Source organism: Rhinolophus sinicus, chromosome 1, assembly GCF_057876585.1.
Source record: "Rhinolophus sinicus isolate RSI-liver-muscle chromosome 1, RSI-T2T, whole genome shotgun sequence".
NCBI lineage: Eukaryota > Metazoa > Chordata > Mammalia > Chiroptera > Rhinolophidae > Rhinolophus > Rhinolophus sinicus.
The window spans coordinates 134,333,147-134,477,325 of record NC_142501.1 but is presented as its reverse complement, the minus strand read 5'-3'; the positions used below and the strand labels follow the sequence as shown (position 1 = coordinate 134,477,325).

At 35.8% G+C, this 144,179-nt stretch overlaps 1 pseudogene; it reads left to right on the top strand.

The window, feature by feature from the left end:
* The first annotated feature begins 55,387 nt into the window (after positions 1-55,387).
* Positions 55,388-138,105, top strand: LOC109452626 (elongation factor 1-alpha 1 pseudogene; annotated as a pseudogene).
* The last annotated feature ends 6,074 nt before the right edge of the window (positions 138,106-144,179 follow it).

Below are 144,179 nucleotides of genomic sequence, written 5' to 3'. Positions count from 1 at the left end.
CATGCATATAAAAGTAAGCCATAAAGAAAAAGAAAAAGTAGAGAGATTGAGAGAAAGAGACAGAGACAAGGCAACATTGTTTTAGATCCTGAATTTCACTGTCATGAAGATTCTCTGCTCTGAATTTGGTAAACCAGTGAATTCTCAAGCTATTTTGAGTTGACTTTCTGATACTTGCATGTAGGATTTTTTAATATGATCATGCAAATCAAATCAGACAGAGATAACAAACACTGGAAAATACAATATAGTCCTACAGAAAATGTAGGAATTTAAAACTCAATATCAGGAAATATTTGGTAAATTATATCTACCCTAATACATGAGCAAACACCTGCCATGATGCCCCAGGCTGTTTGCTACGTGTAATGGAAGAAAATATACATTAATTTGTAATTAATGATTTACATTTCAAGCAGTTAAATAGTGGAACCATTTGCTGTTAGTTGGGCCAGGTGTTATTCTTTGTGATACTCAAGTGTTATAAAGACATAACATAAAATGACAAAATTCACTTCTTCAAACAAAGATTAAACTGTAAACATATATGTGCCCATGAACCGTATACACATATACAACAAACACAGGAAAACAGGAAAAAGCCACACACAATTTAGAAATTAATCTTTTTGTACTTGTCAGAAGACATTAATCCAAAATTAAATGTGACCATTATAAATCTACATTAAAACATCTTAGAGCTCTCTGAGCCATGACCCAGATGAAGGATCAGTACTTTCTTCAGTGACACCATGAAGCAGGGGAGGCATGAGGTACTTCTTCATGCCTTGAAAGACTATAAGGACATCATTAAAATGGCGGCCTGAGGTGAGCCTCTGTAAAGCTCCCCTGGAATTTACAACTAATTGAACAACAATAACTACACAAAGCATTCACTGCACAGCATCAGGCAAGACGAAGAGGCCCACTACTAAATTCACCTAAAGGTGGGCAAATCGCACGAGCAGAGGAGGAGCGAAGGGAGAAGTGCTGTGACAGAGCCACATGGGCACAGGAGGCAGAACTAGCTCAATGATGCGAGCTCGCTGCTTCCTGGAACTACAGCAGCTGCAGGAGAGGGAAGAACTTGGACTGCTAGGGCTCCACTTATGGCCCACAGGGCTGAGGGGGCAGCACATAACACGGCTGAACCCAATGCTCATGGCAGAGACCTCAGAGAAAAGACTGAGGGAAGATGGCTGAAAATGGTGGTTTAAGCCCATACTGCCAAGCAGAGAACGGAAGCCTTAGGCATTGAGACTAGCCGTCCCCTCCCTACCCTCCCAGAGCTCACCCCGCCCCTACCTGCCCAATGCTAGAAGTGGAACAGTAGCAGTGTCAGATCAAAAGAACAGAATATTTGCTGTTCTGAGAACTGTGGACCGCAGACACAAATTCGCAGCCCAACTAGTTCCGGCAAAGGGGAGGGAGCTGTGGAAGCAGGACCAGCTGTGGTGGTGGTTGCTGCCATTGCTCTGGGCCACCTCTCACAACTCACCCACCCCTGGTCCCACATATCTGGGCGGATCCCTGCAGGAGTAAACAGAACTGCTGAAACATATGGGCTATGAATCTGGTGCAGGAAGAGCTCTGGAACTTCAAAAGCTCTCCACATACCCACAGGGACACTGTGCCCTATGACCCAGGTGAATTATTAACAGAGGAGAAGCCCATCTCCCAGGGAATCCCCCCCATTGTGTGAGAAGCTGGAATAGTGCAGAGAAAACAGCACTACCGTGTGAGAAAGAAAAAAAAAGGCTACAGTTGGAGAGAAAATAAAACATTCTACCAACAAGTACTGGAAAACAAAAGAAAGACCACTTCCTATCAACCTGTTGCAGAAGCCACTCCTGTAGATGTATAGGAAGAGAAATAATAAATCAGTAATTGCCATGAATAACCAAGGCAACAAGATAGCTCAGAAAGAAAGTGAAAAGTCTCCAGAAGGAACTTAAAGACATGGAAATATGTGACTTAAATGAGAGAGAATTCAAGATTGCATTTCTGAAAAACTCAACGAGATGCAAGAAAACACAGAAAGGCAGTTTAATGAACTCAGAAACACAATCAAAGAAAAACATGAACATTTTACCAAAGAGACTGAAATTTTATAAAAGAACAAAACAGAATTTCTGGAGATTAAGAACTCAATAGAAGAAATGAAGAATGAAATAACCAGCTTAGGTAGTAGAGTTGATCAGATGGAGGAAAGAATCAGTGACATAGAAGATAGAAACCTGGAAATTACACAGATGGATGAAGAAAGAGACTTGAGACATAAAAGAAATGAAAGAACTCTACAAGAACTTTCTGACTGTATCAGAAAGAGCAATATAAGAATAATGGGCATGCCAGAAGGAGAAGAAAGAGAGAAGGGAACAGAGAATATATTCAAACAAATTGTTGATGAGAACTTCCCAAACTTGTGGTCAGAACTGGATCCTCGAATCCAAGATGCAAATAGAACACCTAATTACCTCAATCCCAGCAGGCCTTCTCCAAGGCACATTGTATTGAAGCTGTCTAAAATCAACGATAAAGAAAGAATCCTCAAGGCAGCCAGGGAAAAGAAGTCGGTAACCTACAAAGGAAAGGCCATTAGATTATCATCAGATTTTTCAGCAGAAACTCTACAAGCCAGGAGGGAATGGAATCAAATATTGAAACTATTGAAAGAGAGAAATTATGAGCCAAGAATAGTATATCCAGCAAAGATATCCTTTAGATATGAAGGAGGAATAAAGACCTTTCCAGACATACAGAAGCTGAGGGAATTTTCTAATACACGACCTGCACTACAAGAAATACTAAGGGAGGCTATTCGACCACCATCAACGGGGACAATTTGTGGCAACCAAAACATAAAAAGGGGGAGATTAAACGCCTGAACTGGAATATGGGGATGGAGAAAGTAAGCGCGCTGAAGAAAATGGAATACTTTAAATATCAAACTTTCTTTTACATAAACTTAAGGGTAACCACTCAAAACAAATCCAGAACTGAAATATATACTATAATAAAAGAAGAAACAGAGGGAAACATCATAAAATACCACCACACAGAAATAATAGACAAAAACAAAAAGGCAAAGAAACAATGGAGACACAGCCTTACCAGAAAACTAAAGATAGAATGACAGGAAATCCTCACATATCAATAACCACCTTAAATATAAATGGCCTGAACTCACCAATAAAAAGTCACAGAGTAGCAGATTGGTTAAAAAAACAAAACCCAACCATATGCTGTCTCCAAGAGACACATCTCAGCTACAAGGACAAGCATAGATTCAAAGTGAAAGGGTGGACATTGACACTCCAAGCAAATGGTACCCAGAGAAAATCAGGTGTAGCCATAATGATATCAGATGAAACAGACTTCAGGGTGAAAAAGATAACAAGAGACAAAGATGGACATGTCATAATGGTAAAGGGGACTATACAACAAGAAGACATAACAGTCATCAATATTTATGCCCCCAATCAGGGAGCACCAAAATATACCAAGCAACTACTAACAGAACTAAAGGGAGAAATTGACCAAAACACAATTATACTAAGGGACTTAAATACATCATTGACAGCTATGGATATATCATCCAAACAGAAAATAAATAAAGAAATAGCAGCCCTAAATGACACATTAGATAAAATGGACATAATTGACATATATAGAGCACTTCATCCTAAAACATCAGACTATACATTCTTTTCTAGTGTACATGGAACATTCTCAAGGATAGACCATATATTGGGACATAAAATCAGTCTCAACAAATTTAAGAAGATTGAAATCATACCAAGCATATTCTCTGATCACAAGGCTTTGAAATTGGATATCAACTGCAAAAAGAAAGCAGGAAAAAAACAGAAATACATGGAGATTAAACAACATACTTTTAAAGAACGACCGGGTCAAAGAAGAAATGAGAGGAGAGATCAAAAGATACGTAGAAACAAATGACAACGAAAATACATCTTACCAAAAATTTTGGGATGCAGCGAAAGCAATTTTAAGAGGGAAATTTATATCATTACAGGCCTATGTCAAGAAACAAGAAAAATCCCAAATAAATAACCTCATGTTACACCTTAAAGAACTAGAAAAAGAAGAACAAGTGAAACCCAAGGTCAGCAGAAGAAAGGAAATAACAAAAATCAGAGCAGAACTAAATGAAATAGAGAACGAAAAGACAGAGAAAAAATTAATGTGACAATGAGCTGGTTCTTGGAAAAGATTAACAAAATTGACAATCTCTTGGCTAGACTCACTAAGATAAAGAGAGAGAGAAGACACTAACAAAACCAGAAATGAAAAAGGAGAAGGTATCACGGACACCACAGAAATACAAAGGATCATCCAAGAATACTATGAAGGACTATATGTCGCCAAATTCAATAGCCTAGAAGAAATGGACAAGTTCTTAGAAACATATAGCCTTCCAAGGCTGAACCATGAAGAACTGGAAAATCTAAACAGACCAATCACCAGTAATGAAATTGAATCAGTCATCCAAAACCTTCCCCAAAGCAAAGGTCCGGGACCAGATGGCTTCACTAGTGAATTCTACCAAACCTTCTAAGAGGATCTAATGCCAATTCTGCTCAAACTCTTCCAAAAAACTGAAGAAGAGACAGTATTTCCTAACTCATTTTATGAGGCCAACATTACCCTGATACCAAAACCTGGTAAGGACAACACAAAAAAGAAAACTACAGACCAATAACTCTGATGAATACAGATGCAAAAATCCTAAACAAAATTCTAGCAAATCAAATGCAACAATGCATTAAAAAGATTATTCATCACGACCAAGTGGGGTTAATCCCCGGGGCACAAGGATGGTTCAACATCCGCAAATCCATCAATGAGATACATCACATAAACAAAATAAAGGACAAAAATCATGATTATATCAATTGACGCAGAAAAAGCATTTGGCAAGATACAACATCCATTTATGATTAAAACACTTAATAAAACAGGTATAGAAGGAAAATACCTTAACATAATAAAGGTCACATATGACAAGCCCTCAGCTGATCTCATAATTAATGGTGAAAAACTGAAGCCCTTTGCTCTATGTTCAGGAACACGACAGGGCTGTCCCCTACAACCTCTGCTTTTCAACATAGTGTTGGAAGTCCTTGCTAGAGCAATCAGGCAAGAGAAAGAAATAAAAGGCATCCAAATCGGGAATGAAGAAGTTAAATTATCACTCTTTGCAGATGACATGATGCTATATATAGAAAACCCTAAAGACTCCACCAAAAAGGTATTAGAACACAATCAACGAATACAGTAAAGTTGCCGGCTACAATATCAACGTACAAAAGTCCACTGCATTCCTATATACTAACAATGAAATCTCAGAAAAAGAAATACAAAAAACAATTCCTTTTGCAATTGCAGCAAAAGAATAAAATACCTAGGAATAAACTTAACCAAGGATGTGATGGACCTGTATGCTGAAAACTATAAGACATTTTTGAAAGAAATTGAAGAAGACACAAAGAAATGGAAAGACATTCCATGCTCATGGATTGGAAGAATCAACATAGTTAAAATGCCCATATTACCCAAAGCAATATACAGATTTAATGCAATCTCCATCAAAATCCCAATGGCATTTTTTAAAGAAATAGAACAAAAAATCATCAGATTTGTTTGGAACCACAAAAGACCCCGAATAGCCAAAGCAATCTTAAGAAAAAAGAACAATACTGGAGGCATCACACTTCCTGACTTTAGCTTGTACTACAGGGCTACAATAATCAAAACAGCATGGTACTGGCAGAAAAACAGATACATAGACCAATGGAATAGAATTGAGAACCCAGAAATAAAAACACATAAATATGGACAGATAATTTTTGACAAAGAAGCTAAAAACATACAATGGAGGAAAGACAGCCTCTTCAATAAATGGTGCTGGGAGAATTGGATAGCCACATGCAAAAGAATGAAACTGGACTGCTATCTGTCACCATGTACCAAAATTAATTCAAAACGGATCAAAGACTTAAGCATAAGACCTGACACAATAAACTGCATAGAAGAAAACATAGGTACTAAACTGATGGACCTTGGGTTCAAAGAGCAGTTTATGAATTTGACTCCAAAGGCAATGGAAGTAAAAGCTAAAATAAAGGAATGGGACTATATGAAACTTAAAACCTTCTGCACAGCAAAAGAAACCATCGACAAAATAAAGAGGAAACCAACTGAATGGGAGAAGATTTTTGCAAACCGTGCCTCCGATAAGGGGCTAATATCACAAATATACAAGGAACTTGTGAAACTCAACAACAAAAAAACAAACAATCCAATTGAAAAATGGGCAGAGGACCTGAAGAGAGATTTCTCCAAAGAGGACATACAAATGGCAAACAGACATATGAAAAAATGCCCAACATCACTAACCATCAGAGAAATGCAAATAAAAACCACAATGAGATATCACCTCACCCCAGTCAGAATGGCTATCATCAACAAGACAAATAGTAACAAGTGTTGGGGAGGCTGTGGAGAAAAAGGAACCCTCATCCACTGTTGGTGGGAATGCAGACTGGTGCAGCCGTTATGGCAAGTAGTGTGGAGGTTCCTCAAAAAATTATGAATAGAATTACCATATGACCCACCAATCCCTCTCCTGGGTATCTACCCAAAAAATCTGAAAACATTTATCCATAAAGACCATGTGCTCCAATGTTCATTGCAGCTTTGCTTACAGTGGCCAAGACATGGAAACAACCAAAATGTCCTTCGATAGATGAATGGATAAAGAATTTGTGGTATATGTACACAATGGAATACTATTCGGCGGTAAGAAAAGATGATATAGGAACATTTGTGACAACATGGATGGATCTTGAGAGTATAATGCTAAGTGAAATAAGTCAGACAGAAAAAGCAGAGGACCTTATGATTTCACTGATATGTATAAACCCAAAACAACAAAAGAACAAGACAAACAAATGAGAAACACAAACTCATAGACACAGACAATAGTTTAGTGGTTACCAGAGAGTAAGGGGATTGGGGGGTGGGAGATGAGGGTAAGGGGGATCAACTATATGGTGATGGAAGGAGAACTGACTCTGGGTGGTGAACACACAATGGGATTTATAGATGATGTAATGCAGAATTGTTCACCTGAAAGCTATGTAATTTTACTAACAATTGTCACCCCAATAAATTAAAAAAAAAAAATACTAAGAAGAAAAACTATAAAGTTAAGGAAAGCCCTGCAGGCAGAATGGACTTTATATAAGGGAGAAATTTTTCGTATATTTTCACCATCTGCCCGTAGAAACACACATACCTACAGAATCAGACACACACACACACACACACACACACACACACACACACACACTTTGTTCTATTGTCTCCCGCAGGATGTCTAGAAAAGACCATGGAGTAAGTCTGCTTCCACAAACTAAATAAAAATGGTTTTGCTCCCTGGCTCCTTTTACCCCAAATCTCAATTCTTGTACCCCCAATCAAGACTGTCATTCAGAGGTCTAGAACACTAGAGAATCTAAGTTATTCTATCTCCTAGAATATAACTCTGACTCTTAGGTTAGTGTGTAATGTAGTCAATGAACACAAAGTATTACTGGTTCATGGGGGGTGGTGGTGCGGTAAATACTACATATTAGGCAACTTTAGCAAAGGCAATTACTATGTCTGTCTTTATTTTAATGTAATACTCTGTGAAGAAAAATATTTATTGGTCCTCTGTCATTAGAAGAGGTATCCTTTTATTTAACAAATATGTTATATCTATCTGTGAGTACTTAAAATTTCTTCTTACTAATCAAATTCTTATTGTGCTTGAACCACCTATAAGTTGACAGCCAGATTTATAGCACCTCCCTATACAGCTCTGCTTACCTTTCTGTACACTAAATATTATGGGTTGAATTGTATCCACCCAAAATTCGTATGTTGAAATCCTGAACCCCAGTACCTCAGAATACAACTGTATTTGGAGATAAGGAATTTAAAGAGGTAATTGAGGTAAATGAGGTCATGAGGGTGGGCCCTGATCCAATAAAATTGGTATCCTTATCAGAAGAGGAGATTAGGACATAGACATACACAGAGGGAAGACCATGTGAAGACACAGGATGAAGACAGCCATCTACAAACCAAGGAGAGAGGCCTCAGAAGAAATCAATTCTGGTGACACCTTGATCTTGGACTTTTAACCTCCAGAACTGTGAGAAAATACATTTCTGTTGTTGAAGCCATCCAGTCTGTGGGACTTTGTTATGGAAGCCTTTGGAAAACTAAAAAAAAAAGAAAAAAAGCTAACCTTTCACCACAACCTTATAATTTTCCTACTACATTTTCTGTTTCCAGAACTGTTTATTTTAGTCTTTATTACTGTAGTAACTTCATAATGCAGTTTATCTACTTCATAATGTGACTGAATTTTTAAAATATTGATGATGGTGTTCCCTCAAATTCAATGTCTTGATATTTGAAATAGTTTGCCAGCAGCCTCAAGTTCTTCAGTCATCTTACACTACACTTTTAGTATTTGTATTACATGTGTGTTTGGCTAACTTGTTCTCTGGCACTCGGAGGTACCAAACACCACCTCACACTGGTTTCTGTTGAAGTGAAAACAAATGTTAGTGCTTTGTTTGCTCACCTTACAACAGAGGCCAGGCTTGCATGGTTATGAAACAAAGAAGTGAGTTGTGGGCATTGCTATGGAATGTGAGTCCTACAAAGTATTTGGGGAGAAAGTTTTAAAATAAATAAGTAAATAATCAATCATCAAGGATAACCTTGAAAACATTTAACCAAAATAGCTTTTACATTACTACTGGGAAATCTAAATCACTTGTGGAGATTAATTCTGCTCTTTACTTCAAGGTAATTATTCACATTCCAAGTCACCAAATTACTTACTTTTGGTGTTTTATCTGAGGAAGTTGTACAGAGGTCAGGATGAAAACCAGAGAAACCGTGCTTTTCTGTTTAATTTTTCACCTCAAATTTCTGATTCATATATCCCTCAGAATACCTACATATAATTGTATATGTATATGTATATATGTATTGCATATATACACATATATATGCACACAAATATTTCTTTTATATCTTTCTAATATATTGAAATGAAGAGTTAGAATGTGTGAGAAGGTGAGAAGGAAGGAAGGAAAAATGGAAGGAAAGAGGGAAGAAAGAAAGAATTAAGAAAACATGATTTAAAACACAAATGCCATTAGGCCTTCAATATAGTAGAATACCTTCAACAAGTCAACTTTAATCAGTGTGTTCCACCCCCCCTCCAACTATGATTAATACATTCACCATTAATTATTCTGGATAGGTTTGTAATATGAAATCTTCAACAAGTATTTTCAATAACCAATTTCTGTTTGGTGATACTAAGTCCATTCTTCTCTGAAATGCAACATCTGGCAATACCTCATGACTCTGGAAGATGCAGCTGTGACGACTCCAGTGACAAGGAACATCTTCCTGTCCATGTGGGTTGGGAAAATATTTTAATATATGTTTTTAATAGGTAAAATAATTAACCCCCAAAGCCATTAACTTGACATCTACCAGAAAAAGAAATGAAGTGATATGACATAAATCAGTGCACAGCAGTTTGAGTTGGATAACGCTTTCCACCATCATGCCTCTCTGCATAGATAAAATACTGTGTAAGATACTGGTTTGACACAGACATCATCCCACTCTCATCCTGTTCTGATAACAGACCCAAGATGTTTGTGCATATTGGTCTATCCTCTAAGGATGGGAAAAGTTATTTATGGATATTTATTTTTTTAAAACAAAAAACCACCAACATTCTTATGTTTCTTATATGTGTAAATCTTTGAAAGAGTATTAGGGACAAGGAAATGAATAGTAAGTCCTGCCCTTGCCTTTAGGATCTCAACCCTGTAGAGTAATGAGATGGGAAAGAGACTAAGATCTAATTAGTGTTTACTATAAATCAAACACTAGGCTTAGTGTTAGGGTCAGATATAATTCCTGAGTTCACAGAGACTGAATCCTATAAAGAAAATCATCAATTAAACTTGCATATGAGTGTGACAAATGTTTGAGCGAAAGGTACACAGTCCAGGGACCAAATCCAGCCAACTGCCTATTTTTGTACATACAGCCCACAAGCTGAAAATGGATTTAAAATTTTTAAATGGTTGCATTTTAAATGGTTATATAGATAACTACATAATATGCTTGACTTTGCCTATTGACTCAGAAAACCTAAACTATTTTTTATTTGGTCCTTTACAGGAAAAATTTGTAGACTCTTGTATCATAGAGATTTGGCCTAGTTGGGGTGGTAAATATAGACCAACTGAAAATTACAAAATGTCTATGAATTAAAGCAATTAATATATTTTGTTTCAATTATTTTATAGAAAAACAAACAATCTGAAAATAGATTACAAAAGGTTACACTGCATATGCAACTGAGTCGAGATCATATAGCATATTGGTTGTTGCTTCAGGTGACATGGGGTTTGAGGTATTAGGTTTTTCTTATGTTTATATTGCAGAGACAATTTCTATGGCAAATGAGTTTTCTATAGTTAGAATGTGTCTCTGGGGCAGATACCTACCCTACCCTAACCTTACCCTACCCTCAAGGGTAGGTGAGAGGGTAGGGTTAGAAAGTGAACTGGGACAAAGTTCAAATTGAAAAAAGGATTGAAATAAAAATAAATACATAATTTATTTACTTTCTTGTTAGAGAATAAAAAAAAAAATCACAATATATTTGAAGGTTGGAATGGGACATGAGAAGAATTTTGTATAGTTTCCCCCAAATATCCCATATGTGATGACAGCAAGAGTGGTTGAGTGCAAGAACAGAGGATCCTAGGTTGACGAAGAGCATGGTTTTCTGTTTTCTATATATTTCTTCTGATTTAAAATTATAAAATTATAATATTTCTCTGACTCAAACATGCAATTTTCTCAGTGTGAGTGGAATCAGATAATCAGGACTCTAAATCACTAAAATAAGGAAAAACAAAAAGAACTACGGTAATACCATTGAAGACTTTCGGAGCAAGCCTAAGCTTTCCAAGCCAGCTCTGAACAATTATGAACTCTTATCTTTGAAACCGAGGCCTCAACACTGATATCAACTTCAGTTTCTTGAATCACTATGTTTAAGGAGATCCTTCTAATGTTTTCATGACTCCAAAGATAAAATCTGACACTACCTGCATCAGTAGGAAATGACTTTTGAGTGTACATCACTTACTCAGGTCCGTGAGAGAGCTGATTGCTGGAGGCATCACTATAAATACGTAATACGAGGTCTGACAATTGAGTTCACAAACTTGCCATTGTGCGATTACATTGGCAGCACTGTACGAACAGCTTGGTAAGGTTTCATAACCTTGGTATATCAGTGTCTCACAGATGTGTTCATGTAGATATATGGCGGTGTTTTGCTGATTGGCGTTCATTATTGTTGTGTGTTTTTGTGTGCTGTCATGAGAATGTCTGAGCTTGAATTAGAGCAATGAACAAACATTAAATTTCTTGTTAAAGTTGACAAGAGGGGAAGTGAAATCAGGGACATGTTAATCCAAACTTATGGGGATAATGACATTAAGAAAACGGCAGTGTACAAATGGATTGAACTTTTTTCTAAGGGAAGAGAACGTGTCACTGGTGAAGAGAGGTCAGGGTGGCCAGTAACGAGCAGAATTGACAAAGACATTGCAAAAATTCATCAAATTGTACATCTAAATCATCAGCTGACTGTGAGAAGCATAGTATACCAAGTAAACATCGATAGAGAAACAGTTAGGAAAATCTTAAATGAATATCTTGGCATGAGAAAGGTGTGTGCGAAATTGGTCTGAAAGGAGCTCACTGATGAACAAAAGCAAAGGAGAGTCGAAGTTTGCCAAGACCGTTTGGAGAGGCAAGATGATGTTTTGGGCTGTGTTATCACTGGTGATGACACCTGGGTGTACCAATACGACCCGGAAACAAAGCGTCAAAGTGCACAATGGAAGCCAGCCAATTCTTCACGACCGAAAAAATCCCGTCAGTCCAAATCAAGAGTCAAAAGTTTAGCAAAAAGTTGCTAAACTTTTTTTGATATCAGAGGGATTATTCATTATGAATTTGAACCAACTGGGCAGACAGTTAACCAAGTTTATTATTTGAAAGTGCTGAAAAGGCTATATGAAAAAATTAGATGACCTGAACTTTTTGCCAACAATTCATGGCTTTTGCATCACAACAATGCACCAGCTCACACGGCACTGTCTGTGAGGGAGTTTTTAGCCAGTAAATAAATAATTGTATTGGAACATCCTCCCTACTCACCTGATCTGGCCCCCAATGACTTCTTTCTTTACCCAAAGATAAAGCAAACATTGAAAGGAAGACAGTTTGATGACATTCAGGACATCAAGGGTAATACGATGACAGCTCTGACGGCCCTTCCAGAAAAAGAGTTCCAAAACTGCTTTGAGGGGTGGACTAGGTGCTGGCGTTGGTGCATAGCTTCCCAAGGAGGGTATTTCGAAGGTGACAATGGTGATATTCAGCAATGAGGTATGTAGACAGCACTTTTTCTAGGATGAGTTCTTGAACCTAGTTGTCAGAACTCATATATAATTTATCTATATCTATTTTTGTTTCTCTGGAGTATGCTGAATAATGCAGCAAGATCTTCTGGTATTTCCAGTGGGGTTTTTTGGTGGGTTGGAAAGTTGGAATACTAGAGGGTATTTTATTTTTTGTTTTTGAGAGTCTGGACAGAAGTTCTTTAAATAGGGAATATAGGTCACTCTCTGATAGAAATGGAAGTGTTGAATCCTGGGTAGCTATTTTCCTATTACTTGAAAAAGAAAGACTATTTCTTATCATACAGGGATGATATTGATGAATTTTTTTTGTAGTTTTTTTCCCTGAGTTCTAGTTTATATTATTATTTTTAAAAATGTTAATGAGGGGCCAAGTTGGAACACCCCAAGGCAGGAAAATTCCTTGGTTACATTTTTCAAATTCTATAGAAATATTAATCCACCATTGTTTTCTGTTTTGTCCTCAGTTTTATAGGATAATTTAACATTTTTAATATGGTTCATTCAGAAGTTAGTAAGTGACAAAGAGTGCTTCAGTATTTAGACAATAGCATTTATACTCGTAGATAGAATTTTTTTCTCTCTTTTCATTAATACTGGATTACAGAATTGCCACACACTAAAATTTTAAACTTTAAACAAATGGCCAAAAATACATAGATCACTAACTCAAGGGGGTGTTATGCAAAAGAAAATGTGGCAGAAGTGGAGATAGGCTAGCAACACAGTGACTTGAAAAGGTCAGATTTTCTTACAAACTCTAATTATACATCCAGACTTTCAATTCTTCTAAAATGCTGGTTTTTCCTCGACTGATGACCATTTAATAACATCACACAGATAAAATAACACTTCTCCCTTTCCAGGCAAAATTAAATGCAACAAAAACAATATTCAAAACAGAAGATTAATACACAACAGATAAGTATATGCACTGAGTTGTTTCCCAGAATAGAGACCCTATAGACTCTAATCCTAATTAGTACATCTTTGCTAATCATATGGGCCAGTCACAGTCCAGGTACACTGATAAACTTTTAGCACTATGTAGGTTGCTGACTATTATTTAGCTGTTTATTTCCCCATCCTTAACTTTCTGTTTTAAATATTTTCCCATGTTAATGAGATAGTAGCAGCATTAAATTATTTTGTTAAATGGAAATGGTTTTAATTATTCTTATAGAATAACATACACACATGCAGAGAGACCTCAATGAAATTTTAAATTTGAATTGTTTATTATTATAATAAAATTAAAAGTTGTTTCAATATGATCTAGCATATTGAATTTTATAATAAAATTAAAAATTGTTTCAATATGATCTAGCAGTGGAATTTATTAGTTCATTATGAACATAAACTCAGTTTACTGGAGGTTTCTTACATTTTGTTCAAATTAAAGGATTTATTTCGCCCAAAGCTCAAGAGTCATTGGTTCTATTTTTTTTCTTTTTTTTTTAAAGATTTTATTGGGGAAGGGTACAGGACTTTACTGGGGAACAGTGTGTACTTCCAGGCCTTTTTTCAATCTTAGTTGTGGAGGGTGCTCTTCAGCTTCAAGTTGTTGTCCTTTCAGTCTTAGTTGTGGAGGGCGCAGCTCAGCTCCAGGTCCAGTTGCCGTTTCTAGTTGCAGGGGGCACAGCCCACCATCCCTTGCGGGAGTCGAAGAGTTGAACCGGAAACCTTGTGGTTGAGAGCCCACTGGCCCATGTGGGAATCGAGCCGGCAGCCTTCGCAGTTAGGAGCAGGGAGCTCTAACCACCTGAGCCACTGGGCCGGCCCATTGGTCCTATTTTTTGATCACTTTAATTAATAATAATAAAAAATGCTTGACAATGCCAAACCACAAGTATTACTTCTGAATTTGAAATGAGCCCTGCTTCATGCATAACTTCCTTTTTTCACCCTGTATTCATTACAAATTGTAAAATGCAGTGGGCTTTAACTTTTAAATATCATTTTAAGGTAGTTTTCTTGGTTTGAGGGGATTTAAACGAGTCCCCAAAACTAGATTAATAAAATAAAATATATTTAAACAAAAACTCCATTATGAAGACTCAGAAGAGATTGGTATAGAACAAAAAATTAAAAGAATTCATCAACAGAATAAAAACTACTGTCTATACAGAGGGATGGAACGTGGGAGGTAGAAAATTGCACACACTTATTGATTACACTAATATGAGTGTGTACCTGAAACTAATTAATATTGTGTGTTACCTATATTTTGATAAAAGTCTTAAAAAAATAAATGAAACTAATTAAATTTTAAAGAAACAATTCCAGAAACCTCAGAAAATTCATCTTTAAGCTTCTGCTCCTCTAGAAGCACTCTTGGCATCAAAATCTGTGTTAGGCTTCTTCAGAGAAACAGAATACAGAATATAGATATAGATGATAAAGATCTAGATATGTAGATAGAGATTTTAAGGAATTAAATTGACTTATGCAATTGTGGAGGCTAGAAATTCTGAAGTCTGCAATGTAGGTTGATGGAACAAGTTCCCAAGGAAGAGTTAATACTGCAGTTTAGAGTCTGAAGGCAGTTTGGAGATGATGTTTTCTTCCTCAAGGGTCCTCAGTCCTTTCTCTTAAGGTCTTCAGCTGATTGGAAGAGGTTACCCATATTATGGAGAGTAATCTGCTTTATGCAGTTTATGGATGTGAATGCTGATGACATGTAAAAAACAAAACAAAAACAAAATCCTTCACAGCTATATCTATACTGGTGTTTGACCAACACCTGAGTTACATGCTGTAGCCAACTTGACATATAAAATTAACCATCACAAACATTAATGGCATGATCTATAAAAGAAAAATAATTAATACATTTGACTTCACTAAAACTTCTGTTCCATGAAAAGCCCTGTCCAGAGAATGAGAAGAGAAGCCACAGACTGGGAGAAGATTTTTGTAAAACACATATCTAATAAAGAAAATGTATACAAAACATACAAAGGATTCTTAAAATGCAAAAATAAGAAAAAAATACCACAATTTTAAAATGGGCAGAATATCTGAGCTGATACCTCACTAAGGAAACTATAGATAACAAATAATCAAACGGAAAGATGCTCAATCTCATATACTTCTAGGGAATTACAAATTAAAACAACACTAAGATACCACTACATACATATTAGAATGGTTAAAATCCAAATCACTCACACCACCAAATTCTGTACGAACAATAATAACCTTATTCATTGCTGGTGGGAATGCAAAATGGTACAGCCATATTGGAAGACACTTTGGCCATTTCTTATAAAAGTAAACATATTCTCACCATATGATTCAGCAATTGTACTCCTTGATATTTACCTAAATGAGTCGAAAACTTATGTCCACATATAATCCTGCACAGCTTTATTCAAAATTGCCAAAACTTGAAAGCATCAAACATGCCCTTCAATAGGTGAATGGATAAATAAACTGTGGTACATCCATACAATCAAATATTAGATATTGCTAAAACGAATGCTCTATCAAGCCACAAAAAGCCACAAAAAGCCACATTTAAGGAGAAACCTTAAATGTATGTAGTTAACTGAGAAAAAGCTAACCTAAGAAAGTTATGTTGAGGAAGGAATGTCCCTCCTTTTTTACCCATCTTGAACTCTTGTGACTTGATTAATAATACAATTGACATAAAAGTTTATCAGGAGAAAAACTGAATTAATATGTTGCACAGAGGATCATAAAATGATGCTCAGAGAGTGCCCAAAAGCAGGCAGCTTCTATCTTTTACACAAACAAATGACACATTTGTGAAAAATTGACAGGACAGAAAAACTTAGTTTTGGGTGAGAAATCTAAGCAAAGTTTGGGCTTGGGTAGTAAATTAGAAAAAATAACAAGGTTTATTTATATGTATATACTTCTCAGCTGTGAATTCCCTAACTGTGGTGATAAGATGTCTCTGTTAGCCAACATATACAGGGAGGGAAGCTTTCACATGGGCCATTTATCTCCTGCTTTCAGGACACACAGAAAGAGAGAGAGAGAGAGAGAGAGAGAGAGAGAGAGAGAGAGAGAGAGAGAGAGAGAGAGAGAGAGAGAGAGAGAGAGATCACAGTGTTCTTTTTGGATTGGCAGTCTCTTAAGTAACTTTAATTTAAAGTAATCAATATGGCATAGTGGGACACATTGGGACGGCCTGCCCTGGGCTCCAACAATAACATCCTGTATAATTCCAACAACTATGTAACATTCTGGGAAAAACAAAACAGTAGAGGCAGTTAAAAGATCTGTGGTTGCCAAGGGTTTGGGGGTAGGGAGGAATGAATTGATGGAGCACAGGGGATTTTTCAGGCAGTGAAACTATTGTGTATGAAAATATAATGGTCAATACATGTCATTGTACATTTGTCAAAACCCATAAGAATGTACAATCAAGTGTGAAACCCTATTGGAAACTATGGACTCTGGCTAATAATGATGGATCAATATTTGTTCAACATTTATAACAAATGTACCACACTGCTAAAGGATGTTGATAGTGGAAGAAGCTGTGTATAACTGTGTTGAGTCCTTTGAACATGGGATACAGATTCAGAAGATCTGAAGGTCTAGTATTATTTCAGGAATGTTTCATAGCATTGGAAAAATCTCCAAACATGTATTCCTTAAATGTGAAAACATGGTTACATCCTCCTATATCTATTGCAAAGAAAAATAATTATAAAACAGAACTTGGCTTTAGTCCTTGCTTTGCCACTCTGATTAGATGATGAAAGTCAATTCCCTCTCCATTAGTTTCATATTGGAATAATAGGAAAATAATGTCTCCCCTCTTTTCTTCACTGGGGTTTTTTTGGAGACCGCAAAATTATATGGTAAATGGGAATGCCATGTATAGAGCATTCTTTTTATATTCCATGACAATGTTTGTTACACCTTTCACCAAGCATCTCTGACTCCACAAACTCATACTCATTCTCTCTCTCTCAGACACACACACACACACACACACACACACACACACACACACACACACTAAAAACTGCTTTCAGTGTTAAAATCTATTGAAAGAATAGAAGTTGAGACTACAAATATACTCTAAAATGTGCCACTGATCCTTCATTGTTTACGATAACACCTACCAGTCATTTCATGGCATGCTTCAACAAAGTAAACAAACTAGTGCTGACGTGATGCTCTCTGCAACTGCAACTTCACCTTTCTGGTTTGAATGTATATTGAAAATAGGTAATAGGCTTCCCACACAGATATTATTGAGCTACAGTAGGAAATGAAATGGAATAGTAGGAGGGCATCCCGACACACAGTTTTATGTGATACACTTTGTTTTGATAAAAAACTGCACAAAAATTATTTCTAATTACCAATTCACAAGGAAAATTAATCAGGATGTCTTCTTTCTCAGTAATAATCCTAGGTACTTTTTTTTTCATTTTCCTGCATGTATCACATATGATTATTCCATTTACGTTAATAGCATAGAGTATTTGAGAATTCTCAGATCTCAAAGGCTAAGTGATCTCAATTTTAACTCAATGTTTCATCTTCTTTTTACTAAAAGAATAATAAAAGAAAGTGATAAAAAGAATGAGAGACAATTCAGTTATAACTTGGGGCTTAGATTCTATCAACCTATGAGGTAGGAAAATACTTGCAATATTTACTAAACTCAAAGAGAGTTCAGTAAGCAGTTGATTAATTAAAAATCAATAGTGTCAAACAACCAAGGGTACTCTACCCAGCAAGGCTATCATTTAAAATTGCAGGACAGATAAAGAACTTCTCAGACAGGAAAATGCTAAAGGAGTTGATCACCACCAAACCAGTATTGCAAGGAGTCTTAGAGGGACTTAAGATGGAGAAAAAAAAAGATCAAAATTATGAATAATAAAATGGCAATAGCTACATATCTATCAACAATGACTTTCAATGTAAATGGATTAAATGCTCCAATCAAAATATAGGGTGACTGAATAGATAAGAAAAGAAAACCCTTATATACACTGCCTACAAGAGACTCACTTCAGTTGGAAACACACACACAGACTGAAAGTAAAGGGATGGAAAAAGTTATTTCATGAAAATGAAAATGAAAATTAAAAACTGGGGTAACAGTACTTACACCAGACAAAATAGGCTTTAAAACAAAGTCTCTTACAAGAGACAATGAAGGACCAAGTAATCTCACTTCTAGGTATTTATTTGAAGAAATCCAAAATGCTACTTCAAGAGGATGTGTGCATGCAACATGTTCATTGTAGCATTATTTACAGTGGCCAAGATGAGGCGGCAGCCTGGGTATCTGTCAATGGAAGAATGAATAAAGAGGAGGTGGTTCATATATACAATGTAATAATATTGCTCGACCATGGAAAGGAATGGGTTCTTGCCATCTGTGGCAGCATGGATGGACCTGGAGGGTATTGTGCTGAGTGGAGTGTGAGACAGAAAGACAGATACAATGTGATGTTGCTTATATATGGAATCTAAAAAGCAAAATAGTCAAACAAAACACAAACAAAAAAACAGAAACAAATAAAACAAAGACCATTTTGATGGTTGCCAGATGGGAAGGGGTTTGGGGGTGTGCGTGAAAAAGGGGGAAGGGATTAAGATGTATAGATTGGTTGTTAAAGGGTACTTATGAGTATGTAAGGTATAGTATAAGGAATATAGCCAATAATATTGTAATAACTATGTATGGTTTCAGAAGGGTACTAGATTTATTTGTATGATCAATGGGAGGAGTGGGATGAAAAAGGTGAAGGCATTAAGAAGTACAAATTAGAAGTGACAAAATAGTCATGGGGATGTAAAATAAGGCATAGGGAATATAGTCAATGACATGGTAATAACTATGTATAGTGCCAGGTGGGTACTAGACTAGTCAGGGGATCACTTCTTAAATTATATAAATGTCTAACCACTATGCTCTACACCTGAAATTAATATAAAATAATATTGAGTGTCAAAAAAAATCAATAATGTCAAGAAACTTTATGGCTCTGTAAGTAGTGAGTATGAATTCAATCTCTTATCAGAAAGAGCTTTGGATCATAGATCTGTTTTCTTTTGCATTAGTCATCTGTGTGCATGGACAGTGTCACTGTGTGAGAAAGAGATGGAATTGATATTTTTGTTTTGAATGGAAATTTTGAAGAGTATGTTTTTAGGTAAATTTTTCTATATTATTTGGTAAAGTTGGTAAACTACTTGGGAAGCTCTCATAGTAAAAACAGATTAACATTTGTTAAAATGTTAATATGAGCATTTAGTAACCAGTACTATCTCTATTGAGCCCAGAAAAATAAAGAAGCATAGACGTCAATCAATGCCTCCGTAAGCAATAATTGATAATGGCAGTATAAATATTATATTTTTTATCCTTTTTTATTTTTGGAGGATTATTATAAATGAATGTAAGAATTTGATAATACACTGTCTACCTATTTTAAAAATCTGCACAACAGGATATCTTCTATGCCCCCTTTTTAATATTGACTTGGACAGCACCTTTGACTTATATATTAAAAGAAAATGAAAAATAAAAAGTATCCAAGTGAGGTGAAAATGAGTTCAGGAAATGAATGTTACATAACAAGTACCCTATTGTTATCAGGTTAAGAAGTTCTCAAATTCCAGCCAAAATATGACAACAGTCAAAATTGGACTCTGCTTAGTCAAAGGTAACCAAATAAAAAATTTTCTGAGGCAAGGAATCTTTCAAGAGAAAGACCATAGTTTTAAATGATCACCAGAGGACATAAAACACTTTGGAATAACTGTTACAAAATATTTTAAATGTGTTCAGAACAGATAGCAAATATCCATAACACGACAGGGTGGGCAGGAGGTTTCAAACCAAATATATCACCAGCCTCCTCTGTTACCACATGACATACATAGTTTGATGTCCTATTTATGAGTATAAACAATCACCTCTTCACCCAGATTCACCCTCCTAAAAGGAAATTGTATTCACTTTTGAGGGCAGAGTAAACCAAACTTAATCAATAGATAATGGCTAAATGATTACTTGAATTGAGTTTAGAGTCATGGATGATATTTCCAAGCTGCATCTAAGGTGGCTATATAGAATTCTCATTAAATAACAGTAAAATATAACTACATTATCAAGATATAAGAATATATTGATAATGGATATTTTTTAGACCCATGAAACTTAAAATTGTCTTACTTCTACTGAACTACACAGCAAAATAGCACTGTTATAATTATAAAATCACACGCTTTAACATTTTAATGGTTTACCTACAGCAATGTTTCTCAAACTTTTTGGTCTTGGGAAACTTTTGTATTCTTATGAATTATTGAGGAACTCAAGGAAGTTTGGCTTATGTGGGTTATGTGTGTCTATCTCCATTTATTATTAATATTAGATATAAAAACTTAAGCTGTTTTTCAAGACAAGAATATATAAATACTGCATTTCCCATCAAAATAATATCATTGCATATCAGGTAGACTCTGGAAAACTCCATTTTATACTCATGAACAAATGAGAAAGAATATATAATGTCTTAGTACTACTATTAAAAAAAAAAAAAAGTTTGACCTCATGAATGTCCTGAGAAAGTCTCGAGGAGACCAGAGGACCACAAACAACATTTTGAGAAACACTGGCTTACAAGACACGAATTCTTGCTATAACGTACTTCACAACCTGTTCAGTCCTTCATATTCAGACCTCCTTGTATCCTCATGTATCTCCTTTCATATGTTGTATTCCTTACCAATATCCATTTATTCATCCTTTAACGCAAATGCTTACTGCATGCTTATATGCCTGGCATTGGTCTAGGCAAACAGTGAAGGTATAATCCTTGCCTTCAGGATCTGAGCATATATTGAGCAAAACAGAGATGTAATTCAATAATTACGTATATTTCATAGGTTTTATAATAGACATGGGTACACCGTGCTGCAGGAGCACAGAAGGAAGTCTTGCCAGACTACTAGCCAAACATGATTGACTCATGCTATTTCCTCAAATTGGCTTGTTCTTCCTACTTACCCAAATTGAAAAATCTACTTATCTATCAAGTTCAAGGTCAAGCATTTCTTTCCATATGAGTTTTATCTTGATGCTGTAATCAACTTAGTTCTATGTTTTTTTTCTGTATAACACTTTACAAAGATGTTCCATTACATTTTTTTCTATATAAAGAAAATCACTGCATAATCCACAAGAAAATAAAATATCCTTAAGGCACTGAAGACAGTGTACTGTTTAAAACTGAGACAGATCATGCTATTTATGTTGTTTAGATTGGGGCCTCCTAGGGCCAACCAGGATATTGACATTAAGAGATATGGGTGCGTAATCTATTTTCTAAAGTCTCTTCTGTTTAAAGAGTTGGGAAGGGAAAGGTTATCTGGATCATATGGGAGGAGATGAGCAACAAGGAATAGATGCCCAAACCATTCTGGACCGAATGGCGTTGGTGGGCTGGTGCCATGAGCAGAAGTACTTAGCTACACAACACCAGATATCTGCTTGCTCTTGGCTTCCACTGGCCTTTAGGAAAGAGGTTTGTTTCCCCTCGAAGATCCAGGATGGCAGACTATTCTCCCTTTATAGTTGGCCTGAACGGAAAACTTTGAACCGAACCAATATTAGCAGCAAAACAAAATAATATATTGGTTATAATCATTGACTCTAGAACTAGACTGTGTAAGTTTCAAATCAACCCCTTACTAACTATGGCAAGTTGGGCCAATTATTTAATCTATTTGTGTTTTACTTTGCTCATTCGTGACATTTGAATAATGCTTTCTTCACTGGAAAGAGTAATATGTATAATGTCTGACCCTCAATAAACATTAAATAATTGTTATTGTCACTAAAATGTAAGATTTATGAAAATAAACACCTATGTTTTTATAGCTTTTGTATTTCTGGAATCTAGAACAGTGCTTGGAATGTAATACCAACCAATGATATTTGTTAAATGAATGAATGGAAGAATTGACAATCAAAATGGGCATGACACATTGTCAATAGAAAAATCATTTTACTGAAAAATAAATTGCAGTTGCCAGTCCATTGATCTGTGTCTCTCTCTGTGGCTGTGAAGTGGAGCTGAATTCCCATATTTGGACTGTGCAAATCTCTTTGGCCTTTGATGCAGCTAGGAGACGGAGGAATTCTGTATAAAGATAATGGGTTTGCAGCGGTTTTGAGATGTGGGCTCAAACCAGTATTAATTTAATTAGGATAAAGTATAAGATGACTATACTTTATCTGTTTTGTGATGTAGTTTTTATGGTTGTATCTCTATCACAATACTTATCACATTGTATTATTCTTACTATGTTTATACCACACACTAGCCAAAAAAAAAAAAAAAAATGTCTGACAGGTTTAGATAAATCAAGCCAAGTTTTAAGAATGAGATTTTACAAGGGTTGTACTATTAGGTAGTGGGATGAATTGCTGAGGACATGGGAGGGGGTCTTCTTTTATATGTCTTCTAAAATAAGATAAGGTTTAACTTGAATATTAAAAACTGATGTAGACTTTTAAAACATTCCCTTTTGCCTTTATCCTCTGCTTTCCCACATTATTGCAGAAACATAGGTCATATTAAATGGGAAAAAGAGAGAGGTTTTCAATCCCTCCCTCACAGTGCTGTAATTCATAAACATCTTCCTTGTAAAGTATAGTGGTCCTTTTTTTTTTTTCATAGAAAAACACTGAAAGATAAACAAGAACAAAATCCATACTAGATTTGGAAAAAGAAAGTGTGGGTAGGAAAAAGTTTCTAAAACCATTGTCTGCAATTTGCTGTCAATATTTCAACCAAAAGGAAACTCAGTCTTTTATAAACACTGGAATGGTCTTGAAAACCTTCCTATGTAAACAAATGAAATGTCAGCCTTTTAGGAAGAAGAGTCACAGTGTTGCTTACTCAGGAGAAAAATAATGATTTAAAAGTGGAACTGATTAAAAAAAAAAAAAAAGGTGGGGGGTGGATAGAGTAAGGATAGAGTAAATTAACTTGAATTATTTGATATGTGGATAGATAAAGCATTGATTTAGAATGATGGAATTGTGCGTCATTTGTCCTTTCTTTAATTCACTTTATTCTTTTTAAATATGTAATTTCTCTTAGTTATAGCACAGTTTTAGTAAATTAGGAATTTCTATGTATTTACTATGTATGTGCAGTTGTTTCTGGGTCCATTATCTCATTGAGCCCTCACTACAGCTCCGTGAAGTACCACCATTATTCCCAGCGTGCATCAGACAGATGAGGTTACAGAGGTTAAGTGCCTTACCAAGGTAATATGAGTTTAATTGAAAGAGGTAAAAGTTGAGATCATGTCTCATAACCTGATTTTAATATCAATTGAAGGTTAGATCTAGACCATATATTTCAAAAGCCTTGTGATTTTATTTCATTGCTTTTATAATTACATAATATAATAATAATTTGATAAATGTGCTTAGAAAGTTTATATTATTTATCTTGTAGATATATTATAGCATCATATATTGAAACTCCATTTAGATATGTGGATTATATGTTCTACAAATAAAGAAATGAATTTTGTTTTATTTGAAAACTACAGAAGTCATAAAAATACAAGATACTAATTACTATCATTACTATTTTCAGAGAAAACAAGTGCTACAGAGAAAACTACCGTGAGAAAAGTTAATAGAATCCTAACATTCTGTAAATTGACATTAATACCCTGAAGCAAAAGTAACATAGCCTTAGAAAAGCAAAGCAGAATGGGAGGGAAGTTTATCTAAACACTAGTCCAGTAGCTGTCATATTTTTAGACAATTAGGTCTGAATTATATTCCTTGCCCACCTACATTTACGATTCTCCAAGCAAAAGCTGGGAATTTGCTCATGCTTACTTTCTATCAGGGACTTTAATTCCCATATTGTTGGATATTTCTAAGCCTACTAGTGCAAGGCTCTACTTTATGGCTCTCTAAAGTTTAAAGGTATTGTATTCCTTTGCTCCCAATGTGGAATGTATGCTGCACTGGTAACAACTTAGAAAAATATACCAGAGAGCAAAGATGATTTAAGAAGATTTCCCCTGGACTTTGTTCAGAGCCTGATTCTATTCATTGTGTTTGTACCATGAGATGAAGACGGGCAGAAGCCTCGGGGATAACACTGTTTTGATAAACATTTTACTCCTTCATACTCTGATGAGTCTTCTGGTGGTCTATATCTTTTCCCTGGTTATTGTCAAAAAACATCTGTGAATGTGGGATTCAGTACATTTCATATCAGTACCACACATTAATTTTCAAGAAAAGTGCTGTGTCTTTTTTTGAGAAATAGAATCCGATATGCTCTTTTAAATAACACATAATTTATAAAGTAGCTCATGTCTTAGACAGTTGTTAGATCAAGGTTGATTTGTTTCTCTTCAAAAAGTTACAGATATATACATATTAAACAGACATCTAAGTTTTCAGAGGCTAATAAAACACAGATGCTTTTTTCTGCTTTCTAGGCACATACTACAGGAAATTTTTACATACCGTCAAATCAATTTGTTTCTTAAGAGCAAAAGGGAAAATCAGAAAGCACTGATACAATTCAGGACTAGAATATGTTGTTTTATTTTTATGTTAAAGATTACATTGACAAGATGTGTTCTTAGAGGAAATAGGAGGTAAGTATGCTTCAAGGTTTGAACATCTGGTTTCTGTTTCTGTCATTTTTATTTTTCTCTGAGTTATTTTTCTTCAGTTTATTGGGCCTGAGAACAAATTATCTAACTGTGTTAGTTAATGAATCACCATGTGAAAACCGAGGTACCTTGAAACCTCCATGGCATTCAGCATCACCGCAGAGCTCCAGCTACACCACCTGCTCAGTTAGAGCTGGTCTGTTTCCCAAGCTAGGAATTGGGTAGACAGAGGAAGATGGTGACAGCAGGTGAAGTGATTCTCTATCGTGAGAGGATATGGAAGATAAGTGACAAACAATCATCTTCGATTAATGAGAATGCTCAGATTTTCATTTTACAGTCTGCATTATAATTTGGGACACAGAGGACAAAAACACATGGCAGTTTCTGATAAAAGCACACTGTTTTGCCTGCTGTGAACTGGAGCAGTAAAAACAAATGCCTATGGTGGAAGAGGGTGGAAGGAACATGCTGAACTATATCTGGGAACATAGGAATTGAATATTGTTTTTGGCCTCTTTTAAACTTTCATGAATACAGTGAGATATAGATGTATAATACCATAATATGCGGTTCATATGAAGCCAAATTCCATATTGAAAATGTGGGTTTGTCCTCCTTAAAGGTGTTATGTTTCTAGATTTGATTTCTTTCTACAACCACAAAAATGAAGTGTCTCCCTACTGTGAGGACATTTACTGTAATGGTAGGAGAGAAGTGATAACACTCAGTGAAAAGTTAAATGATCAAGTAGTTTTCTGCTGTGATTGCTTCTATCAGATCCCAACACCTCAAGAGCAACAGCTCACTTTCCTTTGTGTAAGAAACAGGCACTAACAACTGCAGCAAAAAATATGTAGTGTTTAGAATATGTAAGTAGGTGAGCAGGCTTTTGTTGTGTATTGCTCTCTGTTGTTTTCTGTAGTCTAATATACTGCATAATTTCTGACTTACTGCATGACTAAGATCACTTCTTTTCATTAAGGGAATAGCCAAATCAGTATTCATTCCATGGTTCCCATGACAGAAAATAAAAAAGATAAAAGAATGTGTGAATTAGTTGGAAAAAATAATTTTCCCACTTAAAAATGTTTACATCAGTCACACAATTAGAAATAAAAATTAGAATTAGACCCTATCTTGAAGAGGAGTACATAATATAGACGGCAATATAAATCATGGAATGGGTTATACTCAATTTCAAATAGTCCATTTTAAATAATTGACAGAATGACATTCAAGGATTGTATCAAAATTAAGAGTGATGTGTAGAAAAATTTTAAATGTGTATGATAGACTGATAATTTAAATGAGTGTACTATGAATGAAATGAGTGTACTATGACATGCACAGATAACAATGGTGGAATTGGGTGGCATTTATATTATACTTTCTTTAATTAACATTAAAATCTTGCTAATATATTTTTATTTTTTAATCAAGTCAATAATAAATGTTCATAGGATGTTAATACAAATCATTTATAAATTTTTATCTTATGATATTTCAGGATGCCCTGAACACACAAAATTAGATGAACTCAAACATATTCATACCCAGAGACATTATAATTAAATTGCCAAAGTCACAAAGAAAGAATTTGGAATGCAGCAAAAGTAAAGAAACTTTGTAAGTAAAGCAACTTGTCACATACAAGGGAATTCCCATGAGACACTTAGTGGATTTTTCAGCAGAAACCTTTCAAGACAGAAGGGAGTAAGATGATATATACAAAGTTCAGAAAGAAAGGATTTACCAACCAACGTACAATATCCAGCAATACTGTTTTTTTTTTTGTTTGTTTGTTTTTTGTTTTTTTTTTTAGAAATGAAGGAGAGATATTAAGACTGAGACAAACAAAAGCTAAGCGTGCAATGCCACCAGACTGTCTTACAAGAAAGGCTAAAAACACACCAAAGAACAAACAAACAAAAAACCCAACATAATAGCACAAGAAAGTATGACACTTGATAAAGATGATATATAGACAATTACAAAATACTGTAATACTGTAAAATGGTGATTAAATCACTTAATTTTAATATGAAAGTTAAAAAACAAAGGTATTAAAATAACTATAACTAAAATAGGTCAATATGTACACAATATAAATAAATGTAAATTGTAACAACAATAACATAAAATGTGGAAGGGGGAAGTAATAGTGTTGAGTTTTTGTATGGAATTGAACTTAAATTGTTAGCAGCTTAACATAGACTATTATGGCTATAAAATATGTGTAAGCCAAGGTAACCACAAAGAAAATACCTATACAATTTACAAAAGAAAAAGAGAAAGGATTAAAAATATATTAATACAAAAATTCAACAAAACGCAAAGGAAGACAGCAAGAAAAGATGGACCAAAGAACTATAAAACTCAATAGTTTTTTGGTCCATCTTTCCTTTTCTTGCTGTCTTCCTTTGCGTTTTGTTGAATTTTTGTATTAATATATTTTGAATCCTTTTTCTTTTGAGTAACTTGTATAGGTATTTTCTTTGTGGTTACCTTGGCTTACACATATTTTATAACCATAGGTTAAGGGGATGGGGGGTGGTAGATGAGGGTAAACAGGGTCAAATTTATGGAGATGGAAGGAGAACTGACTCTGGATGGTGAACACACAATGTGATATATAGATGATGTATTACAGCATTGTACACTTGAAACCTATGTAACTTTACTAACCACTGTCACCCCAATAAACTCTAATTAAAACACACACACACACACACACACACACACACACTATAAAACTAACAGAAAACAATGAACAAATGGCAATGGTAAATCCATCCTTATCAATAATTACTTTAAATATAAATTTTAAAAAACTCCCCAATCAAAAGACATATGATTTCAATTATATATGGAGTCTAAAAGTGTCAAATACATAGAGGCAGAGAGTAGAACGTGATTACCAGGTGTGGGATGTGAAAGAAATGAGAGGATGTTGGTCAAAGGGTACAAAGTTGTAGTTATGTAGGATTATAAGCCTAGAGATCTAATATACAACAAAATGATTAGAGTTAATAATACTGTATTGAATTCTGGAAATTAGCTGAGACAAGGTTTTAGATGCTCTTACCACATACACATACACACACAATGATAACTATGAGAGATGATATCTTAATTAGCTTGAGTGTAGTAATCATTTCACTATGTATGTGTATATCAAATCATTGTTTTGTATACCTTAAATATATACAATTTACATTAAACATAATAAATAAAGAAAAAGCAATTCTAAAATTCATATGAAGCCACTAAAAAGAACCTGAATAGCCAAAACAATTTTGAGCAACAATAAAGCTGGAGGTACTTCTGATTTCTAAATATATTACAAAGCTACATTAATTGAAACAGTGTGGTGCTGGCAAAAACAGACATGGAGACCCATGAAGCAGAGTGGAAACCTTGAAAATAAATTCATTATAAAAACAGTCATCTGATCATTGACAAAAGTGCCATGAATGCCCAGTGTGGAAAGGACTGTCTTTTTAGCAAGTGGTACTGGGAAAACTGGATATCCACATGCAGAAGAGTGAAATTGGACCCTTGTCTTTAACCATATAAAGAAATCAATTCAGAATGCATTAGAGACTTAAACATAGGACCTATAATTGTAGAACTCATAGAAGGAAATATGGGGAAGGTCCTTCAATATTCTAGTCTTAACAATGAGATCATGGATATGACAATGAAAACATGGGCAACACGGGCAAAGATAGACAAGTGGGACTACATCAAACTAAAAAATTGCACAGCAATCAGCAGAGTGAGGGGAAACTTACAGAATGGGAGAAAATATAAGCCATGTATCTGATAAAGGGTTAATTTCCAAAATATATGAGGAAATTAAAAATTATGAAAAAATTAAAAATAAAACTACCATATGTTCCAGCAATCTCACTACTGGGTATTTAGCTATAAGAACTAAAATCAGGCTCTTGAAGAGATATCAGTACCTCCAAGTTCATTATAGCACTATTCACAACAGTCAAGCTGTTGCAACAACCTAAATATCCAATGATGGATGAATGCATAAAATCAATATGGTACACATATACAATAGACTGTTAGTCAACATTTAAAAAGAAAACTCCTGCAATAAATGAAAACATGGATGATCCTTGAGGACATTAAGCTAAATAAAATAAGCCAGTCAGAGAGGACAAACACTGATTCCCTAATATGAAGTATCTAAAATAGTCAAAAGCATAGATTCAGAGTGCTGAAAAGGCTGTGTGAAAAAGTTAGGTGAAAATGACCTGAACTTTCTGCCAATTCATGGCTCTTGCATCACAACAATGCACCAGCTCACATGGCATTGTCTGTGAAATAGATTTAGGCAGTAAACAAGTAACTGTATTGTAACACCCTCCCTACTCACCTTATCTGGTCCCCAGTAACTTCTTTCTTTACTCAAAGATAAAGGAAATATTGAAAGAAAGACATTTTGATGATATTCAGAACATCGAGGGTGATACGACAGCTCTGATGGCCATTCCAGAAAAAGAGTTCCAAAATTGCTGTGAAGGGTGGACTAGTTAATGGCATCGGTGCATAGCTTCCCAAGGGGAGTACTTGGAAGGTGACCGTAGTGATATTCAGCAATGAGGTATATAGCACTTTTTCCAGGATGAGTTTGTGAACTTAATTGTCCAAACTCATAGATTAGTTACTTAGATAAGACAAGAAACAGGATTAATAAATTTGATTACATAGTAATTAGGCAATTCTTTTCATCAATAGATACCACAAAGAACATCGTGATTTAAATAAGAAAAACACAAATAAATTAATACAAAATATGACTAAAACATGAACAGTCATTTTCCAGGAAGAAATCATGAATTCCATAACCATATATGAATATGTTCAATCTTAACAGAAATCAGGAACATATTGCAACACTCAGTAATTCTACTCTTTGTTATAAAATATAGAATAATTGTAACCAGTAGAGAAAAAGATTGGGAAAAACTCAAATGCACATTGACAGAAAAATGAATAAGGAGAGATTGTATTATATTTATAAAATGAAATATTCTGCAGCAGTACAAACAATTTACAGTCGGAAAGGCTTTTATAAACATTATTTTGAAAAGACACATTCACATTACACAAAAAGGTGTAATTATATCCATTTAAAATTTTAAAACATGCAAAGCTACACATTTTGTTTTGATATGCATACATCATTATAAATAAAAAGAGAAGCAAGAGAACCACAAAATGTAATTGAGGACACCATTTCCTCTAAATTAGAAGGAATATAATGCACTTCAAAGATATCGGTAATATTCTATTTCTTATGTCGCATGGTAAGTATTTATCATCATTCTTATCCCTTGTTTATTTTTACATTTGTAAACTATTTAATAATAAATTCTTTGAAATAAAAAATAAGAATGTAATTGATATCTGCAGCTGCTTTCCAATGGCTAGAACTTAGTCATATGTTCATATCTACCCACAAGAGAGACTTCAAATATAGTATCGTTTTGCGCCGAAGAATAGGAAATGGGTTTGCAGTTCAACTGTTAGTCTTTCCAAAAGCCTGTTCCTTTTATAGAATATCAACGTAACCATTTTCCACACATAGAACACTTTCATTCCTTCCCTAAATATGACAACACAAAGCCTCTTCCTATCACTGCTTCCAGTTCAAAACCAGGCTCTTCAGATGATGTACAATTCTTCCCATCAGGAAGAGAGGTTGAGTAGCAATCAAAATAGACAGGAATGTATCTGAAGGAAATGAAATCCTGCCTACATCTTCTATACCTTCTGAAAGGTAGCCACAGAATGATTCTTGTAGTTTAGGAGCCCACTTCACATCTAAGTTTCAAATGCTAATGGTAGAGTTTGTGAAAGCAGATATTTTTTGATCTTAGGATTTAATTTTTGAATTGAATTTGCTTCTTAAAGAACAGCTAGGTAATCTACTTTTTAAAAATAAGTTAGGTAATGAAAGTAGCTAATCTTTAAAATAGAGAGAAGTTCATGAATTTGCAAAAGTGCATATTGGGTTCTGCTGAAAACAGCAAAATATGTTGAGACATAATGGAAGTAAAATCTCATTTATGCTTCTCAGCCATACTATGTAGAAAGAGGGAAAAATCTCCGCAGTGCAGCATCTGAGTGCTAAGAGAAGTGCCCCACTTTTCTCCATGAAAGTTCTGTGAGACACACTAGAATAAGCATCTGGGCCTATTTCCTCTGAAATTTGGGAATTTGTCAAGTGTAAAGATCGAACAAGTCCATTTCATCTTTTTTTCCCTAGACAAGTATGTATGTATTTTTTTCCTGGTTTCACAAGTTCTCAGGAATTTTCAAAACCTGAATTTCAGAAATATAAAACCTATGTAGAAGAAAGTAAAGGAGGTCAAATATATGGTAATGGACGGAGAATTGACTTTGGGTGGTGAACCCACAATGTGATATATAGATGATATATTACAGAATTGTACACTTGAAGCCTATATAATTTTACTAACCAATGCCACCCCAATAAATTTAATAAAAATTAAAAAAATCTAAAACAGATCGTAATTTTTATCATTTATATGCTGATCCATTTAGGAGTCATTCACTTCCTTTAGCCTGAGTTCATTTTTGAAGAACTTTGTCTCTATTGTGCCTCAAAAGTATACCTTCATTTTGAATTTCTAGACATTCCAATATTCTAATTTTCTAGTAATGGTCTAGAATATTTTTACAAAAGTCTTGGTATTCTGCTTTTTTATTAGATTTATTCTGTTATTTGTAGACATCACATAGAATCCTTTATTTTTAAATAATTTTTTATATTTTAATTACAGTTGACATACAATATTATATTAGTTTCAGGTGTACAACGCAGTGATCAGACATTTATATAACTTACACAGTGATCATCTCAATAAATCTAGTACCCATCTGACACCATACAGTTATTACAATATTATTGACTATATTCCCCATGCTATACTTTATATTCCTATGATGATTTTGTAACTACAAATTTGTACTTCTTAATCCCTTCTCCTTTTTCAGCCATCCCCCCAACCCCTCTTTCATCTGGTAACCATCAAAATGTTTTCTGTATCCAGGAGTTTGTTTCTGTTTTGTTTGTTCTTTATTTTGTTTATTATGTTTTTTTTAGATTACACATAAGTGAAATCGTATGTATTTGTCTTTTTCTGTCTGACTGATTTCACTTAGCCTAAAACCTTCAAAATCCATCCATCTTATTGCAAATGGCAATATTTCATTCTTTCTTATGGCTAAGTAATATTCCATTGTATATATGTACTACTTATTGTTTATCCAGTCATCTATTCATGGGCACTTAGGTTGTTTCTATATCTTCGCTGTTGTAAATGCGGCAATGAACATAGAGATGCATATGTCTTTTTGAAGTAGCATTTTGGCTTTCCCAGAATAAACACCCAGAAGTGGATTTACTGGGTCCTTCTTTGTCTCTTGTATACCCTTGTTTTAAAGTCTTTTTTTTTTTCTGATATAAGTATTGCTACCCCAGCTTTTTTTTCATTTCCATTTTCATGAAATATCTTTTCCATCCCTTTACTTTCAGTTGATCTGAAGTGAGTCTCTTGTAGGCAGCATATGTAAAGTTTTGTTTTTTTATGCATTCAGCCAGTCTTTGATTTAATCCATTTACATTTAAAGTAATTGTTAGTAGATATGTAGTTATTGCCATTTTATTATTTATATTTTTGATTTTTTTTCCCCATTCTTCTTGTTAAACAATTCCTTTAACATTTCTTGTAATACTAGTTTGGTGGTCATTAACTCCTTTAGCTTTTTCTTGTCTTGGAACACATAATATTCTTTAATCAAATTATTTAATGCTGCTTGGATTTTTGATACAGAAATTTCCTAATCCTGTTTAGTTATGTGATATATGTATTTTTATTATAATAATAATGGTGCTGAGAAACTCTGTTAAAAATAGGTTCAACACATAAAAATAAGTTGTGTTCATTTTAAAACACAATATAATTTATTGACTTGCAGGAAGTTTAAGATAGAAGTCTGTGATCTCCGTTCTCATCTGCCCTTCACTGAACCCCATTCCTAACGCCTAGCTTTTCACAGGCTAGGATTCAGTACTATTGACAGATTTAAATTTCTACTTTAAGGCCATTTTTTGACACTGTTCTATGCAAAACAGATGCATACACTAGATATTCTCCTATAACTTGACTCATTCATTTTAATATTTATAAAGATAACTTGTTCTAGCTTTTACAAAACTTGTACCATGAATTCTCAGTGGATTAGCTCATGTTTCTTAATTATGTCACAGTTTGATGTGGGTTAGCTGGGGTTTTCTGTACTTTACTTAGGTCATCTGGAACACATAGCCTCAAAGTCCACTGCACTAGGACATAAAAGACATCTAAGAAGCATACCTGCTCTTACCTATCTCTGCTCAGAGGTAACACAGGTCACTTTCACTTGTGGTCCATTGGTCCAAAATAGTCTTATCACTGGAAACTTCCTATAAAGGGGGCTGAAACATGGGATCAATCAGCTGGATATTTGGGGAGAACTTAATATTGTCTTTCACATTCACTTAACATATTCAAGGTATTTCCCCATGTTAGTATACATGAATATACCAATAAAGATTTTTAATTAAACAAAACTTTTGTAATATAGACAGCATTCAAGCATCATGTTTTTTGCCCATAAGACCATACAACTTAAATCATTAGAGTCTATCTTTACTGATATAAAATGAAATAAGTAAACAATTGTCCAGATTTCAGATCTCTAAACATTATAATAAGAGAAGATAATAGGCATTCAGGACAAAAAATATCTAAACTAGGTAATATGTTCTAAACGGAGCATTACCATTCTCATCACTATACCTGAGGAAATTAGTAATCCTGAAGCAAGGGCTTCCATAGTACTGTGGGTTTAGAAAAATAAGCTAAACAGTGGCTGACTGAATACATATAGATTTGAAAGGACCTCACTGTGCTCTGCATTATTTGTGGCCAATAATTGGAGCACTATAAGGACAAAGGGGTTATGTACACCTCCAATCTCATAAAAGCTGTTTCATCTACACCCACACAATTCACAGCGACTTCATTGACTGTTTCACCAGTCCCCTCCTTAAATAATGATTATGGGGAGAGAGCCAGGAGTGCAGTTTCCAGGTTCTCGCCCTCACGTGGAAAGGTGCTGGCTCAGGTAGTACATGGCCATCAACTGTGATTGGATGGTCATCAGCTGTGGCTAGTTGGCCATCAGCTGTAACCAGTGAGCCATTGGCCACTAATACAACTGCCGTGGGTATGCTAGCAAAAAAATGGGGGCTAGCAAGAAGATGGTGGCTGAGCTAGCAAGAGCGGATTGCAGTTAGCAAGTGGGGTTGGTTGGTTGGCAGAGAAGTGGACGGCGGGTTGTGGATCATGTGGTTCCTGCTTCCTGTGTCTCCAACTCAGTCGCCAGCAAGAATATAGTGACTCCCGTATCTATGGCTCCGTGGGTGTTTCTTTTTGGTCTCACCATACCCTGTGTTCTTATGTGGGGAGCAGGAGCTGAGACACCACATGCCATCCTACATGACACATGGCACAGCGAGCAGGGTACAGTGCAGGCCAAAGCTCTCCAAAGGAAGGTGGAGCAGTTTGTGTGTATGACCACTCAGTCTCAGGAAGACCAGGAGGAGCAGCTGCCAGAGAGCTGGACCCCTGTGGAGGGGTGGGAAGACGTGGATGGTTCCCCAACCAGCATAGGCTGGAGAAAGCGAAGGTCGTTGTAGCCCTGTGGGCTGGGGAGCGCTTGCTGAGGCCCTCACCCCCAGGTTGGGGAGGATTTGGAGCCCTTGCTCTGCGGAGAGGGCACACACACATTGTGAGGCTAGTGCACAGCCCTGGTTAATGACTGGGCTCCATCCCTAATTTAATGGACTGCTTGACTGTTTGCTTGGGAGTGTACCACCATGTAGTGGAACTGGTGGATGTTTGCTTTTGTGTCTCAACCTGCCGCCATCGAGAATATGTAAGCACCTTGGCTGTGAACCACTATTGTTCCAGCACGGTACCCTGAGAGGCCCAGAGAGAGTGGCAGTGCTCTGAGAGCCCTGGCTGTGCCCAGGAAGTTGGACTGTGCCCAGAGAGAGTGGCAGTGCCCTGAGAGCCCTGGCTGTGCCCAGGGAGACTGGTGGTACCCTAAGAAGCCCAGGAAGTCTGGCTGTGCCCAGAAGGACTGGTGGTGCCCTGAGACACCCTGGCTGTGCTCAGAGAGCCTGGCTGTGTCCAGGATATTGCATTCACCTCCAGGCTGCTCGCACAGGGCCCCTTGCGGAAGATGCTTGTCGTGTAGATTGTGAAGTGAGACTCTGTAGGGGTGGAGTGTGGGGACAGAGCCAGGAATGCAGTTTCCAGGCTCTCTCCCTCATGTGGAAAGGTGCTCACTCGGGTAGTAAATGGCCATCAACTGTGATTTGATGGCCATCAGCTGTGGCTATAGTTGGCCATCAGTTGAACCAGTGAGCCATTGGCCACTAATATAACTGCCATGGGTACGCTAGCAGAAAATGGGGGGTTAACAAGAAGATGGTGGCTGAGATAGCAAGAGTGGATTGCAGTTAGCACGGCGGATCGCAGCCAGCGAGGTTTGTTGGCAGAAAGAAGTGGACAGCAGTTTGTGGATAGTGTAGCTCCTGCTTCCTATGTCTCAAACCCAGCCACCAGCAATAACATAATGACTCCCCTATCTATGGCTTTGTTGGTGTTCCTTTTTGGTCTCACCATATCCTGCGTTCTTATGTGGGGAGCAGGAGCTGAGACCCCGCATGCCACCCTGCATGACAACGATTTATTGAAATTTTATGTCTACATTTAAATTTTGACTGTGAATTTGTTATTTTCCTCTGATATGCTCCTGTGACAATATTATTGACTAAAGCATCTTGTCTCTCAATATTGCCGAAAAAAAATTACAAACTGCCATTGTAATTAATATTCAGTCAATATTATTTGAGATAGAAAAACCACAAACTCTGAACTGTCTCTATTGCAAATTATGACAGTATTACTCTTTGAAATTTTCTTATTATCTGTTGGTTTATCTCGGATATTTTTGATAATTACCAGAAAAATCCTATCATCAAATTTACACAATTATTTTCAAATTTATCAGAAGTGATTAATGCTAGCTCTTTATTTTTTTTTAAATGTCAACAAAGGACATAGGATTTAAGCCCTTCCGACTTTTATCCATTTGTTAATTAATTTCTGCACATTTGCTGAAAAATGTGCTTTTGCTGGGATTAACATTATTTCATAGAAACTGAGGTCAGCATTCACTGTGAATCACATTTGAGGTAGTGTTTTCATCAGGGACACCATAATACATGTGAGCCAAGTCTCAAAGAATGTGCAGGTAAGGTAACCACAAGCTATCATTTGATGGTGTCTTGAGGATTGGATGACTTAGGGAATTGTTTTTCTATTCCCTTCTAAAGGCTTTTTTTTTTTTAAGATTTATTGGGGAATATTGGAGAACAGTGTGTTTCTCCAGGGTTCATCAGCTCTAAGTCATTATCCTTCAATCTAGTTGTGGACTGTGCAGCTCAGCACCAAGTTCAGTTGCCATTTTCAATCTTTAGTTCCAGCCCACCATCCCATGCAGGAATTGAACCGGCAACCTTGTTGTTGAGAGCTCACGCTTTAACTGGCTGAGCCATCCGGTAGCCCCTCTGGAAGTTCAGCAGCAGCTTGTTGTCTTCAGTCTAGTTGTGGAGGGCGCAGCTCAGCACCAAATCCAGTTGCCGTTTTCAATCTTTAGTTTCAGGGGGTGCAGCCCACCAACCCATGTGGGAATTGAACCAGCATCCCTGTTGTTCAGAGCTCGCGTTCTAACCAACTGAGCCATCTGGCTGCCCTAAAGGCTCTTTTTAAAGTTAGTGGATTCTACTTAGTGGCTAGCATAGATTTTCACATATACTGAAATGTATTATTTTGGCTTTACAAACATATCTGTGGGGGCAGAGCCCCAGAAAGTAGTTTCCAGGCTCTCGGCCTCACGTGGAGGAGTGCTGGCTCGGGTAGTAGATGGCCGTCAGCTGTAGCCAGTTAGCCAATTAGCCGCCAATATAACTGCTGCGGCTACGGAGGAGAGGAGAGGAGAGAGAAGAATGGGGGCTAGCAAGAAGATGGCGGCTGGGCTGGCAAGCGTGGATGGCGGTTTGTGGACAGTGTGGATCCAGCCTCCAGTGAGAGTATAGTGCCGCCAGAAAGAATATAGTGGTATGACTCCCCTACCTATGGCTCCGTGGGTGTTCCTTTTTGGCCTCACCATATCCTGCATTATGTGGGGAGTGGGACCGGAGGCTCCGCAGGCTTCCCCGCACGACAAATGGCGCAGCGAGCAGGGTCTCCCGCATGACAATATCCAATACCACCGTTGTTTGATCATAAGGAGAGTGCCATTTTCTTTCCTATATGACTACCAAATTCTTTGGGCCAGAGAATCTTTAAATTCTAAAGACTAGGATAATACCCGGAATATATGTGTGGGGACAGAGCCAGGAATGCAGTTTCCAGGCTCTCGCCCTCACGGGGAAAGGTGCTCACTCGGGTAGTAAATGGCCATCAGCTGTGGCTAGTTGGCCATCAGCTGTAACCAGTTAGCCATTGGCCACTAATATAACTGCTGTGGCTACGCTAGCAACAAATGGGGGGCTAGCAAGAAAATGGTGGGTGAGCCAGCAAGTGCGGATTGCAGAGAGGTGGGTGCCGCCAGTGAGAATATAGTTGTATGACTCCCCTACCTATGGCTCCGTGGGTGTTCCTTTTTGGCCTCACCATGTCCTGTGTTCTTATGTGGGGAGCGGGACCAGAGATCCCGCATGACAATATGTTTATTGAATGAATAAAAACAGATTAAAATCACTTATGTATTATGATGTGCATGTTAATAGCCTAGCCTATCTCATTCAAAGATCTTCACAATACTTGTGATTCTCATAACTGTACTGATTTGAGGTAATGGCAAATGCCAAATTATAGATGCTATTGCTTGGAATAATGCATTGAAACTTATCTGCTATTAACATATTAGTTTGAATTAGCTGATCTCTTTTTAGGATGCAGAGGGACTATTATTACTTAAAACCAGTTTGAGTTAGTGGAAAGAAAGGGCTCCAAGACATATATGGTAAAGAAAGAAATAAAGCTTAACAGAATCTCATAATTGGGGAGCCTGGAAAATTAGCAACTTATATGGAATGAGTAAAGAAAATACAGATGGGAGCTGGAGATACACTGAAGAAAAATATCCTACTATATAATTTCAGTATTCTCACCATGTCATGCAGGGTCTCTGCTCCTGCTCCCCACACAAGAACGCAGGATATGGTGAGGCCAAAAAGGAGCACCCACGGAGCCCTGGATGGGGGGTTCATACCACTATGGTCTCGCTGGTGGTTGGGTTGGAGATACAGGAAGAAGGCTCCACTTCCTTCAATCCGCTGTCCGCGCTTACTAACTCCACTTGCTAGCCACAATCTGTGCTTGGTAACAACACTCTGCAGTCCGCTTCTCTGCCAACCCACCAACCAACCAACTTGCTAGCTGCAATCCACTGTCCATGTCTCTGCCAACCAACACACAACCTAGCATAGCCACGGCAGTTATATCAGTGACTAATGGCTAACTGGTTATAGGTGATGGCCAGTTAGTCACAGCTGATGGCCATCTACTACCCGAGCCAGCACCTTTCCACATGAGGTCAAGAGCCTAGAAACTGCTCTCTGGGACTCTGTCCTCATACACAGTGTTGTTTCCACTGGAGGTCTAAACGTAGGAAACTAACAAACTTTATGTATCCAGGTAGAATTAGACAGAATTATATTATATAATCATTGTAGGATAAGGGAGGTGAATTGAAGCTAAAGATCGAATTTGTTTGTGGGGGGAAAACGCTATAGAAGATTTTCTTTCTTAGTTTAAATACATTGATTGATGCATTTATGTGATTGGCTTCTGAAGATTGGCAACAAAATTATTGTAGAATACTGTGGGGACAGAGTCCCAGAAAGTAGTTTCCAGGCTCTCGGCCTCACGTGGAGGAGTGCTGGCTCGGGTAGTAGATGGCCGTCAGCTGTGGCTGATTGGCCGTCAGCTGTAGCCAGTTAGACAATTAGCCACTAATATAACTGCTGCGGCTACGAAGGAGAGCCGAGGAGAGTGGAGGAGAGTGAAAGAGAGTCGTTGGTGGGTTGCAGACAAAACGGACAGCAGGTCGCACGTCCAGTGAACCCAGCCTCCAGTGAGACCGTAGTGGTATGACTCCCCTACCTATGGCTCCGTGGGTGTTCATTTTTGGCCTCACCATATCCTGCGTTATGTGGGGAGCGGGACCAAAGACCCTGCAGGCCTCCCCACACGACAAATACTTCCAACCATATCTTTCTACTAAAGATAAAACTATTTTAGCAGAGACTGCTGGACTATACCCATCTCAAGTTGAACTCCATGTGAAAGGAGTGAGTGTTCAGCAGATCCACCTGGATGCCTTGTTAAAACATATGATGTGTCCCACAGTCACATTTCTGATATAGTGAGTTTTAGGATGGGACCCAGGAATTTGAACTTTAACAAGTTTCTAGATTCTGCTGCTGCTCTTCTGGTGAACCACTGATGTAAATTTTCCACACTAGGCAAAATTTATTAGTATGACAACTAGTGTAAGATCATGTTATATTTGATAACATAAATTGAGAAACACTGGTTCCTTTTTTTGCTGTTGATCTTTTAACCTTGAGAATTGAGTTTCCAAATTAAGTATTTGTTTGTTATATAACAGTTATTCTCTATGTAATTTTGTTATGCGTGTTTAAGGAAAAGCTGAATAATATGAGTTTTAAACAGAGCTGCTTTGAATGCATATCTATGATGGGTTATGACATTCTAAAGGGATGAGTTGACTTTTAGAAGTTTCTGATGATCACAGTGGAATAAAAAAATCAGAATCAGTCCATGGTTCTCTATTGTTCTTTGAGACATATTCTGACTCAGTGACCACATAGAGAGCATTACTTTTAAAATGAGAAAGCTGCCATCGACAAGATGGATCATAATAGCTCCACAGGAGGTAGTACCACCAGCCATGTCAATGATCCATACAATAAAATTCTGTGCCTTTTGTGTCAGTGACTGTATTATTCATATAGCGAAAGCTTTTAAAATCATATATTTTTTTTACTTTTAAATCTAGGAGAAAGAGAAATTAATTACCAAAATAACACTTTCAAATCATAAATGCTGCTCTAGAAATCAGTCGTCATTTAAATTACTAATGTTTTTGAAGCAGTTGAATATGGCCTGCTTTATTTATCTGAGAGATGATAGGTGTGAGCAAAGTATGGTATGAACATTCCTACGCTTATGAGTTTAATGTCCTGGAGAGAAACTACAGCATATTCTTATCTAACATCCCCGGGGGCCATTGTCAAACATACAGACACTGGGTTAGCTGGGCCAGCGGTCTGATCCTTCTGATATTCTACAGTTATTCAGGAGAATGTTTTATAAGCTGTATAGATATTGAAGCTAAACTTTATTTATAAGTATATGGCTTGAAATAATTTAAAAAAAATATATTCATAAACATGATCCCTGGTAACAATCTTGTGAGGTAGGCAGAGCAATCCCATGACTAAAGCAAATAATACTTCCTAAAATAGTGAAAGTTGCTAATTTAATTGCCATAAAACTGATCACTACTACCCAATGCAAAAGTAAAGTATTATGAGCAGTTGTAGTACTTTATCTGTTCCATCCAACACTAGAAATTTGGCATTATCATGGCAATGAAGGACCATTCAGAGCAGCCTCAGACCTTCCTCCTCCATGTTACAGGCCATTCCTGAATCACCTCGTGTTCCCCTGATTGTTCTTTCCAGAATGGCCAATGTTGCACCTAAAGCAAGTCAAGGCTGTAAACCACAAAACCTAGCACCTTGTTCTGGCCCTGGGGCTTGGTGCCTCTTGGTTGTTCATTTGAACACACATTTTCTCATCAATAACAAGGTTGGTAATACCCATAATACACAATATAGTTATTACCAATAATTCACATCTACAATGGGTTAATGGAAAATGTTAATAAACTCAGTCTAGCACTGCCAGCTATCATGAAAATTGCGAAGGATAAAAGAATGAAAAAATGTGGTACACGGCTTCAAGGACCATGTTGTCTAACTTAGAAACAGGCATAAAAAGCAAATATTACATATGAGATTATAACTACAAAGAAAAAATATAGTAAGGACAATAGAAGCGTGTAAGGATGAGCATATGTATTTGGTTTGCTTGGTCCAGGGTAAGGGTGGGAATTCAGAGAAAATGAAAGTGCAAAACTTTCAATACAGAAGTAAGGCATTTCATAATTGTCCTCTGGTGTGATTATTTCATTATACCCATGATATAAACAGCTTTATCAGTGTTTTACATTTATAACATATCCCTTATATTGATTTCTCAAATGTATTTAAAATCTTCTCAGAATCCAGAGTATCATTCATGAAATTGCTCTAAATATCTAAAGAGAAACAAACACTGACTCCATGTAGCTTATACCGAAGGAAGTTTCTTAACAGAAGAATAAAGATAACAAAGAAGTAAAATATATATCATTTACATCGTAATAATTGCGATAGTTACATAAATAGCAAGAAAGGGAATAGGGAGCAAGTTCAAATAGGGTAGTTTGGGCATGAAATATTTACATCATTACCTAAAGAAAATGAAATGAGCCATAAGAGTGTCAGATGGAAAAGGGTTTCAGGCAAAGAGAATAACAAGGGTAAAGGCTAGGAGGCAGAAGCCTGCCTTGTATATTAAAGAGTAGAAAGGCCAGTGTAGCTGGAGAAAATGATAGGAATGAGCATATTAAGAGATACCATCAGAAAGTTACCTGTGTGTGTGTGTAGTGTTGGAGGTCATGTAGAGACATCTTTTCAGTCTGGGTAAAAGGGGAGCCAATGAAGTGTTTTGAACAAAGGAGTCTCATCTCTGTTCTAAGTTGATTTTACTGCCAACTATATTGAAAGCATACTACGGAGAGTGAAGCAAATTGTGGGGGGAATCACAATAAGGAATTTGAGAAAGCTATTACAATAATTCAAGTAAAAGTGATGGTGGCTTGGACGAGAGTAGTAATAGTAATAGAGATGGTGAGAATTGAGCAATTTCCATACGGCACAGCTCTGGCTCCAAGCAAAGTATACTCTGGCTGGTCCCAGAACAGAGCACAGTTTTCCTATATCCTGGCCAGTGGCCTGTATCTTCTATGTCTATCTCGTAAAATATATCAAGAAGCCACCAAGTTATTAAGTACAGTAAGCCTATTAACCAAAATCAATCATAAGTATACTACAGAACTAAAAACATCAGACTCTTTGACTCCATTTAATTAGCATTTGTCCCATTGTGTTGTGTCTTGGAAAGATCAAACAAATTACCTGTGGTTATAAAAACATACACAAAAATAAATAAAATATGTAATGAATCTCCATGTACTTATCGCACAGCTTCAACATATATCACTTTATGATTATTCTGCTTTATTTATCTGCTTCATTCCACCCTCACTCACTCCCTAAAACACTGCCTCTGCAGAACACAGATGGGATTATTTTTTCAATATTTTCAAATAATTCAAATTTATGGAAAAGCTGCAATAATAGTTTAAATAACTTTTTTTCTTGAATCATCCAAGATCAGGTTGCAGACAGGATGTTGCCCTGTGTTCAATTTCCACAAATAATAATTTCTTACCTAGCCACAACATAGCCATCAAAATCAGGACGTAAACATGAATCCTTCAGTAACCTCCAAGCTAAACCTTTTCCAAATTTCATCTAATTTCCCAACCCCATCCTTAATTGCAAAGGATTCCCACTCAGAATTCTTTATTATATGTACCTACAGGTCATGTCTTCCCCATCTTTCTATGTGGAACAGTTTCTCAATTTTTTCTTGATTTTCATATTCATAACACTTGGAGATTACAGACCATATACCTTACAGAATGTCCCCCAAAATCGATGTCTCAGGTTTTCTCATGAGTAGATTCAGGCTATGCACTTTGGCAGAAATATTACAGAAGTGATGTTGTCTTTTCATTATATGCAGGTAATGAACAAGTTAGCTTTGTCCCATTACAAGTGTTAACTTCAATTCCTTGATGAAATGTTGCCTCTCTGATGTCCTCACTACCCTTTCCCTTCTCATTCAGTAAGCATTTCGTGGACGCATACTTTAAGACCACATGTATATCTTACTAGAATCAATTACTACTCTTATGGTTGCCAAATTATGATCTTTCAATTTCACTATTCATTTTATGTTTATTAGTTGGCATTATACTCTAAGGAAAAGCTTTCTGTTTTCCCTGCTTATTTTATCATTTATAGGCATAACAGGTTTTCTTGTGCCTTGCTTTATTATGCTTCACAGATGTTGTGTTTTTAACAAATTGAAGGCAAGACCCTCCATAAGCAAAAGGATTACAACTCCCTTTATTGAGATACTTGCTTAATTGTGCTGGTCAGGAACCAAAGCCACAATATGGCTGAGGTATAACTGTATTTCATATTAGTATGAATTTATGGATTACTATTTTATTTACCAGGTTGTAATCTGTTGCTGTTATTATTTATCTTGATACTCAATCATTCCAGATTTGTCTAATAAGAGCCTCATCAAGTTGGCTTGTGTATTCTTTAGACATATCCCCAGCATTCTTGGAGCACGTCTTCATTTTCAGGCAGAAGAAGATATTACAGACTCATCTTGTACATCCCTCGGATCATCCATTTCTCTGAGGAACTCTGGTTCTTTTTAATAAAGAATGATATTCAGAAAGCAAAATCAAGAGTTGGAAATGTATACATTCATGTATCACCTGACAGTAGGGATACCTCTGTTCACTGCATTTCACACAAGAAAGAGAAATTCTCTGGGAATCACTCCAGTTAATAATGTATTTAGCCACAATCTGGCAGAGATCCAGGTCATTCGTAAACGTGTTTCTGTGGCACACACTGCAATCCCACAGATGTCTATTTAAACTAAAAATATAAGAATATCCTAATGTCTTGATGCTTATTCCATGAGACCTTAAATAGCCATGATACTATTTAATTAGCTTTTATTGGTTAAATGAGAGTATTTATCACACTAAAAAAAGACTATTAGGCTGTGCAAAGTAACTGTGGTTTAAAAGGTTAAAAATAATTGCAAAAAACCGCAATTACTTTTGCACCAACCTAATATATAGTAATATAAATGGACTCATCATTATATAATTAAGAATCAGAGAACTTGTCCATAATAGTGCTCTGTATTTATACTGGGCCTAAATTTGTTTTTAAAAATGCACCTTTTTGTGACTTATGGTATTCTATTTATCATGTTCATCTCTTCATCCAAGAAATGTTTTAAAAATAGTTTTATAATAAAATAACTACAGGACTAGGCCACACGATATTGGCAAAATTATTTTTTGTTTCCAGATATTAGTCTCAAAGCTTATTTAGGTCACATATTTGTGTGAAGGTTTTTGTTTGTTTGTATGTTTGTTTCCCCAGTAGAAATAAAGTGACTGCATCCCTTCCAGAATATTCCATGTAAAGTACCATGAGAGTCAGAGAGTTCAACTCAATAGTCTATACTCATGAGCTGCACTTTCTAGTCTCTCATGCATTCTGTATACTATAACCTCACTCCACACATTCCCTGAGGCTGCTCTCACTAAAGTTATAGACTAACATCCTCAATGCATACCCACTGGACTCATCTTGTTTTAGTTTTCTAGAATACTCTTAGGTGTAGGAGACTGCTCACCTGAACCTTCTTCTTGTGTTGCTCCTGACTGCACTCTCCTGTGGTTGCTGATCTCTGACTCTCCTCCTATGTTTTCCTGTGTGGTCACTGAATGTTATAGTTTCACAGGCTTCTTTACTTGTTCCTGTCCTCTTCCCAGTCTCCAGGTTTCCTATGAGTGACTTTATCTAACTCATACGGACTCTGATATCACAAATATGCTGAACTCACTGCTCCAAGACCTACACAAATATATCCAAAGTGTTACTGGGCATATTTAATATGAGTCTCTTGAGGACCAGAACCTTCTTTAATTTATCTTTGTATCTTTAGCAGAAATCAGAGTGCACACGTTGTAAACGTTTATTAACATCTTACATGAATGCTCAGCCTTCTTTTCCCCAAGAACCTAGTCTTCTTCCACTATTCCTTATCTTACTAAGTCAGAAAGAAAAGGTACAAAAGCATACTAGTTATTATAACATAATGATTGACTTCTCTCACTCCATTACTGTACACATTCAGTTTGTGAACCGATTCCCTCAAGGCCTGTCTTGCTGTCCTCGTTGCTGCAGTCTTGCAGCTCCTCAATTTGACTTCTCTAATCATTGCAATAATCTGTTATCTGTTTCTCCCGGTCCTAACTCCAAAAAAATCTCGGAAACTGCTGCCACTGTTTGTGTTCTAAAAAGAAAATCTGATCATTTAATTGCCTTAAACGATTTCAATGATTTTTCTTTGCCAAAACATACAATGGAGAAAAGAGTCTCTTCAATCAGTGGTGCTGGGAACAAGTTTAATCTTCTTATCCATATAAAATCAAGACCATTTGTAATTTAACATCTCTGTCTTTTCTCTGTGCAATTTTTCCCTTTTTATCCAACCCCACCAAGCCAGGAATTATGCTACCCAGTCCCATACCTTTGCTCATGATGTTTCCTCTGCTGAGAATGCTCTCTTTCTCTTTCCTATAGAGGAATAGTTCTCCTTTCAAGCATTATCTGGAATGTTTCTTCGTGATGAATGCTTTCCTGGCCTTGGTCTCTGCTCCCTCAGTAGAATTGAGGGAATGCCTCCTTTTTGGCGCCTCCTACAGTAGTCTGTCATAGCACCTAAATTATTTTTCTTTTGTTTTTCATAGTTCTGTAGCCCAATAACAGGTGATAACAGATAGTGTCTCCCTTGACATTAAATATAATCTCTTTTTGAATTTGTTTTTCATATCAATTTTAAAAAAATATAAAACTACCTTTATTTAAACAGTTGATTGCTAAGCAGTATAAAATATGAGAATTTGCTATATGTATTCAGCAACATAAAAATATAAATCACCCATGTCCTTTCCACTCGTTAAAAGATATTGTGGCTTAAGAATGTGAAAAAAATGTACACTGAAAACTATAAGACATTATTAAAAGAAATTGAAGAAGACTCAAAGAAATGGAAAGATATTCCGTGTTCATGGATATTCTGTTATTGGATTAATCAACATAGTTAAAATGGCCATATTACCCAAAGCAATATACAGATTTAAGGCAATCCAAGTCAAAATCCCACTGACATTATTTCAAGAAATAGAACATAGAATTAACATATTTGTATGGAATAACAAAAGACCATTAATAGCCAAAGTAATCCTAAGAAAAAAGAACAATGCTGGAGGTACACACTCCGGACTTCAATTTGTACTACAAAGTGACAATAATCAAAATAGCATGGTATTGGCAGAAAAACAGACATATGGACATATAGACCAATGGAACAGAATTGAGAACCCAAAACAAACCCACATATATATGGGCAGAAAAATTTTGACAAAGGAGCCAAAACATACAATGGAGAAAAGAGTCTCTTCAATCAATGGTGCTGGGAAAATTGGAAAGCCCATGCAAAAGAATGAAACTAGACTGCTATCTGTCACCATATACCAAAATTAACTCAAAATGTATCAAAGGCCTAAATAAGACCTGAAACAATTAATTGCATAAAAGAAAGCATAGGTACTAAACTTATGGACCTTAGGTTCAGAGAGGATTTTATGAATTTGACCTCATAAACAGGGGGAGTATAAAGTAAAATAAATAAGTGGAACTATATCAAACTAAAAAGCTTCTGCAGAGCAAAAGAAATCATCAACAAGACAAAGAAGCAAACAATTGAATAGAAGATGTTTGCAAACAATACCTCTGATAAGAGGCTAATATCCAAAGTATATAAACAACTCATACAACTCAACAACAAAAAAAGAAACAATCAAATTAAAAAATGGGCAGAGGACCTGAACAAATACTTCTCCCAAGAAGACATGCATATGGCCAACAGATATATGAAAAAATGCTCAACTTCACTAGTTATTAGGGAAATGCAAACCAAAACCACAATGAGATATCACCTCACACCTATTAGAATGGCTATCATCAACAAGACAAATAATAACAAGTGTTGGAGAGGCTACAGAGAAAAAGAAACCGACATACACTGCTGGTGGGAATGTAAACTGGTACAGTCACTATAAAAAACAGTATGGAGATTCCTGAAAAAATTAAAAATAGAATTACCATATGACCCAGAAGTCCTCCTCCTGGGTATCTATCCAAAAAAACTAAAAACATTTATCCATAAAGATATGTGTGCTCCAATGTTCATTGCAGCTTTATTTACGAGGGCCAAGACGTGGAAACAACCAAAGTGTTCTTTGATAGATGATTGGATAAAGAAGATATGGTACATACAAGTGTACACAATGGAATATTACTCAGCCATAAGAAAAGATGAAATACTGCCATTTGTGGCAACATGAATGGATCTTGAGATTATCATGCTAAGTGAAATAACTCAGACAGAAAAAAATCAAGAACCATATGAATTCACTCATATGTGGGATATAAAACTGAAAGCAACAAAGAAACAAGACAAACAAACAAAGAAGCAAAAACTCATAGACACAGACAACATTTTAGTGGTTGTAGCAGAAGAGGGAAAAAGGGGTGAAATACATTGTGATGGAAGGAGAACTGATTCTGGGTGATGAACACACAATGCAATATGTAGGTGACATATTATAGAAATGTACACAAACCTATATAATTTTACTAACCAATGTTGCCTCAATAAACTTAATTTAAAAAAGATATTGTAGCTTATGTTTTATTATTTAACTTTGATTCCAAGATACCAAGTTAAAATATATTGTTAAGAACAAATATTTTAATAAAATAATTTTATCAAATTCCTTTATGAGGAAACATTCCACAAACTTGTCAATAAAATTAAGCTTTGAAATTGGTAATAATTCCTGTCTTTAGTAGAAGAGAAAGTTGTTACCTGTGATTTGAACTTCAGGAGATTAGTAATGAAATTGGTTTATTTTTAGTAAAAATTCCAGGATCCAGAATTTCTACCTAATGATTTATTGTCTGATCTCTAATTACACTTTAGGAAAAGTTTTAAAAGTAATGGCATGCTGAGAGATAAATTCATGTATGCCTGGAAATATTTTTCTTTTTTTTAAATTAAAGTTTATTGGGGTAAAAATTGTTAGTAAAGTTACATAGGTTTCAGGTGTACAATTCTGTAATACATCATCTATATATCACATTGTGTGCTCACCACCCAGAGTCAGTTCTCCTTCCATCACCATATATTTGATCCCTTTACCGTCTTCTACCACCCCTCCTCCGGTCCCTCTGGCAACCACTAAACTATTGTCTGTGTCTATGAGTTTTTGTTTCTTCATTTGTTTGTCTTATTCTTTTGTTGTTTCAGTTCTTTATATCACATATCAGTTGTGGTCACACAGCAGCCTGGCCGTTTGTCCCCTCCAATCTTTCCTTAGGGAAAGAAGACTCTGCGGGACTGTCCCTCTTTGGGGTTGAGTTCATTTATCCTAAGTCTCCCTATTTGGTCCTTGTAAGCTAGGTCTGCAGTCAAAGACGAGTAATGATTCCTGATGGGAGGAACGACTTAAGCCAGACGGGACCCCATTGGGACCCCCATGAGTTAACATAATAAAAGTCAGGAGGTAGCCATACCCCTCCTCCTCACCATTATGGGAAGCTGCTAATGCATGCCCAATTGTCCTGCACTCTGCTATGCAAAGGACTTCTTAGAGTGATAAGATATCACTCTTCCTGCTTAGCTCATGGGATGGTTTTACCTTGTGAGACTTGCTCCCCCAGGGGATTGTACACACCCGCCTTAGTCGCCTGGGGACAATGAGCATCGGTTGCTTTGGGACAGATATCTGGGGATTGGAGGAATTTTTATGGTGTGTGAGAATTTCGTGGACCCTGCCTTTAATCTTGTGATGCTTATTGTAAGAAATCAATAAATACCCACGATGACCTGATTCGGGGCTCCAGTAGTCTCTTGAGGCTGTGAGTCCCTCGGTCCTCTGTGCTTTAACTGTATTTGAGTCTCTGTCTCCTTATGATAGTTTAACCCTCGCCGCCTCTGTCGCCTTCCCACGGCTTGTGTTGTGCAGGTCGCAACAATCAGTGAAATCATATGGTTCTCTGCTTTTTCTGTCTGACTTATTTTGTTAGCATAATAATCTCAAGATCCATCAATATTGTTGCAAATGGCACTATTTCATCTTTTCTTATGGCAGAATAGTATTCCATTGTGTATGTATATAACATCTTCTTTATCTAATTATCTATCGAAGGACACTTTGGTTGTTTCCATATCTTGGCCACCGTAAACAAAGCTGCAATGAACATTGGAGCACATATATCTTTATGGATAAAAATGTTCAGATTTTTTGGGTAGAAACCAAGGAGAGGGTTTTCCTGGGTCATATTGTAATTTTATTCTTACTTTTTTGAGGAACCTCCCCATTGCCTTCCATAGCAGTTGCACCAATCTGCATTCCCACCAACAGTGAATGAGGGTTACTTTTTCTCCACAGGCTGTTATTATTTGGAGAAAAGACAGCCTCTTCAATAAATATTGCTGGCAGAATTGGAAAGCCATTTGCAAAAGAATGAAACTAGATTGCTCAATCTGTCACCATGTACCAAAAGTAACTAAAAATGGATCAGAGACCAAGACATAAGACTTGAAACAATAAACTTCATAGAAGAAAACATAGGTACTAAATTTATGGACCTTTGGTTCAAAGAGGATTTCATGAATTTGACTCCAAAGGCAAGGGAAATAAAAGCTAAAATAAATGAATGGGACTATATCAAACTAAAAAGCTTGTACACAGCAAAAGAAACCATCAACAAAATAAAGAGGCAACTAACCAAACGGGGGACGATTTTTGCAAACCACCCCTCTGATAAGGGGCTAATATGCAAAATATATAAGGAACTCATACAACTCAACAATAAAAAAGCAAACAATCCAATTAAAAAATGGTCAGAGGACCTGAATAGACATTTCTCCAAAGAGGACACACAAATGGCCAATAGACATATGAAAAAATGTTCAACATCACTAATCATCAGAGAATTGCAAATATAAACCACAATGAGATATCACCTCACATCGGTTAGAATGGCTATCAATCATCAACAAGACACATACCTGGAAATCTTGATTCCTGTTGATTACATTGCTATGCAATAAATGTGATGTGATATTAACCATAGTCTGTTTTCTCTTTTAATATATGGCTAAAGAATTGCAGATGAATACTAAACCTGACAACCACAGGGTAGACCAGCATGGCAGGCCCTACAAACTCAGAGATTGAAATTAACCACATAGGATGGTCTGAACATAAAAATTCCTAATTAAAATGAGTCATGGTGGGGAGTCACATCCTAGGCCTGTAGTTTCCTTGACATAGGTCAATCATTACTCGCTTGGGAGTTGCAACCTCTGCTCCTGCCTCTAACAAACTATCTTCCTTTACAACTTTTTGCCTCTCCCTGGTCCGTGTGTCCATTCTTTGGCTTCATAAGACACGGTTCCAGCCCAAACCCATAAACTGCCGGCAGATCCAACATCATCTACATCATTTGGGGACTCACAGGAAAATAGCCCTACTTCACTTTGATTCTAATGTATAAAATAAGCGCAAAACTGCCCTTCTCAATCCATTGAGATTTTACTTTGTGGAAATCATCATCAGTTTAGCTCAAATAAACTCATTAAAATTCTCTACAGGTTTGGAAGTTTCTTACATCAACAGCATGAAATTCTTTACCAATAGCAACCCTCAATTTTACTGACCACTAATGTGCTTGTATTCTGATTTGCACTATAAAACATTATACGACTGCCAGAAAAGTTGGGTTTCTTTTCCTGAAGTATACAAATTTAAATGATCAATACCTTCCCTACCATATTGTTCAGTTGATGATGCTTCCTTTGGCTGCTTTCTTTGTATAATGCAGTTTGTCAAACCATGTTTTCTGTCATTCAGGCTTCCAGAAGCATGTCTTTACTACTAATGGACCTCTTATCCTGAAATTGCTGAATAGCTGCTTGGCCAAAAGGGGAAAACCCAAACCCCGCCCCTTAGGCTCACTCTGGTCTCTCCCTTTCCTCCCTGGGTCATCCAGCTACTGCCTGAGCTTCCTGAGGTTTTGCAAATTGTCCCGTTTTGTCCTTGAAGGGCTCTTATTTTGTAAAACATTTCCCAATTTAGCTTAGGCAGAACTGTAGGCGAGATATTTGCATTATATGAATGAATTGTGGATAAGGATGTATGGTGAGAACTGTCTCAAATTACTTCTTACCTGACGCAGACTTGAACGTTTACATGTGCGTTGTTGAAAATTTCCATGCGCATTACAGATTCTGAGAAGCTCTGCACTAAAGAAACAGGTTTAACTTGGCAAAATTTCCTAGTTTATTCATGACTAATTTTTGTACATATGTTAGTATATATACACTTTGAGAAACAGTGGCTCCAGAACACCTAGAAGGCCTGAACTTTTATTTTAACTCAATCAGGTAATCTGGGAAACCCCTGGCTGAAGAGAAGTTATGATGTAAATGCAGAAGTGTCTCTATCCCAGAGCAACAATTCAAAAAGGAAACCACTGGGCCATCTCCCTGAGACATGGGCACTTTGAAAGTAAAACATCTCCTTCTTAGAGTTGATTTGTCTGCTTATATTAATCATTTTGAATGAATTGAAGATAGCACAGAAAGTGTAGTGATGTGTTAAAAAAATATTTCCATAACTCTAAGACATTGTCACAGATACAAGTTCTGATAATTAAGTTCTTGATCTCATCCTAGAAAAAGTGCTACATACTTCGTTGCTGAATATCACTACAGTCACCTTTGAAGTACACCCCTTGGGAAGCTATTCACTGATGCAAGCACCTAGTCCACCCTTCAAAGCAATTTTGGAACTCTTTCTGGAATGGCCATCAGAGCTGTCGTTATATTATCCTTGATTGTCCTGAATGTCATCAAAATGTCTTCCTTTCAATATTTCCTTTATCTTCAGGTAAAGAAAGAAGTCACTGGGGGCCAGATAAGGTGAGTAGGGAGGGTGTTCCAATACAGTTATTTGCTCACTGGCTAAAAACTCCCTCATAGACAGTGCTATGAGGGCTGGTGCATTGTCGTGATGCAAGAGCCATGAATTGTTGGTGAAAAGTTCAGGTCGTCTAACTCTTTTACGCAGCCTTTTCAGCACTTCCAAATAGTAAACTTGGTTAACTGTTTGTCCAGTTGGTACAAATTCGTAATGAATAATCCCTCTGATATCAAAAAAGGTTAACAACATCGTTGCAACAAGTTTGCAAATGTAATTGTCTGACCTCGTGTTTTATCAATTAATTCAAGAAAAGGAAGGGAAATAAAGGCTTCTATTGAATAAATGGATAAAGATGTGAACATGTGTACACATGCAAACAAGGAACAACAATTAGATAAACACAAGTGCCCTTAACTGCAAAGACCAAAGGAAAAAATTGTTAGTTAAATATTTCGGTGAACTTATTTTGAAAACACATTTGATTTCAATTCTCCATTTCAGAGGACTTATCATAAACCAACGGTGAAAGGGAAGTATTGTCTTTTTAATTTTAATTCCATTTTTAAATGAGAACTGTAATGCAGGGTCTCTGGTCCCGCTCCCCGCACCAGAACGCAGGATATGGTGAGACCAAAAAGGAACACCCACAGAGCCATGGATGGGGGGTTCATACCACTATATTCTCACTGGCGGCTGGACTGGAGACGCGGAAACAGGTTCCATAGGATGCACAATCTGCCATCTGCTTCTCTGCCAAACAACCAGTAACCCCCGCCCCCCAGTGTAGCCGTGGTAGTTATATTAGTGGCTAATGGCTAACCAGCTATAGTGGATGCCAACTAATCACAGCTGATGGCCATCTACTACCCCAGCCAGCACCTTTCCACGTGAAACTGGAAGATGCTCTCTGGGATTCTGTCCCCACACTCCACCCCTAAAAGGGTCTCGCCTCACAGTCTACGCAACAAGCAGCTTCCATGAGAGGCCCTGTGCAGTATTAGCCTACAGGCACGTATGGGTGGAAATAGTAGGCCTGGGTACCTTTCCCAGTTTGTGGTACCAGACCTTTATGTCAGTGCTTGGTGTTCCCTACGGAGTTTAGCAGAACAGGGGACCCTATAATAGGCCATAGCGAGAGCACATAGGTTCCCCTCAAAATCATCCCAGCTTTGGGATCTCCGTACACCATAGTCACTTGTGGTGGCCACTTGGCCACCACCCCTGGTGTCACTTGCAAATCATGGGACAGACCAGCCCCCCGTGGGGTTGTCAAGTCCAACCACTGACAGGGGGCTTTTGACCCACCAGGGCCAGGTCCATTGCTGCCATTCCCCTGCTTTCAAGCATGTGGATGCTGGCAGCAAAATGTTTCCATTTCTGCCATAGCCTGGCTTTAACAGAGTCTCACTTGTGGTAACCTGTAACTGAATGGGAGCGGCCGTTGGATGTAGCAGAGCTTCTACTGGTGCAGGCCCACCCTTCCGTTGTCTCTCATTCAGGATTCTCAAGATGTCCCATAGATGCAAGGCCCAGTCGCACATCATGGGAGGGTGTTTTGACACCCAGAGGCCTTGCTTCAAAAGGCCGTTGTAGCGTTCAATCATGGCAGCTGCTTGTGGATTGTACAGGGTATGAAACAACCATGGTATATCCATCCTGGCAGCCCAGCACTGCACTTTTGCCCTGTAAAATGGGTACCCCTGTCACTTTCAATGACTTAGGGGCACCCATAGAGGGCGCACAGTCGTGTAAGAGCAACCACTGTATGCTGCTGATCCGCAGCCGGACAAGGCCAAGCAAACATTAACCCCGTAGCAGTGTCCACTGCTGTGAACGCATACATCGCATTGCAGACCTTAGGTAGGGGTCTAATGTAATCTACTGGCCAGCATGTGAGGGCCACCCTCCCTGGCATAATCTGCTGTTGGTTGGCAGAGAAGCGATTGGCGATTGCGCATCATATAGAGCCTGCTTCCTGTATCTCCAACCCAGCTGCCAGTGAGAATATAATGGTATGAACCCCCATCCGTGACTCCGTTGTTGTTCCTTTTTGGCCTCACCATATCCTGTGTTCTGGTGCAGAGAGCGGGAACTGAGTCCCTGCATTACAACAACTAAAGAATTGACAACAATTGGTATAAATCTTTTTCCATCAAGTGTTTCCATTGGCCATTTATAAGGGCAACACATATAGAAATAGGCCTGAGGAAGCAGATATCAGATAAATACAGGAAGTAATTAATCATCAGGAAAGGATGGAGGAAATGGATTGTTTTTGTTTTGTTTCTTCTGTCTTCCATAGTGTTCCTCAAGGTTTGAGGCATTAGCAGTAATGAAGGAAACAGATTTTTATAATTGCAGGACAACTATTGTTTACATAACGTTGGCACTGAATGTTGCTCACAACATACTTACTTTTAAAAACAGAGATAAACATTATCCTAAATTGAATACAGTTCACAGAACACATGTCTTTCAAAATCTAGAGTCTACTGTTTTTTGGAAATTAACATAAGGAAGAAAACTCTATCTGAAAGGAAGATAAGAATATCAATCCCTGGGTTGTATAGCCTGGGTTTTAATAAGAGTCACACAAAAACTGGAAAGGTACTTAACAATGGTGATATTTTTAATACATTAATAAAATCTGTTATCTGCGTATGATAAACTCAACTGGTTAAATAGTTAAAATTACCGTGCTAAGGGCCAGCTGTCTGCCACTTGAGAAAGTGAAAAATTGAGAGACAAGTTTGGTGGAAAGAAAAGCAGGTTTATTCAGAATGCCGGCATTCCGGGAGGATGGCGGATTCCGGTCCAAAACCATCTCCCGACTCCTAGAAGGCAGAGGTTTTATAGGTACACAAGAAGAACAAAGGAAAGGGGGAGTTGGTCAGGCAGGTCCGAGGGCTGACATCGCTTCCTGGGGTCTGGTCCGTTTTAAGGTAATATCATCTCCGGACTCCTCCTTGGCTTTGGCCACTGGGCTCTGGGACTTACAAATTGGATTCTGGTGTCAAGGCGCCTGAGGATTAAGAAATTGCCCTTTCCAGGTTAAGATTCTGTTGATTAAATGGATTAACGAGGCATGGGTCGCCTTGAGAAAGGGAACAAAACAGAGTTCTTAAGTTAATCAGTGAGGGGAAAAACAAAGAGAAAAGAGCTGAATATCAGGGTGGATCAAACTGACGAGTGGCCAGAGAGCGAGACGAGCTAAAGCTCATTATGTTATTGATTTACTGAATTTCACCCTTACGAAACGAATCTTATTCCTTAGGGAAGCAGTTTTGAGATTAAAAGAGAACTGAATTTGTTATGCTATTTAAAATGATCTAATCTTTTACTTTTTTCTTTCAATATTTGTATATTGAAGATATTTGGAGATATGATCACTATCTCCAAATAAGCCTTGATGCTTGTTTATATAAGCATCAGGACCCTGTGTGATCCATGCTTACTCACGGTCAGGCTGCAATTAGGATTTTAGAACACAGGGTGCCCGCCCCCCTCCCCTGCCAGAATATCATTTTATGTGAGGAATTGACTATATTCTAACATACCTACTCTGGTGCTCAGTGACAATAAGACACAAATGGCCTCATTAACGGGAGGTCGGATGGGAATGTTACCGGTCCAAAGTCTGTGTGCCTGATGCTTCAGAAGGCCAAAATCAAAATGTCAGAGTTTGGAGGAAGGAAAAGTTTATTGATCTAGAAGTCACCAACCGAGAAGAAGCCAGACCTCGTGGTTCTTCAAATCTATCTTAAAAAAGTACAAAGTTCAGGCTTCTTTTATATCAAGAGAAGGGGAAATGAGAGGGGCAAGAAGCGACTGACCACTGCACCGCCACAGACATCCGGGGGCCAGCAGGGGAATGAGGAAGATTGTGCTTAGTTGCTGTGAGTCTGGTCATGAGGTTCCTGCAAAGTTTTGATGAACAATACATACTTCCCTTATCTCCTCCCAAGAGGCACCTGCAGGTAAGGGGCTGTTTTTTTTAAAACTCATGCCACAAGCAGAATTCCTCTAACGATGAGCATGTCTGTATGCAAGACTAAGCAGGCGTTATTAGCCTGAAGGCCATGGGAATGAAGCAGGCTTGAATTGTTGTAGAATTTTTCTAGCTTGCACCTTGAGAGTGACATGGTGAAATACTTATGTTGTCACTGGATTTGATTATTAAGATGTTTTTTGCTCTTCCTGCAGGCAGGTTGTTTGTGAATAATTCTGTGTAAGTGGCAGACCTGTGGCTGGTTTCTATCAAGGTCGGAGTTGCAGACTGCAGCAACATGGTGTTGATTCTATTTTCTGGGTTGTGCTTTGAATAGATTTTGTTCTTGGAGTATTTATTAGGCAGAGAAGTGTTTTGGGTATCTGCTCCCACTGCTGAAACTCTTGCCTCTAGCTATGTTTTAAAAATTCTACAAATCTGTTGCCTGTGGGTTCTTTATGACATGATTGTTTGTGACTTTCAGAATGTTTTCCTACAGATAATGTGTTTTCTCTGAAAATCAATAATAGTAGGTTATTATATAATGGAACAAACTGAAAAAAAGCCTTTTTAAAGGTTAAAACATCAAATAAGCAACAGGAAGCTAATTGCTTGTATCTTTAAAAATAGCGTTTCTCTTACACATTACCACTCATGGCTTATCTACCTTTGTATTTCAGCTGGTCTTTTGAATCAAAATTAAACTTCTTCTTCATACTTAAAAGTAATTAAAAAGCAGCAGCTTTATTTTAAGGATTCATGAAAATTATCTTTCCCATTTGTCTCTCTGATTATATGTTTGAGGAACCTCAGCAGTAGTTTTTGTTTGTTTCTCTGACTTCTTTTTTATTGCTTTGTGTCACCGCCATCTTTCTCCTGCCCTTTGCTTTGTAGATTAATTTTAGCTCCCTTTGGTATTTATAGCCTCTCTATTGGCTTTGTTTCTTACCTTCTTTTCTACCTTCAGAATTTTTAAAAATATCACTTATAACATGTGTTAACTTATGTCTTTAACAAAACTTCTAACTATAAAAGTTAATCCCTAGTTTATCATTTTTTTTAACTTGCCTATCTTATATATTTACAACGCATTTTGCATGTATTTGTATGGGGATTTTATACTAAAATTGCAATTACCTGAAAATTTTCGATATGATTTGGATAACTAAAGACATACAGTTTTATTACCCTGAATAGTACTGATAACACAAACAATTTTATAAGGAAGTTATCAGGAAAGTGGTATTATTTCCCACTAGAAGTCCCTATGGGTATTAATGAAACAATAAGGTCATGTGCAGTGTACCTTTATATGCACAATAGAAAATTATATGTAACCACATATCTGTGTTTTAATTTACTTTTTTGTAAATAGTCATTTACTGCTAAATGTCCTTTTAAACTTTTAGATGTTAACTTTTGGGTGTTACTTTTTCATTGTTAGAATTCACAGTAATGTAGTTTTTCTTGTCTTGTATGTCTGTAAGCTGTGTAAAGCACTTCCACTGATACAGTTCTCATATTTCAGCATCTGTAGCAGACACTGCCAGTTAATAACTCAATCTGCTTCTTTTTTTCCTCGGCCATACATTAGACTACAGTTCCTAGGTAAGTGAAGTCATGCATCTGAGTTCCAGCCAATGAAATATGAGCAGGAAGGATGTAAGTCATGTCCAAGTCTGTCCCTGTTACCCAAGACTGAGGCACCCCTTTATGTATATGGAATGGAGACAAGCCATGATTTGAAAATAGAGATACAATGTAGAAGAGGTTTTTGTTCCTTTTGCTGTGTGGAGAGCTGCCCACAGGGCAATGTTTATATCAGACCAGTGAGAAATAAAGTTTTAGTGTATTAGGCTACTGAGATTTGAGGGTTTATCTATAGCAGCTAGAATTACTTTAAACAAAACACCAGGCACTAAATAAGATTGTTAGAATAAAATGCAGAATGTATTGTTAAATGTGAATTTCAGATAAGCAATTAGTAAATTTTTCAGAGTGTAAATATGTACTATGTACCATACAATATTTGGAACATAGTTACACTAATAGTTTTAGCTGATCTAAAACACAAATTATACTGAGTTTTTGCATTTTTATTTGCTAAATCTGACTACTCTACTCTATAAGATACCATACAATAAGAGTATCAGAATTTAGAGAGGAAGGATTATGTTTTTCTTCTTTTGCCCTGCTTGATTTTCTAATTTGGGGCACTTAGAAAATATCCAACATATTCTTCTATTTCAATGCAGTAGTTTAGTATAAGAGAAAAATACCACTATGGTGATAATTTCATAAATATTGTTTTCTATAACTCATGCAGTATCAACATGCTTCTGATATTTATTTTTAAAATGAGTCTCTAAAGTAAGTGTTTAAAAGTTTGGCTAATATTAAAAATATAATAATTCCATTTTCCATTTTCTCATTCTTAGCTGCTAAAAATATTTTGGTGATTTCTTTCTTCTCAAGTATTTATCATGTTGCATTTTATGCAAACTTATTTGAATATAGAGTTGCATCTCTCACTTTCCTGTTAATTTTCCAATACCCTGTTTTACTTTTGGTAATAGCATCCTATGGGTAAGCCCAGAGTCAAACTCTGCTTGTCTTCTAGGACAGCTGAGAATACTACTGATCCTTCATAGCAGTAAGTGTTTATTCTATCAGGCAAACTCTCAAAGTCCTGTGAGTGGCTCACCTTACTGTTTATGCCAGGTGAAAAGTCTAACAATCTTAGCTAACTTGAATCTCAGACACTCACAAGGCAAATTATTGCCACAAAACTCAATACTATTTAATAACAATAGATGGTGTTTATTTCATCTTTACCATGGGTCTGTCTGTAGTAAGTACATTACTTACATCATTATATATTATATATATAATTTACATTTATATATTTATAAGTAATTATATATTTCATACGTATATTTATCATTACATGCTATATATAAGTATGTGTGTGTATATATAATAAATGATTCCCCCAGGCACAGAAGACATACCATTATTACCACCAGGTTAGAGATGAAAAACTGAGGCTTACAGAAGTTAAGTAGCTAGTTGAGGCAACCATCAACAATGCCAACACAAGTGTGTGCTAAATAAATAGTTTCTCAGCAGTAACACAATGATTGGCAAAATATATTTCACACAAATTAAAGATGGGGGAGCCTGAATCCTTCGATAGGTAGAAGTCTCTTCAGATCAAAGATGACATGGCATTGCTTGGCTCTAAGCACAGGTCATTGGAAGATGAGCCTGGTTGGTTGGAGAGAGCTCTGGGCTCGGAGGCAGATGATAGGTTTGAAGTATAACTTCCATTTGGTGGTTGTGTGGCTCAGGGTATATCTCAATGTCGCTAAACCTTGATTTCTTTTTTTTTGTGTGAAGCAAGATAATGATCAATTACAGAAATATTTTTTCACTTTGAAAAGATCTTCATCTATCATTTTCAGATTTGTTTGAGGAAATGTTCAGAAATATGCAATCCTCGTAATAAAGTGCCTTCCAAAGGGGCATTCATACCTCCTCCAATCACCAATGGGTGGATAATGTTATTGCAAAGCATAATTATAGCTAACATAATGATGAAACAATATTTTATACAAAAGTATTAAATTAATATTAGGTAAAAAGTAAAAAACCTTGAGCCATTAAAAAAAGTTACAAATATTTGTGATACGTATTACAAATATTTTTATTAAACAAAGTAAAATAAAATCATTGGCATTTAAAAAGGAATGTTCTAGTTGATTATAAAACTTACTTAAGGCATTATCACCTTACCTAGATAATGCCAGATGGGATACCATCAAAAATAGCCTTTGTATTAGTTACGTCTTATTTTTGATGTGTCCATTTTTGGCTATACTTTTTTATCTGAAAAAGTTATAACTGTTGCATTTGCAAGAAAAATTGTTTGTTTTTTTAATTTCTTTTTCTGAAATTTCATCATTATATGTAGAAATGCAATGGATTTTTGTACATTGATTTTTGTCTTTTGCAATTTTGTTGTATCTGTTTATTGTTTCTAAGAGTTTTTTGGTGGAGTCTTTAGGGTTTCCTATATAAAGAATCATGTCATTTGCAAAAAGTGACAATTTGAGTTTTTCATCCTAATTTGGATGCTTTTTATTTCTTTTTAATACCTGATTACTCTGGCTAGGACTTCCAGTACTATGTTGAATAGCAGATGATAGTGGGTATCCTTGTCTTATCCTTGATCTTAGAGGAAAAGCTTTCAGTTTTTCACCATTGGGTATGACATTAGCTGAGGGGTTGTCATATACAACCTTTATTATGCTGAGGTACTTTGCTTCTATACCCATTTTATTAAGTGTTTTAATCATAAATTGATGTTGTACCATGTCAGATGCTTTTTCTGCATCTATTGATATGATCATATAATTTTTATCCTTTATTTTGTTAATGTGGTATATCACATTGATCAGTTTGCATGTGTTGAACCATTCTTGTGCCCCTGGATTTAACTCAACTTGATCATGATGCCTAATCTTTTTAAGGTACTGTATTTGATTTGCTAGCATTTTGTTTAGGATTTTTTTGCATCAGTACTCATCAGAGATATTGGTCTATAAGTTTCTTTTTTTGTGTTTTCCTTGCAAGATTTTAGTATCACGGTAATGTTGGCCTCATAAAATGAGTTAGGAAGTATTGCCTCTTCTTCAATGTTTTGGAAGAGTTTGAGAAAGATCAGTATTAAAGCTCTGAATGTTTGGTAGAATTCACTAGGGAAGTCATCTGGTCCTGGACTTCTACTTTTTGGGAAGTTTTTGATGATTGTTTCAATTACCTTACTGTTAATTGGTCTATTTAGTTTTCCCAGTTCTTTGTGATTCAGCCTAGGAAGGTTATATTTCTAAGAACTTGACCATTTCTAATAGGTTATTGAATTTGGTGGCATATTGTCTTTCATAGTATTCTTGCATGATTCTTTGTATTTCTGTGGTGTCCTTCGTAATTTCTTTTTCATTTCTGATTTTGTTTATTTCAGTCTTTTCTTTTTTTTCTCCTTAGTGAGTCTAGCCAGAAGTTTGTCAATTTTATTAATCTTTTTCAAACAACTAGCTCTTTGTTGCATTATTTTTTTTCTGTTGTCTTTTTGTTCTTATTTCATTTAATTCTCTCTAATTTTTATTATTTCCTTCCTTCTGCTGACTGTGGGCTTCAGTTGTTCTTAGCAAAAGATGTGAAGGACGTATAAACTGAAATTTTCAAGACATTAGTAAAAGAAATTGAAAAAAACAACAACAACAACAACAACAACAAAGAAATGAAAAGATTTTCCGTGTTCATGAATTAGAAGAACAAACATAGTTAAAATGGCCATATTACCCAAAGTAATATGCAGATGAAATGCAATCCCCATAAAAATCACAATGGCATGTTTTCAAGAAATAGAACAAAAAGTCATCAGATTTGTATGAAATCACAAAAGACCCTAAATAATCAAAGCAATCCTAAAAACAAAGAACAATTCCAGAGGTATCACACTCCCTGACTTCAAATTATACTACAAGGGGACAATAATCAAAATAGCATGGTATTGACAAAAAACAGACACACAGATCAATGGAACAAAATTGAGAGTGCAGAAATAAACCCACATATACACTTTTCGATAAAGAAGCCAAAAACATACAATGGAGAAAGGAAAGCCTCTTCAATAAATGGTGTTGGGAAAATTAGAAAGCCATATGCAAAGAATGAGACTAGAGTCTCTTGTCACCATAGACAAATATTTACTCAAAATAGATCAAAGACCTAAGTATAAGACCTGCACTAATAAAATACATAGAAGAAAATATGGGAACTAAACTTATGGACCTTGGTTTTACAGAGAATTTTATGAATTTGACCTCAAAGGTAAGGAAACTAAAAGCAAAAATAAATGAATAGAACTACATCAAACTAAAAAGCTCTGCAGAGCAAAAGAAATAATCAACAAAACAAAGAGACAACAAACCAAGTGGCAGAAGATATTTGCAAACAACACTTTTGATAAGGAATTAATATCCAAAATACATAAAGAACACATACAACTCAAAAAATAAAAAATCCAATTCAAAAATAAGCAGAGGACTTGAACAGACTTCAACTAAGAAGAAATACAAATGGCCAACAGATATATGAAAAAATGCTCAACTTCACCAGCTATTAGGGAAATACAAATCAAAACCACCTCACACCTGTTAGAATGGCTATTATCAACAAGACAGGTAATAACAAGTGTTGGAGATGCTGTGGAGAAAAAGGAACCCTCATCCATTGCTGATGGGAATGTAAACTGGTACAGCCACTACGGAAAACAGTATGGAGATTCCTCAAAGAATTAAGAATAGAATTACCATATGACCCAGCAATCCCTCTTCTGGGTATCTACCTGACAAATTTGAAAACATTTATCCGTAAAGATATATGTAGCCCAATGTGCATTGCAGTATTATTCAAGGTGGCCAAGACATGGAAACAACCCATGTCCTTTGATAGATGATTGGATAAAGTAGATATGGCACATATACACAATAGAATATTATTCAGCGATAAGAAAAGATGAAATACTGCTATTTGCAACAACATAGGTGGATCTTGAGATTATCGTGCTAAGCGAAATAAGTCAGACAGAAAGAGTCGAGAACCATATGATTTCACTCATGTGGGACATAAAACTGCAAGCAACAAACAAACAAGACGAACAAACAAAAACTCATAGATACAGACAACAGTTTAGTGCTTACCAGAGGGTAAGGAGGTGGGCGGTTAGGTGGAAAAGGGAAAAGGGGGTCAAATATAGGGGATGCCAAAAAAACGCATATACATGACTTGTATGCATTATTTGTTATTGGTAGATATTGAGTATTACAACTTCAATACAGTTTTTTCCTTTCTTAAAATGTGTATAAATTATTTTGGCACCCTTTGTATATGGTGACAGAAGGAGATTTGAATTTGGGAGGTGAACACATAATGCACTATACAGATTATGTATTATAGAATTATATACTTGAAACCTAATTTTATTAACCAGTGTCACCCCAATAAACTTAATAAAATTTTAAAAAGTTATAACTTGAATTATTATTTTTTCATTGTTTTCTGGCTTCAAAAGTTCTTCATTTGTACTAATAATTTTGTATGCTATAGAACTGAATGATTGATTATACATTATTCATTGGTTGATTTTGGGGGGATGAAGTGTTCCTATTTCTATTTTGGAGACATTATAGATATTATCTTTATTTACTGATAACCCACATGGCTCTAAATACTTAGCCAGGCATAGATTACTTTCCAGGCAAGATGTAAAGTTGTTGAAAAGGCTAGAGGATCAGGCTCCATGCTTCATGTACAAGAATGGCTCTCAGGCTCTGGACTTACACTGACTCTGTGAACAGGAAAGCAACCATTGTCACTGTGGGCAGCTGCTAAGTTAGGAAGGTTCTGACTGCTGTTGACCCCAAGAAGAATATACCTGCCAAGAAGTACTCCTTGTGGTTAATTGGGCCCACATTCGTAACCAAAGTCCAGCAGCCATTGTTTGTAGAGGTTCTTCAAGACACTGCATTTCAGGGAAAAGCCGTAGACTGGATAGCCAAGCCTCCAGCACTGTGCTCCTGCCATTTCAGTCAATCCTTATAAGAGAGCGCCTAGGACCAAATTTAACCAATAGGACTGAGACTTTCTCTGTCCAATAGGAGCTGTGCAGCTGTAGCCTCATTTTCATCTTTACTGACCAATCATAATGGCTCCATGCTGACCAATTAGGACAGTGCTTATGAACCAATCAAATGTGAGGATTTGGAGTCCTCATTTGCATAGAAACGGACCAATTGGGACCATGAATGAGGACTTCTCTTTATATGTCAGCCTCCCCTCTGTCTCAGTGGGGCATACTTCACTTACCATCAAAGACTGCATTTCCCCAGACAGAGCTGTAACACGAGAGCTGGAGCTATAACACTGGGGCCTTCTCACATGGGCTGCCTTGCCTGAGCCACCTCATAGCCTTGTTGTTCCATAGCCGAGGTGTTTCACAATTGAGCTGTTTGCACTGAATAAAGGATCTCTCCCCTCACTGCACCCCATGCTGGTGCCTCTTGTTGATGTTCAACTGGCAATGATGAGCTTAGGTTGACATTGCAAATTCACAAAGTCTCGGCCATGATCTTTTTCTCAACATATTTGATTTGTGACCTTTTTCATTTTCTCTGCCTAACTCAGTTCTGAATTCAATTATCTCAAAGGTATTGGTGAAATTTAAATCATAATCAGAACCCTAAGTAAGAAAAGTCTGAGAAACATAGTAGTAGGATTTTAGGCTCTGTGAGGCAATATACATTAGAGCAGGGTTTCACATCTTCAATGCTATGGATATTTTGGGCCAGATAATTCTTTGTTGTGGGGAGCTATGCTGTGCATTGTAGGATAATTAGACTATACCCACTATATATCAACACTCTCTCCACTGTGACAGTCGAAAACATCCCCCAAGAAGCAGAATCACCCCAACTGAGAATAACTTCATTAGCCAGTGCTTTGCATGGTCACAACACAGAGAATTATAAAGTCAATCTTTTAAAAATATATAGATTCAGATAAAATGTGTAGAATATCTTACTATTTATTCTAAAGTACACTATAGAACACAAGCCCACATATCATAGGTAAGTATAGTTTCATGATATTTCCAATTTTGTCTATGTGTGATTTTTGGTATTAAAGATCAGTATATTCTTATTGTGAATATCAGTGCATTTCATACTGTGAATAGTAGTCAAAAAGTTTGAAAACAACTGGATTGCAAGAAGATTGGAATGGAATTAAAACAAACCAGCCCACAGTACCCCCAAATACTTTTTATTCTAGATATTAGGGAAAAAAAAAGATCAACTAGCATTTCTTCCACTGCTTGCTGTACATTCCTATCTATATAAAACTCAGTGTTATTGAGTTGCCTGTCTAGTCTTTCTCTAATACTTCTATACCATCTATAATCTCTCTTACACATGGTGGATGACAGGTCTATTGTCTCATAATTTCCACAAATAAGAGTATTTTCTATCTTAAATATTGACAAGATTATATGTGATGAATATCTGATAAAATATGAATTGTAGAGCTTCATATTATCTTATTCTTCTTGATAAAACAGAAAGCATATTGCTAAAGGAGTTTTTATACCCAAGATTCAGAGTTGGATATTGATGGACATGCATCCAGGGATGTATCTGAAAATACCTGTGGATAAGCCACAAAATTGCCTATCTGCACAAATAAGATAAGCATAGAAATTAGAGGTGTAGGATATGTTATAGCTATTGTACAAATACAGTGTAATGTCCATAGCAAAGGGTGTTAATAAACAGGTTCATTGAATGGAATCCTGCTATTTTAATCCTTTCAAATGTTTTGAAATTTCATACATCTCAAAAGGAATTCAATGTTAAGCAATATTTGTTCATATGACACTTCTATTTCAATGCATAGTGTTTTACTTTAGCTAATGCAGGATTAAATGTTATAACAGAAAAGTAAAACCACCATGATACAGATTTACCTAATGTTTCTTCCTTAAGGAAGCTTCCACGTGATTTATTTTAAGTTCAACAATATCCTAATAATAATAAAATAGTACTGCTCAACATACACTGTCTCCAGGAAAAAAAATCTTATCCTTTTATTAGCCATATCAGTTATATATTTAATATAAAGAACACAGAGATAATAGACAAAACCACATTTTAAAGAATGGTGTTCTGAGTGCCTGTCTTTCCTGGTCCTCTTTAAAAAATGATGTCTTGCTAATGATAAAAATATGATATGAAATCATTCCTTTCAAAGAATATCTCTTACTTTCTCAAATCTCGACTCCACCTGACTTGTTTGTGTGAAGTAAATCTCAGCTTCCTATAGGCTGTGCTAAACAACCCTAAAAGGTTTAATGGTCCTTTCATCCCATCATAACAGTTCTTGACTGTATAGTCCTGCATTTAGCAAATCTATTTTGCATGGCCCTCATGTTGAAGCCATGCTGACGGAATTCACTGAATTCCGGAATTTCTCAACGACTACATTTGTCACCAGATTCTAAAGTCTCACACTTTGTAAATTCATGTGTTAAGCCTCAGGGGACTCCAGAGTTAAACAGTCTAGTGCTGGGTCTTGCTTTATGGCCATATCATCACATCTTGTCATGAATTTGTATCAGTGGAAGCATTTTCTTCACTGTTTAACTCTCTCACCCTATCCCATGTGTTCTTTTAACTCATTCTCTTCATTTAAGTTAGGAAACATTCTACAGTCTTTGGAAAAGATTTGCTGTCAGTTGACTGAGGCAATTTCAAATGAGAAAGATGAAATTAGAACCATTTTCCATTTTTTTTCTTCCCTCTCAGGGCCAGCTTTAAGGAATAATATGAAGTCATTTTTCAGTAGCTCCCAGAATTCCATTTCTGACCCTTGTTCTGTGATCATAAACACAGAAAATTGTTAAGTTTTTAAAAATAACACTTTAAGCAAGTCTGTGATTTGGAACAGAACACCTAACTTAACACACCTTGTCTATGCATTCAAATAGTGCTGTGGCATGACTCTAGATATGGAGATTGAATAATTGATGTTTTCTTGTTCCTTGCTACTTTAGATCTTGTTGTGGCATAATTGATGATGCCTTCATTGCTGGTTTCTGTGGTTAAGTTCTCAGTGCCCAATTTTTTGCTGCTGAAATGGGGTTACAGTTAATGATTGCTGGTTCTGTAGGAAACGCTGCAGTCCAGCCAAAATTTTGTCATAGCTAGGAATATGCACTTGATGATGCTAAATTTAGGATATTAAAAAAAAATTATGGTTTGGCAGACCAAATGAATAGTATAATTTCTATCACCGTTTTGGCTTGATACAGTACAGTTGTGTGTTATTAAAAATTTCAATTACTCTCTATCTTATCAGACTATTTGGTGTTTCTAAGCCATCAGTAAAAGCAACTCTCATTCTTGGAATAGCAAGAAGTGAATAGCTGTGCTGAGGTTCAGTGAATTTAAACTTCTGCTGTTTCAGAGAATGAGCCACATTGCCAGGCCTGATCATTTCTGAATATTAAAGGGCTTTTCTTGTTAAGGAAGAAAAATCACTTAAGTGCAACATCTCCACTCTATGCGGAAGCTATTGTCTAGAAGATCTTTTCTTACATGATTAGAGAACCAACTTCTTCTGATAATGTGTTTTCACTCCTATTAAAGCACATACTTGTTTAGTTTCATTAGCAAATAGTTTTAAGGAGCTGCTAAATCCAAGCAAACTTCTAGACATGATGAAGGTAGAGAATATGAAAAACGTAGTCTCTAAGGTACCTTGTCAAGGTACTTGTAATTTAGTCAGGGAGGCATCATAAAATATGGAAAAACTGAACAGTGTACAAATTGATTGTACCATGACTCAACAGAAGGAATAGACAAGGCATTCATTTATTGATTGGCAAATGAGAGATGTTGTCAGTTATTGCTTTGACTCCACTTGGACTTAGATTAACAGCTAAGAGTACAATTCACCAAATTAATCATTGTATCTCCAAACTTCTTTCTGATATTTAGAACACGGTCATTGTAGACAAAACCACATGTTAAAGAGTGGTATTATGGGTGCTTTTCTTTTCTGATACTCCATAATTGATGCTGTTTTTAGAATAATGACTCTAAAATCTCACGTCTGCCATTCCTTCAAACCCAGCTCGGCAATCCCTGTGAAAAAAGCTCCAGTTACTTGCATGAAGAAAATTCTCATTAGAATACAAGTCCAAATTTAGAGCACTAATGTCAGGAGTTTTTGATGGGTGACTACCTGCAAGCTGCTGGACATAAGATATGAACAGAAGAATGATTATTAAAGCTATTGTCATCTGAGCTTTACTTTCCAAAATTGAAGTATGGATATTCTGATAAGGGATCACAGTATAATGCAGCAAAACACTCTGTGTTTACATTTCCTCTTTAAGTGAAGTTATCAAACACCACTTGAGAATTAGGAAGGGATAGTCACTTCAAGAAGCTTTTAACAAAGTATTTAAGGTCATGTCTATGTAACACTAAAACATAAGGTGAAAATTTCAAACAGTTATTTGGATATTCTTTCTTCATATGCCAAACAACTGTAGAATGTCCAAACATGATAATAAAGTTTGTTTTTTAGTATTATATAAGTACTAATTTAAAAATCTCTCATGGTAATATTTCTTTCATGGTAATAGTATGAAAAAAATCTCTCATGGTAATAGAATGAAAAATAGGCTTTAGTGCCTTTGATAATGAACCACTTTTCTTCTGCAAGAAAAGAAAGTTAGATTTACATACAGTATCTTTAGAAAACCACCATTAAAATAAAGGTAGCTGGAACAGGTAACAGATAATATTGTCAGAAATCACATTAACAAATATTAAAATTTCTTGGTATAGGTAGGTCCCAGAAAAGCCTCTTGTCAGTGAGTGTGTATATAAAAGTTTGTGATTTTTCGTTTCTTGGAGCAAGGTGGGGGGTACAGCGAGGAGAAGGAGTGATTCACAGTCCTCTGAAAAGAAATGTGCTAATGGCCTTTCTGTAACTCTCTCTCAGGGTTTCTCTCCCATCATCACTGGAACACAAGAGAAGAGAGGGCATATTTACCATCTCTACAAATGCAACTGCTTGTCTCCAGACAAGGAAGCAGTGACCAGGCCATGTCAGGATATGTACAGGAGATGCCCAACCCAGCCTGGTTAACCTGATCTTCTCAAAAGAGTTTCTACACCATCCTTAACCAAAGCAGAAGACTGACATAGATGCAGATGGTGCAAAGATGGGTATGGAACACTCAAGGACCCAGCATATTTGCTCTTTGAAGGGTGTGTGTTTCACAGTCTTTGCAGATGAAACAGACATATTCTTCTCACAACACAAAGCTGCTTTAGTTCTTTTTCTCATCTCCTATTTGTCTTTTTTTGTTTCATTCCTCCTCTTCTTCCTTTTTCCTCCCCTGAAATTTACTCTTGGTTGTGGCCAGAAGGAAAGAGAAGGGTGAACAGAATGTGTCTAATTCCATTTTTATCTCTGAAAAAAGACATCCTTTTTATACACTGTGATTTTTGTGATGTTGCATCTATGTTTAATTTCTTGGAAATTGAATAGTATATTTCTTTTGAAAAATCACTCGTGATATGTGGACTCAAGAGACAAGAAAATGAAAAAGGGGTATGGTAGAAAACTTTTTTGCCCTAGGCAGCTTTCAATTTTAGTTCATGGAGTAACTAGGGAAAATAAACACTTGTATTTTTCACTTGGCCTCACAGGTGGTCTCTTGGAATATAAAAGTGTCATTGCTAACATATTTTATGTTTCTTATTTGATAAAATGTTACATGTGGGCTTCAGATGGCAGAGAAGAGAATGAGGGTACCACATGTTTCCTCACATACTTCATCTTCTTAATGTTGATTTCATGTAGTTATGTTATAGAATGCCCAGAGTCCTCATCAATTCTGAGTTTTGGTCTACTGTTTCTGCATGTGGACACTTTTACATCTCCTGCTTTACTGCTGTGAGAAGCATAGTGCAAAAATACACGTCCAAGCTTAATGAGATGCTCTAAAGCAGCTTCCCACTTGTTTTCTAATATGCATACAAAGTTGACAAGCTCTCCTTTAAGCGAGGCATCATTTTGACCCAGTCCATTTCTGAATTTTTTCTAAGAAAGCATCCACCAGCAAAGGGACATTAGACATTGACCCAGACAGCTCAGAGAGTGACAACAGTAGAATCAGGAGCCAAGTGTTTACAATTCTACATTATTAAAAAAAATAAAAAAAAATCATGTGTTTCCATGTCTTTCTATTTCTATTGGCACTTCCCTAGTTTAGGCAAGTTCTTACTCAGGCCACTGCAACAAGCTTTCAAAATGCTCTAATTGCCTCCATTCTCATTTACTTTCAACCCATTTCCTACACTGTAGTCAATGTGATTTTTTTTTCATATTGCAAATATAATTACCTTATCTTCAAAATAGGAAAGCAATATCTTTCCACTGTTTTTAGTTTTATAAAGTTCATGTTTGTAACAACATATCTACTCTTTGCTTGATTCTTCTGCCTCATATTTGGCAAACTCCTTTTTAGTCTGTATAATCCTTCTTAGTTTACACTATTTATGTTTTGAATTTTCACATTCTACCTGCAATACTCACTTTCACTAAGCTGAGTGTCCTCTTTTACATGTTTCCATATCACCCTCTTCCTTCTCCATCATAGCCCTGATCATATTTTATTGTAATTACTACATAACTCCTATCTTCTTCACTAGCAGAAAGCTCCATAACAGCAGAGACATTGCCTGTCCTTCTCTGGTTTTATAGCAGCTCACAAAGAGAGTGGCACAGAAAAACTGTTGGATAAATATATTTGAATAAATGAATAAATATGCTAGATACTCATATTATGACTTGTTGGCTGCAAATAACATCTATGAGGAAGTTAAATAGCCAGTTATCAGAAAGATAGGGAAGAAATTGAGAAACAAACAATTTTTTTCTGAGAACAAAATTTAAACTGGAAATGGGGTCTCAAGCTGAAAGCTAACCAGAACATACCTTTCTTCCTTAAACCAGTCAGAATAGATTCTTTGATTAAGCATAACAGAAGATAATTCCTTCCGAATTTATGTTTTTCTTTATCCCCAAACTCCTAACACTAAATGACAATAGTCTTCATTTTATATACAGCTCTCTAAGAGGCTGTTAATGAATAATATGATTCATGACTGAGGAAATGTCACAATGAGGACAAAGTGGGCACGCAGTGCTCTAAAGCCATACTGTAAAGAAGACAAAAGTTTTGACCCACTGGGCAGTGGCACCAGAGTTTGAAAATAATGAACACAAAGAAACTTCTGTTTGGGATTACTGTGTGGCATTTTGAATTAAAAATCCTCAATGCATTTTTTTCTTTCTAACAGTCTATGATTTGATTAAACAAGTGTTCACCTTAACAATAATATTCATGCTATCAGAGATTTTATTCAGGTCTACTTTTATTATTTCAAGACTGAAGAATTCTAATCTTTTCAGTCTATTCTGAATATACCAGTTTCTCAAACACGTCCGTAATTTCGGTTGTCCAGATAATCCAAATACTGAGAAGGCAAATAAGATACCATGTTTTACTTTTCATTTCATGACAATTCAGCATATAATATTTTGTTTTCTTAGATTTACCAGATACAAATTCATAATAACTATTTCAAGGAAAGCCAATGAACTACAAGTAAACACAGAAAGACAATTAAACAAAATCAGGAAAACAACAATAAAACAAGATAAAAAGTTTAATAAAGAGATAGAAATAATCATAAAGAGCTAAACAAAAATTATGGAGCTGAAGAATACAGTGATTGAGATAGAAATGCAATAGTGAACAACATTAGACCTGAAGAAAAAAGAAAGAAAACAAGAAAGAACCTGTGACACTGAAGACAAAAACTTTGAAATTATCCAGTAACAGGAGAACAAAGACAAATAATGAAGAAGAGTGAATAAAGTGGGTGTGATCTATGGAGCACCATCAAAAGAACGAAGTTTTGAATTAGTGATGTTTCAGAGGGAGAACAGAACAGAAAGCTTAATTTTTAAAAATAATGGCTAACAAGTTCTCAAATCTGGAGAGATATTTAGATATGTAAGATTATGAAGCACATAGGTCAAAAAGAAAAATCAACTTAAAGAGATCATCTCCAAGAACACATTATCATAAACTTGTCAAAAATCAAAGACAGAGAAAAAAAACACAAAAAAAAACCAGAAAGATTAAAACAAAACAAAACAAAACAAAAAACACTTATAGTTTACAAGGGAATCCCCACCAGGCTATGAGCAGATTTCTCAGCAGAAATTAGAGAGGACAGGAACGACTGGGATGATATATTCAAAGTGCAAAAGAACAATACCTTGTTTCCAGCGAAAATAAGACAATCAGTTCTAATGCGTCTTTTGGAGCAAAAATTAATATAAGACCCTGTCTTCTTTTACTATAATATAAGACCGGGTCTTATATAATATAATATAATGTAATGTAATGTAATGTAATGTAATGTAATGTAATGTAATGTAATGTAATGTAATGTAATGTAATATAATATAATACCAGGTCTTATATTAATTTTTGATCCAAAAGAAGCATTAGAGCTAATTGTCTGGCTAGGTCTTATTTTTTGGGAAACACTGTAACTGCCATCCATAAATACTTTAGGAGGCAAAGCCATATATCAGAAATGAACTGGAGACAAAGACTTTTCCAAATAAACAAAAGCTGAGAAAGTTTATTACCAGTAGACCTGCCTTATAAGAAAAGCTGAAAGGAGTTCTTTAAACTGACCAAAAAACTGTTGGAACTAATAAATAAATCCAGTAAAGTTGTGGGATACAAAATCTATGTACAGAAATCAGTTGTTTCTATACATTAATAATGAAGTAGCCGAGAAAGAAATAAGGAAAATAACTCTCTCCACAATAACATAAAAGACAATAAAAAACAGGAATACATTTAAGAAAGGAAAGGAATTATCTATATACTGGAAACTACAAGACATTGATAAAAGAATTGAATAAGACACAAACATTAAGAAAGGTATTTTATGTTTATGGATCATCAGAATTAATATTGACAAAATGTCCACACTACCTGAAGCCATCCACTGATTCAAAGCAATCCCTATCAAAATTGCAGTGGAATTTTTCACAGAAATAGCAATAACAATTCTAAAATTGGTATGAAACCAAAAAGACTCTGAATAGCCAAAATGATCCCGAGAAAGAAGAACAAGCTAGAGGCATCAGACTTCCTGATTTCAACTATTCTACAAAGCTATAGTAATCAAAAAAGTATGGTATTGTCATAACGATAGACATATACACCAATGGAACAAAAGAAAGAACCCAGAAATAAACCCTCACTTGTATGCTCAACTTGTATTTGACAAGGAAACCAAAAATGCTCAATGAGGAAAGGATAGTCTCTTCAATAAATGTTTTTAAGAAAACTGATAACCACATGCATAAGAATAAAATTTGGTCGCTATCTTACATCACTTATAAAACTTAACTTGAAATGGAAAAAGACTTAAGAATAAAACTGGAAACTGTAAAACACCTAGAAGAAAACATATGGAAAAACTACTTGACTTTAGTGTTGGCAACAGTTTTTTAAATATGAAAACAAAAACCCAAGAAACAAAAGCAGAAATTAATATGTGGCAATATAGCAAACTATTAGGTTGGTGCAAAAGTAATTGTGGTTTAAAGGGTTAAAAATGATTGCAAAAACTGCAATTACTTTTGCACCAACCTAATAAAAAACTTCTGCACAGCAAAAGCAACAATCAACAAATCCAAAAGACAGCTTACAGAATGTGAGAAAATATTTGCAAATTATGTATCTGATATGGGGTTAATATCCAAAATATGTAAGCAATATATACAACCCATTAGCAAAAAGCCAAATTATCCAATTTAAAAATGGGCAGAGGAACTGAACAGACATTTTTCCAAAGAAGACATACAAATGGATAGCAGGTACTTGAAAAGGTGCTTAACACCACTAATCCTCAAAAACATGCAAATCAAAACCAGGAGATACCTTCTTATATCTATTCCAAGAACTATTAGCAAAAGACAAGAGATAACAAGTGTTGGTTGGCAAGGACATGAAGAAAAGGGAACCCTTGCACACTGTTGGTGGGAATGCAAACTTGTACAGCCATTATGGAAAACAGTATGGATATTCTTCAATAAACTAAGAAAACAGAGATCCAAGATGGCGGAGTAGACAAATGTGCTTGCCTCATCCCATGAACCCATTGAAATTACAACTAAATTATGGAATAGTCAACCTGAAGAACCATCTGCAGTCTAGCTGAACAGAAGTTTTATAACTAAGGATATAATAAAGAAGGCACGTCAAGACTAGTAGGAGGGCAGAGATGTTAATTGGCCCGCCCCAAACCTCCATGTGGCAGGTGAAAATTGGGAGGGATATCTTGGCAACAGAGGTTCCCCATGAAGAAGCAAGGGATCCCAGCCCCATACCAGCCTCCCCAGCCCAGAGTACTGGTGTCAGGAGGAGGAGCCCCGACAACATCTGGCTGAAAAACAGTGGGGATTCTGACTGTCTGGGTGGGAGAGAAGGCTGCAGGAAACCCAGGCATCCTCTTAAAAGGACCACACAGTCTTACTCACAAGCAGTTACCCTGGGCTCTGGTGGAGGGACAATGACTCGAGGGGCCTCTTAGACATACGGGGGGGGGGCAGACTGAGGTGTGTGGCTGTGAGTGAGGGCTGGAAGATAGTTGCCATGTTCCCTGTCTGGGGTTCTCCTCCCATGCAGCCAGCAGGCAGGCACCGCCTTTCCTGTGTTGAGCCCCTCCCCCATGCCCATGGCCAAATCTGAATCTGAATTCGTCTGGTGATCTCCCTTTGCTCCACTCTGGTGACTCACTGAGACCCTGCTAAACCCAACTCCATACCTCAGCTGCTTTACCAGCAGCTGAACCTTATAGGAGCTGGCAAATGACAGCAGGACCCAGCGTGTCGTGGCATTTTGTGGAGCTACCCCAGACCTGGTACTGGTGTCGGCCATCCTTGGCTCACAGCGTGGCCTCTTCCATCTGTCTCAAGTCCAGCACAGGCAGCGACATGCAGTAGATTACTTTGTAACTCCTACCAGGTAGACCCTGACTGGTCACAGGCAGTGGCTGACCTAGACCTGAACTGGAGCCTCCCCCAAGGGGTGCCAGAACCAACATACTTAGAGGTTGGCTTCAGACCAAACAGAGCAGCACCCAATTATCCCACAAGTGGCACACTCAAAGGGCGGTCTCAACAGGCACTAATACTCACTGTGGCAAACACCACTCAGTGTGGTAAGTCCCCTGAACAGCAGCCCATAAGCTGTGGTCATGGCCAAACCCCAGAGCCAGTCAGCACTGATGTGCCAATAACAATCAGGGCTTAAATATAACAGGAAAGTATGTACACACAACCTACACAGGGGAGACTCCTGGAGCACCCAGCACAGGTGACCTGGGCCCCACAGGGCACCTACTACAAAAGGCCACACAGCAAGACTAGGAGACATAGCAGATCTACCTAATGTGTAGAAACAAACACAGGAAGGCAGCCAAACTGAGGAAATAAAGAAATACACCCCAAGTGGAAGAATAGGAGAAAACTCCAGAAAAAGAACTAAATGAAATAGAGGCAAGTAACCTACCAGAGACAGAGTTCAAAACACTGGTTACAAAGATGCTCAAGGAACTTAGTGATAACTTCAACAAAGAGATAGAAAGATAAAAAAGACATAAAAACCATAAAAAAGAACCAGTCAAAAGTGAAAAATACAATAACTGAAATGAAGAATGCATTAGAAGGAATCACCAGCAGACTAGATGAAGCAGACAATCAAATAAGTGACTTAGAAGATGTAGTAGCAGAAAACACCCAATCAGAACAGCAAAAAGACAAAAAGAATTAAAAAAGAAAAAGAGGATAGTTTAAGAGACCTTTGGGACAACATCAAGTGTAACAACATTTGCATCATAGGGGGACCAGGAGAAGAGAGAAAGCAAGGGCTTGAAAACTTGGTTGAAGAAATAATGACTGAAAAATTTCCTAACCTGGGGAATGAAATAGACATGCAAGCCTAGGAATCACAGAGAGTCCCAAAAAATATGAACCCAAACATGCCCACCCTAAGACACATCATAATTAAAATGGGAAAGTTTAAAAAGTCAGAGAGAGAATCCTAAAAACAGCAAGAGAAAGGTAATTAGTAACTTATAAAGGAGCTCCCGTAAGATTGTCAGTTGATTCCTCAACAGAAAATTTGCCGGCCAGAAGGGATTGGCAGGAAATATTCAAAGTGATGAAAAGCAAGGATCTACAACCAAGATGACTCTACCCAGCAAGGCTATCATTTAAAATTGAAGGACAGAGAAAGCTCTTCCCAGACAAGAAAAAGCTAAAGGTGTTCATTACCACCAAACCAGTATTACAAGAAATGGTAGAGGGACTTCTTTAAGATGGAAAAAAAACACCCCATAAATATGAATACTAAAATGGTAATAACTATATATCTATCAATAATTATGCTCAATGTAAATGGATTAAATGCTCAAATAAAAAACACAGTGTGGCTGAATAGATAAGAAAACAAAACCCTTACATATGCTTTCTATAAGAGACTCACATCAGACTGAAAGACACACAGAAACTGAAAGTAAACAGATGGAAAAAGTTATTATCTGAAAATGGAAATGGAAATGGAAAAGAAAAACGTGGGGTAGCGATACTTATACCAGACAAAATACACTTTAATACAAAGGCTACAACAAGAGACAAAAAAGGACCCAGAAATCCCACTTCTGGGTATTTATCCAAAGAAACCCAAAACACTACTTCAAAGGGACATGTGTATCCATATGTTCATTGCAGCATTATCTATAACAGAAAAGACATGGAGGCAACCTGGGTGTCCATTAATGGATGAATGGTAAAGAGGAAGTGATACAAGTATACAATGGAGTATTGCTGGGCCATGGAGGAGGAGAATGGGTTCCTTCCATCTGCAGTGGCATGAAAGGACCTGGAGGGTATTGTGCTAAGTGGAGTATGTCAGATGGAGAAAGGAAGATACAATGTGATTTCACTAGTATGTGGGATCCAAAGAACAAAATAAACAAACAAATAAGACAGAAACACACTCATAGATGCAGAGAGCATTTTGATGCTTGTCAGATGGGAGAAGTGTTGAGGGGGTGGGTGAAAAAGGGGAGGGATTAAGAATTACAAATGGATTGTTACAAAGTAGTCACGAGGATGTAGGGTATAGCATAAGAAATACAGTCAATAATATTGAAATAACTATGGTGTCATATTGGTACTAGATTTATTAGGGTGATAGATGGGAGGGTTTTGGGGGGCAGGGTGAAAGAATGAAGGAATTAAGAAGTACAAATTGGTAGTTACCAAATAGTCATGGGGATGTAAAGCAAAGCATAGGGAATATAGTCAATAATGTAGTAATAGCTATATATAGCGCCAGGTGGGTACTAGACTAGTCAGGGGGATCAGTTCTTAAATTATACAAATGTCTAACCACTATGCTGTACACTTGAAATTAATATAAAATAATATTGAATGTTAACTCTAATTGAAAAATTTAAAAAAGAGGGGAAAAGTTTAGGGGAATAAGAAGTCCAAATTTCCAGGTATAAAACAAAGAAGTCATGGAGATGTAACATACCTCATGGGGAATATACTCAATAATATTGTGATAGCGTAGTATAGTGTCAGATGGTAGCTAGACTTATCATGGTGATCAATTCTTCAGGTATATAAATGTTGAACAACTATGAAGTACACCTGAAACTAATATAATGTATTTTAGCTATAGTTTTTGATACAAATTTAAAAAGCTACAGTACGAAAAAAGAATGTAAAACTATGCCATTAATGAATTTAATATTTTACATGTCAAAATGATATTTTAAATATATTAGACTAAAATAAAAGAAAAAATTTAAAAAAAGATTACCATATGATTTAGCAATCCCACTTCTAGGTATATATTCAAAGGAAATGAAATCACTATCTTGAAGAGATATCTGTACTCCCATGTTCATTCCAGCAGTATTCATAATAGCTAGGGCATGGAAACAAGTAAAGATGAATGAACAAAGAATATTATTCAGTCATAAAGAAGGAATTCCTGCCATTTATGATAACACGAATGCCTTGAGGGCATTATGTTAGTGAAATAAGTCAGAGAAAAACAAGCACTATTTCATTTATGTGGGGATCCAAAAAAACTCAACTCATAGAAACAGAGTAGAGTGGTGGTTACCGGGAAATAGGAGGTGGGATAAATGAGGAGATGTTGATCAAAGGTTCAAATTTCCAGTTATAAGACAAATAAGTTCTGGGGATTAATGTACAGCATGATGATTCCTGTTAATATTGTATCGTATACTTAAAATTTGCTTAGAGAGTAGATCTTAAATAGTCTCAACTCAAAAATGAAATGGTAATTTTGAGACGTGATGGCTAAGAAGCTAATGCTAAGGTGGTAATCATTTTGTAACGTGTAGGTGTATCCAATCAACATGTTGCACAACTTAAACTTACACAATGTAATATGTCAATTATGGCTCAATAAAACTATTGAAATAAATAAGAAAGAAGAGGCAGTTTTAAAGTATAGGCAGAAAGTATAGGCAGTTTTAGCTAAATTCAGAGTACCAACAGTCCCCTATATTTTAGGATCTCAAGATAACAGCCAAAAAAGTCACTCAGTTCAAAACGATATTTATTAACTCTATTAAGCTGAAATTCCTACATTAATTCTTTACCCATTTGAGATAAGATATTAAAAACCTTTGTGAAATGCTATCTAAGCGATTAATGTATTTTTAAAAATCTTATTAAGTCTTCCTAATCTCTCCCACTATGTTTGCAAACATTTTGCTCCTAGTGGCAAAAATTGAAATAGTCATATAAATCAACTACCCAAAGAAACAGTCTTAAAGGTCAAGGTACCCCACTGATCAACTTTGAGGGTAAAACGAGAGTTGAGTACCTGTGGAGGTAAAAAAGTCCTACAATAACAACAACAACAACTAAGTGATTCAAAGTGATACAAAAGACAAACATGAACTACTGTAGACATAGCCAGGTACGAAACAAACCAGCAATAAAAAAAACCCCTAGTTTTCTAGGCTATATTTATTCCACAGATAAGTGTACCCTCTGGGAAGTTGTTGGACACTGACAACATGTTTCAGCTTAACAAGATCAATAATATAGTTTTGATCTCTCTTTGTCTAAAACCTAATAATGATATCTACTACTTAGTGCTTAATATCTTCCAGACACAGTTGTATTATCTTTTTTGATCCTTACAACAATCCAAAGAGGCAGATAACAATAGTATCCCGGTTTTACAGATAAGAAAATTGAGACTTTCAGGGGTTGATAAACTTTGATGCAACCAATTCCTAGAACCCAAGAATGTTCACCTTTAGAGACTGAAGTTTTAAACATGATGTTATACATTAATTCATCTTCCAATAAATACCTATTGAGTATTCATTCTGACTCAGACATTTACTTTGAAAAAATAATTTTTCAAAAAATTATGTTAAATATAATGTGGAACACTTTTTTGCTTCCTTGATAAATATTTTTCATATATAACGATTTTAATTGATGAATATTTTTCCCATAACAATGATATAGTATATTGGCTGCCTGGCTCCTGATCACACTGCCTATATTTTTGTTAGTACATTTCAGGTCATTGTTAAGATTGCAAATTAACATATAATTTCTCAGTATCTGCTTCGTATCTTGTACTTTGTTATATTGGGTGTTAACGATAAATTTCTGTTGTCCTAGAATCTATAGAGGAAGTTTAAAGCATGAAGCACAAAGTCACCCTAGAGTGCAAGATGTATCTCAGGAGGGGAAGAATTGCAATCCATTGGGAATAGCCATGGCAGAGGCCATCAGGGAAGTCTTCCCAGAAAACAAGAAGTCTAAGGAGTCAGCTGAGTAAAGAGGATGAAGAGAGTAAAGTGTGAGAGGCTTGAAGGATAGAAAGCACACACATTGCAGAAAAGGAAAGAGGTTGTGTAGTGTGGACTGCAGAGCCATGGGAGTATAGAGGACACACAGGAGAAGGTCATTGAGAAACAAGTCCAAGGATTGTGCAAGCCAAGCTAAGAAGTTTAGACCAGGGGTCTTGAAATCTTCATTCATTCACTCGCTAAAGGAATTTTGGAAAACTGTGTACCTTATTGCACATTTTTAAAGTCACATGTTTATATAGCTATATCTTGTTTCTTTGCTTTATCAACTTTTAAAAATAGCAAGTGATCCCTTGATGTGAAAGATATAGATTCAGTTAACTTACAGTCTGTATAATGTCTTAGAAGCATACATATTTGTATACGTGTATATATACACATATGTGTGTGGACACATGTGAGCTTTGTTTCTCTTTTGTTTACATTGGCTTTTCCATTGGTTTCATTTGTTATTATAAATGATATTTTTAAATCTTTATGTTTGATCCACTAAATTCTGAAATCTGTGAATGACTCTTTAAAGCTGAGGAGATTAACATCACATACTTGTTGTATCTTAAATTTCTCTAGGCTCCACTTATCCTAAGGATAATACCATTTACATTAAGATATCACAGCCAAGTTTTCTGAGCTTTGTTCACAAATTGATTAAGAATTGAACATAACAATTCACATTATTATGATTACATAGATATTATTCAATGATGTGCTAAGACTAGGTTTCCTTTTCCCTGGCCCCAGTAGGCCAGGGTCATGTGAAAAAAATGTATTTGCCTTTCCGCCATCAGTTGTTGACAATCATGTCGCATGTTACTTTGCTTCATATTTCAGCCAAATCTTTGTTGAACAACTATTTGTTTTCCCTGGAGTTTCCAATTACCTTTCTTTTATATTCTATATTTTGCCCCATTAAATAATCAAGCTTTTTCTATAGACATCAGTTTTGTTCTCTAAGACTTCCCTCTTGGAGGGAAATGTTTCCTATTCAATTTGGACTAATAAGCAGCTACCATCTTTGGCCCTCCTTTCATGATTCTCCTGGGTTGGAGCCACTGTTATAATTGAGGGACCGAGTTTAGCTTGATATAATTATGGTACATCCAGAAGGAATTTAGATCTACTAGTCCGGAGCTTATGATCAAGAGGATATCTGAAGTTAACTATTTGCAGGTTATTGAGCGTTGAAAGACATTAGGTTTGATGAATCCAGTGAGAAGACAATTCTGATAGAAATATACAATTATATATGACAATATTGGCTATTATATGAATCCAAATATTAATTGAATTAATTATTTCTTCATAGTTCAATAACACTGGATCATAACAGAAACAATAAATGATAATAACAGTTAATTATATAGAACATTAGAATTATTGATGTAGCTATTGTACTTTGGAATTCAAGTAATTAGGTTTAGAAAACAATGTGAATCACATTTATTTTAAATTTTAAGTATGCTTTATCTTCAAAACAAAGAAAACAGAATGGGTTTAAAAAAATAAGTTCTCACTTGATTTTCATTATGAAACATTGCTATTTCAAAACGTTGAATTTTTTAAAAATTATATATTTGCATGATATATTTTATTTAATAGTTCCTCTTCCTATTTACACAGGGAAATACACATTAGGTATTTTTCACATATTCACTAAAAATGAATTAAAATTAATTTCTTTCCAGGCTACGTTATTTATGTTACTAAGCCTCTTCCTGAATACAGACATCCATGGACACACTTCTACTAACCCCTCTAAGCTAATGTTTGCCTAATCTGAAATAATATGTCATAAGTGCACTTATTATATATGTTGTAAAATTACTTACATTTTGGGGTGTAAATTTGAATTACTTAAGCTGCAGATAGGCAAGTTTAAAAGTAATTGCTTCAAATCAAGAATATTTCTGTGAATTAATGTTTCATTACAAAATCAAGCATCTCCCTTTTTTTGGTGGAGAAATCTTTTTATATTATCCATATCTCACATATGAAATTTAAACATTTTAATTTCATTCAGGGAAAAAACTAAAAAGGCAGACTAAAATGTAAGAAAACAATTTCCTTATAAGTAGCTGAAGTAACAACATTGCGTATAGTTTTTATCCAACAATTTACAAACCAATGAACCCATCTTTATGTAGAGTATTAATGGTCTGTGTCTCTTCTACACACTTTTAGAAGTCACTTAAGCACATTGAGAAACTACAAATTAATTTCACTAAGCATTAATATTGAGATAGGCCTTAAAGAATAAGTGAGTAAAGTTCAAATCATTATTAAAATATTTCTATCAGGTTTAGCAAATCTTACCATGAACTGGAAGTGAGAGAGAAGCTACTTAACAAAATACTATACTGAGCCAGCAGTCTCCTGACAAGCAGTTTTCAGATAGCTCTAATTTCTAAAGTATGTAAAACCCACACTTTTTTTTTTGCCAAGACTAATCAGATGTAAAATCATAAGCAAGTATGATGAGGCAATTAATGTTACCTCTGTCTTTGTTGACAATTTTAAAGCAAGATATAAAGAACAAATTATTCCAAGTCTGCTTTTCACTTTGCATTTAGAAAAGAACTAGGTTACTGAAGTGAACTTTCTTTGTCAGAATCAAACTTAGCAAACAATTGGGAATTTATTTGGTATAGAGCAGGCATAATTAACCTACAGGGTTTTATTACATTTTTTAAATGAGAAGGCAATTTGGTTTTAATTATGTCAATTTTATTAAAACTTCTAGAAGTTAATTAAAAGTGAGTGTTCTTTAGAGGTTGAAGAATATTATTTTAAAAAATAAATTGGTTTCTATTAATTACTATTTATATAATAGAGTGTACTGAGCAAAAATAATATTTGCTTTAAAATTTCTGGTGCTCTGACTAAAGACATAGTTTTGTTTTTGTACACGTATGAAGGACACCACAATATCCGTAATCTATAAAATGGATAAGTCTAACAGTCTGTCATTCAACAGTCAGTCAATCAATTGTTTATTTCTTAAATTCATGTTTAAATTGACTTTACTATAAAGTGCTATCATAGAAGTTCAAATGATCTATGCCACAAATTTCTTCTAAGTTACAACTAAGCCTCATGAAAGATTTATTTTAAACTCACATTTATGAAAAAATTGATGTATCTATCATTTATGTATTCAGTGAATAAGAATTAAGCACTGTTCTGAACCAGAATCTAGTCCAGGTGGTTTGTATACTTCAGTGAACCAAGTAGTCAACTGTCTTCTTATTTTTACATTCAAATAATGATACAACTGAATATAAGAATATGGGTTTCTTAAAGACATGTGGGCTGCAGATAAACATTTGGGAGACACTGGCATATAGATAGCATTTAAAACTAATAAAACTAAATTAAATTACCAAAGAAGTCATTGGGGCTAGAAAAGATAATCAAAAACTAAGTCTTGGGACACTTCTTGATAGGAGGTCAGAAAGTAGAGGATGACCCAACAGGTGAGGCTGAGAAAAGACATTGATGGGATTGGAAGAAAACCATGGATGTGTAGGGTCCTGAAAGCCAAATGAGGAAATGCTATCAAAGAGGAGGAAGCTGGTAACTATGTGTAAGGCTATTGATAAGTCAAGTAGGATGAAAACTGAAAAGGGACTATAGGTTTAGCAATGTTGATGTCACTGTTAATCTTGACAAAAGCAGTTTTTGTAAAGTGGTGGAAGTGAAAGCCAGATTGGAATAAAATCCTACACATTTTTTCCACCTAAAATTTAATAACTATCTTTATTATCTTTATCTTATACCTTAGTGGATTAAATCATTCCTTTCTCCATAGAACATAGCACAATTTAACCAAGTGGAAGAACTTGCTGACCTTACAGTTATCTTATAAATAATGACAATTTCAAGCTCGTATTTCTCATTATTTATGTTTATGTTTATATATGTATACGTATATTCCACCTATTTATTTAATTCACCTACATCTCTACTCTTACAAGTGGATATGCCTGTTGTAAGGTATATCAAGAAGCGTGGTTTCTTTTGAGAGGTCTAATGCTACCACAATTCAGACCAATGCTTCTTCCTATTGAGATATTCCAAAAGATATGTCCAAAAAGAAGGGACATAATTTGCTCCATCAGATTCCACTCTTACTAAATGATAAGCCTGACATTATTTCTAGAATGAAGTTCTTTTTTTTAAAATTTATTGGGGTGACAATTGTTAGTAAAATTACATAGATTTCAGGTGTACAATTCTGTATTACATCATCTATAAATCCCATTGTGTGTTCACCACCCAGAGTCAGTTCTCCTTCCATCACCATATATTTGATCCCCTTTACCCTCATCTCCCACCCCCCACCCCCTTTACCCTCTGGTAACCACTAAACTATTGTCTGTGTCTATGAGTTTCTGTTTCTCAATTGTTTTCTTATTCTTTTGTTGTTTTTGGTTTATATACCACATATCAGTGAAATCACATGGTTCTCTGCTTTTTCTGTCTGACTTATTTCGCTTAGCATTATACTCTCAAGATCCATCCATGTTGTCACAAATGTTCCTATATCATCTTTTCTTACCGCTGAATAGTATTCCATTGTGTATGTATATACCACAACTTCTTTATCCATTCATCTATCGAAGGACATTTTGGTTGTTTCCATGTCTTGGCCACTGTAAGCAAAGCTGCAATGAATATTGGAGCACACGTGTCTTTATGTATAAATGTTTTCAGATTTTTTGGGTAGATACCCAGGAGAGGGATTGCTGGGTCATATGGTAATTCTATTCGTAATTTTTTGAGGAACCTCCATACTGCCTTCCATAAGGGCCGCATCAGAATGCATTCCCACCAACAGTGGATGAGGGTTCCTTTTTCTCCACAGCCTCTCCAACACTTGTTACTATTTGTCTTGTTGATGATAGCCATTCTGACTGGGGTGAGGTGATATCTCATTGTGGTTTTTATTTGCATTTCTCTGATGATTAGTGATGTTGAGCATTGTTTCAAATATCTATTTGCCATTTGTATGTCCTCTTTGGAGAAATGTCTCTTCAGGTCCTCTGCCCATTTTTCAATTGGGTTCTTTATTTTTTTGGTGCTGGGTTTCATGGTTCCTTGCATATTTTGGATATTAGCCCCTTATTGGAGGCACTATTTGCAAAAATCTTCTCCCATTCAGTTGGTTGCCCCTTTATTCTGTCGATGGTTTCTTTTGCTGTGCAGGTTTTAAGCTTCAGATAGTCCCATTCGTTTATTTTAGCTTTTACTTCCATTGCCTTTGGAGTCAAATTCATAAAATGCTCTTTGAACCCAAGGTCCATAAGTTTAGTACCTATGTTTTCTTCCATGCAGGTTATTGTGTCAGGTCTTATGCTTAAGTCTTTGATCCATTTTGAATTAATTTTGGTACATGGTGACAGACAGCAGTCCAGTTTCATTCTTTTGCACGTGGCTATCCAATTCTCCCAGCACCATTTATTGAAGAGGCTGTCTTTCCACCGTCATACGTTTTTAGCTTCTTTGTCAAAAATTATCTGTCCATATTTATGTGGTTTTATTTCTGGGTTCTCAATTCTATTCCATTGTTCTATGTGTCTGTTTTTCTGCCAGTACCATGCTGTTTTGATTATTGTAGCCCTGTAGTACAAGCTAAAGTCAGGGACTGTGATACCTCCAGTGTTGTTCTTTTTCTTAAGATTGCTTGGGCTATTTGGGATATTCTGTGGTTCCAAACAAATCTGATGATTTTTTGTTCTATTTCTTTAAAAAATGCCATTGGGATTTTGATGGGTATTCAATTAAATCTGTATATTGCTTTGGGTAATATGGGCATTTTAACTATGTTGATTCTTCCAATCCATGAGTATGGAATGTCTTTCCATTTCTATGTGTCTTCTTCAATTTCTTTCAAAAATGTCTTATAGTTTTCAGCGTATAGGTCCTTCACATCCTTGGTTAAGTTTATTCCTAGGTATTTTATTCTTTTTGCTGCAATTGCAAAAGGAATTGTTTTTTGTATTTCTTTTTCTGAGATTTTATTGTTAATGTATAGGAATGCAGTTGACTTTTGTATGTTGAGTTTGTAACCAGCAACTTTACTGTATTCTTTGATTGTTTCTAATAGCTTTTTGGTGGAGTCTTTAGGGTTTTCTATATATAGAATTATGTCATCTGCAAAGAGTGATAATTTAACTTCTTCATTCCCAATTTGGATGCCTTTTATTTCTTTCTCTTGCCTGATTGCTCTGGCAAGGACTTCCAACACTATGTTGAAAACCAGAGGTGATAGGGGACAGCCCTGTCGTGTTCCTGAATGTAGAGCGAAGGGCCTCAGTTTTTCACCATTAATTATGAGATTAGTTGAGGGCTTGTCATATATGGCCTTAGTATGTTAAGTGATTTTTCTGCATCAATTGATATAATCATATGATTTTTGTCCTTTATTTTGTTTATGTGATGTATCACATTGATGGATTTGCGGATGTTGAACCATCCTTGTGCCCCGGGGATGAACCCCACTTGGTCCTGATGAATAATCTTTTTAATGCATTGTTGTATTCGATTTGCTAGAATTTTGTTTAGGATTTTTGCATCTGTCTTCATCAGCGTTATTGGTCTGTAGTTTTCTTTTTTTGTGTTGTCCTTACCAGGTTTTGGCATCAGGGTAATGTTGGCCTCATAAAATGAGTTAGAGAGTACTATCTCTTCTTCAATTTTTTGGAAGAGTTTGAGCAGGATTGGTATTAGATCCTCTTTGAAGGTTTCGTAGAATTCACTAGTGAAGCGATCTGGTCCCGGACTCTTGCTTTTGGGAAAGTTTTGGATGACAGATTCAATTTCGTTACTGGTTATCTGTCGTTTAGATTTTCCAGTTCTTCATGGTTCAGCCTTGGAAGGCTATATGTTTTTAAGAACTTGTCCATTTCTTCTAGGTTATTGAATTTGGTGGCATATAGTCCTTCATAGTATTCTTGGATGATCCTTTGTATTTCTGTGGTGTTCGTGATAACTTCCCCTTTTTCAGTTTTGATTTTGTTAATTACTGTCTTCTCTCTTTTTATCTTCGTGAGTCTAGTCAAGGGTTTGTCAATTTTGTTAATCTTTTCAAAGAACCAGCTCTTTGTCACATTAATTTTTTCTATTGTCTTTTTGTTCTCTATTTCATTTAATTCTGCTCTGATTTTTGTTATTTCCTTTCTTCTGCTGACCTTGGGTTTCACTTGTTCTTCTTTTTCTAGTTCTTTAAGGTGTAACATGAGGTTATTTACTTGGGATTTTTCTTGTTTCTTGAGATAGGCCTGTAATGATATAAATTTCCCTCATAAAACTGCTTTCACTGCATCCCCAAAATTTGGTAGGATGTATTTTCATTGTCATTTATTTCTATGTATCTTTTGATCTCTCCTCTAATTTCTTCTTTGACCCGGTCGTTCTTTAAAAGTATGTTGTTTAATCTCTATGTGTTTTTGTTTTTTCCTGCTTTCTTTTTGCAGTTGATATCCAATTTCAAAGCCTTGTGATCAGAGAATATGCTTGGTATGATTTCAATCTTCTTAAATTTGCTGAGGCTGATTTTATGTCCCAATATATGGTCTATCCTTGAGAATGTTCCATGTACACTAGAAAAGAATGTATAGTCTGATGTTTTAGGATGAAGTGCTCTATTTATGTCAATTATGTCCAATTCATCTAATGTGTCATTTAGGGCTGCTATTTTGTTATTTATTTTCTGTTTGGATGATCTATCCATAGCTGTCAATGATGTATTACGTCCCCTAGTATAATGTTTTGGTCAGTTTCTCCCTTTAGTTCTGTTAGTAGTTGCTTGGTATATTTTGGTGCTCCCTGATTGGGGACATAAATATTTATGACTGTTATGTCTTCTTGTTGTATAGTCCCCATTACCATTATGAAATGTCCATCTTTGTCTCTTGTTATCTTTTTCACCCTGAAGTCTGTTTCATCTGATATCATTATGGTTACACCTGAATTTCTCTGTGTACCATTTGCTTGGAGTGTCAATTTCCACCCTTTCACTTTGAATCTATGCTTGTCCTTGTAGCTAAGATGTATCTCTTGGAAACAGCATATGATTGGGTTTAGTTTTTTGATCCAACCTGCTACTCTGTGCCTTTTTATTGGGGAGTTCAGCCCATTTACATTTAGGGTGATTATTGATAGGTGAGGATTTCCTGTCATTCTATCTTTAATTTTCTGGTAAGGCTGTGTCTCCATTGTTTCTTTGCCTTTTTGTTTTGGTCTGTTATTTCTGTGTGGTGGTATTCTATGATGTTTCCCTCTGTTTCTTCTCTTATTACAGTATATATTTCAGTTCTGGATTTTTTATTTTTTTGAGTGGTTACCCTTAAGTTTATTTAAAAGAAAGTTTGATATTTAGAGTATTCCATTTTCTTCAGCACACTTACTTTCTCCATTCCCATATTCTGGTTCAGGCCTTTACTCTCCCCCATTTTGTTTTGGGTGCCAGAAATTGTCCCTGTTGATGGTGGTCGAATAGCCTCCTTTAGTATTTCTTGTAATGCAGGTCATGTATTAGAAAATTCCCTCAGCTTCTGTATGTCTGGAAAGGTCTTTATTCCTCCTTCATATCTAAAGGATATCTTTGCTGGATATATTATTCTTGGCTCATAATTTCTCTCTTTCAATAGTTTGAATATTTGATTCCACTGCCTTCTGGCTTGTAGAGTTTCTGCTGAAAAATCTGATGATAATCTAATGGCCTTTCCTTTGTAGGTTACCATCGTCTTTTCCCTGGCTGCCTTGAGGATTCTTTCTTTGTCATTGATTTTAGACAGCTTCAATACAATGTGCCTTGGAGAAGGCCTATTGGGATTTAGGTAATTAGGTGTTCTATTTGCTTCTTGGATTTGAGGATCCAGTTCTGTCTACAAGTTTGGGAAGTTCTCATCAACAATTTGTTTGAATATATGCTCTGTTCCCTTCTCTCTTTCTTCTCCTTCTGGTATGCCCATTACTCTTATATTGCTGTTTCTGATGGAGTCAGAAAGTTCTTGTAGAGTTCTTTCATTTCTTTTAAGCCTCAAGTCTCTTTTTTCTTTCATCCGTGTCATTTCCAGGTTTCTATCTTCGATGTCACTGATTCTTTCCTCCATCTGGTCAATTCTTCTACCTAAGCTGGTTATTTCATTCTTAATGTCTTCTATTGAGTTCTTAATCTCCAGAAATTCTATTTGGTTCTTTTTAAAATTTCAATCTCTTTCGTAAAATGCTCATGTTGTTCTTTGATTGTGTTTCTGAGTTCATTAAACTGCCTTTCTGTGTTTTCTTGCATCTCGTTGAGTTTTTTCACAACTGCAATCTTGAATTCTCTATCATTTAAGTCACATATTTTCATATCTTTAAGTTCCTTTCCTGGAGACTTTTCACTTTCTTTCTGAGCTGTCTTGTTCTCTTGGTTATTTATGGCAACTACTGATTTATTATTTCTCTTCCTAGACATCTACAGGAGTGGCTTCTGCAACAGGTTGATAGGAAGAGGTTTTTCTTTTGTTTTCCAGTACTGGTTGGTAGAATGTTTTATTTTCTCTCCGACTGCAGCCTTCTTTTCTCTCTCACAAGATAGTGCTATGTTTTCTCTGCATGATTCCAGCTTCTCACACAATGGGGGGATTCCCTGGGAGACGGCTTCTCCTCTGTTAATAGTGTGCCTGGGTCACAGGGCACAGTGTCCCTGTGGGTATGTGGAGAGCTTTTGAAGTTCCAAAGCTCTTCCTGCACCAGATTCAGAGCCCATATGTTTCAGCAGTTCTGTTTACTCCTGCAGGGATCCGCCCAGATCAGTGGGGCCAGGGGCTGGATGAGTTGTGAGTGGTGGCCCAGAGCAATGGTGGTGACCACCACCATAGCCGGTCCTGCTTCCACAGCTCCCTCCCCTTTGCCTGAACTAGTTGGGCTGCGAATCTGTGTCTGGGTCCACAGTTCTCAGAACAGCAAATATTCTGTTCTTTTGATCTGACACTGTTACTGTTCCGCTTCTAGCATTGGGCAGGTGGGGGCGGGGCGAGCTCTGGGAGGATAAGGAGGGGGCGCCTAGTCTCAGTCCCTAAGGCTTCTGTTCTCTGCTTGGCAGTGAGGGCTTAAACCTCCGTTTTCAGCCTTCTTCTCTCAGTCTTTGCCCTGTGGTCTCTGCCGTGAGCGTTGGGTTCAGCCGTGTTATATGCTGCCCCCTCAGCCCTGTGGGCCATAAGCAGAGCCCTAGCAGTCTGAGTTCTTCCCTCTCCCACAGCTGTGGTAGTTGCAGGATGCAGCGAGCTCGTAGCACTGAGCTAGGTCTGCGTCCTTCGCCCGCGCGGCTCCGTCTCCTCACTATGCCCTTCCCGCCTCGCCCTCTTGCACGATTCACCCACCTTTAGGTGAATTCAGTAGTGGGCCTCTTCGTCTTGCCTGTCTGCTGTGCAGGGAGTCCTTTGTGGAGTTATTGTTGTTCTATTAGTTGTAAATTCCAGGGAAGCTTTATAGAGGCTCACCTCACGCAGTCATTTGATGAGGTTTTTTTTTTTTTTATATGATGAAGTTCTTGTAAAAAAAAAAGAGGAGTGTACAAGATTCTGTGTAAAGTTATGCATAGTGAGAATCAAGTTAAAAAAATATAATTAGTAATTAACTTCTGAAAACAAAGAAGACTGATTTTATACACACGCGCGCACGCACACAGACACACACATACACACACACATATATATTAATAGCATGTTTTTCCTATTAATTAGACAAGGTTAAAAGGAAAGGAAATAACCAGAGACTAGAAAGAGAGAGATAAAAGAGTGGGTAGAGGAAGTTAAAGCCTGCAAAGCATATAGAGACTTTAGATTAAAGGGCTTAGAAGCTTGAACCTTTTCTTCTAATAATCATATAGGAACAGATGATGTGAGCATAAGAAAAAAGAAGTAGCTAGAACCTCCAATATATGACAGAGACCTTAAAATGTTACCCTTTCATATAAGCTAGGAAACAATGACCAGTCATCTAGAGAAGCAGTTAGAATTCTTGCCATCTATGCTAGTATTCTAGGATGGGAAAATTGTCTACTACCATAAAAAAACAAAAACAAAACACAAAAGAACCCCACATATTTGATGAAAAAAAAAAAAGATTTGTCAGACATTCAAATATTATGATTAAAATAAAAAAGAATTCTCAGCAAAAAAGCTAAACAGAAAAATTTAATGCAGATTGGATGAATCAAAAATTGACAAAAAGTGAACTAAGCAAGTTCATAGTAATATTAGAGCAAAAATTAACTTGACCCTCCTAAAGAGAGAGCTCAACAAGATTTTCAACTATTACGTGGGATATAAAAAGCACAAATGTCAAAATAAACAAGAGTTATATAAAATTTTGCATATAATAAACAAAAGTTTACCTTTTCAAAACATATTTAGAAAATGATCATATATTGGAACTTATATAAATTAGTACGTATATATGCACTTCATTTAGAATATATTCCCTAAAAATTCAACAAAATAGTAAATTAATATCAACAAGATCAGCCACACTTATAAGTAAAAATTACTCTTCAAAATAATTCATTAGTCAAAGAAAAATTATAATAAAAATTTAAGAATACTTAACATTTAATTATCCCAAAATTTTTTTAGATGAATATTGGCCCCATAAGGTTTACTCTTGTCTTTATTATATATATATATGTTATATAAAAAAGCTACAACAAATCGTGAAACACCTCCACATCATCTAGTTTTTACCATAATAATAATAAATCTACAAAAGAGAGGAACAGAACAGGAAAGAAAATTAGATTATGTAAACAAAATTTTAAAATCTAGATAGTGGATGGGTGATAGTAATTTCGTCAAAAGTAGTAAACACAGCATAAGAACAAAGCAAAAATTACAGCCTTCTCCAAAGCAAACAAAATGATCTCTGGAAGAACTCACCACATTCTAATCTTTAAATTATTCATACAACTATTTTGAAGGAAAATGAGTGCAAAACAGTCTATGATAACCAAGAACAATAAAAAAGCAGAATGCCCTAAGACAAAATGAGTAAAAACACAGATTTCAGATATTGGAATCATCAGATACAAACTATGAAACAGCCATGGTCATTATACATTAAAAAAATAAAAAACAAGTGAAAACATTGTTAGGAATAGAAAACTGAAATAGATAATCAAGAAATTTTTTAAAAGCACCAAACATATTTTTAAATTTTACAAGCAGAGTAACTAAAATTTAAAATTCAGTGGACAAACTTAATAACCAACTTGACAGAGATGTAGAAAGAAGTTTACGAACTAAAAGATAGATGAAAAGAAATTAGCCAGAACATCATACAGAGACAAAGATAAGTGGGGGGTGGGGGGAAGAGGAAAGATTAAAAAAAAGAAAAGAGCAAGCAAGTTTGAAAGGACAGTGAGTAGATCTAACATAAAATGAACTGAAATTCAATGAGAAAAAAAAAGAGAGACAGACAGAAGCTCAGAGGCATACATGAGGTAATAATTGCTAAGAATTTTCCAGGGATGATTAACGACTAGTATAGGAATCCAAGAAGTTGAATGAACCTGAAACACACACACACACACACACACACACACACACACACACACACACACACGAGGTCAGACAACTAAGTTCACAAACTCACCCTAGAAAGTGCTACATACCTCATTCCTGAATATCACTATGGTTACCTTCAAAGTACTCCCCTTGGGAAGCTATGCACTGATGCCAGTGCCTAGTCCACCCTTCAAAGTTCCAGTTTTGGAAATTTTTTTCTGGAATGGCCACCAGTGCTGTCATCGTATTACCCTTGGTGTCCTGAATGTCATCAAAATGTCTTCCTTTCAATATTTCCTTTATCTTCAGATAAAGAAAGAAGTCATTGGGGGCCAGATCAGGTGAGTAGGGAGGGTGTTCCAATACAGTTATACGTTTACTGGCTAAAAACTCCCTCACAGACAGTGCTGTGTGAGCTGGTGCATTGTCGTGATGCAAGAGCCATGAACTGGTGGCTAAAAGTTCAGGTCATCTAACTTTTTCATACAGCCTTTTCAGCACTTCCAAATAGTAAACTTGGTTAACTGTTTGTCCAGTTGGTACAAATTCATTATGAATAATCCCTCTGATATCAAAATGGTTAGCAACATTGTTACAACAATTTCACAAACTTAATTGTCAGATCTCGCGCGCGCGTGTGTTTATCTTTAATGGGCTTAAGGAAATGTTTGCCATCCTTAAATTCTATACTCAGCAAAACTATTTTTCAAGAATTATGATAAAATAAAATTAACACAAAGAAAAACCTGAGTTTTCCAATGGTAGAAATATGTTAATAGACATTTTAAAGGATATATTTCAGGCAAAAGGAATTTGATCTCAGATTGTAAATCAGTGATTCAGGAAGAAATAACATACAAATAAAGTGGTAAATGTGTGGTAATATCTAATTTAATATTGACACCATAAAACATTACTACTCATGAGCTTTGACATAAAAATTGGTTAGAAAAATTTGTTCAACAAAACATACATGCAACTCATGAGTTAATATGTTTTCATATCTTTGTGTTATTGAGGAAGATGTTTTACTTTCTTTAAAATTTGACTTTACACAGACTTCAACAAGGTGGTGAATAGGAGGCCTGAAGCTCCGTTACCCAATAGAGATCAACAATTACCTATTTGAGAACAAAAACAGCTCTGGAATCACTCAGGTGTCCACCTAAGAAACTTCAGCAATACAGCAGAACAAAAACCTGAGCATAACTGCACAAAAATGGAAGGACGAACAGTTAATTTTGCTTGTATCATGCAATCACCTAGGCCGGCATTGCTCAAAGCCCAGAGGGAATTCCCTATCTAGGAAGAGTTCCCAAACTGGGAAAGGGAGAGAGCATGGTGAGCAACCAGCTTCCTCAGTCTTTTGGGGCACTGCAATAAAGACACACTTAGGTTTCACCTCATCCAGAGACCAGCAGTGCTGAGATATATAGAGATGGAGAAGAACAAGGAAGAGCGGGGTCCACAAGTACCAGCCATGTAGCAGTAGTGACCACAGTTCCAGTGACCTCTGCAGAAGATCCCAGCGGCTTTTGCCACCGAAGAAATCACCGTCCAGCACAGCAGCAGCCACAGACCCCCTTAAGATCTCACTGATTTTCACAGCATAGGTATTGCTTTTGCAGACTCCAGCTGCCTGAGTACCTCCCCATTCCCTTCCTGCTTTGGCCTTCACTGACCGTCAGCCAAGGGCTTCATAGCTGTGTGAATACAACAGGCTAGCTTAGGAATCCTCCTCTCCCTGCCCCTTCTGCTGATCCACACCCTTGGCCTCATACTTGGGGCCACAGGCCTGGCCTCTACTGCCACGTGGGTGTCTATGGTGAGATCCTGCAGCTGTGGAAGTGTGCACTGACAGTCCAGGCTCCCAAAGCTGCTGTGGGCCTGGATGTGGCCTAGCCACTGACCGCATCACTGGATTCATGTGCGGCTAGCCAACCAAGCCGTCCACTCCTGTCCTGACCCCTGTCACCAGCCTCCACTACCATTTGGGTCCTAAGCACGTCCTAATGCGGTGCCCCCAAAAGCAGGGGAAGCTAGTTGCTCACTCCACTCTCTCCCTTTCCCAGTGAGGGGAGACCATATAATCAAAGCAGTCACAGGCCGTTGAAGGTGCTGATTGGGCCCAGAGAGCATGACCTCCTGTTACCAACCTTCACCACTGGATTCACTTGCAGCTCGTACCTCCAGCAGGGCACCTGCATGCCCCCAGCCTGACTCCCGACACCAGTGTCCACTGCCATTAGTGTGCCATGAGAAAACCCTGTAGCCACAGGATAGCATGCCCACAGCCAGAGCCGCTGCAGCTACCAGTGAGTTTGCAGTTGGCTCTGGCCCTTGTGGCTTGCTTTGTTCCTCACCTAACAGGACTGGATCATGAAGAAATAGAAAATCTGAACAGATCAATAATATCAATAACAATCAATACAGATTGAATCAGTAATCAAAAACCTCCCAACAAAGAAAAGCCCAGTGCCAAAAGTCTTCATGGATAAATTCTAGCTAACATTAAAAGAAGAATTAATACCAAACTAAAATGCTTCTGCATAGCAAAGAACAATCAACAAAGTGAAAAGGCAGCCTACAATATGGGAAAAAAACACTTTCAAAACAAATATCTGATAAGGGGTTAATAGCCAAAATATAAAAGGAACTCATACAACCCAACAGCAAATAAATAAATAATTAAATACATAAATACCCCTCCCACCCAAACAATGTAATTTATTTTTTCAACTTTACAAGTGTCTATTTATTTATCATGTAAGAGTAACAGACAGTACATTTTTGCCCTATTTACTTCATATCTTGTTTTCAGGGTTTTAAAGAAATAACAAGTTATAGAAGAAATCAGAATACTTCTTCCCCCAATTTCCGTTGTTTCTTTCTCAGAGGCAAATAATGCTCTTTGTTTCTCCTATATCTTTCCAGAAATTTTCTCTGAATACATAGGCACATATTCATACACATTTTCCCACATATGTTCTCTCTTCTGTGTCACTTTTTTCCCAGTTAACATTGCATCTTTTAAAATTTTTAAAAAATTTCAATTACAGCTGACATACAATATTATATTAGTTTCAAGTATACAACATTGTGGTTAGATATTTACATAACTTATGAAGTGATCGCCCTGATAAATCTAGTACCCATCTGACACCATACATAGTTATTGCAGTATTATTGACTATATTTCTTAAGCTATACCTTACATTCTCATGACTATTTTGTAACTACAAATTTGTACTTCTTTATCGCTTCCCCCTTTCACCAATTCCCCTAACATGCCTCCCATCTGGCAACCATCAATATGTTCTCTGTATGTTTAAGTTTGTTTATGTTTTTTTGTTTTATTCTATAGATTCCACATAGGTTTTTGTCTTTCTCTGACTTACTTCACTCAGAACAATACTCTCTATGTCTAGCCATGTTGTTGCAAGATGGCAAGATTCATTCTCTATTTTTCATTGCTGAGTAAATTCCATTGTATATATGTACCACGTCTTCTTTATCCATTCATCTATTGATGGACACCCAGATTCCCCCCATTTCTTGGCTATTATAAATAATGCTTCAATGAATATATGGATCCACTCTCCCTTTGAAGTAGTGCTTTGGGTTTCTTCAGATAAATACCCAGGAGTGGTATTACTGGGTTCTTTGTGTGTTATAGCCTTTGTTTCAAAGTCTATCTTGTCTGGTATAAGTATTGCTATCCCTGTTCTCCGTGTGTGTGTGTGTGTGTGTGTGTGTGTGTGTGTGTGTGTGTCTCTCTCTCTCTCTCTCTCTCTCTCTCTCTCTCTCTCTCTCTTTTTTCCATGTCCATTTTCATGTAATACCATTTTTCATATTTTTACTTTCAGCCTGTGTGTGTCTTTCGATCTGCAGTGAGGCTCTTGTAGCTGGCATATATAAGGGTCTTGTTTTCTTATCCATTTAGCCACACTATCGTTTGATTGGAACATTTAACCCATTTACATTTAGAGTAATTGTTGATAATGTGTAGTTATTGCCATTTTATTATTTATATTTTTGAACTTTTTTTCTTCTTCTTAGAGAAGTCCTTTTAATCTTTCTTATAATACTGGCTCTGTGATGAACTTTGTCTTTAACCTTTGGCATTCTAATTATGATGTGTCTTAGTGTCAGCCTCTTTGGGCTCATCTTATTTGGAACTCTCTGTGCTTTTTGGGTTTATATGTCTGTTTACTTTGCCAGGGTGTGAGGGGTGGGGAAAATGGAGAGATGTTCATCAAAGGATACAAACTTTCAGTTGTAAGACAAGTCTTAGGGATCTAAGGTGTAGCATGGTAACTATAGCATGGTAACAGTATTGTTAATACTTTTTTGTAATTTGAAAGTTGCCATGAGAGTAGAGCTTTACTGTTCTAACCATAACGATGAATACAAAATAATAATTATTGGAGATGAAGGATATATTAACTAACTTCATTGTGTTAAACATTTCACAATATATATGCAAAGTATTCATTTTACACTTTATATATACACAATGTTGTATGTCAATTGGAAAAATTTGACTGAGCACTTAAGAATGCAAGATTTAATTTCTGAAATAATTACTAATTATTTTTAGAAACAGAGTTTTAATTTTAAAAAACCTGTAGAAGGGAAATTGAAAATATAAAATACACAAGAGTATTCAAAAGGATAAGGAAATATCTATATCTATATATCTATATCTGTATCTATATCTATCTATATCTATATCATCTTTCTATATCTATCTATATACAACTTATTCAAAAGGAAAGAAGATGAAAAGAAATGTAGAACAGGTGAAAAATGGCATAGACAAAATAAAAATGTTTAATTAAACCATAATGAAAATAGCTAAATATTCCAGGTAAAAGACAGACACATTTTAAACCAAATGTGTACATTTCAAAAATGTAAAAAATGTGAAGATTTCTGTATTTCTGAGGTAAAAGTAAAACAATGGAAATAATATGACATTCTCATTTTAATATAAAAATTAATTTTAAAGCAAAAAACATATTAGAAATGAAAATAAATTGTTCTTAATGATAAAATATTTTTATCGTGTGCTAGTGATGATAATCATAAAATGGTAATGATGAAATGTTTTAAGTCACAGAGAAGAAATAACAACTTAAAATTTGTATACAGCTAATGACATATATTCAAATGTTATAATGTTATATATATAAAGTGTAATTTGACAAACTTTAAGGCAAAATATATAAATATATATAAATCCAAAAACCATAATGAGAGGTTTTAACAACCTTACTTAGAAATTACTAGAACAATAAGACAGGAGCCTATAGAAGATTTAATCAACATGATTAACAAGCTTGTTTTTATGAACCTATTCAGAACATTGCAGCCAAAAAATGAAGAATACATATTTTTCTTAAATACAAACAGAAACTTTACAAAAATTAGCCATGTATTGAGTCATCAAGCAAGTCTGATAATTTCAAATTCCTGTGCTGACAAAATTCTCTAACCAAAAGATAGTTATGCTACAAATAAATAACTAAATGGTTGCTAGAAAACCCTCATGTTTGAAAACACAACACTGAAACTGAACAAACAACTTCCATATACAACAATATAGACACATTTTCCAATCATGTAAGCCTAATATAATAAAAATAAATCAAATATATATAAATGTCTAATCACTATGTTGTTTTGTACACCTGAAACTAATAAAAAATGGAAAAGAAAAGAAATAAGATAGATATATAAGAAAGATCTCAATGATTAAAGTTCAAAATAGGCAAAACAAAACCATTTGTTTAGTGATACAATCAATAGGCTGTTAATCTAAGAAGAAAAAAAGAGAATGAATTTTAATAAAAAGTGTAGATGTCGTTACCTATAGATGGTTGGATAAGAAAGATGTATGCTGAGGCTTCTGAGACATCAATGTCCCATATGTAGACCAAAATGGGAATTATAAGGGTACTTGCTTTATAGTTATTTAGTAAAGTCTTATTTATGCGTCTCTGTATGTACATTGTATTTCATAGTAAAATAATATTAAAAGTAAAATAGAATGAATAAAATGCATTTTTACATGAATTCCTTGGAATAAAAAACAATGTATTTGTCTTTGATCCAAAGGATTTTTAAAAAACACAGTTATCTCCCTACTAATTCTACCAAAGACCCTTTGTGTTAAAATGTACATAATATTACAGTAGTCAGGAATTATCTTAATGCTTTAAGAATCTTAAAATCTTAGTAGCTTCTAACAATGAAAATGTATTTCTTGTTCATGTCATACAAATGTGAATTGGTGGCATTCCAGGATGGGCAATTACTCTGGGGCCCAGTCTTTTCCAGTTTGAAGCTCCACTGTCTCAGTACGCTTAGAATCCACCAGTGAATTCCCTGTATTCAGCTCTCAAACTAGAGACGAGAGAATATAGGTGGTTATGTGGAAATTTATGTGTCCCACATTCTACTGGCCAATAACTAAGTCACATGGCCATGTCTAACTACAAAGGAGGCTGGAAAATACAGTGTAAATTGTGTACAGGAGGAAGAGAACAATTTATGAACATCTGTCTAGCCTCTGCCACAATTGAACAATATCTGTCACACTTTGAATTTTGAGAGAAAATGTTTACCATCCTAGAATTCTATACAAAACCATACCACAAATTAGATAATAATTGATAGAAAAGCTTATGAGGTCTCTAAAATTTTACTCCTGAAAGATATGTTTCCTCAGAATAAGGGTTTAAACCAAAATACAATAATGCACATAGTCCATAACTCCAGTATACATTAAATTAATAGAGCAAAGGAAATAACTGAATGATGGTGAAGGAAAATTTAGGATGACTATGATGTATTAGATTTAGAGAACAACTGATGAAAATTGGGGCTGGAGAATGGAAAGAGAATTAAGGAGGTATTTCTTTAGTTAAAATACAAACATACACACATACCGTACCAGGAGTGCCAAAAAAATGTATACACATGACTTGTATTCATCTTTTGTTACCATCATGTTTCCCCGAAAATAAGACCTAGCTTGACAATCAGCTCTAATGTGTCTTTTGGAGTAAAAATTAATATAAGACCCAGTATTGTATTATATTATATTATATTGTATTATATTATATTGTATTATATTATATTATATTATATTATATTATATTATATTATATTATATTATATTATATTATATTATATTATATTATATATTATAAAAACCCAGTCTTATATTATAGTAAAATAAGACTGGGTCTTATGTTATATTACATTATATTATATTATATTAGACCCAGTCTTATATTATAGTAAAATAACACCAGTTCTTATTTTAATTTTTGCTCCAAAAGACAAGTTAGAGCTGACTGTTTGGCTAGGTCTTATTTTCGGGGAAACATGGCAGTATATATTGAGTATTACAATTTTAATACAGTTTTCTTTTCCTTTCTTAAAATGTATATACATTTTTTGGCACCGTGTGTGTGTGTGTGTGTGTGTGTGTGTGTGTGTATCATATGTGTATGTATGTGAAAAATTCATATATATATATATATATATATATATATATATATATATATGAATGAAATATAAAAAAGTATTAGGTGTAAAGATAACTAAACAAATAAAGGAAGAAATTAGTAACTGACAAAGCATAGATATACAAGAAAGGCAATGTAATCATAGTACACTTTATGGCTTAGCTGTGAACAATATTTTCATAGTCATAATAATATGAACCACTAAACAGATTAAACCAAATGTTATCTACAGCAGTATTGAGAAACTGAGGGAAGGAGATATGTACGTGTGTGTGTATTGAAGGGAACTGATTGTAAAAATGCTGAATCCTCTTGTATGCACATTAATTAAAATCCCTAGTTACTATTTTTGTCATTTACCTCTTTTGTGACTATGTTACAAAATACTAATTTACGAATGATCACAACCTGGAATGGAACTCAGTTAATACCTATTTGGAGCTATTCCACAACAACCTTTGGCATCTACTTAGACTCTTTCGAAAGAAGAAAATGCTAACAGCATAAAAAGAAATTTATACAATCATCATCAATCATTACAAAGAACTGTTGATTTTCCTGTGTAGTTCCTTTGTAAATTTAATATTGATTCCATCTGTTGTTTCAGCACTTTGTCTGTGAGCCAAACACTGTTAAATTTGTTCTTTTTAATAGGCCTCTATAGAAACTTAGGATCATAGTTGATCCTAAACATTGCTTCCAGGAAAAACACTCCAAAAAAGAACAAGCAAAGTGATGATTTGTTTGTTTTTAATGCCTTCAAATGGTAGGAGTGTACTCAAACTGTGTAAAAATCTGGCCAAATTCAGATTTGAAGTGGATTCTTCCTCTAATCTCTGAGTGTGTTGGTGCTTTGAGAAAGGGGTCATAACAATTAGAGTAATAGACTCAAGCGTAACTCCCAGTCAAGAGACACAATAACAATAACTTGAGAATAATTCAAATGAATTGGATTGCCCTTTCCCTTAAATATCTTCCACATTGCATGTGGAAGATAAAAAGCCAAAGGTATTTGTAACACTATGATGTTTTATAAAATATTTTTAAAATATTAAACTTGACTCAAACTATGCTTCTGAAACAACATTCTCAGATTTTTTAAAAAAGAATAATTCACTGAGTCTTGATTTGAACCACATATAAATATATTGGGTAATTCTGTAAAAGATGAAAAAGCCCTGAAGGAGGACTCACAACATGTTTTGCTCGGAAAAAATTAAATCATCAATCATGATTAATTCATGTTGCTGTTTTACTGACCTTAAAATGACAAAGCATTCTGGTTTTACCTACAGGATTCAGTGAATAGAACTTTTGACAAATTTGATACAGTAAGAATCTATCTAAAGTCTCGAATCACACTATCTGTTGCATTGTTTTCATCTAGTGCTAACCAGATAGAACTGCCCATGACGGTTTTATTTTGAATATAATTTTTATATTCAGTAATTCTTAACTGAATCATTTTGATTATTTCCCTCAATAATTCACTCTTGAATTCTAATTCTTTCAAAAAACATACTAATTTCTTTATCTCAAATAAATTTAAAAAAATAACAAATGTGATTTGCTTTTAGAACTGTGGGCATTCTTTTCACTGATATAAGACCCAATTGTTTGGAGTAACTTATAAAAAATAAACATCTACAGTCACTGATGTTTCAAGATAACTTCATTTTTTTTTTTATAAATAATGAATACATAAAGGTTTTATTTTCTGCTTTAGAACAGACCCATATTCTCAGTGGGATCCTAAATGATTGAAAGTTTAATTTAATCCCAACCACAGAATTTAGAAACAATGACTGATGTGTCATATTAACAAATATCAATGGACATGAGTGATAGCTACTGAAATCGGACTTTTAAAGCATTATTTCTCTTAAAATATATATGCATTAAAATTTGTGTAGAAAATAACTAGTAAGCATGAAAGAGAGTTTGGGAATAAAAAACCACCTAAGAATATCTGAAAGCAAGTTGGAAGCTTGAGTAGTCTTAGAAAAAGTTAACAGAAAAGAAAGGACAGAAGCAAAGAAAGAAGCAAAGAAAAAAAGAAAACATGGGGAAAACAATGGCACGTGAATAGTTTATTTCATGAATTATTTTAGGTAAGATTACTAATTTTGGAGAGTGATTGATTTGAAGGATCAGAACAGTGTTGGAACAAAGCATGTGCTTAATAAATATTTGTTGAAAGAATGAAAGTAATACCACCATGATGATTTATCTGAATTCAGCAGAAAATCAGCTAAAAGAAAACCATGAGTAGACTTCTCCAGATGCCATAAGATCTATAGTATGTCCATATACGAAGCAAGATCTTCGTATATGTCTGTCAGTTCACCTACAGCATAAACACCAATCTGTTTGTTATTAAACCCTGGTTGTAATGAATATCATAGCCTGATATCCACGACTGGTTTACTTTGATTAATGGCAAGGTCCAATATTAATAGTGTGTCTTTGCTTGTAATTCCAAAATGTGTTAGAATTATAAATAATATTAAGCCAGATTCACCCAAAATGAATCCTGGAGAAAAACTTTCATTCTTATAATGTGCATTTACAGTTATATAACATGTAAATAAGACTTTACTTAAGACAGTTAAGCGTAAACCAATTTCAAACTTTATAAAATTAACTTGCTATAGTGAGATTTTTACATTTTCAGATCAATTGGTTTAATATTGCTCATTATATATACATTAAAAACATATCATTTCTGGATCAAAGAACATAAAGATTTTTTAATTTTAAATGTGTTTGATAGATATTGCCACACTTCTCTCCAGAAGGCAGTAGCAACTTGTTTCTGCTAATATATAAAATAGTTTATTTTTCCACACCCTAGTAAACATTGAATAATTCTTGGTACAATTTAAACAAAATACATTTCCTAGCTTAAATAAAATTTATTTTCCTCCTTAGCTTTGGTTTGGTTTCTAGGGGTGGGGAGTAGGAGTAGGAGATAAGATTCAATATTATTAAAACATATTATAAATGAAAAAAAAAAACATTTATCAAACCCTGTTATATGCAAGACACTGTGTTTGTTACTGAGGATTAAAAAGTGATTGCAGTAGAGTCTCTGCATTTAAGGAACTCACTTCTGTGTGATGAAAGCACAGAAATGAATGAAATAAAGAATAGAAAGTTCTTGGTTAGAAAGACATACCATGGGTATAAAGAGAGAGTATAATTGCCCTCAAGTATAATTGGATGGGCTTGCTCATGTGTCTGCAGTCAGTTGCTGGGTCAGCTAACCTCCTATAACCAGAGGTGAGATACTTCATCTCTGCTCCACATAGTCTCTTATCCTTCAGTAGGATTAGTCAAGGCTTTTTCACGTGGAGTCTGAGCAGGGTTCTAAGAGAGTTAACAGAAAGAAGCATGCATGGACTCTAAGCCTTTGGCTCAGACCTAGCACAATCACAGTCAAAGCAAGTCACAAGGCCACAATACAAACAATATGCAAGTTAAAAAGTTGGAAATAGACTACACATTTTGTTGGAAGGAGTCATATCACCCAGGATTACTGATTTAGAAAAGCAAAAAGTTGCAGCCATTTTTGTAAACAATCTACCACAGATAACAATCCATGAATAGAAAGAGCAAGTACAGAAGGTGGATTAGATGTGAAAGGAAACATAAAATCTTTGAATATATTGATTTTTAGGCTCTAACTAAACATCTGGAAATATTCAGTGAGAAATTAAATTCAGGAAAGGTAAAGTGACTTGCACAATATTATATAACTACTTTGAGACACATATACCTAGAACATAGGACTCAATCATTAATCCAGTATCTTTTCTGTCAATCCATGTATTTATTTAGAAGACACTCCAAGAGAATCAAATGATCAATTGTTATTCATTCACTTGATTCATTATTTCTTGATTCTCTCTCTCCTCTCTTTTCCCTCTCTCCCATCTTCCTCACTTTCTTCTTTCTTTCCGACATTTATTGAAGACCTAATATGTGCTAGATATTATAGGCATGGATAAAAGACTTGGAATTTACCATATTGCCAATTGGTTAGTACAAATTAGATTACGATGCAATTTGAAAGAACACTGACCCCCTCCTCAGTTAGAAATATAAATGAATTAATTCATTTATCTGTTTGGAGCTTCAAGTTGGTGATAATCTAGTCAACCAACTTTATTTACCCTTTGGCAAATAAGTGAAAACCACAGAGCAGACTGAATATAATTAGTTGCAAACTGCCTTTGGTAACTTAATTAAACATTCAGAAGCAGGGATTTGAATCTTGTGTGGCTGATAATTAGAGTAGGTGAAGCCTGTGTTTCAGTTGGCTGATAATTAGAAAATGAGCAAGAGTGTTGCTGTTTACCACTATCACAATACGTAGTTCTAACGTACATATGTTTAATACCTCAAGTAAAATGGATTTTCGAAATGTAATGTGCCCTCGGGTGTAGGAATGATCTTTTTTTCATAGAAAAGATCATTTTGTCCAATGAAAAGGTAATTAAATCTGAAAAATTATTTTCAAACATTTGTAATACTTAGTTAAGAAGTAAAACCCAGAACTCACTCCTGGCTAAGAAATCAATTCATTTACTGGCAAGTATATACTAGAGTCTTGGTCTTGAGTGATGGAATTTCAGAATTCCTTTTGTCTAATATTGTCTAAGGAGCAGTGTCTATAAAAAGAAGATAATTTGGGTGCTCTTACCAATATTAAAAAGCTATGTCCTTAAGGTCAGTTGAAGTTATTGCAGTTTATACCTTTATCCTGTGTATATATTACTGTGTTATTGTATGTATGTATATCATTGTATTATTTATTATTTTATTACTGTATTTGCATATATATACATATACATTCCTTCTTAAATTTTAAAATATTTAAATATAAGCATTTAAATTTAAACATTTAATTGAGATATTCGGAATATATTTGGAATGGGTATTTGTAAGTAACAAGATAACCAAGGTTGTAGGAATCCAGAAAGAATTTGCATATATGTATGTATATATATATATATATATATATATATATATATATATATATATACATATATATGTATATATATGCAAGAAAGGAAGAGAAATATTATATTTCATGAGCTGCTTACTATGCTTCTAGCCTCTCACTACATGACTCATATTATGGGTAAAAGTTGTGGGAGAAAATCTCCCTGGCAAGTCCAAGTACGCTACCAGAACCTACAAAATTACTTACAGTACACTTTGAATTATAACAGGAAATGTCTACATTTTTGCCTTATGATTCATCTATTTGATACCATGAATACTTTGAAATTCCAAACCTAGAGGAGTGTTATTACTGTATTATTTTTAAATTACTAAATTATTCTATAACAGACAGGAGAAACAAATTAGGAGGATAAATAAAACTAAGTATCAATGGTAAATAGCTTGTGAGAATTATTAGACATAATAAAGTAAGTTCACCCTAAGTGTGCTGAACATAGATAGGAATGGAGGAAAGGACCAAGTAAGCACTAAATAGTCATGGAGCATTAAATATTCATCTATCTCTGGTGACAGGCCCCACATATCTCCTACCTGAGATATACAGGTAACATCCACTGCTGCTCAGCAAGCTGTCAGTGAACTTGAGCTACTGGTTGGGAGTCCTTGAACTGGAATGTGCTGGAGGAAGTGAGTGCTGGTTTCAAGGCTCTTACTGAACACCTTGCTTGCTTTACACTCGGTCTTTGAAACCACACCACCAGCAAGAAAGACTGATATGGCTGACAGAGGAAAGGCTGATATGGCTGACAGAGGAAAGGACCCATAAACTTTGTGTAACACTAAATTCAGGTTTTGTGGTCTTTCCTTTGGGCTCACTCTCTTTCCTAAGCTTGTGGACCTACTCTCTCGCTTTCCTTTGGAATTTGCTGTATGATTTAAGAAAATACATGACTTGATCATCGTACTTTGTTCTGAGAACCTTTCCGTTCATGGCCTCAGGGATAATTTACATAGAGGCACACTTAGGGGCCTCTGGGACTTTAAGAACATATCCCACCACACAAGATATAATTGAGGCTACCTGGTAATGTTTCCTGATCAGGGAAAAAAAACACCAAGTGATTTCTCATTCACATTCAATTTTATAGCAAAAAAAGTTCAACCACAACCCACTGAGTTTTTGTTGGCCAGCAATACTAGGTGTCTTATTTTGTTTGAGCCAGTTATCACCAAAAGATCTAAATTATATTCTAAGGTTTTATATGTCAAAATGTTTGCCATCTTCATACAGTTGCCACAACAAAAGTCTCATCAAAACTTCATGACCCTAAAGAACTTTCTCTTCCTTTAACAATGTAATGTTTTACCAGATGCTCTATTATTTTGAAAGGGCAGTAGTCTTATGTGTAGCATAAAAAGCAGTGGAGTTCCCAGGGCTATGTGCTAACTGCTTATGACCGAGAGAGGAGACGAGAAACTAGTATTTCCCTCTCAACTTTTTTTACCACCTCCCATATCCCAGTACAGTATGGGCTTACAGATGTACATGAAATTTTTCTTCATTGTGTATAAGGTTTGTAAGTCTGACATGTACCAACATGAATTGCTGAAACACTAAGTTACATAAACAATGAGAGAAAAGCCAAGTTTCCAGCTAACTCAGACTAAGTCATTTTCATGCAGTAAAATTGTGGTTAGAATGCTAAAATAATGGACTTACGTTGCTCTAGACTACTGAAAATAACCCACATAAAATAGATTAGATCCTCAATTGAAGTGCTTGATTAGGTGATTAGGCAGAAATGAATTCAACTGTCAAATGAACACATTTTATTTTTGAATACCATGAGGAAATTGGGTTAGAACAGATAAATTAAAAGATTCAGCCTCAAATACTTGACATCCTGTGGTCTTCTACAATTAAACCTTGAGAAGGCAATTAAACATTTCAAGCAGAGACACAAGACACATGAATACCTCTGACCCCAACAGAGTTCCCCTCTACTTGTGATGTCTTTTTTTTTTTTTCTTTCCTTAAGCTCTTAATAAGAAAGGATGGACTGAAAACAGTATGGAAGGGATCTCCACCACAGCAAGTAGATAGCCAAATCTCCACCTGTGTTCAGTGGGGTGGTGGCTATGGCTGGGTGACCCTTAGGTTCAAAATATTCAGTTAGTTAATTCCTTTGGTATACGTTACTCAACATGGAAATATTTCCAGTTATAGTAAAACTTTTATGAATTTTAATATTAGATGAAAACATCACCACAGGTTCTATAGTTCCCCATGTTACATTAGGCTTTTTATATGCACATGAAAATTTGGTGGTATAAAGATAAAAGTCAGCTATATGAAGACATTCCAGTTATACATTAATAACTTAAAAACCCTTGTCATGTTTTGACACCACATAAGCATAATCTTAGCATTACTAATTAATAAATTGTTTAAAATGTGAAATATGTGGGAACAATCTCCACCAACAAATACAAAACTTTTTTTAAAAAAGAACTTTCTCTTCCTGTTAATTGAGAAAAAGGTAAAGGAAAGCAAACAAAACCTACTGAGTGTCTAATATATAGAGGTCCTAGGCTAACCACTTTCACATACTCGTATATCATTTTATTAGATCCTCGTGCATCTCATAATGTCTCCTTTCTTTCCTTCTATTCCAGAGGTTCTTGCCAACGTACACTGTCCTAGGATACTATAAACTGAATATTTCTACCAAAGCATAAGTAGCCACCATTCTAAAGTTCCGAAAAGGCTTAGCTGAGACTAGACTGGGGCCTTGATGAAGTGACAGTGATTTGGTAATGATGACATCATACCTAGGCACACCAAACAGTTTTGTTTTGTTTTGTTTTGTTTAGGAGAACTACACAAAGCCAAGGTCTGCAACACAGATAATGTCAATTAGGTTGATGAAATGGAAATTGCATCACTTACAATTTAATGCCCTGGTTACAGGGCTAAATTAAATGTAAATTTAAAAGAAAAGAGAAAACAAATGGTAATCCCATAAAAAGAAAATAATTTACCAATTATAAAATAAATTAAAATCTAAGATATTTTGGATATATATTTTTCCTTCCACTGAAGGGTTGTGAAACACTTCATTAAAAAACTGGACATTGGTTTGGTTATCTAATTAAACAATGAACAGCTATTTATTTTGAATGCCTACTCTACGTACTATACATTTAAAGTTGCTGAATTTTCTGAAGTACCTATAAGCTTCCCAGTTTTTATGTGAATAAGTAGTATAATTTCTAAAGATTTTTTTTTAGCTCTAGCTATCTGAAGTCTCAAGTATACATAATAATTCTTGGGAAAAAAAACCTATAAGAGCACTATTTACAGATTAATTTCCCCCTTTTTACATGTATGCTTGACTACAATGAAAATAGAAACAAATTAAAAAAATATTAATACATGGAGACAACACACTGAATAAAGTCTACGCAGAATTGTTATTTTGCATACTATCGAGAAATCCAAGTAATTTAAACATTAGTCAATAAGTTTTATATCTACTGATGCATAACTTATAGTTATTGCCAATAAACCAAGGTAAACCTTCATTCTGAAATTCATTCTGAAACATATTATTAAATGTAAATCCCTTTGCAAATGAATTGAGGTATGAATCTGGATTTATACATGGTCACTTTGATTACTTTATTCAAGACTATTACACAAACAGTTCATGTGGTGGTAACTCATTGTTTACAGAATAAAAATCAATATCCTCTTTCTGGCACTCAAAAACTACCAATTTTGCATTCAATGTAACTTCTTAAACTTATTTTTCACTATTTCAGTTTAGGTACTATGTGCTAGAGAAAACATCAAATAGTAAGTGGCCTTTTTTATAAGTTTTTTCAAAAGAGACTATTTTTTAGAGCAGTTTTAGGCTTATAGTAAAATTGGGCAAAAGCAGAGATTTCCATATAATTTCTACCATCACATACACATAGCCTCCTCCACTAACAAATACTGCACCAGTGTGGCACCTTTGTAACAACTGACAACGTACACTGACAGGTCATTATTACCCAGACTCCAAAATTTGCATCTAGGTTCACTCTTGACATTATACATTCTATGGGTTTTGACAAATGTATAATGACATGTATCCACTATTATAGTATCATTCAGAATAGTTTCACTGCCCTAAAAATCATCTATATTCATCTCTCCCTGCTCCTGAGTCTTTAGCAATCACTGATTCTTTTACTGTCTCCATAGGTTTTTCAGAATATCAAATAATGAATCATACAGCATGTTGTCTTTTCAGATTGACTTCTTTAACTCAGTAATGTACATTTAAGATTCCTTCATGCATTTCTATGGTTTGTTAGCTTATTTGTTTTTAGTGCTAAATAATATTCCACTATCTGGATGTACCACAATTTATCTATTTACTTACTGAAGGGTATCTTGCTTGCTTCTAAGTTTTGGCTATTATGAATAAAGCTACTATAAACATTTGTATGTTTACAAGTGTTCCATTTAATGACTTAAGTTTTCAACTCATTTGGGTAAATACGAAGGAGTGTGATTGCTGGATCATATTGCAAGAGTGTATTTAGTTTTGTAAGAAACTACCAGAGTGTCTTCCAAAGTGGTTGTACCATTTCACATTCTAATCAGCAATGAATGAGGGTTCCTATTACTCCAAGTCCTTGTCTGCATTTGGTGTTGTCAGTTGTTTAGCTTTGGGCCATTTTAATAAGTGCACAGTGATATATCATTGTTTTAATTTGAAATTCCCAAATGACATATGACTGGAGCATCTTTTCATACGCTCATTTGCTATCTGTATATCTTCTTTAGTGATGTCTTTGTTCAGGTTTTTGCCCATTTTTAATCGGGTTGTTTGTTTTCTTATTGTTGAGTTTGAAGTGATCTTTGTACAGTTTGGTTGAGTCCTTTATAAGCTATGCCTATTGTATACATTTTATCCCAGTCTGTAGTTTGTCTTCTCATTATATTGATAATGTCTTATGCAGAGCCAAAATTTTACATTTTAATGAAGCCCAAGTAATCACTTACAAGTAGTTACTTTTACATGGGTCATGCATTTGGGATTGTGTCTCAAAGTTCATTGCCATTTCCAAGATCCTTTTTCCTGTGTATTCTTCAAGGAGTTTTATAGCTTCGCTTTTAAATTTAGGTCAATGATCTACTTTAAGCTAATTTTTGTGAAGGGTATAAGGTTTGTGTCTATATATATATTTTTCATGTAGATGTCCAGTTGTTCTAGCACCATTTGTTGAAAAGACTATCTTTGCTCAGAGATCCAAGATGGTGGAGTAGCTAAATGTTGTGTTTGCCTTATCCTGTAAACACATCAAAATTACAACTAAATGTAGAACAATCAACTTGGAGAACCATTGGATGTCTATCAGAACAGAAGTTTTACAACTAAAGATGTAAAGAAGAAGCCATGTGGAGACTGGTAGGAGGGGCAAAGATGAGAAATGGGCTAGTCCCACACCCACATGTGGCAGTTGAATATCCAGAGAGATATCTCAACCACAGAGGTTCCCCATGGAAGAGTAAGGGACCCCCAGCCTCACACCAGGCTACCTAGCCTGGAGTACTGGTGTTGGGAAGAGGAGCCTCCACAACATCTGGCTGTAAAAAGCAGTGGGGATTCTGACTATCTGGGTAAATGGAATCCTGCAAGAAACCCAGACATCCCTAAAAGGATCTGCCCAGGCACTCACCTTGAGCTCTGGTGGAGGGACAGTGACTGGGGGGCATTGACATATGGGGAAAGACTGAGTTGTGTAACTTCAGGGCAATACTGGAGCGACAGTTGCCATTTTCCCTGTGTGGGGCCCTTCGCCAGTGCAGCCATAGTAAGGTACCATCTTTCCTGTGTTGAGCCCCTCCCCATGCCCATGGTAAAATCTGAACCTGAATTGGTCTAGTGAGCTTCTTGCGCTCCACTCTGGTGACTCATTGAGACCCTGCCACACCCAACTCCATACTGCACAAGGCTTTATCAGTGGCAGAACCTTATGGGAGATGTCAGACGAAAGCAGGTCTCAGAGTGTCCTGGCTTTTTGCAGAACCAACACAGACCTGGTACTGGTGGCAGCCATCCTCAGTTCCCAGCATGGCCTCTCCTACGCATCTCCAGGTTTAGCTCAGGCAGCAGTCAACCATGGATTGCTTTGTAGCTCCTCCCAGGTACTCCCTGTCCTGTCACAGACATTGGCTGACCTAGCCCTGAACCTGAGCCCTTCCAAAAAGGCTCCAGATACAACATACTTGGAGGTTGGCTCGGCTACTGCAGAGCACCACCGAATTAGCCCCAAAAGTAGCACACACAAAAGGCGATCTCAACAGACACCAGAGTCCACTGGGGTGAATCCTGTTTCATGGGTTGAGCCCCCTGCACAGAAGCCCATAAGTTGTGGATGTGACCCAGCCCCACAGACAGTCAGCCTGAGGGTCAACAACATCTACTGATGTGCCAACAGCAATCAAGTCTCAACTATAACAGGAGAGCTCACACAAACCACACAAAGGACACTCCAGGAGTTCCTGGCTCAGGTGACCAGGAAAACAGTACCACTGGGCCCCACAGGGTACCTTCTACATAAGGCCACCCAGCAAAACTGAGAGACATAGCAGATCTACCTAATACATAGAAATAAACACAGGGAGGTAGCTAAAATGATGAAATAAAGAAATACATCCCAAATGAAAGAACAGGAGAAAACTCCAGGAAAAGAACTAAGTGAAATGGAGGCAGGCAACCTACCAGAGACAGAATTCAAAACACTGGTTATAAGGATGCTCAAGGAACTTAGGGAAAACTTCATCAAAGAGATGGGATGCATAAAAAAACAAAAACAAAAAAACAACAACACCAGAAACCATAAAAAAAAAACATAGTTAGAAATGAAGAATACAATAACTGAAATAAAGAATGCACTACAAGAAATCACCAGCAGACTAGATAAAGCAGAGGATCAAATAAGAGATTTGGAAGACAAGGTAGCAGAAGACATCCAATCAGAAGAGCAAAAAGACAAAAGAATCCAAAAAATGAGGATGGTTTAAGAGACCTTTGGGACAATATCAAGCATAACAATTTTCACATAATAGGCGTACCAGAGAGAGAAGAGAGAAAAATAATGACTGAAAACTTTCCTAACCTGGTGTAGGAAATAGACATACAAGCCCAGGAAGTACAAAGAGTCCCAAACAGGATGAACCCAAATAGGCTCACCCCAAGAAAATTATAATTAAAATGGCAAAGGTTAAAAAGACAAAGAAAGAATCCTAAAAACAAGTAGAGGAAAGCAGTTATTATACTTATGTACAAGGGAGGTCACATAAGACTGTCAACTGATTTCTCAGCAGAAACTTTGTGGGCCAGAAGGGATTGGCAGGAAATATCCAAAGTGATGAAGAGCAAGAACCTACAACCAAGATTACTCTATCCAGCAAGGCTATCATTTAAAATCGAAGGACAGATAAAGAGCTTTCCAGACAAGAAAAAGCTAAAGGAGTTCATCACTGCTAAACCAGTATTACAAGGAATGTTAGAGGAAATTCTTTAAGGTGGAAAAAAAAAATCATATATATGGATAAAAAAATGGCAATAACTACATATCTATCAACAATTACTCTCAATGTAAATGGATTAAATGCTCCAATCAAAAACAGAGGGTGGCTGAATGGATAAGAGAAAAAAACCCTTACATATGCTGCCTAAAAGAGACTCACTTCAGATTGAAAGACACACACAGACTGAAAGTAAAGGGATGGAAAAAATTATTTCATTAAAATGGAAAAGAAAAAAAAAAAGGTGGAGTAGCAACACTTATGCGAGACAAAATGGACTTTAAAACAAAGGTTATAACAAGAGGCAAAGAAGGACCCAGTAATCCCACTTCTGGGTATTTATCTGAAGAAACCCAAACACTGCTTCGAGGGGACTTGTGAATCAATATAATTCATTGCAGCATTACTCACAATGGCCAAGATGTGGAGGGAGCCTGGGTGTCCATTGATGGATGAACGGATAAAGAGGAGGTGGTACATATATACAATGGAATATTGCTCAGCCATGGAAGGGAATGGGTTCTTGCCATCTGCAGTGGCATGGATGGACCTGGAGGGTATTGTGCTGAGTGAAGTATGTCAAACAGAGAAAGACAGATGCAATATGATTTTGTTTATATGTGGACTCTAAAGAACAAAAGAAACAAACACATTAGAAACAAACTCATAGATACAGAGAACATTTTGATGGTTGCCAGATGGGAGGGTGGTTCAGGGGATAGGTGAAAAAGTGGAAGGGATTGAGAAGTACAAATTGGTTGTTACAAAGTAGTCATAGGGATGTAGGGTGTAGCACAAGGAATATAGTCAATAATATTGTAATAATTATGTATGGTGTCAGATGGGTACTGGATTTGGGGTGATAGTTGGGAGGGGAGTTGGGGAAGAGGGTGAAAAAGGAGAAGGGATTAAGAAGTACTACTTGGTATTTACAACATAGTCATGAGGATGTAAAGTAAAGCATAGGGAATACAGTCAATAATATGGTTATCATTATGCATAATGCCAGGTTAGTCCTAGATTTATATTATACAAATGTCTAACTATTTTGCTGTACACCTAAAATTAATACACATAATATGGAATATCAACTGTAATTGAAAAATTAAAAGGAGGGGGAAAGGTGAAGGGCAATAAGTGGGTCCAAATTTCTGGATGTAAAACAAGTCATGGGCTTATAAGGTACAGCGTGGGGAATGTAGTCAATAATATTCTGATAGCGTGGTATGGTGTCAGATGGTTGCTGGACTTAGCACGGTGATCATTTCTTTAGGCACATAAATGTTGAATAACTATGGTGTACACCTGAAACTGATACAAGGTTGTATGTTAGCAATATTTTTTAAATAAAAGTCTTTTTTAAAAAAGACTAGCTCTGCTCCAATGTGTAGCCTTTATTCCCTTGTCAAAAATATGTTGGCTCTGTTTATATGGCCTATTTCTGGGCTCTCCATTCTATTTCATTGATCTGTTAGGCAGCACTAAATACTGCTCTTATGAGGCTCTCTAAAGTACTATTTATCTCTGCGCCATAGTCTTATTTAAGCTTCAGTGCATGTCCTTGTCAATGTGTATTCAAAGCAACACTACAATCTTACCACCTTTCCTCTCCCCATCTGAATATTTGCTGCAGTAACCTAAAAAGCTGACCATTTTCCCAGCTGGGTTGGTCCTGGACCTTTGGAGTCTCATTGGTTCCACTTTCCACTCAGCTACCAGATAATGAAGGACCAATGCTATATTCTTTCTGCTCTTCCCCAAACTCAATAATGTAAATTTAGGCTTTGAATTCCTGAGACAAATGAGACTATTGCCCCTCAGATCAAATAACCTGGTATTTCCACCTGGAATAGATTGATTCCAAATTATTATAGCTTTCTGAATCCCCACTGGCTGTCCAGTGTGGAAGGACTGTAAATATTCCCTGGGGACTCCCACACTTCACAGGGCTACTATTATTCTACAGGGAGGCAGAGGATTTATCTTTCTCTATTTGCATGTTATCTCCAAGTAGGCTAACAGCCTGGCACACACCTTGCCTTCTCGTGACCTTAGAGTAATAGGTTACAGAATATCTGTCCTGAGATAAAAACTTTAAATTTATCCAAAATATTTTTTATTGTTTATTTTTCTACATCTTTGTGAAGCTACATATTAGGTCTCACATTCCTCTTGAGTTAGGCATGAATCGTCAGGTCCATCGTAAAATACACACAGTCCTTGGATGGTGATGATACATTAGATAACCATTTGTAATACTTCCGTGCTGAAGTATGTTAAAAAATAACAACAACAAAAAACTTGTTTCAGAATGTATAGCAATGGCATTACATTATGAAAAATCTTGACAATAAGGTCCATTTCATCAAGATTTCTCAGCCAGATGAGGATAAAAGGTGCTGGGAGTCAAAAACAATAAATATGTACTAGCTTGCCTAAGGAAGAATAAAAATGGCTATTTATGCAAAAAAAAAAAAAAAAAAAAGATTTCTCAGCCAAGAACAACAAAAAGATAGAATTAAAACAACATTACTGTAGATATTTAATTATACATGAGAGACACACAGGATTGATGCAGCAGATCCATTTGATTTAAAATAAATATGCTAATGACTATTTAAATGTGTAGGCTCTCCTTTTCCCAGTTTCTATTAAATTCAGTCAAAGAGAGTATTGAGGAGACTAATTTTGAGATAAAGAGTAAAAATGTTAAGATAGAAGACATAATTAGGAGTTATCATTTCAATCAAATTTAATTTTCAGAATAGCTTACTTCTCTATGAAAGAAATGATGAACATGAAATGCTTTAGAATTGGTGCTGTATTGACATACCTCAACTCTCAGTAGACAAGGATTAAATCAGTTAACTATGTCTTTTTAATACTCCATAAGATTTAATGTGACCATGACATTTTTGCTTTCTCCTCTATTAGGTGTGAACTCTACTAAAGGTTTATAAAGGTGTTTAGGGAGAAACAGAATGCAATCTTTGCCAGCCTGACTAAGAATTTATAGAGGAGGATTTGTACAACTCAAGTCAATAAAGTCCTCGAAAGGAGTAATTGGAACATCTGGAATCAATAATCTCATAGGAATCGTTTCCTCTCTTCAACTTCTCTTTTCTTCTGCTTCCTGGCAAGTTATCCAGCCAACGTCTCTAGGAAGTTGTATTTCGTTTGAGAACTGAAATATTGTAGAGATGGAGCAGCAACATCACTTTAGGGTTGGAATGAGATCAACTTTGTAGAGATTTTAAGAGATGAAAGTTGGAAATAAATTCATTTTATGTGTATTTTTTTCAATTACAAAATAAATGGAATCATTGTAACAATGACATTTAAAAAATCATTGTTTAAATGAGACAAACACAAATCTTAGAAATGAATTGGATTTGAAGAGAAAAGTTAGAATCATGTGTTGATTTGTCTCATTTCAATGAAAATCCAATTGTTGAAATACAAAGGACTATTTCACCTAATCTCATAAAGCACAATAATAGTGAGTTGAAGAGTCAAATCAAGAAATAGCAAAAAAATAAAATGAATACCGTAAGTGAAAATGAGTCTTTTACTTCCTTCTCTTTTGAATGTGGTATCACTACCTATCCAACTGCTCAAGCCAGAAATAAGTCATCCTGAGTCATTTCCTTATCATGAATTTTTCTAAATATAATTAATAAAACTGAGAATTTGGAGTAATTTTTTTTGGTATTTAGTTTTACTTTGATTTTGCTTTTTAGATTAGCAGACTGTAAATTTGAAGAGAGCAGAAGTGTCTGCTTGTTTTCTTCCCAGTGCCTGAAACTATGCCTGTTATTGTTGGAGGTACTCAATATTTGTTGCAAAGTTTACAGATTATATCAGTGACACCATCCAGCAGGAAAAGATGCAATGAAATCAGTCTATATTCATCACAATAAGGCAAAAGTGCACAAAAGGTTGTCACCTTGGGTGAGTTATGTAACCTTCCTAAACCTAAGTTTTCTCACTTGCAAAATAGAGGTTACTAATAACACCAACATCACAAGATTAATGCACCAATTACTGGTGTTCAAATCCTCTCCTCTCTCTTTTGTTTTCTCCTAATAGATCCTCATGGGGGTAGAGAAAACAAGAATGGTAGCACAACCAAGAGGAAATGGCAGTTTTCGTTGTGGCAAGAAAGTAAAAAATGAAGTAAAATGAAGAAAAAATGGTAACATGGCTCACTGGAGCAACCAGAGTCTGACTGAGATGAGGTTAGGAGTGAACTGAGAGTACCCAGGACACTGTGAGTGTCGGACAATGTGTTCCAGACGAAAACCATTCCTTGAAAATAGTTACCTAGGGAGGTAGGCCCTATACTTAAACCTAAACAGACCCATCATTCAATAGCAACGGAACTAAACGTGTGAGGGAATTCACGTGCCTCTGTTTATAGTGGTGCTTATTTGGGCTGAAAGTTCTATCAAGAGCATGATCGGTTGAAACTGTTACTGACACCAAGTCCTGAACTGGCTGTTCACTTAACAATTTAACATAAGGCAAATGTTAATGATAGCATCAATTTTATAGCCTGAAGTGATTGCCACTAAAACCTATACGTAAAATGATTAAAGTCCTATTACTACCATACAGAACTGTCAACCCAGCATGACCATTACCTGTTGGGAACTGGAATCTCTAGGAATATGACAGACAGAAACAAAGAAGAAAGCAAAGGAAAAGGAACACATATACTTGAAAAAAATCATAAACACGAGTCTTTCCATATCTGTGATCAATCCCAGAATCACATTTTCAGATGCACATAAAATTAGATATTTTTACCCTATTGCAATGCTTATTTCATTATTAATTACAATTTAAATGTTCATTCCAAGAGCAGAGGACATTGTTTATTCATTAGCTACTTTGGATATTTACATATTAAGAGATGTTTAAAAAGGTTCCACTCCAACAGAATTTTCCTAAATAATGGGGTTATCAGAAGGATATAAATAAATATTCTAGAGCATTCATTTAACTCAGAAATTTAAGTTAGTTCTGCCAAAGTAATATAACATAAACTCTGATTAATGAATAAACATCAATGTTGTTTTACAAAACGTCATGTTAATTCTGATCAAAATGTGTAGTCACTGTGTTTCTGCTTAAAAACCATAAAACCTTATTGTCACCTGTTATTTATTTCATAAAAGTTACTTGTAAAGATTGATGACATTTGAATTACTCTTTATTTGTACTTACAGCCCAGGGAGTTAAATGGAAATACTATCAGCATAGTCTTTAATAAATTTAGAATATTTATTTCCAGTTCTAAGGATCCCTTAAAATACTTTGAGATACTTAGGTATCGGATATCTGTCAACAACTTGAACAGAATGATATGTCAGTTCCATAAATTTGAAATAAATTTTACTTTTTCTGTTTTATTATGGGTCAACAGTTTTAGAAAATATTTAGTTTTGGATTTTCATTAATTTTTTACAGAGTAAAAGTTCAACAATAATTGTTACATTAACTAAGTGTGCCTGGGATCATTTTTAGATTTTAATGTTTTAGAGCAGTTTTATTTTAGTTTACCAAATTACTGCAATGATAATAAACATAGTTCCTTTTTATCCCACACCCAGTTTCCTCTTTTATTAACATCTTATATTAGAATGGTACATTTAAATTTAATTTAAAGTTAACTCTGATCACCTAGCCTGAGGTAGTGCTTGTCAGGTTTCTCCACTGTAAAGTTACTCATCTTTCCCCTCCCTTTCCATACTGTACTCTTTGGAAGAAAGCCATTGTATACAACCCACACTTAAGGAATTGGGGAGTCATGCTCTACCTCCTTCAGGGCAGAGTATCTACATAAATTATTTGGAATTCTCTGTACAAGAGATTTGTCTATTCACTTCTATTTTAAAATTTATTCTATCATTTATTTATACCGGTAAAGACCTATGGATGTTTATTTTATATATTAATTATAATCCAATTCTACTTTATTTTCTTACTCAAATTGTTCCAGCTTTGGCTATTGGGAGATCTTTCAGTTGGATCCTCTTTCTGCTTGACATATCCCCATTACTGTGGTTTTTTTTTTTTCCTTTTGAGTACTTTTTTCTTTCTGTCACTACAAGATGCTCCAGGCTCATCTTGTGTGTTACCTGTTCCCATTCCAGAATAAATCGTTTCTTCAAAGAGATCTAGTTCCTCTTTTGGAGAATGATATTAGAAGCCAGTATCTGGGTACCAGGTACATTTATTGCTACCAGGGAGTCATTGATCCAGGCCTTCTCAGTTGACATAGCAAGGTATTATACGTGTGTATACCAACCTGCATGTATACATGTATCTTAAATATATTTATATATAACCAATCTGTAGCTACATATGGGCTAAACATGAGTTCTTAATACTGTCTCCACTCTAATCCATTACTCATAGGTTATTCTAGTCTCTTCTCATTGCTTATCTAGAACTTTCCACTACAAGAGTGAGAAAACTGGTTCTAACTACCAACCATTCACTTCCTTAATTGTTACATTTCAGTCTAAAAGTATAATAATTTCAGAATCATTAACCCATAACCCTGTGGGACCAACTTTGTTAACTAGACTGCTAGTGTACATAACTAGTGTTTATGTACAAATCCTTTGGCCCTTAGTCTAACAGAATGCACTCATTTCCAAAGTTACTTATGTCAGCACAATATCCCCATTTGCCTCCAGTGAAGTTGTTTCAGATATTTGTAATACATTTAAACTACCTTGTCACATTCTGCATTCCATCCATTATATGAATACACCACAGTTTATTTATCCACTCACCTATTGAAAGACATCTTGGTTGCTTTCAGTTTTTGGTGATTATAAGTAAAGCTGCTATAACTATTTGTGTGCAGGTTATTGTGTGGACACACATTTTCAAACCAGTTGGGTAAATCCCTAGGAATGTGACCGCTGAAATGTGTGGAAAGATTAGCATTGTAAGAAACTGCCAAGCTGTCTCATAGTGGCTGTATGATTGTGCCTTCCCATCAGCAGTGAATGGGAGCTCCTGTTGCTTCGCACTTACACTAGAAATGGCATTGTCAAGTTTTTCTCTTTTGTTTCATTTTTGATCCTTTGCCATTTTTAACAGGTATGTAGTGAGATTTCCTAGTGTTACTTTAATTGCAATTTACAGATCAGAAACAATGTTGAGCATCTTTTCATTTGGAAGCTGAAACCAGAAGCAACCTGGATTCCAGCAAATCATTGTGTTTCATGCCAGACTGAATTCATGAAATGTTTCACTAATAACACTTGAGATATGATTTGGATCATAAAAAAATTTCCTGTCACATAATTGATAAGGTCATCAAAGCTCATGCAGGAGCCATGATGGCTTTTGTAAAATCTTCCTTAGTACCTGTCAGTATGCATGATGTTGCTGAATATTATGAAGTTGAGAACACACCGTCATTCCTTTTTTTCATTGTTTTTGGTGAGTCAAGGATATATCCAGTAGATCACCTCCAGGAATCATAGGACATCTAGGTATTAGTGTAAGGTACCTCAAAAAATGTTCACTTAGTTAAGAGAATACACAAATGCACTCCCAGAATGGATAAATAAGTTGTTCTCTTTTGTATATTTTTCTGGTGATCCTAGTAGCAAATATATGAAATAGAGTAGGAATTTTATCAACGAGGTTAGAGAGGTTTGAAAATAAAAATGTTACTGAAAATCACTGATAATTACAGTGTGAAATGAATCTTAAATTTCAAGATTTTGAAATTCTCTTTTCAAATTACAGAAACATTTTTATTTTGTAATAAAGACATTATTTTGATGGAATTTTAGATTGGTAAAAGACAATTCTGACAACCCATTTTGAACTAGAATGACATAAAACCGTATTGTATTAAATTATATCATTTTATATGAGCTGGAATGTTTGTTAATTGTTACCTGCATGACTATACTCTGGTAAACTCCTACAAATTAATTACCTTAATAATGATTGGGTTATATATCCTTTCTAAAAAGAGCTACAAGTTTTCTTTTTAAGAAATATTTTGAAACTGTCAACAAAATGAAAAGGCAATTTATGGAATGGGAGAAAATATTTGCAAATCACATATCTGATAAGGGATTAATATCTAAAGAACTCATAAAACACAATAAAAAAATCTTATCAAAAAATGACCAGAAGACATGAAGAGACATTTTTACAAAGAAGATATACAAATGGCCAACACGTACATGAAAAGGTGTTCAACATCACTAATCACCAGGGAAATGCAAATCAAAACTACAATGAGATATCACCTCACACTTATTAGAATGAGTATTATCAAAAGACAACAAATATCAAGTGTTGGCAAGCATGTGGAGAAACGGAAGCCTTACGCCCTACTGGTGGGACTGAAATTGGTGCAGTCACTATGGAAAGAGTATGGAATTTATAAAAGGAATTCCATATGATGTAACAATTCCACTCTAGGTATTTATCTAAAGGAAATAAAAGTCACTTTCTTGACAAGATACACGCATCCCCATGTTCACTGCAATATTATTTAAAATAGCCAAGACATGGAAACAATCTAAGTGTCCACTCATGGATAAATGGATAAAAAATGTGGTATATATAATAATAACAATTATATATACACATATACAATGTATATATATACACACCATGGAATATTCAGCCATGAAAAAGAAGAAAATCTTGCCATTTGTGACCTCATGAATGTAATTTTAGGGCATTATGTTAAGTGAAATAAATCGGTAAAGTAAGACAAACACTGTATGATCTCACTAATTTGTAGAACTAAAAAAAAATAAAACTCATAGATACAGAGAACAGGTTGGTAGTTGCAAGAGGCAGGGTATGGTGGGGTGGGGGCAAAGTGGGTGAAGGTGATCAAAAGTTGTAAGCTCCAGTTATAAGATAAATAAGTCCTGGGAATGTAGTATACAACATGATGATGGCATTTGGTAATACTGTGTTATATATTTGAAGATGCTGAAAATGGAAATATTAACAATTCTCATCATACAAAAAAAATTGTAAATGTGTGATGATGGATGTTAACTTACTGTGGTGGTCATTTCACTCATATACATATATTAAGTCATTATGTTGTACATCTGAAACTAATACAATGTTATATGTCAATAACAGAAAAAGAAAAGAAAAGCCTTGGGGAAGAGTTCAGAAGTGAGATGTTAGGATATCAGTGGGAGAAGACAGGAGAGCAGGTCATTCAGACTGGAAGAGTCAGCATCAGTCAAGACATGTGGGTCCCAGGGATGGGAAGAGATTGGCATAGAATGCTGAGAAGCTGGCACATGAGGTGATGCACTGTGCAGTTGTCAGTAGGACTGAAGAGGAAAATCTAGGGACAGACTAGAGGGGTGTCCAAATTGCAGCTCGTGGGCCAACTGCGGCCCACGATCCATTGTTAATTGGCCCACAGCAAATTCCAAAAATATATTTAGTTTACTTAAATAAACCAGGTGAGGCAATACGTACTTCACCTTGCGTGAGTGGCCCAGCTGTTTGTGTATTTTACCACATATGGCCCTTGGTGAAAACCGTTGAAAAAAGTTTGGACACCCCTGGGCCAGAGGAATTCATACCGTTAGCTAAGGAAGCTGGACTTTCCCCAAAGACTAGATAGGAAAGACCAAATTATAAAAGCATGTGGTTCTTTGTAACCATCATTTTCTTTTTGAAAGTAAGAAACATCTAAACAAAAGCAATGAATAATAACCATAGAATTCTTTCTTCACTGATTACATATAATTTTGAGAGGGAAAAATTAATTTCTACTATGTGATGCAATGGCCCAGGAGTGAGTAGGGCCAAGTTCTAGCTGCGGTTATTTGAAAAAAAGAAAAGTTTCTTCCATCTTTCCAATCATGTTATAATATATTAATATATGTACAAAGATTGTAATATAAAACACAAATAGACAATATGTGAAAATAGACATTTTTTATGTTATGATTGAATTTTCTCCCTAAAATTTATCTAACAGTGATAAAAAGATGGCCGATTTTTACTGACATATAAGAATTAGGAATAAGCACAAAATAGTAAAAATAAAGTAAATAAAAACCACAAAAAGAGGCATTACAATAACTTGAAATGTTTTTACAGCTGCCAACATCATACAATTTCTTCACAAAATCCTTTTTACTTATGTGCTAGGCAGTAACCTCAGGAACAATTAGGGAAGTATGTTTCTTTGAGCTGGATAATTAAATGTCAAGAAACTCACCACTCAATATGTAATTCACTCAACATCTTGTTTGAAGGAGTCAGTGTTCATACATAGGATGGATTGAATTCCTAACAACATCTGGCATGAGCAATGGACTTGGCCCTCACCATAATAGCATTACATTCATAGTCGGAATGACAGCTAAATGGATGGATGGAGCTTGTCTCGAATGGGGCAGATTCATGACTACAGCATAATAAATCAGAGTGTTATAACCTCTGGTCGCATACACCCTGGCCTGTTGCTCCTTACAAGCTATATCAGGGGATATGGAATAAATTCCTGTTGTCAGATCTAATGGTGAAAGATTCTGGCTTCTAACTTACTGGGAAAGCAAAGTAGAATTTCCATTCCAATAATCTGGATCAAAACACTTCCTGATCGCTGTGGTCAATTTATTCTGTCATTTAATTAAACCGAAAGCATTGCAAATAGTGTAAGTAAGCAAAAGAAAGACTACCTCTTTAACCTTGAAAACCAGTCCTTGAGAAAAACATCTTATTAAGTTGGTTAAGTTCTAGGACATGCCTTGCAGAAGGTTTTCTCTAGGGTGTTTCTCATGGGTTAAATAGGGATTAAAGCAAATGGCAAACAAAGTCACAATTAGAGCTACAAGAGAAATTGAAATACTAGAGCAAATTCATACAAAGTAATAAAAAGCAGAATTCCCAGCACAGAAGCTCTCCCACACAATGAAAAAAATCCAAGATCTGGGAAAGGGAATAGCAAAACAACTCATATTATTTTTATTTTTCTTTAAGCTTGAAAAGTTAGCTACGTATGTTCTGAGTTGAAGGCACTTGGATGTTGGGAAGAAATATTAATTGATTTTTTTTAAAGTTTGAAAATTTATTCATTTCCCAGTATATCTCTTTCTTTTACTTCAACACATGCAAGCTTTACCAAAGCCCAGAATAAATGAAAGGAGAACTGCAATAATAACATGGCCTGTTGATGGCTAACCATCACACTTACGTGCATCCAAAATTAATATTTCATTGTGATAGTGAAATGCCCTTGTCACCACACACTGCCAGGATTTAAACTACCCTAGTTTCACAAAATTCCCTAAGTAGAAGTGCAATCGAGCTGATGTTGAGAAACATTTGTAGGTGTCTACTGTTCATGTACACTGAACGAATAGCTCTACATTTCTCTGCACTTTTCATTCTCTCAGGGTTCTGAAGACATGATGATATGCCTCAAGAGAGTAGCTGTTTCCTGATGGAATGTATTTTTTACGGAAATGTGCATAAGCTCAGTGGGGAGGTAGACAGCACACTTTTCAGGAGAGAAACGAATTAGACTACATGACATAATGACTGCTTTCTGTAGCACAGTGCACAATGTGAACTCTGTATTTCAAAGCACTGAAACTATAATTTGGGTGTTTTTAAGGTTAAGTTACAACAGCCTCACTAGGAAGAAATCTTTCAGGAGGCATTATACAATTGTTACATATTTGAAAAATAAACATGAGGGTTTTAGCATCCTGAAAGTTGTTCTATGGCACATGTTCTGGAAAAATGCTGTAACTGAACAGAGAGAGAGAGAGAGAGACAGAGAGAGAGAGAGAGAGAGAGAGAGAGAGAGAGAGAGAGAGAGAGAGAGACAGACAGAGAGACAGAGAGAGATCTTTACTGATTTTTTTCCAGTGAATTAAAATTACTCAATATGTAGAGTCAATAGTGCTTATGAAAAATGATGTCTACACAGATATAAAACCTGCAAATCTGTATCTTGATTTTTGCTTCAACTGGTAAACTCAGAGCACTTTAAAGTTTTTTAAAACATTTAATCGCTGATAATATTTGGGGAGATTTTACAACTAATAACATAAAAGGAGTTATACACAATATTTATTAAGATGTTCTGCAGAGCCTTTTATCTACCAGGACTCAATTGTTTTTTATTAAATCTTTAATGACTAAAGCACCACCAGCATTTCAAAAGTGTTCTAAGATTTTCAGAACTGTGTATTCAACTGCGAATACCAGGATATCAGTATAAGTATTCTGTATGAAAGAGAAAATATTGTTTTGCATATATGTAACATTTTAAGATGAAGGAATAAAGGTGATAGAAAGACGATACCTTCACATATTGTTTTTAAATTAACAATTTGTACATAATTCATGTATGTGTGTTAAGGGACAGTAATTTTAAGATTAATGAAACCCCTCCGTTTTATGTGTAGATGGACAAAACATCCCAATTTTTAGGGGAAATAGCTCATTTCTGACTAATTATCCACATTAGCCTATCAGAAGATGAAAGAATATACCAATAGTTTTTATTTAATTATTTCATCTGCTGTTAGGCACTATTTTTTAGCAAATATTTCACAACTTTATTTCGAAAATATCAAGTGATTTTAATCTGCCATTTTGTAGTGTACATGGTACCGCAAAATGCACATGACAATTACTTTTCATGTCAGTGATTCTAGAATCATAAAAATACAGTTGAACAAAGACATAAAGAGGAGAGCCAAGTGAAATGTGTTGGTTTCTTTCAGTCTAAAGTTTTCTGATGTAGATTTTCAAAGAAGCCTAATTTCAGTATAACTGCATGTGCAGTGTTAGAAAGCACATACTATCCATTCACTGAAACACTAAAAATACATTATTTTTAAAATGAGATAGATATATACCTGTTTTTTGAAGTATAACTTTATCGAATGTTAAAGAAAATATTATTCTAACACTTGTTAAAACAGTAAAGCAGACTTTATTCAGGACTATTGAAATAGGTGTTAAGATTATCAAAGTAGGGGAAAGAGATTGAGTTCATCTCCAAATCCAATAGGAACAAGCGGGGATTTATAGCCAAGGAGCAAGTGATGGGGGTGGGGTGGCGGCATCAGTTTTCCAGACAATTATTGAGAGAGGACGTCAAGGGCAGGGGAAATTCTTGTTAAACTGACCTAACAGGATTCTTGCTGATTCAGACCACAGTGATCATATATTTGCTTGGGGATGTTGGGGGTGGGGTTGGAAGGGTGGGAAGTCAGGGATTTGATCGGATATCAAGGTTGATTAGATCTCATCAATGGGAGGATTTTCTCTAAACTAACTTAGCAGGATCTTTGCTATAACTGGACTCTACAAGGATGAAGGTGGAAGCCCCAGGTTGAGGCGTACTCTAGAATAAGGCTAGAGGAGCCTGACTAAAGTTTATTCGAGGAGACAGTCTTGTCACACTTCACAGAAATAAGGTGATTCACTGTATTCCCAATACCTACAACAGTGACTAGAAAATAATGATTCACTAAGTCTTCATTGAATGAATAAATAAATAAATACATGTATAATTTCATGTGCTTTTACTTCTAGTTAGTATTTCAAAATGTATTTTGTGACATTATTTCATTAGATGCATTTATAATAATAATGTAAAATATTCCAGCTTTGAACTTATTGATGTTCAAAGAAAATACATATAGGATAGAGCTTCTCAATTTGAAAACCAAAGCTCCATTCTTTCTTTTCTTTCTCTCTCTCTCTCTCTCTCTCCCTCTCTCTCTCTCTCTTTCTGTCTTTCTTTCTTAGTTTCAGATGTACAAAACAACATAGTGATTAGACATTTATATACCTTACAAAGTGATAACCCCATCTGACACTGTACATAGTTATTACAATGTTATTGACTATATTCACTATGCTGTACTTTATACCCCCGTGACTATTTTTTTAAATTATATTTGACATTCAATATTATTTTATATTAGTTTCAGGTGTATAGTGTAGTGGTTAAATATTTACATAATTTATAAAGTGATCCCTTTAATAAGTTTAGTACACACCTGACACTATACATAATTTTTTTGTATTATTGACTATATTCTCCTTACTGTATTTTACATCCCTGTGGCTATTTTGTAACTACCAATTAGTACTTTTCTTTTTTTTTTTTTTTTTTTACTAAAACCCTCAAAGAGATTTTGCAATTTGTGCTTTGTAATCCCATTTTTTCAATCCTCTTCTTTTAAGGACCTAATATTCTACAGGAGAAAGAAAGGTAAATAGAAAAGTAAGTAAACAGATAAATAGAACAAACATGAATACTTTTTAATGTATTGAAACAAGTAAAATGTAATATGGGTCTGGTTAAAAGGAGGGGTACTCAGAACCCCTTGAAAGAGTCAGCCATGTACCATCCTGGGGTGACTGCTCCATGCAGTGAGGCAGTGTATGCAGAAAGTCGTCCCCAAAGGATAACGGTCAATTTCAAGGACAGACTTGCCTGTGTGGTTTGACAATAATTATCAAACAGAAAGTGTTTCAAGGTCAAGTCAGCGAGGTAGCAGATTTTGTAGAGCTTATAAACCATGGTAAGGCGTTTCACTATATAGAATTAAAGAGCAGAGAAATGAACTGAAGTCCATAGGTGACAGCAATTTTATGAGCTCCATGAGTGAGGAGGCTCCCAAAAAGATAAAGTACAAGGAAATAGTTGAAGTTGTACAGGGAAAACTAGATGAAAGTGACAGCCAGCAAAGGAGAGAATTTTAAGGAGAAAATAGCTTGTCCAGTGTGTCAAATACCACTGAGAAGCCAAGAAGCCAAATAAAATAAACACATAAGACTGTTCGTTGGCCTTGGAAATGTAAAAACTAGCAGCTACTTGAGCCTATTGTATTCGTTTGCTATAACAAAATACCATAGACTGGGTGGCTTAAACAATAGATATTTATTTTCTCAGAGTTCTGGAGGCTAGAAATCCAAGGTCAAGGTGTTGGCAGGTTTAGTTTCTCCTAATGCTTCTCTTCTTGGCTAGCAGATGGCCACCTTACTATGTCCTCACATGGCCTTTTCTCTGTGTGCATACATTCCCAGTGTCTCTCTCTCTGTGTCGTAATCTCCTTTTCCTAAAAAGGACACAAGTCACACTGGATTACAGCACACCTTAACAACCTCATTTTAACTTAATTATCTCTCTAAAGGGCCTATCTCTGAATACAGCAACATCTTAAGGTGCTGGGCTTTAGACTTTCAACATAGGAATTTTGGAGGAACACAATTTAGTCTATAACACCTATATAATCAATTCTCATTAATCACAGGTTCCATATTCATTAATCCACCTACTTGAAAAATGTATTTGTAACCCCAAAGCCAATACTCACTGTGTTTTCATGGTAATTTGTGTGTATATGCAGGAGAAAACTTGACTCTCCTAATGTTTATGCTCTCAGCTGAATTCCAACAAGGTGACACTCTGTCTTCTTGCTTCAGCTCTCATACTGTAAACAAGTGTCCTTTCATTGGTCTATGTAGTGTCACTGTTTTTATGCTTTTCATTGGTGATTTTCAGCATTTAAAATGGCTCCTGAGTGAAGTGCTGAAAGTGCTGGCTTTTGTTCCTAAGGCTGTGATTGTCTTACAGAGAAAATGTGCATATTAGATAAGCTTTCTGCTGTCCTGTTATGGTGCTGTCGGCCATTATTTTAATGTCAATAAATCAACAATGTATATTACATTATGTGTCTTTAAAGAGAAACACACGTAAAACATGATTATGTACTGATCAGTCGACATAATGTTACGGACAGAGGCTCACAGGAACCTAACTCTATGTTTCCCAAGAGCTATGGTTTACTACTCACTAATTCAGTATTTGTCATAACTTGATAGAACATAACTATTGTATATACTGAGGACTATGTGCCACTAAAAGAGGAGAACTGGACTCTCAGGTCTCTGGAAGGAATCACTGATGGAACAAGGTCTTCAAAGGAGTAATGCATGACAGGTCCAGGGCACAAGTGCCAGTTTAAGATGTGGTCAAGAGTCTGATCACCAGTTCTACTGAGACAGGGGGCTGCCACCTTAAAAGGTGCAAATGGGAACAACTTTGCAGGCAGGGTTGCACTGTGACTGGCCCTAGACATTTTGTCCTCACGGACTCCATAAAAGATGTTAAAAATTATATTGGATATAAAGGTGAATATACTAATATCATACATTAAAGCATGTTCTTCAACCAAAAAATTCTCTTTTTTTCCCTTCTGATTTCAAAATAAATTAAAACATTTCATAGGTTCCTGAAAGTGTTGTGGGGTTCTGGGCACCATTCCTCATAATTAAGTCAGCCCTATTTGTAGATACCAAGACAGTTAATTAAGAAAATTCTTACTCAGTGGTTTCAATTTTCTCAGTGAAGTAGTAGTCAATAGCTACTCTAGAAGAAGGACATGAATTATAGACAGAAAAAGGGATTCATTTCAGCTGAAATTTAGAAATGCAAGAAGGAGCTTGCCAAGATCCAAGTGAGGTTCTTCAGCCTTCACGATTACTTGCTTTTTCTTGAGTAGCACTTAACAGCCTTGGGTAAGGACTGGAAAGGACAATGTTAGATTATCCAGGTTTATATTTTGCAAGAGATATTATACATACAAATTTAAGATATCAGATCAACGGGGAGAAGGTGAAAATGTAAGGTACTCTGGGAGCTGGGTTAACCGAAAGCAAGGGCAAAATTAGTCTGACAGTTTAGGATAAAATGTAGCTGTCTGGGAACTGTATTCAATTTTTCTGTTTTATGTTTTACAGAAGGTTTTGGAGCAACTGAATAATAGAGTCTTGGGAATAAGAAAGTAAACGAGCTGTGAGAAGCTAACCATAGTGAGTGTGAAATTATAAGAAATCAGTGGTGGAAATATTCCAGATTGTACTAAAATCCAAAGAGAATGAGTTGTTACAATGAGTGGTAGTGAAGATCATTCACATGAAGGACTTCAACAGTTATAGACTGGAAAGTTGGATAAAAATTGGCCTGAAAAATATAACAGGCCTGGAGAGGACATCCTGGCACTGGGGGCCAAAACAATTGATGCATAAAAAGGGGAAAGACCAAAAAGTAAGGAGATGGCAAGAAAAAGACTCTGTTATGCCAAACAGAAAAAAAAAAAAAAAAAAAAAAAAAAAAAAAAAAAAAACCCACAAAACTATATTGTTGCATTTGTTCTTGTTTTTTTTTTTTTTTTTTTTTTTTTTTTTTTTTTGGTATTCTTTCCAAGCTTGCTAGCAAATAATTGAGCAGCAGCACATATAAGCAAGGAAAGTGACAGCCCTGTGTCTTATTCTTGGTCTGCTATTGTTTGGAAAATAGGATAATAAATAACTTATACTTGAGAAGTTTGCAGGAAATAACATATTCCTTTGGATTAACCAGGTTTCTGCCAAGACTTGGAAAGAGAGGATGTAATAAAAAGAGTATAGAGCAATTTTATTGCAATGGGGAGGGTATGCAGGTGAAAGTCTTGATCTGAAAGTAAGCAAAGGAAAAATGAGTTTGGGAAGAACAATATGGCCAAGTCAGAGTAAGAATATAGGAGAGGTATATTCCTGTAGTTCGTATTTTTAATGGTAGTCTAGGATAAAGGCGATGAGAAGTTCTGTGTATTTCACTTTTAACCGAAAACTATGGCATGAAGATACTTCTCTGCCTACAAAGACAGATCTACTACTGGATGGTGTCAAGTCATCAATGTTTGCAACTCTAAGGAGGTCATTTTTCTCAGTAAAGTTTTCTCAGCATCATAAGAGGAACAAAACTCACTGGGTTCCCAAGGAATCACATATACCGTGTTTCCCCGAAAAGAAGACCTAGCCTGACAATCAGCTCTAATGCGTCTTTTGGAGCAAACATTAAAATAAGACCCGGTATGATATGATATGATATGATATGATATGATATGATATGATATGATATGATATGATATGATATGATATTAATTTACATTACATTACATTACATTATTATATTATACCCGGTCTTACATATTACATAAGACCTGATCTTATAGTAAAATAAGACCCGATCTTACATTAATTTTTGCTCCAAAAACGCATTAGAGCTGATTGTCCGGCTAGGTCTGATTTTTGGGGAAACAAGACAGACATCAAGAACATGCATGTGGATGGTAATAGTGTCCTCAAAGTGCTATTATTTTGCACTTTCCTTTGGACAATTTTTGGATAGTTATTTTTTAATGAGTCAAGCTGAGGCCCTCACTACCACTTAACGTTGTTTCTATCAAAATTGATGAAAAGTTCAAAACATCTGATTTTATAAATGAACTTTCAGAAACAAACTCATTTATAAGCAGAGGGCATATATTGCCAAGATTTATGGTATTGGTGGTAAAAGAAAAAAAAAAAAAGAACCGTACTAAACCAGAGAAGTCAATATTGACGTGTGTACTGAGGAATACTCAGTGAAACATCTTTGTTTCTTTGGTATCAGAAACTCCCAGTGGAATGATCTTTTCTTGGATGATTTGTGAATAATTTAATACACGATTTTAAGTAGTAAGTAATTACTTTTCTTGGCATGAGGTGCTTCAGGAATCATCCTGGTGTATGTGAATAGTTTATCCTTCCAAAGTTATCATCTTTTGATTTTCTCCAAAATAATTTATTACTTATCAGTAATTATTTGACCTTGCCCAGCACCTAAGTCATTTACTTTTATTTACATAGATGGGATATAGTAGGATTCTATGACCACCCATCTATCTGTGTAGTTTTATGGTAAGAGAAAATACCCTGAAGTCAACAAATGTTTCCTCTCCAGTTCATAGCAGCACTTGAAATTCCATCATGAGATATATATTGCTTTAATTCCATTGTTACTTTATCTTACTTTATCTTAGCTTATGTGGTATTAAATTATGATGATAAATAGCAGAAAACAGCACCCTTCATAGCTGGGCACAGTGATCACAATGGTGAAATTCGCCAGGGCATCAGATGTCAAGCATTGCTTCTCAGTGGACTTCTTAGAGAGGCTTCAGTGGCTCTGTAAATGTTGAACTCAACATTTTTATAATTTTATAGGGTAATTATTGTTATAAAACTCATTTCTCTGACCCTAGGGCATGAGGCCTGATAGTACAAGGTATATATATGTGTATATGAGATTGGAAAAGAGAACAAAATGGATGTCATTTCTTATCTGTTCAATGATTTGCTCAACCACATATCCTCACCCATCTTCCTTCTGCACTACTGTTTACATTTCTGTAAGGAACATGAACAACCAGACAAGGAGGGAGAGCATTGCCTTGTGGTCCTCGTCAGTTTCAGTTCCCATTAAATAAACCTTTTCTACTCAAATATGGGCAGGGTATGGTTAATACCTAATGAAGTCCAAAGATGTGTCCTGAATTGGGATGCAATATTTAAAAAGAATGTATGCCTCAGGATGTATGCATACAAGTGTGTGTGTGTGTGTGTGTGTGTGTGTGTGTGTGTGTACGCATCTCTGAGGATAGGGGTTTGGAGGCAAAACATTAAAGGATAAGATATGCTTCAAAATAGAAGAAATATGCAAACAAATGGAAAATAACAAGCTTTCTTAAGCTTATAGACACTTGGGATTACTGTTTTTTTACGCTCCAGAGGTTGCTGCAGCACATGAAATGCTGTTTCAGCTCACATATGTTATGGTTTATCTACCTACAAGCTAACCTGGTTGACATGAATTTGTGCCCACAGCTCCTTTAGACTCAACCCTATTTTCCACTTGGACCAGGTACATGTCTAATTTTTCTAGGACATATCCATTCAATAGTGTACTACTAAACTGGCTCTACAGGGGGGAAAATAAAACACTCATTTGTATCACTTTCCAATTTCCATAGTGTAAACTCTCCCATTTTTGCCGATTTCAAGCTATTAACAGTTTAACAAACACATGGCAAAATTCCTGAATATTGAACAATTTGCTCTCTAGAGCCAGTATGAGCCATCTCCAGCATATCACGGCCCTATTGTCTTTCAGCATTTACAGAAACAAACAATCCTAATTGCTTCATACAGAATTTTGTGTACATTAAAGGATACATGCATTTAATTCATAAGTGATGTTCTAAATTATTGTTGAATCTATAGTAAAGAAAACCATTCTAAAAGAATGAAACATTTGCTTTTAAAACCAATATATTTCAGTACTCTGAAAGAGTTATTGAATGAGCACTTCACCAAAATGTAAGACTTTCTTCAAGGTAGTAAAATACAAAGGTGACACGATTAAACTGACATATTTCACACATATGCAAAAGATATTATCATTTTAACATCTCTACTATTCCTACTTCTTAGAAATGTTAATACTTTATCAGGTGCATACTAGTTTGCTATTATTTAAATGTTATTTCTGTTAATTTCAGGTTTCCCTCAATTAAACTACAAATTTCTTGAGGACAGAATCCAGATGCCAGTTTGCATCCCCTGTGTTAACCAGGGTTCTCCAGAGAAACAGGTCTGATAGGAAATAGATGATAGATTAGATAGATAGATAGATAGATAGATAGATAGATAGATAGATAGATAGATAGATAGATGATAGATGAAAGAGAAAGACAGAGGGAGAAAGAGAGATAGAAAGAGAGAGAAAAGAGAAACAATTATAAAGAATTGGTTCACATGACTATGGAGGCTGAGAAGTCCCACGACCTGTCTTCTTCAAGCAGGAGACTCAGGAAAGTCAGTAGTACAGTTCTGTCCAAGTCCAAAGGCCTAAGAAGCAGTGGATACAATGGTGTAATTTTCAAGATAAGATGAGTTGTCTCAACTTAAGCAGTGAGACAGAAAAAAATGGAGATGAATTCCTCCTTCCTCTGCCTTTTGTTCAGTTCAGGCTCTCAATGGATTGAGCCAAACAAATCAGAATGGTGAGGGCCATTTACTGATTCCATTGATTCAAATCCTAATCTAATCTAAAACATGTATTCATATACATGCCTGGAAATAATTAATCTGGGGATCCTGTCGTCAGTCAAGTTGGCACAAAATTAACCATCACAAGTCTACCCCTCGTCAATATAGTACTCATATATTTCTCCTTCACCATATTTAATCTCCAAATAATGACAGCAAGGTCATAATTCTTCCTAACATGATATAACTATCTTATGTACAACTGAATATAGAAGAGGTAAAGTCCTTGAGTGATGTTTACTCTTCTTCTTAATCTCCAATAACTTAAATACTATCATATAAATTTAACAATAATTTTTGTTATATATTGGGGTAGTCCAATTTCCCCTTCATAGTCAGAACCAATCATCCCAGCCAACACAGTATCTTCCTTCTTTGCCTATAGATTCAGAAGCATGAGGAGACCAAAGTGGTCAGTGGCAGTCTTAACTTTCAGTTCAGTGGAATCATTGTTGTGTCTCTTATGGAAGCATTCTTCCCTAGAAGTTATATGTCTAGGCCAGCAGAGCATAAAGTCATGGGAACAGGATGTTAAATTTTGCTAATGGGTCACTACGGGTGATAGTGAATGGTTCATTCCCATTTCTACTCATTGATTCCTGAACCTGTGAATCCTGGCTATCAGAGAAACTGCACCATACATTGGATGCTGATTCAGAGAATATACAGCCTTCTGGAGAAACTTGCCTCAGCTCTGCATATTGTTGGTACCTTTTGGTACAACTTTCAGCCAAACAAATGAATAAACTGTTAGAGCCCTAACTTCCTGAACTGCAACAGTAAATACTGAATGCTGAGTGAGCCCATGTCAACAAATCCAGCCTGGTCCAACTTTATGCTCCCTCCACTATAATTTCACCCCCTTTGTATTTATTCCCAAACATGTTCCTGGATTTGTCTGTATAAATTAAAAAACTGAAGTAGTCATTTTGGGACATAACATACCTCCTCATGGGTTGTACATTGTACCTTACCTTGGGGGCCTGCTGGGACTTGAGTCTAATTACAGATGTAAAAGAAAAGAGGGATCGTGGGATCGTTTTCTTTTCTTTCTTTTCTTCTTTTTTTTTTTTTAAGGAGGGTGCAGCTCACAGTAGCCCATGCGGGGATTGAACCGGGAACCTTGGTGTTATTAGCACCACACTCTAACCAACTGAGCTAACAGGCACCCCACTGTGAGAGTATGTTTGAAGAAAGTAAGCAGTGTCTTGAACAATTTATTTTTAGTTTCATGCCATTGTGGTCAGAAAATATGCTTGATATAATTTCAATCTTCTTTAATTTATTGAGGCTTCTTTTATGGCCTAACATATGTTCTATTCTGGAAAATGTTCCACATGGACTTACGGTGATAACTTATTTAGCTATATAAATGTTGAACAACTATGGTCTACACCTGAAACTGATATAATGTCATATGTTAGAAATATTTTTTAATAAAAATCTTTTAAAAAGATACATCTCTACTTCAGCGATTACTGTTTTGATTCTTCCTTTGTTTTTTTTAATAATCCAAGCATCACTCAGTCAATATTTAGTTTGCATTCCATAAGCTCTACAGGAATCACTCCAATTTAAAATATAATGTTCTTCAATGTGAAGAGTTTTCTTCATTTGTTACACCAATAAGTTGACCAGAAAATGCAAAACAAAACCAATGTATTGTTTTTTACATTAAAATCCCTATTATATCTTTACAAAATGTTATTTTCCTGCATTATCTCTAGAAGAGAATGAACACGATTATCATAGAATCATTATTTTAAGTTTAACAAAATTGTAGACACATTGACTGAAATCTGAACAATTTTTGTTTTTACCCAAATGAAAAATGTTTCTGAATAGTGGTGCTATTTCGGCTGGAAGTGTGTGAGACACTCTTCTATATGACATTTAATCCTCCTAATATATGCAAATTATTTTTTAAATCAACAAAATCTCTCACCTTTAAAGAACGCTTTTACGAACGCTATATAAAAAAAGGAATAGTCAGCTTTCTATTATAAGCTGTCTCTAGTTCATTTAGGTGCTTAAGTAAACAACAGACTTTTCAAAAGACAATTTTAACTCAATGCTATTGTGGTGCAGAATGAACTTCCAGCAGACACAGCCACTATGGATTCAAAGGAGAAGACAAGGTTTCCACTTAGAAGACTCTGTATTTTCCAGCCAAGGAAAATGTGACTAGAGCTCAACTGTATTAAAAGGAAGGTGGGTGGAGTGACTGTGGATGCCCAAGTATAAACTAATATGTTAAAAACCTGTATTGGAATCATTTCTGAAATGTGTTTTGTCTGGCCATTCTAGACTGCTCTGCCTGTTTCATTTGCCCTCTTATTATCTGTTCCTTACACCTAGATTTCTGTCATCTAACTACTTTGAAGTCCAAAAAGTTATGTTAAGATCCAGGCTCTGGCAGATATTGTGTGTATAACTGTAGGCATGCTAAATAACTTCATAGGGCATCAACACATACTGCTATTAAAAATAAGGCTAATGATCAACTCACAAATTTATGGAAGGAAAAAATGAAATGACGTAAAAGAGCTTAGTATGGCATTCAATAGAAAATAAATATTGCTTTTTCACAATGGGTTTGCCGCCAGAATACAGGTGTTGTGAAAATCACTGCTGAATCTATGCCAAAATGGGGAAGAAAAAGACTCATATCAACATCGTTGCCATTGGACACATAGATTTGGGTAAGTCTAACCACAGCTGACCACCTGATCTACAAATGTGGTGGGATCAACAAAAGAACCATCATAAGTTTTGAGGAGGAGGTTGCTGAGATGGGAAAAGGCTCCTTCAAGCATGCCTGGGTCTAAGACAAACTGAAAGCTGAACGCAAGTGTGGGATCACTACTGATCTCTCCCTGCGGAAATTCGAGACCAACAAATACTGTGTGACCATCACTGATGCCCCAGAACACAGACTTTATCAAAAACACTATTATAGGCACATGCTGACTGTGCTGTCCTGATTGTTGCTGCTGGGGTTGGTGAATTTGAAGCAGATCTCTCCAAAACTGGGCAGACCCATGAGCAAGCCCTCTGGCTTACACACTGGGTGTGAAACAACTAACTGTTGGTGTTAACAAAATAGATTCCACCCTACCGCCAGAAGAGCTATGAAGAAATCATTAAGGAAATTAGCATTTACATTAAGAAAATTGGTTACCACCCTGACACAGTAGCATTTATACAAATTTCTGGTTGGAATGGTGACAACATGTAGGAGCCAGATGCTAATATGCCTTGGTTCAAGGGATGGAAAGTCACCCGTAAGATGGCAATGCATTGGAACCATACTACTTGAAGCTTTGGATTGCATCCTGCCACCAACTCGTTTAACTGACTAGCCACTGCATCTGCCTTCCAGGATGTCTACAAAATTGGGGCTATACCATTGTCCCTGTAAGCTGAGTGGAGACTGGTGTTCTCCAACCTAGCATGGTGATCACCGTTGCTCCAGTTAATGTTACAACTGAAGTCAAGTCTGTTGAAAGGCCGCATGAAACTTTGAGTAAAGCAGGGACCATGTGGGCTTCATAGTCAAGAATGTGTCTGTCAAAAATATTTGTCATGGCAATATGGCTGGTGACAGCAAAAATGACCCATCAATGGAAGCAGCTGTCTTTATAGCTCAGGTGATTATCCTAAACCATTCAGGACAAATCAGTGCTAAATATACCTGTGGTGGATTGCTATACAGCTCACATTGCCTGCAAATTTGCTGAGCTGAGAAGATTGATCATCATTCTGGGAAAAAGCTGGAAGATGGCCGAGAGTTTTTGAAATCAGGTGCTGCTGCCATCATTAATATGGTTCCTGGCAAGCCCATGGGTGTTGAGAGCTTGTCTGATTATCCTCCTCTGGGCTGTTTTGCTGTTCGTGACATGAGACAGACAGTTGCTGTGGATGTCATTAAAGTGGTGGATAAAAAGGCAGTTGGAGCTGGCAAAGTCACTAAGTCTGCCCAGAAAGCTCAGAAGGTTAAAGAAATATTATTCCCAATACCTGCCACCCCAGTCTTAATCAGTGGTGGAAGAAGTGTCTCAGAAATGTTTGTCTCAATTGGCCATTTAAGTTTAATAGTGAAAGACTGGTTAACAATTACAATGCGTCGTAAAACCTTCAGAAGGAAAGCAGGACGTTTTGTGGATCAGTTAGGTTTTCTGTATGGCGGTTTGTAAGTTATTAGTTTTTAAAATCAGTACTTTTTAATGGAAACAACTTGACCAAAATCTCTCACAGAATTTTGAGACCCATTAAGACAAAATTTAGGGAGAAAAAAAAAAAAAATATTAGACGCATTCTCCCCCTTACTGACTGGGGAAACAAAGTGTAGTTATATAACATTAAAAAAATATTCCTCTATCCCTGAAGATAGCTCTTTTGCCATTTTAGAGTGTAAATCTAAAATTTAAGGATCACATCTTGAATTCTGTAATCCTTAGACTCTTTGTCTTTAAAACGGTTATAATACTTTCCTATCTTTCCCAGAGAGTATTTTTGGTTTTAAATTAAATCCTTTCATATGAAAATATTTTAAGATATTTCAAACAATTTACACACATAAAATTATAAAATTTACATTTGAAAGCAAACACACTTAAGTTAGCTACAAAGATGTCATACTAGTGTAATAGTAAAGATGAACAGAGAATAGGGACTCATTCTACCCTGCATCATCCAAATTTCTGACAACTGAAAGCCGAAACATAGAACAGGATAGGCAAGAGACGAAGAAGGCAGGGACTGACAATGTTTAACAACAAAATGAAAGTGTTAGGTACATATAACTCACACAGTAAGAATATGAAAGAAAGACGGATTGTGTGGCCAATGGAAGTTCCCTCTAGGAAGTCTTTTGGAGGCAAAGACCAATTATAGTTCAGGAATACAAAGTTGAGAGCAATAAATATTCAAATTCAAAGCGATTTGTTTGCAGTGGCTTATCAATTCCATCATCTACTAGCTGAGTACTCAAAAATCCCAGAAATAATCTCCCATTATGGAAAGCATGATAACTATTAATAGATGTGGCTGCAACAGGTACTCAATAGCAAAGAAGACACTTGTAGTGATGACATCTGGACAGGGCAGAAAGTTTTCTGTTGATTCTCAGCCTTTTTTTTCCCCCTATAGCAATCATCTGGATACTCACAGTGCTCTTATGTCACAAATCCTTTTCATCCATGGCATAAGGATAGAGAACACACACACACACACACACACACACACACACACACACACTATGAATAGTTTTTTTTAACAATGTGTGGTAAAAAAAATGCCTACAGAGGCTAAAGGAAGTGGAAAAACATACTCCATAAGAATTTCTATTTTATGCAAGAAAGCCAGACCACCAGGCCCTATGTGTTTGGATAGTGCCAGAACCAACAGGTGAGAAAATAGGGATTTGCTGAGGTATAGAGAATGAGAGGGAAATAATTTTTCAGCTATGGAGAGTCAGAAGTCAGCCTAAGAGCACAGAGGTAATGCCAATTATATTTTTAGAAAAGTCCTTTAATGATCCCACTTTTTTTCTATTATCAAGGAAAATAGGGAGAGGGGAAAGGGATGAGGGTGGCAATCAGAAGAGAAAGAGGTTGGATATCAGCTTTAAAATTAATGGCTTTTTGATGAAGGAAATTTCATTATTTTGATACAAATTTGATTTCTTTAAACCAGCCTCAATCAACCAATAAAGATGTGCCATCCTTTCTAAGTTTCCTCTGTAATTGGAAATAAAATATTATCTATTCATTCTTTTCACAATAAAAATGAAAACTTTGAAGTCAAATATCAACCCAAATGATAGAAAAGTTATTTTATATAGTTCAACAGTGGGAAAATGCCTTTAAAAACAGCATATTTTTCCATATTGAATTCTTTCAAAATTAAATTTATGGACCATCCATTCATTCCAAAAGTGCAGGCTCACTAGAACGACTTAGTATATCATATGACTTTGGAATTTAGACATGGCATTTTTTCCTACTGATGCATTGATTGTATAATTGGCAAGTTTGAGTATTAAATATAAAACATCGTTATATTATTCTGGATTTTGAAATATTCGTTTTTGGTAATTATGCTGTTTAAAGTAGAAAAGGATAGAAATGTGTGTTAGAGATTTTGGAACAAAAAGCCAAAACCACTTAATATAGTTACCAAAAGAGATAGAAAATTGACATAAGATGTCAGCTTCCTGACTCCAACTGATCTAAGTAAAAAATAAATAAACAAACAAACAAATGAACAAAAAAACCACACACATATTGCCTGAAGGGAAAATAGTCCTATTAGCTGAACATTGGATTTTATGCAAATCATCTCAGGTTCCTTGCCTGGCAATTTAATATCCCCATATCTGTTCTACCTCCCTTGAACAAAAGATCTGAAAACAAGTCAGAAACACACATAAAAGTGTACTAAAAATAGAATTTTACCATTAGAAAATTCTATTATTATTATTTTTTGGTTTAATGACTCATATGAATCGTGCTCACAGTGGCTTCCCTGGCAGATTTGTAACATTTTTCCTGGTTTTAAGCCCACTTTCCCTTGGATTCTTTATAGTCTGGGTTTTTATAGAGGAGAAATTCTGACTGTAAGTGAAGTGAGATGTGAACTTGGATTTTTAGCAGTTTTCCACAGAAGAGAGTTAACGTCTCCCAAACATCAGTCCAGTTCCTTAAGCATAAACGATATTTCTTCTGTAATTAGATTCAATCACTGTAACAAGCAACAAAATATTTGTAATATGGCATTTTTATCAAGAGATGGTGCTAATTCTTGATTTTCTCCAACAGGTGACAAAAGTTGTTGTAAAAGATCAGGTCACTTTGTAAGATAGTCAGTCAAAGAAATAAGAACAAAACTAGGTCATGTTGGGCCAATAAAACACCTGATAATTTGGAGAAGAGATAAAAAGAGAAAATGAACGCCAACAAAATGAAGTGACACAGAAAATGGTAAAAATGAGTTGGTTTTTTTCCCCCTTCGTGTACCTCTCTTAATCCATGTGGGAAAGGTCTCTTCATCCCTGCTCAATTTTCTATTATGGTCAACATTTGCGGGTGAGCAATGTGTCTGCATTAGATGATTCAGTAAGTTGAAGCACTATTTTTGAGGCCTTGGCAGTAGTTGTGTGGTATGGAGGAGTGGCTGAGGGAATGAGAGAGGGATCATATTATTCAGACACTCTATCTCCTTTGGTGATTCTGGTATTCCTCCTGGACCCCACTGTTCCTCATGTAAAAATTCACTTTTGCAAAAGTTGTGAGAAGAGTCACACATGGGTATAAGTGCTGTGGAGAACCCAGATTACAGTTTGGTGAGAGCTCGTATATATCAACTAAATTTATCTTTATGAATTGATGTGGTACTTTGTATAATCTGAAACCTGAGAGAAACAAAACAGATATGAAGGGTATTAACATTCTTTAGTTTAGGGCTTGCTTTGTCTATTCAAAGGAAGAAAACTAATTCATTCTCAAAAGTATTTCAGGCTCTCAGAACAAGGTGTTTTAGAATTTGTTCACAGTATCAGTTTTACAGGTGTATGACAGCCATGCAGAGCAAATAAAATAATTCTGCCCACCTATCTCTCAGTTTACAATTTGCGTTTTCCCTGTCAGTTGAAACCTAGTAACAAAATCTTTTTGATTTCCTTAAACAAACACTTTATTGCACCCCAAATATAATTAATAATAGTAGTTTGAAATGTATTCTTATGATGTCATTATTGTTATCAGTTTTCCAATAGGCTATGATAACTTTAGGAGCAAGTTATACTTTTTATCACTTTTTTTGTATTGTTCTTTACAGTGTCAGTTTTTATGTAGGAAACATTCTGACTCTAGATAAAGTTTCCCCAATACCAAACATCATACCTGGTGTGACAATAGAAGCTAAGTCAATGTTTGTTGATAAGTGAATAAACACTTAGAGGATATGGTGAATATTTACCACATGTAATATACCAGGTGCCCATAGAGGAGGTGTACTTATATTTTTATATTCAGTATCTTTATCTTTGAAATAAGGATGTCTGAACCTCCTGTAGCTACCACACAGGGTTGGTCTGAAACCCAAAAGAGAAATCTAAAAGGAAGTTCATTGAAAACTAAAAATGTTCAAAAATAAAACAGTTCACTGTGAAGTAAGTGACCATGTTCTGAATCACATTCATGTCCTCCAAAACCGAATTTCATATGTCAAAGTCAATTCCCATGGATGCTGACCCTTTCCCAGAGAGTACTATGTTAAAGAGGTTTTAATTTATTTTCCATTCTCATCTGTAACTATATCAATTTATTCTAAAGGACAAGTCTACAAATGAACTACCTGAGCATTTAATCATTGAAATGGAAGATGTTCTTTTTAGACAAATTTACAAATCAAATAATGGTTACTAAATGTGATACCACAGGAAGACTTTCAGGAAATGTAAAAATAAGATAGGGTGGGGAATGTCAAACATTGTTGGAAAAAAGAACCCCTTAAGATATACAAGAAAAAAAGGGGAACATGAGTAATATGGTGTGATGTTTTAAAAAGTGTTGATGTGCAAAACATCCAAACCTGTAGAGACATTTTATAAGAATTTATTTGAGCCCAAACTGATGACAATTGCCAGGAAACAAGATCTCAAATGCTCCAGAAAAAAACAGTTTTGCAGTTTCATTTCTGAATTTGAAATGAAGAAGGGAACACAAGGAAGGTGAGAGAAAGCAAGGCAGGGATTGGATTACAAAGATTATGAGCTCTCTTGAGGGTGGTTACACCTGTGAGGGGTATTACTTCTGCCATTTCAAAGGTGTGTTAACCTCGATGCACAAGAATAAATGAGAGAGCTTAAAAATCTTTCCTTAAAGAAGGTACAGGCCAGGGGCATGACTACCCACAGTAACATGCCCAGTGAGGAATTTATGATTTATTATAGCACCCCTTTTCATCCACAAGAGAAAGAGCCTATAAAAATGGCAAGTAAATAACTAGATGGCAAAAGTACAGGGAAACTGAATGGCATTTTATTTCTTAGAGAAGTAATTTACTTAAAAATTTAATAACAGCCTAATACATGCCAAACACTGGTCTTTACTCAATGGAAACATTGGCAAATAGGACAATCTTTTTCCTTCTGTTGGCAAATAGGACAATATTTTTCCTTCTGAAGATTAAAATCTATTGAGGGAGGCAATTAATAAACTAGAACTTGTGGGGGTCAGGGGGAAGAGGGTTCTACAGAAAGTTAACTTCACAGGGTGATCTGATCATAAATTCCTGACTGGGGTCATGGTGGGTATTCACGCTCCAGGCACATAATTTTATTTTTTAAGAAAAAGGTTTATCTTTGCTTTAACCAAGCTCTGTCCATTGTTTCTGTGCATCCAGGTTAATATAACTTCCCCATAAGCTTAACCACCCTCAGGAGAGCACATAATCTTGTTAATTATCCTGTAGTCCAATCCCTGCCTTGCTTTCTCCTATCTTCATGTAATAATATTCCTTACATTTCCTTCTTAATTTTAAATGCATTAAAAAATAATAACAAAAAATTGCAAAACTGTCATTTTCCGGATCCTTTATGATCTTTCTTCCCAGCAATTGTTGGCAGTTTTGGCTCAAATAAACTCTTACAAGAATTCTCTACAGGTTTGGATGTTTCTTATGCTGACAAATTAAACTATAGCATTTCCCGCCTCCCTCAGGTTACTCTCAAAATCCTGTTAACATTCTCCACTGCTGGCTGAGAACAGGAAGAAGGAACGGATCAGTTCAGAATGAATGAGAAACTCAAGACATAATTTAGGCCAAGGGGGAGAAGTTAGCAAACCTAAGAATAGATAATAGAGAAAGCTGAGTAAAACTTGTGAGTAACTCTACATAGGGGAACAAGAGGAATAATTCCACAACTTTCATTTTCAGACTTCCTGAAAACACCCGTAAGTATTATTTTAGTCTTGTTTTTAGTGATAAGCACTTACTGGTACCCCAGGTCATAACCTTTAGAGGGCAATAGTTCACTAGTATCCACTAGAGATGAGAATGGCCTGCAGGGCTGTGATTAGAATAAAATGTGTGGAGATTTTTTTCATGGGTCATCCAAAATGTGACTTTTTCTCCAGACACAACTGGGTTAAGTGTTTTACTGGTGCCTACTTTTTCATTATCTTGATGCCTCCGGGAATCTATGAAGGAAAGAAATTTAAACTGGCTCTGAGTTAGGGTGCTGCTTAAAGAAGAGCTTAAAATT